Raw genomic sequence first — 144,179 nt, 5'->3', positions numbered from 1 at the left:
AGGTCGAATGCAACTGAAACAAACTCATGTTGTGGGTATGGATCATATTCAAAATAGAATGATCAAATCTATCCATCTAAATACACTATGCAATACATTTCATTGAAATATTACAAAGTTGAAAAAAGAGCTGCAGCGAGCATGACGTCACACTTGGTTCACGCTGCTGCTGCTCCAGTTGGATTTTCTCTCCTTAAAAGCTGCCATTGTCCTCTTAATATTTACACATTTTGTAGCTCACTGCCTGCGGGTATATCAAGGATACATTAAAATATGTCTATATTGCAGCCATGCTGACTACGCCCAGATAATCACGTGTCTTGTCTACTTCATCACAATATCCGGTTTTGGCAACGTTGTTTTCGGTGCATCAAGAGTCAATAGCACACAAATAATCGGCTATATATACCCATTCATACTGGAAAGATCTGATGGTGGTAATGTTTTATGTTCATGTGGTTTTGATTTGATGATTACTTTTACCAAAATACCAAAAACACTGTCGATGACTAAAAGCGGATTGGCAAAGAATGAGTGTGTTGTGAAGTGTTGTTGTGTGTCTGAGAGTGAAGCACAGAGACATTTTTTTATAAGATTGGCAATAAAAGTTAAAAATAGCGTCGGTCTTTGTGTGATTTCCTGTGGAGGCTAAAATACATTATATTACTTTAATTTAAAACCCTATTTTCAAGCTGTGGCGGCTACGATTTTTCGTGGTGGTGTGCCACGTTTAGTTACATTAAGGGCAACCCTGTATTATGTGTTGCCTTTTGGTGCCATTATTACTCACTACTCCGAATATTATACACATGCACAATTCAACTCGATCAAGTATCGCCTAACCTAACCAGAAAGAAGGATGTTCTTTAATTGCTGATTTATTATTACTCGGGCTGTCAATGATACTTTTTTTTTTTTAAATCAGATTAATCACAGTCTAATTTTGTGATTAATCGTGATTAATCACAGGTTATTTAATTGCTTGCATAAATAAAATGTTCTTTAAAAAAATACCCTAAAATTTGGATACAAATTAAGGATGTAACGGTAAACGGTATAGTGATAAACCGAGATAAAATTCCTGAGAGTTAGCATAGTTTCTCTTGTTATATTCTTATTTTTACTGTTATATTTGTATTCTTATTGTTGCTTTTTATGTTTATTATTATTGTTATATTTTCCATTTTATTTCCATTTATACCCCCATTATTTACTTTTTAAATTTGATCTCAATTCTGTACACTGCTGCTGGAATTAGATAGTAGATAGTAATAGTAATCAATAAAGTACTATCTATCCAATACAGTCTATTTTTTCATTATTGAAAAGACGTCATTTATTAATGCATTGTAGGCAACACTGCGCAGTTCCTGAAAACAAAGTCAGGCGAATGCAAAGTCAGGCGCATGCGCACTAGCGTCGTTTGGCTTGAAAGTCTTGAAAAGAAAGAAAAAAAAAGAAAAATAAATATATATATATTTTTTTTAATTTATTTTATTTATTTATTTATTTTTATTTTTTAAATTTAATTGTATTTATTTTTTTATTGCCATTTCCCTATTGGGTGCTGGTTTATTTTTGTCGTTGTTCGTGTTGTACAAGTATATATTGCATCATATTGAGTGGCGTTTTTCATATTTTGTGACCTCGCAACTTGTGAATTAGCACACCCACCGTTAAAACACTGAGTAAAACAAACGCTGGTTTTAATAAACGCCAAATGTAAGTTTAACACCAATGAAGTATCTTTCAGTATCACAGTTATTCAAATTCGTCTGTGTGATGTTTATCTTGAGTCAGCAGGTGCACCACTTGTTGGCACACTCTCACCAAGCGAGGCGTGAGAACGGTTTTTCACGTAAGAACACACAAAGTGAAACAACTCAACAAAACTCACGTGAAGCATTCAGCAGCGGCGGAGCTTCGTGAAACATTATTAAAAGACTAACAGACGACTTTTGGCAGTCCACAGACATGGGTTGTCAAGCCATTCCGGAAAAGGTCATCATTGAGCATCCGGTCGGTATTTTCAAACTAAACGCCGACTGACGGCAATGGTTTATTTCGAATAATGTTATATTAAAGTACAGCACGTTTACACTTGAAAAACATGTCTGAAAATATGTATTAAAAAAAAAAAAAAAGAAAAAAAAGAAAAAAAGATCAAGTTTATTTATTTCTATACCTTTTAGTTTCAAAATTATAGTTTGACTTCCTGTGTTTAACTAATTGTTCAAAACAGTGTGATAGTATTAACAATAGCTTGTTTTCCCCCGATGGATTACGAAACCGAAATATAATAAATCAACTGATAAACACTGTATAATAAACCAGTACTTGTTGTCAAAGACATCAAAGACTTGGACAAATATAAAGTTGACAATGCTTCGACAACGACGATGATCAATCAATCAATCAATCAATGTTTATTTATATAGCCCTAAATCACAAGTGTCTCAAAGGGCTGCACAAGCCACAACTACATCCTCGGTACAGAGCCCACATAAGGGCAAGGAAAAACTCACCCCAGTGGGACGTCGGTGTGAATGACTATGAGAAATGATAATGGAGTCTGACAAAAAACAAACACCTAAATTCAACACCAACACTATTATGTTCCAAGGGACCACCAAACAAGAAGACCTAGCTGGATTCAGAAGTGCATCCACCTACACTTATAGAAATTATTGAAACAGCTTTAAAGACTGCTGAACAAGAAAATATGGATCTGAAAAACTTCTGCAACAAAGACCATAAAAGCCAAGATTTGGAGAATCATATAAATCCAGACATAATTTTTTTCTCCCACATCGGTAACAAATGTTCTTATTATACAGATGAACAATATAATAACAACATCAAATTATTATTAATTTTAACAGCAGAAGCTTGTACACAAATTATAACTACATGAAGCACTTTTTGGAACAATTCAACGAACCCTTCAAAGTGATTGCTGTCACAGAAACATGGAATGATGATTAAAAAAAGGAATAGATTTTGATCTGGAGGGATATGAACTAAACTACATCGACAGAACCAACAAAAACAGAAGAGGAATAGTGGTGCATATGATGAAGAACCCTGAACAACAAAGTGATAAAAAAAAACATGTCATTTGCTATTGATAACATCTTAGAATGCATAACCGTTGAAATATGTCTAGAAAAAATCAAAAACATATTCATCAGTTGTATATATAGATCACCTATGTCAAATATTGAAACGTTTGAAGACTGTATCAAGACACATTTCATGGACAATAGTCAAAAAATATTTTTTTACGTGGTGACTTGTTGAACCCTAATAAGCAAACGTCCATTGATGACTTCATTGATACAATGTACAGCATCAGTTTATATCCAAAAATCACAAAGCCAAGCAGAATCACAGGACAGTGTGCCACGCTTATTGATAATATTTTTACCAATGATTTTGATATTAACACTACAATTGGTCTACTTATTATAACCGACATTAGTGATCATCTGCCAGTTTTCACAATATATGGAAACTACAAAAAGAGGAACATGAGTGAAAAAAATACATTTTAAAGACTTTGCACAGAGAAGAGTATGATTGCTTTCAAAAATGAGCTAGAAAAGCAACATTGGGATCATGTGTGCAATAAAATGATGTTAATGAAGCATATGGTAAAAATTTAAAAACACGTTCATGATGCCTTATGACAAACATTGTCAATGGAAACAACTCAGTAGAAAGCAGAAAAAGAACAATCAACCATGGATGACAAAAGGATTGAAAAATACTTGCAATAAGAAGAATACATTTTACAGAGAATTTCTAACACAAAGATCTACAGGGGCGGAAAATAACTACAAAATGTATAAAACAAACTAACTAGCATACTACGAACATGTAAATAAATAAATGATAAATGGGTTATACTTGTATAGCGCTTTTCTACCTTCAAGGTACTCAAAGCGCTTTGACAGTATTTCCACATTCACCCATTCACACACACATTCACACACTGATGGCGGGAGCTGCCATGCAAGGCGCTAACCAGCAGCCATCAGGAGCAAGGGGTGAAGTGTCTTGCCCAAGGACACAACGGACGTGACTAGGATGGTAGAAGGTGGGGATTGAACCCCAGTAATAGAAAATAATATTACAGTCAATTATTAGACAGAAACAAAAACAATATGAGAGCAACGTGGGCATCCTCAATAGCCTTCTTAAAAATGGTGCTAAGAGGGATTATCCCCAATTCTTCTCAGAAGGGAACGTAAATAATGACAATGTAAAAGAAGTAGTTGAAAGTTTCAATCAATACTTTGTAAATTTTGGACCAAATTTGGAGGAAAGGACTCTAGACCCAGTTTCAACTGAGGACTATAATGACACCATAAATAGAAATCCCAACTCAATGTTCCTCACAAATGTGACATAAAAGGAAATAGTTAATATAATGAATAATTACAAATCCAAGACCTCAATTGATTGTAATGTAATTGATATGAAAACAATAAAAAATGTTATTGAAGAGATCTCAGGACCATTAATGTATATTAGTAACCTGTCATTTCAAACAGGCAAATTCCTAAACAAAATGAAAATAGCTAAAGTTGTACTGATTTATAAGGCAAGAGACAAACACCAATTTACAAATTATAGACCTGTTTCTTTACTGCCATAATTGTCTAAAATCATTGAAAAACTGATCAATAACAGATTAGAGTTTCATAAACAAAAACAGAATATTTACTGACAACCAATATGGATACAGAGCTAATATTTCAACTTCGATGGCTTTAATCGGAAATAACGGAAGAGATTACCAATGCAATAGAGTGTAAAACATGTACAGCGGCAATGTTTATGGATCTAACTAAAGTATTGGACACCATTAATCATTATATTTTAATTAAAAAACTAGAACGGTATGGTTTCAGAGGGCTGGTTTTGAACTGGGTAAGAAGCTATCTTAACCAACAGAAAGCAATACGTGAAGCTAGGCGAACACATGTCGCTAAATATATCCTGTGGCGTACAACAGGGATCAATACTGGGACCAAAATTGTTCAATCTTTATAAAAATGACATTTGTAAAGTTACAAAATACTTAAAGTTAGTACTAGTCGCAAATGACGCAACTGTGTTTTGTTCAGGAGAGAACACACGGAAGCTAATACAAATAATAAACAAATAAATTAACAAATAAAAAGATGGTTTGACAAAAACAGATTTTAAACCTCTGTAAAACTTAAATGTTATTTGGTAACAGTAGAAGAACACAAATACAAATAGAAGGAGTAAACATTGAAAAAGTAAATGGAATCCAATTTTTGGTTGTAATAATTGATGATAAAATGAATTGGAAATCTCATGTAAAAATATACAACATAAGGTGGCAATAAATACATCAATAATGAATAAAGGAAAATAAGTATTGGACCAAAAATTACTCCATATTCTTCACTGCTCGCTAGTGTTGCCATATCTGAGTTATTGTGCAGAAATATGGGTAAATAACTACAAAGGTACGCCTCATTGACGAACTGTGTTACAAAAAAGATCCATAAGAATAATTCATTAAGTTGGATATAGAGAATATTCAAACCCTTTTTTTTTTTAATCAAAAATATTGAAATTCAACGATATAGTGAATTTGAAAACAGCTAAAATTATGTACCACGTAAACTGTAACCTACCCAAGAATGTACAACAATTCTTCTCGACAAAAGAAATATGACCTCAAAGAAGAATATAACTTAAAACTAATTGTTTTCGCCCAAATAAGAGTTAGAGTGCAGCATTTAACTCTTAACTCCGCTGCAATAAGTTATTCTGAAAAACAGGCAATACGCCCATAAAACATGCTGTTAATGACATTGATCAACATTGTAACCACTCAACAGACTTTATGTGTGGTGTTGGTGATGTCCGACTGTTTTTGTGGCTATGAACGCATCACTGGCTGAGTCGAGTATGTGCGTATTTTGGCGCAAATTAAAGAGAGCATCTGCTGTCAATACGATATATGGTTATGGTTTGATGCATTTCGAACATGAATACAGATACAATATGATACATCATATAATCCACACATTCTCATTTTTTCGGGTGTGATCACAGCAGAAAGTGACCATTTTTGCTAGATAGCAGTGTTGTTGCTGATGTTTTGCTGTGATTATGGACGTTTTGCTCAATAAAAAGATTATTGATGCAGACCACCTCCTCCTCCTTAAAACGTCTCGGCTGACGTCATCATTGTTTTATCTTAAATTATGTGTTTATTTTGTTTAGAGTTTAGGTTGGATTTTGGATTTGGATTTTGTGCGCTGCATAGGTTTTTTGTGCATGGAGCAGTGCGATGCACAGGCTCGCACCTTGGAGGGAACATTGATGTGGAGCCTGTGGACCAAACCATTTTTAAGAAAGGGTCAAGGGGGTTATTGAAATGATTAACATTTGAATATTGTATGGCTTGTAGCTTTGTTTTAATTTGGATCCATTCATATTAATATATATTAGTTAAGTGTATGCAAAAACATGTTGCCATAAAGGCTACTGGGGGCCTCAGTAAACTTTTGGGAACTGAGGAGACCAATTTTTTAAGCTTTTTAGGTGGAATTATTTCCCATTCTTGCTTGATGTACAGTTTAAGTTGTCCAACAGTCCGGGGAATCCGTTGTGGTATTTTAGGCTTCATATTGCACCACACATTTTCAATGGGAGACAGGTCTGGACTACAGGCAGGCCAGTCTAGTACCCACACTCTTTTACTATGAAGCCACGTTGATGTAACACGTGGCTTGGCATTGTCTTGCTGAAATAAGCAGGGGCGTCCATGATAACGTTGCTTGGATGGCAACATATGTTGCTCCAAACCCTGTATGTACCTTTCAGCATTAATGGGGCCTGCACAGATGTGTAAGTTACCCATGTCTTGGGCACTAATACACCCCCATACCATCACAGATGCTGGCTTTTGAACTTTGCGCCGATAACAATCCGAATGGTTCTTTTCCTCTTTGTTCCGGAGGACACGACATCCAGTTTGCAAAAACAATTTGAAATGTGGACTCGTCAAACCACAGAATACTTTTCCACTTTGCATCAGTCCATCTTAGATGAGCTCGGGCCCAGCGAAGCCGGCGGCGTTTCTGGGTGTTGTTGATAAATGGCTTTTGCTTTGCATGGTAGAGTTTTAACTTGCACTTACAGATGTAGCGACAAACTGTAGTTACTGACAGTGGGTTTCTGAAGTGTGCCTGAGCCCATGTGGTAATATCCTTTACACACTGATGTCGCTTTTTGATGCAGTACCGCTTGAGGGATCGAAGGTCCGTAATATCATCGCTTACGTGCAGTGATCTCTCCAGATTCTCTGAACCTTTTGATGATATTACAGACCGTAGATGGTGAAATCCCTAAATTCCTTGCAATAACTTGTTGAGAAATGTTGTTCTTAAACTGTTCGACAATTTGCTCACGCATTTGTTGACAAAGTGGTGACCCTCGCCCCATCCTTGTTTGTGAATGACTGAGCATTTCATGGAAGCTGCTTTTATACCCAATCATGGCACCCACCTGTTCCCAATTAGCCTGTTCACCTGTGGGATGTTCCAAGTAAGTGTTTGATGAGCATTCCTCAATGTTCTCAGTCTTTTTTGCCACTTGTGCTAGCTTTTTGAAACATGTTGCAGGCATCAAATTCCAAATGAGCTAATATTTGCAAAACATAACAAAGTTTTCCAAGTTCGAACATTAAGTATCTTGTCTTTGCAGTCTATTCAATTGAATATAGGTTGAAAAGGATTTACAAATCATTGTATTCTGGGTTTTTTTACGATTTACACAGCGTGCCAACTTCACTAGTTTTGGGTTTTGTATCTTGTTTGTGGACTGTTTAATTGTGGACTAGACGTTTAAGAACATATGAAATGGAAAATGCAATACAAATAAAAAAAACAAGGTCAGAATAAAATAAGTGGCAATTGAAATTGTTACATTGAGGAACAAACAGGGAGTGGCAAGCTGCAGGGTTTGTAGCCTGCTTGTTTACAAGGCCATACAGCTCCAGGCCCTTTCTAAGCTGCCGCGGCATTAGGATAAGTCTCATAGAGTGTAGGACACTTGCTCTTTGAAGAAAAGCACAGGGAAATTAAAAACAGGTTTTAAAAGTAAACATTTTGAAATTAAGTATAATTAAAGTGTCAATATTGTTTGAACACTTACCAAACGATGTTGTCTTTATTGTCCAGTTTGATCTGGTTGGTGTATGCAGAGCTTGTGATTCCATCTGAATATAGAGCATCAGACCGGTTATCTGCTGTGTTTTCTGTCTGAAAATGTGTGGTGAAGATATAATTTACAGCAGAGAAAACAATAAGTATAAATATATTTATAGATCTAATTCAAATCTACCAATGACAGCGCATTCTCATCTTGGTGATGAGTGGACTGGATTATAGATCTGTTATTTTCTTCTCAGACAGAAGATTAAAAGTCTACCTTGGGGTGTCAAAACATTTTTCTTCGAATGAATCGCGATTCTTACTTGCTACGATTCTTAATCGATACAAAACAAATCAAAAATCTAAATTGTTTTTATCTGTCCTGTCCAGTCACTCAGGCAAATCATATTGTTGATGTAGATGCCCATATCTGCTGTACAGATTTACTTTAGAAAAGAGAAGTGTTGAATACTTCTCTTTTTTCCTTATTTGTATTTGACTTTATTAAATGTTTAGGTATGATTTTATTTAACAAAACCACATTTCATTTGGGCAATATGTAAAATTGTCGTAGCTGTTTATCTATTAGATAGAGGAATGTAGTTCATCATAGAACTGGCACCCAATGTTATTTAAAAAAGTGTTGATTTTGAATCGATAATCGCTTTGAATCGAGAAACGATTCTGAATCGAATTGTACCCCAAGAATCGAATTGAATTGAATCACATTGTGTGGTGCCCAAATATTCATAGCACTACCTGTGTCTGTGCTTGCAAAATATATGTTTCTCTCCTCAAGACCTAGCTTTGCTACCTCAAAATTAAGGCACAACATATAACTCCATACAGAATCAACTTTAATGACCAAGTATGTTTAGATAATAAGGAATATTTCAAGATTTTAAAAAACAATACAAAAAATATCTGACGAGCGATCTAAACACCTTCAGTACCTACAGAATATATGATAGATCAACTGACAAAAACATTGTAAATGAGTAATATGTATTCATAATACCTTATGAATTCAGGATAAATTATATCAGACACTGTGATATTCATCAGATCCAAGGTTCCTCAATTATTAACACGGAATCTGTAACATAAACCATAAACCAGCACATACAACGACGAGGCTTAGGTCAGGCTGCTTACAAAACCAGTTACTAATTAAAATATACTGTAAAAGGGACTTGTAAAAAAATTATGAAAAATACATTCACATACAATTATGCAGTGCTAAAATAAATACATCAATAATAAATGATAATAAATATATACCGAATGTGTCTTAAATAAACTGTCAATAAAATCAAAGTACAAAATAAAATTCAGCTTTACCACTTTGAGAAACTTCTCCATGACTTTTGCTCCAGACTTCTGCTAGTTTGAGCTTGCCATGCGTTATTTAGTCAACTAATTCTTTACAGCCACAAGTGGGGGAAAAGTTTATTACAACTTAGTACCGCTGCGACCCATAAAGGCCGCAGCTTTGACAGATTTTTTTCGCTGTCCCTTTGGGTGGCCCCTGTTGGGGATGCTCACGGCTTAACAACAAGCCGGAGATCAACAATATCAGAAACGTGGGCTCCATCTAGTGGAACACTAAAAAAATTGCTTAAAATAATATTCAAACACAGTGTTACTGTTCAAACTGTGAACATGTTGCAATGGCCCAAAATATTAAATATGCTTTTTAAACAAAACCTATGCTTTGTTTTTAATAAATATTTAGGCTTACTATGCCCTGCGATGAGGTGGCGACTTGTCCAGGGTGTACGCTGCCTTCCGCCCGATTGTAGCTGAGATAGGCTCCAGCGCCCCCCGCGACCCCAAAGGGAATAAGCGGTAGAAAATGGATGGATGGATGGATATGCTACTGTATTTTTTTGTTGGTCATTACGGTGGTAATTAGAGAGCAAAGTTTTTTCCAAGGTGGTACTTGATGAACCACTGCACTAAAGCAGTCAATAAATGATCAAATTAATTCAGGATAAATGATATCACAGTGGTTTTCATTTCGTAATGAATGAATTCAGCGTTAATGATATCAGACAATGTGGTATTTATTAAATAGTCATTTCATTTCATTTATTTATATATTAGGACAATGTACACTTACATTATGCATAAAGCAGAGATGTTTGTACCAAATTGTAGCTTAATAGCTCATTTCCATCTGTAGTCCTCAGGGGTAGGGGTCAAAGTGCATGATGCATATAGTGCAAGTTAAAACACCATTCAAATGCATCATTCAAATATTATACATACATACATACATACAGTACAGGCCAAAAGTTTGGACACACCTTATCATTCAATGCGTTTTCTTTATTTTCATGACTATTTACATTGTAGATTGTCACTGAAGGCATCAAAACTATGAACAAAAAAAGGTGAAATAACTGAAAAAATGTTTTATATTCTAGTTTCTTCAAAATAGCCACCCTTTGATCTGATTACTTTTTTGCACACTCTTGGCATTCTTTCGATGAGCTTCAAGAGGTCGTCACCTGAAAGGGTTTTCAATTCACACCTGACGCCTTCAGTGACAATCTACAATGTAAATAGTCATGAAAATAAAGAAAACACATTGAAATGAGAAGGTGTGTCCAAACTTTCGGCCTGTACTGTACATACATACATACATACATACAGCATAGTGCATACATACTGATATTATCTAAAAAAGCACAACTCAACACACTACTAACATTCAGATAAGGTGCAACCTTCTTCGTGCATACAATACAAGTCAATCACTTATTAAAATCCCATTAATACACTTAAATCACATCTCTGGTTATCAAAAAAAAACATGTTTTTGCTTTGTCTGTAAAGGAAGAGAGTGAATTCAAGCTCAGCAGCTCAGATGGGAGCTTGTTCCGCTGTTTCCCAGCCTTTGAAGAGAAAGCAGACTGGCCCTAGGTGGTCTTATATTTTAGGATACTACACTGCCCTCTAGTAGTACCTCTGGTTACTCTTGTGACCGTATCTGAGTTCCGATGGACACATTCTTTGGTTGGAGATGGAGTCAAGTTGTGAACAATTTTGTAGACCATTTGGATATGTGAGAGATATAAAATTGTCCAAAGGAAGGATATTATTGTATTTGTTTAGAAAGTTGTAGGGATGATATTCTTGGCCTTGTTTGTAGATGGATTCTAAAGGTTTATTGGTTGTTTTGTTTGCTTGAGACCAGCTGGTACAATAAGAGAGGTGTGACATGCTCATTGCATTTAAGTAGCTTATAGCGGCATCGACAGAGAGCGAATTCCGTATACCTTTGAAGATGGCTACATTATATTGAAGTGTTTTTGTCATGTTGTTTTTTTAATCGAGGAGGGGTTAAGTATGAGTCCCAGGTATTTGTATTCTGTAACAGTTTGTAGAGGTTTTTCCATTTTGAGTGAGTGGGGTAGCTGTCATATTTCTGTTTGTTGGTGAAATACTTGACTGCAGTCTTTTCAATGTCTTTTCAGGAATCGTGGAGCCATTGAGCTATACTGTCCATGGCTGAAGTAAGTTTGGCTGCAGCTTCTGCCATGTTCTTTCCATGAGTGTAGATGGCGGTATCATCATCAGACATTTGTATTTTGACATTTTTACATACTGTAGGGAGATCAAATGTAATAAATTATTGAATTCAGGATAATTATATCAGACACTCATTACCCAATGAATGAATATTGCAATAATGATATCAGACAATGTGGTATTCATTAAATAATAATACATTTTTGAATGAATGATTAATGACATCAGACACTGCGGTATACATTAGGCATTGAATGAATCCAGCATTAATGATATCAGACACAACAGTATTTATTAGGGAATACATCATTTCAGCATTAATTATATGAGATAGTGTGGTTTTGATCAATATTAATACATTTATTCAAGATTATTTTTTTCTTTTACTGGTCTTTATTAAATACTACAAAAATAAATGAATTCAGGGTCAATGGTATCAAAACTGGTATTCATTGAATAATAAATTACCGGTAACTAAATGAAGGGTAAATGATATCAGTTGCTTTGGTTATCAGCATTCTGCTTCTTCCTTGTACCGTGTAAACACAATACATGCATGGACTGCCTTAAACTGACCTGAGACTGAAAAATATACTATCACATTGTACTATTGTACTATCACATGTTGCCAGACTACTAGACCCATTATATGTGGGGAAACAATTAGTTACCTATCCAACAAAACATTGGAGTGCAAAGGAAAGCCTACAAGGCTTTTGTCTTACGGTACTTTTTTCCCTTTAGGATTCACCTGTATCTGCAGTAATACAATATATATTTGGATACGTAGTGTCTTAACTTTTTAGTTCAGCTCTTTCTGTGATACATTTTTATAGTTACTTGCAAAGAGGTAAATTCTGCAGTCTGTCATATTGCTGTGAACGGAATGTTCCTCCTGAATATATCTGGTGGTCTTGCAATTAGGACTGTACAAACAGCATTCACAGAACTTGTCTGAACTCATACTCTCGGTATTCCCAGGTATTCCAAAGTACAGCTTCTTTATAAATGTGACTCATCTGATGTCAAAACAAAGACGTGTCCTAAGGCAAAAAAATCAACAACATTCCATGAGTTTCTATGGCATGAGGATGTTGTGTACAATTCTTTCACATTTTAGTTAGGTGTGGTCGTAAACGCATATGTAGAAAATAGTTGGGTTACACTGGGATTCAACATTAATTTGCTTTTCTCAGTTATCCCAGAACACAACATGTACTTGCATAAAATATACAGACGTACATTCATGAGCACAAACATAGGATAGTAAGCATGGTACTATGGTAATACAACAAAGTGTAAGACAATAGACTCACAATCAAAGGATTATTAAAATCATGTATTATGTGTGGGAGATGTCTACCAAAATTAGAGTGGAAAAGCTGGCACACCTCTAATAATGTGTAAAAATATGCGTACACATGACAATAAGAGAGGCTTAATTTTTATTTTGATATTGCGCCTGCTATTACTTGTTCCACGGGTTTATATCTATACGTTTACATCAAACATTAGTCTATTACAGTTACCGAAATAAATATAGTGAGGTTTTCTGTTCCAGAACATCAGACCAAGAACAAATTGTATAAAAACTAAAACTTTTTTCATAATTTTTTCATAATAAACAATGAAAATCCAATCATTCATTCCAGACTTTGAAAACTATTAACACAAAACACATTTTAGAGAATGGTTATATTTTACATGCATTACACAAAGCAAAATGCATAAAGATGACAAATAAATGGGTATGTGATCAATCTTACCTTTATTAAAGGCTCTTGCTGGCGAGAAGTGTTGAGGGAGAAAGGAAGGGGGAAACCAAGCCTACTTTACTATGAGTACTTTCTTGAATTCAAGTGTTTCTCACCATCTATGTAGTAATGCTGCCACTTGCAACTTCATTCGGTCCCATGGTGGCTTGTTTTTGCACTCAATTCAGCTAAATGATAACTCAGGCAAACGCAGTGTTTGGCCGTAAGATAACAGAGACATAAATCGTGACATATTGGCAAAAATTTCTGTCAAGAACCGAATTTTACAAAAATACAATACAGCAGGGGTCACAAACTTTTTTTAAAATGAGGGCCGCATACAGAAAAACAATATTTTGATAAGGGCTGTTAAAAATAACAACTTAACTCATGTGATTAATCACAAAAAAGTATTGCAATAATCTTGAGTATATATGTAAATTAATTACGCAATTTATTTTGAGCACATATGCTCCTTTGCCGTGACTGAAAGGCAGGGTGAGTTGTTATACCGTCAGTGATCCGATCAATGCACACGTCAATGCATCGATGATTGAGAAGACTCTGACTGTTGTGCTCACTGGCAAATTTTAATTTAAAATGCACCCTGACGGGACTTAAGTTAAAACTGTTACCAAGTTTTAAGCGAATAAATAGTGTGCATTGAAGTAAAAAGTACCAAGAACATTTGAAAAATGAAGACATTTTCCTTGATGACATTCTTACAAAAAAAATTTCATTTTTGTCAAAATACTGAGTTCTTTTGTAAATTAATTTAAATAATCTAAGAGAGTAATAACCTGTGGTTAATAATGATTAATCTAAATTCAGAAGGTTAATTAATCTAATAAAAAAAAATATATCATTTGACAGCACCAATCTTGATACATTGACACAATTTGATACATTTGGTACATAACTAATCCAATTGACAATACAAGTCAATATGTGCTAAGCTTGAAAACCAAAATTCTAAAAACATTCTGATAGTTGTTACAGGAGAAAAAAAATCCAATAGTTATTATGGTTTTATACGCTAATCACCTCAGTAAACTAAACTACAAGCTGTGGACTGCAACACCCTTGTAATATACTATCAGTTTTTTGCCCAAAAGATCCACAAATTGTTAACCTGTTGGTTTTCAAAGACTTCTATGAATCGACAGTATGAAGGACCGAAGTTTTATTCGCCCAGATGCAGACAAACGGGGCCCCTTTCTGGAACCAGGCCTGAGGTGGGGCAAGCGCCTGGTGGCTGGGCCTGCCCGAATAGGCAACGTGGTTTCACCTTCCAATGGGCTCACCACCCATAGCAGGGCCATAGAAGTTGGGTGCTCTGTGAGCTGGGCGGCAGTCAAAGGCAGGGCCCTTGGCGGTCCAAACTTCGGCTACAGAAGCTAGCTCCTGGGACATTGAACGTCACCTCGCTGGGGGGAAAGAAACCTGAGCTTGTGCGCAGGGTAGAGAAGTTTGGGCTGGATATAGTCGGTCTCATTTTGACGCACAGCAAGGGCTCTGGAACCAGTTTTCTCGAGAGAAGCTGGACTCTCTTCCACTTTGGGATTGACAGCAGTAAGAGGCGACAGGCGGGGTGGCTATGCTTGTTGCCCCGCGGCTCAGAGCCTGTACGTTGGTGTTTAACCCGGTGGACGAGAGGGTAGCTTCCCTCCGCCTCCGGGTGGGGTGACGGGTCCTGACTGTTGTTTGTTCTTACGTACCAAACAGCAGTTCACTTTACCCGCCCTTTTTGGAATCCCTAGAGGGAGTACTGAAGTGTGCTCCCGCAGGTACTTCCCTTGTTCTACAGGGTAACGGGCAACGACAGTGAAACCTGGAGAGGCGTTATTGGGAGAAACGGCTGTCCTGACCTGAACGAGATTGGTGTTTTGTTATTGGACTTTTGTGCTCGGCACAGATTGTCAATAACAAACACCATGTTCAAACATAAAAGGTGTCCATATGTGCACTTGGCACCAGGACACCCTAGGGCACAGTACTATGATCGAATTTGTGGTTGCGTCACCGGATTTGCGGTCTCATGTTTTGGACACTCGGGTGAGGAGAGGGGCAGAGCTTTCAACCAATCACCACCTGGTGGTGAGTCGGCTCTGATGGTGGTCGTGGATGCCGGACAGACCTGGCAGGCCCAAACGTATAGTGAGTGTCTGCTGGGAATGTCTGGCAGTGTCTCCCGTCAGAGAGTTTCAATTCCCACCTTTGGAAGTACTTCTAACATGTTACGAGGGAGATGCTGGACACTTGAGTCCGAGTGGACTATGTTACGTGCCTATATTGTCGAAGAAGCCGATCGGAACTGTGGCTGCAAGGTGGTCAGTGCCTGCCATGGTGGTAATCCCAGAACTCGCTGGTGGACACTAGCGGTGAGTGATGCCATCAAGTTGAAGAAGGAGTCCTATTGGGTCCTTTTGGCTCATGGGACTCCAGATGAAGCGGACAGATACAGACAGGCCAAGCGGTGTGTGGCTTTGGCAGTTGCAGAGGCAAAAACTCAGACATCGGAGGAGTTCGGAGAAGCCATGGAGAATGACTTCCGGACGACTATGAAGCAATTCTGGACCACCATCCGCCGCCTCAGGTGGTGGAAGTTTTTCACTGTCAACACCGTATATAGTGGGGACGGTGTGCTGCTGATGTCGACTGGGGATGTTGTGGATTATGTTACGGCTCAGGCTCCTGCCAACGCCGCTCATCCGTCTGTGCGCACCTCCAGGGATGCGCGCGTCCCCGCCCTGCAGCAGCCACCAGCTGCAATCACTCACCGGCAATCTACACTCCTGGGTCTGATGAGGGCAAGCTCAATAAAGGACCAGTGGACCCAAGGATCGGCGCGGGAACTTAGTTTTCTCATGGTGTACCGTAAGCAACAAGCTTTATGCTCGATTCATGTTTCCTCTCCGTGCCTTGATTTGTCCCTTGTCTTCTCCCGTGTCCCCGCAGTACCCTCCGTCGCCTGTAAAGTGAGCTGTGCGTCTCACTTTCGCCTGGATCTCCCTCTGGACTCTGACTGCCTCCTTCGTTCCTAGACCTTTCTCTCTCCCCTGGATTCTGACGCCTCACTCTCGCCCCGGATCATCTGCCTGCCTCTTGGACCCCTTTTGCCTTGCCCTCTTTGGACTTGTCTGCTCCCTCATCCAACAGAACGGTAATACACAACAGCTAACTACACACATAGTCTAACACCACTCACTCTAGGGTTTTGTCACACACTCCATTTCATTAGTTTAGTTTATATTAGTATTGTTTGTTATTATTATATATATTGAATATACAATATATATATATAATAAATAATTGTACATACTGCCCCCTGGTGTCTGAGCCGTCACCTCCCTCAGTAAACACAACAGTAAGTTCCCGCCAAAATTATTAAGGACCTGACGGCTCAGTTCCTTAGCCCCGCCCCTAGTGACTTTCGTTCCGACCCCCAGTGACCTTTTTTTTCTTTTTCTTTTCTTTATTTTTGCCCCATTCACTATGGCTTTTTCTTTTTTTCGCTTCAAACCAGAGGATTTGTCTTGTCCTGCCGAGCAGTCTTGGAAAGGCATGTTCAGTAGCGAGATAAGCAAGGAGGAATTTTCTCGTCGCCTGGACACCCTCCTCCCACCCTTAGAGACTCAGTCAGCAGGAAGCGTCTGGCATCCGCTTTCAGAGGGGGGGGGATAGTACTGGTGGCTGTGCTGGTGTGGTGGCGCAGTTGCACCCAGCCAGGCTACCCCCTGCCAGACAAATACCATCTGTCTTCCGCTTTTCCCAGCCGCAGCCACCAGCCCCCTGGCTAGCCCCCGAGCTAGCACCTGTCCCTCGGCTAGCGTCCGAGCTAGCACCTGTCCCTCGGCTAGCGTCCGAGCTAGCACCTGTCCCTCGGCCAGCGTCCGAGCTAGTACCTGTCCCTCGGCTAGCGTCCGAGCTAGCACCTGTCCCTCGGCTAGCGTCCGAGCTAGCACCAGCCCCTCGGCTAGCGTCCGAGCTAGCACCAACCCCTCGGCTAGTCTCCGAGCTAGCACCAGCTCCCAGGCTGGCCCCCACGTCTCCACCAGCTCCCAGGCTGGCCCCCACGTCTCCACCAGCTCCCAGGCTGGCCCCCACGTCTCCACCAGCTCCCAGGCTGGCCTCGACCTCTGCCCCTCTGCCGGCTCCGCCGACTCCAGCACCTCTGCCGGCTCCGCCGACTCCAGCACCTCGGCCTGCTCCGCCGACTTCAGCACCTCGGCCAGCTCCTCAGCTGCCCTCCTCGTCTCCGGCTTTGACGTCCGCTGCTTCCACGCCTTTGACGTCCGCTGCTTCCACGCCTTTGACGTCTGCCGGAAGCGGTTCCACGGCGCCGATGACGAGGTCTGCCGCTTCCACGGCGCCGATGACGACGTCTGCCGCTTCCATGGCGCCGATGACGACGTCTGCCGCTTCCACGGCGCCGATGACGACGTCTGCCGCTTCCACGGCGCCGATGACGACGTCTGCCGCTTCCACGGCGCCGATGACGACGTCTGCCGCTTCCACGGCGCCGATGACGACGTCTGCCGCTTCCACGGTGCCGATGACGTCTGCCGCTTCCACGGCGCCGATGACGTCTGCCGCTTCCACGGCGCCGATGTCTGCCGCTTCCACGCCGCCGATGTCTGCCGCTTCCACGCCGCCGATGACGTCTTCCTCCACGCCTGCCTCGCTGATGACGTCTTCCTCCACGCCGCCGCCGCCGTCTGCCGCTTCCACGCCACCGCCGACGTCATATCCTCGTTTCCGGCGAGACGCACCATGGCGCCAATCACGTCTGCCTTCCCGACGGCCAAGATGGTGGCCGTCCCTTGGTCGCCCGCCTCGCCGGCTTCAGCGGCGTTCTTCTCGCCGCCGCCATCAGACTCGTCCTCGGTGGATTCGGGGACATTTGGGTCGGCGACCCACCACCAATTCACCCCTCCGCCCTCCCTTGATTTTTTTTCCTGTGCCTTTTGTGGTACGACCTGTAGGACATCTGGGAGCTGTCCATAAGGAGGGGGGTACTGTTACGGCTCAGGCTCCTGCCAACGCCGCTCATCCGTCTGTGCGCACCTCGGGACACGCCCACGGGTGCGCACATCCAGGGATGCGCCGCACGCGTCCCCGCCCTGCAGCAGCCACCAGCTGCAATCACTCACCAGCAATCTACACTCCTGGGTCTGATGAGGGCAAGCTCAATAAAGGACCAGTGGACCCAAGGATCGGCGCGGGAACTTAGTTTTCTCATGGTGTACCGTAAGCAACAAGCTTTATGCTCGATTCATGTTTCCTCTCCGTGCCTTGATTTGTCCCTTGTCTTCTCCCGTGTCCCCGCAGTACCCTCCGTCGCCTGTAAAGTGAGCTGTGCGTCTCACTTTCGCCTGGATCTCCCTCTGGACTCTGACTGCCTCCTTCGTTCCTAGACCTTTCTCTCGCCCCTGGATTCTGACGCCTCACTCTCGCCCCGGATCATCTGCCTGCCTCTTGGACCCCTTTTGCCTTGCCCTCTTTGGACTTGTCTGCTCCCTCATCCAACAGAACGGTAATACACAACAGCTAACTACACACATAGTCTAACACCACTCACTCTAGGGTTTTGTCACACACTCCATTTCATTAGTTTAGTTTATATTAGTATTGTTTGTTATTATTATATATATTGAATATACAATATATATATATAATAAATAATTGTACATACTGCCCCATGGTGTCTGAGCCGTCACCTCCCTCAGTAAACACAACAGATTAGTGGAAGAAACATTCCGAAGACCTCTTCAATCCCACCCACACGTCTTCCAATGAGGAAGCAGTGCCTGGGAACTCTGTGGTGGACTCTCTTATTTCTGGGGCTGAGGTTGCCAAGATAAAAAAAGAAGCTCCTCGGTGGCAAGGCCCCAGGGTATGATGAGATCTGCCCGTAGTTCCTTTAGGCTCTGGATGCTGTGGGGCTGTCATGGTTGACAAGACCATTGTGTGGACATCGATGGCAGTGCCTCTGGATTTTCAGACTGGAGTGGTGGTTTCTCCATTCAAAAAGGGGAACCGGAGGGTGTGTTTCAACTATCATGGGATCACACTCCTCAGCCTTCCCGGTAAGGTCTAGTCAGGTGTACTGGAGAGGAGGCTACATCAGATAGTCGAACTTCAAATTCAAGAGGAACACTCTGGTTCTTGTCCTGGTCGTGGAACCGTGGACCAATTCTATACTTTCGGCAAGATCTTCGAGGGTGCATGGGAGTCCGCCCAACCGGGTTTTGTGGACTTTGAGAAGCCATTTGACTGTGTCCCTTGGAAAGTCCTGTGAAGAGTGCACAGAGAATATAGGGTATCGGACCATGTGATTGTGATGGTCTCCTCCCTGTATGATCAGTGTCAGAGTTTGGTCTGCATTGTCAGCAGTAACTTGGACCCATTTCCAGGGAGGGTTGGACTCCGCCAGGGCTGCCCTTTGTCACAGATTATGTTTACAACTTTAATGGACATAATTTCTAGGCGCAGTCAGGGCGTTGAGGGGATACGGTTTGGTGGCTGCATGATTAAGTCTCTGCTTTTTGCGGATAATGTGGTCCTGCTGGCTTCTTCTGGCCCGGATCTTTAGCTCTCACTGGATCAGTTCATAACTGAGTGTGAAGCGACTGGGTTGAGAATCAGCACTTCCAAGTCCGAGACCAGGGTTCTCACCCGGAAAAGGTTGAAGTGCCATATCAGGGTAGGGGAGGAGAACCTGCCCCAGGTAAAGGAATGCAAGTACCGTGGAGTCTTGTTTACGAGTGAGGGAAGACTAGATCATGAGATCGACAGGCGGATCGGTGCAGCGTCTGTAGTGACGCGTACCCTGAAACGGTTCGTCGTGGTAGAAAAGGAGCTGAGCCGGAAGGCAAAGCTCTGAATTTACTGGTTGAGCTTTGTCCCTAGCCTCACCTATGGTCATGAGTTTTGGGTTATGAGCAAAAGGACAAGATCACGAGCGGCCGGAATGAGTTTCCTCCGTTGGGTGGCGGGGCTCACCCTCAGAGATAAGGTGATAAGCTCTGTCATTCGGGGGGAGCTCAAAGGAGGAGGAACCAGATGAGGTTGTTCGGCATCTGGTCTGTTCGGCATCTGGTCAGAACGTCCCCGAACGCTTCCCTGGGAAGGTGTTTAGGGCGTGTCTGACCGGGGATGACCAGGGGGAAGACTCAGGACACGATGGAAAGACTATGTCTCCCAGCTGGCCTGGGAATGCACCGGGAAGTAGCTGGGGAGAGGGAGGTCTGGGCTTCTTTACTAAGGCTGCTGCCCCCGCTACCCGACTTCGGCTAAGTGGAAGAAGATGGACAGAGGGATGGATGGTTTTCAAATCATCTGATAATTAAAAAGAGGTCTATTCTATAAATACCATATCATATACAAAACCCCTACTGCCCAACAACAAGAATTAACAATGCCGTTACCATGTCCGCAAACAATGAAGCAACAGTGTAAATAAATGAAGTATGGAGATTGAATTAACCACATTATCTAAGAGCTTTGTCATGGCTTAATGGCAATGAGCCAACACACGCTCACAGGCTCGCAAGCATTCTTTAGCTGACGTGTTTACGAAGAAGGAATTAAAAGGGCTCTCAAAGATTTACAGTCAGCTGTATGCTTTTGAATCATTGATTGTACGCTGGTAATGTGGATGATGATGACTGCCTGAAAAATATTTACCTCCAAAAGACATTGCTAATCATCTTACAAATCACAGCACAGCTAGTTTTATTTAGAAGGATTACCTCACATGATATGGCTTTGATGATGTCAGAGAATGAGCTCTCGTCCTGTTACAATGCAATGATATCACGGCTATGATGCCATCAATCATGATATACTGGAAGAATTCCATATGACCGTTTAATTGAGTGTGTTATCTTATAATTAGGTTTTCTCAGTCCGTATAATAACTAGAAGAACTTTAACCATGAAGAACGTTCCCCCCTGACAGAAGACGGATCATGTTACAGGATAAGGTTAGGTTAGAAAAATGTTTATTTTTATCATGTTTTTATTCAAATGAATTTTGTAAAGCTTGCTCAGCAGCGATTGTGTATAATATGTAAATGATGCAAAAATGTGCAATATCTTGCCACACTATAAGGTTATCAATGTGTTGCCTGTATAAAAGTATCTAATCCATCAATTAGTAAAGATTATCAGAACTAGAAAATATGAAGGTTTACAATAAGACTTACAAAGAATACTTTGTCAGACAGTGCTTTTTACCTGCCTTCCGCATGACAAACAGGTAAAAAATGCATATACAAAGTGAAAACAATTGTCACCCCATCGTTTGGGAATTCACAATAATGAATATCATCCGTAAAGTAAACTGCTACGTGATTATGAAAAACCGAATCAAGTAAATCCATATGTCCTATAGTGTGAAAAACAAGTATGTGCAGAAAAGGATCGGACGTGTATTACTATTTTTTCTAGCTCAGCAATCGCTGACAGACCTCATTTTACTGCCCAGAGCAGTGGTGTGTGGATTGAAGTGAACGATGAGGAAATGAGACATTAATTTTTGTATTTTCTTTTGTTTTCAAGGTTGGTCAGAAAACCTCCCCGGAGTATATCCCCAGCCACAAAAAAATCTGCTTACTGCTCTCTAATAATACAAGAAAAACTTTGCATGGTTTTCTGCAAACCATCTCCATTGGACTTGAGGAAACCCAACTAAGTTGCCGCCCATGCCAGCAGAGTGTCTGCAAACCTAACAACAAACCTGTTAGACAAAGTGTCGTGCAACCGGTCTCCCTGTCCCCTAGTTTATCCAAACTCCAACAAAGCTCCCAAGAAAGGACTGTGCACCAACCAAGGACGGCTACTCAAAAGAGTATTGGTCGGGAGTGTAGGACACATCAACAAAATATTCGCCCTTCAATACACAGGACTCCCAAACACACTCAGGAATGTTTTCCACAACCACTCTCGATAGGCCCCAAAATAACTAAATTGGATGTTAGTCCCCTTCGGCGGAGTATCCCTCCGATAATAAATAATAAGAATGCAAGAGGCACTCAACAAGTTGTCTTTCAATCAATTTCATTGGATTTTCAAAAACCCAAACCAAATCTGAGCACCTGCCTGCCAAGGACACACACTCAGAAAAATAACCAAGAGTGTAGTTTATACGAGAAGAGTGTACGTCCACTAGTCCACAAGGATGCAAGGTATACTGCCCAAGATACTCCAAAATCCATCCCCACAGTCTCTCATACAAGTCATTTGCAGTCCAGGCCCCATCAGCAGAAAAAACCTAACATTGAATGCAGACACAATCAACAGAGTATCCGTATACCACTTCGCAAGGATGCTAGACACCATCATCAAGACATCTCCAAGGGCCTTCAGATAACCCGACTTGAGTGTTCTAATAGACAAAATGTCCGACCAATCCACAGGTACGATAGAGACACTCGGCAAACTGTTGTACAACCTATCACCTTGATCTCTGATATAACCCAACTGATGTGTAGCGGCCATCAGCATTGTGTCCGCCCACCAATCAACAAACATGGTATTAAATCTAATCAAGACATTCTACAACCCATCTCCATGACAAAATATAGCACAGTCCCAAAGGATATTCGTGATCTGGACACTCATTTAACCAGAGTAGAATACTGTCCTCATAAAAACAATATTAATAAAATCCACAAGAGTACTAAACACACTCCGGCAGTTGACACAAAACCCATTTCCATGTGTCTTCAGATAACGCCACTTTAGTGTAGTCTGCAATGTCTACAGTCACCAACTCACAGGGAATCTACACCTGCCAAACTGTCCTATTCAGCATGGGCATTCAGACAATCCAACTTAATTGGAGCCTCTGTCAGCAGCATTCCCACTACTACCATTCTGCAACACTTCCTTGGTGCTAGGAAGACCGACACTGGCCCCCGACTTGTAGTTCAACGTGAAGGATTGGAACTACACTGGACTTGGCTTAAGCCAGAGGTTTCCTGTCTGAGCTCCTGTTGGAGCTCTGTCTGTTGCAGATCAAATTAGATTTCCATTCTTCGTATAAGAAGGGGCTGTGCATCTGTACCAAGATGCAATGAGGCTTTTGAGGACTTTCATCTGGTGTTCTGACAAGGACATGATATCAAAAGAAGCTTGATGTACCTGGGGTCAAAAGTCCACTCCGTAGTAACCTGCTTAGAGACAACCCTTGTCATCTGTATCAGTTTTCAATGTAACTACTGTACAAATAACTATTTGTTTATGGTTGTCTCCTGTGCAGCTGCATACGCTGTATCTGATTAGAGTACAAGTGCAATAAAATGAAAAGAAAACAAACCAGGGTTTCTGTAAGAAGGGTGTAAGAAAGCCCTTCCGTCTTAACTCTTGCAACTCTGACACCAAATAAGACGTAGGTGTGGAACGGTTAACAAAATCCATGGTTTGGATATTTTTACGGTTTTGTGACATGGTTGTAGGTTTGGTTCGGTATACATTGTTTTTTTTAACACCCCAGAATACCATTTATTCCAATCTACAATTTCATTTAAAAAAATTGTGGTTCTTCCAAAAATATCTTATAAAAGTTCTAAAGTTTTAAACCTTGCATTAAATGAAAAAGATCTGGCGTAGGTCAGAATGTAGAGCGGCCGTCCAGAAACTTTAGGGATTCCTGGTACGAATCCATCTGCCATCTTAGTCAATGCTGTTGTGTCCTTGAGCAAAACACTTTGCCCACCTTGCTCCCAGCGCCGCTCACACTGGTGTGTGTATAAATGTTTGATGGGGGTCGCATAGGCCGTAGGCGCAAATTGGCAGCCACGTTTCCGTCAGTCTGCCCCAGAGCAGCTGTGGCTACAAATGTAGCTTACCATGATCAATGTATGACTGGATTGAATTAATGATGCAGTTATCACTGTAAAAGCACAATATATATCTAATCCATCCATACATCCACCCATTTTCTACTGCTTGTCCCTTTCCATTATTATTTTTATTATTAAAACCTTACATTTATTGATACAATACATCTTGGATGATTCTGCTCAGTATTTAAAGTCACAACATAATAATGCAACATAACAATGTCCCAGTAACTGTTTAAATTTAAATGTTAAAAAAAAATAAAGAAATCACATGTAACGAAGGCCAGCCAGTGTTGCCGGGCCATGTGTATGCTGGTAAACCTTACTCCCAGGAAAGACGTATTTGTCCCACCCAAAAAATATATACAGCGGAAGTATAAGTGCTTTTATTTTGACTTCTTCACCAGCTCTGAGAGCCAAGTACAAACCCCGTTTCCGTATGAGTTGGGAAATTGTGTTAGATGTAAATATAAACGTAAAACAATGATTTGCAAATTGTATTCCGTTTATATTTACATCTAACACAATTTCACAACTCATATGGAAACGGGGTTTGTACAACTAGCTGCAGCAGCAGACACTATAAGTCGCGTTCACTTTAATTCTAAGTCGCGCCCACTCTAAGAGGCGTCCACTAAAAGACGTGCCCACAGGGGTGAAGGCAACGGAAGTGAAGTGTGTCTTAAACGGAAGTGAAGCTGGATAGGCAATTTGTAACACGGAAATCAGAAAAAAATAAATACTGGTGAAAATAAGTTTTACTCAGCTGCAGTCTTTAAAGTAGTATGTAGTTCCATGCGGTTTATGAATTATTACAAACTTAATTTCTATACACGGAGCTACGAGAAGTGGACAGACTCTTTTAAACGTATTTACAGAGTAATATAAAGTATTCAGCCGGACTTCGAAGCGTCGAGGCGTGCTGCTTCCTGGGACTCAGACCTCGTAGTTCGAAAATGAATGTGGAATGGACCAGTGGAACAAAGGGTAACCACATTAAATATTCACTATTTACTGTGTTACGTGTTGTAAAAGTAGTCAGTGACACACCATTTGTGTAGTTATTCTTCTCAACCCAAGTGAACCGAATGCTAATGCTAACCGGCTAACGCTAAATCCGATGCGTAAGTTGTCGCCGTGAAAAAAACACTGACATTTATTGTTTATATATTCTTATTTACAGCTGAAATGGGCCATAAGGGATTGCCTGACCCTCATTAATTATTAGGGTGACCATTTCCATGACACCAAAAAGGAGGACATTATGCGGCATATCAATAAATTACTATGGTGTACATAGGACTCTGGTATACTCTTATTTATAGTACAATTTTGAGTGGTTTAAAGATGATGTTTGTGTGGCTGAATAGGAAAAAATATTAAAGTCAAGTGTTTGTTAACAGTATTTGTATTTATTCAATACATTGTGGTGTTCAAAAAGTGACCACTGAGATGAATCTTTTCAAGTGGAGAGTGCCACAAAGCATAACATGTGTGGACTTAAATGTAGTTAACATATATAATTTTAAAAAAATGCCACAAAATTTTTTCCACATCAACATCAAGGCTGCTTGCTGCATATCTGGTTGCGTTATGCAGAATATGGGCCAAACAGTTTGCAGGGAGCACATCTTTTTGGCTCAGTTTCAGCTTCTGATACACTGTTATGTTTGCCACAATTGACACTGGCATTGTCTGCTGCATATGCAGACATGTTTTTCACCTCTAAGCCAGACATCTCAAGTTTTGCCAGCAGCTGGTTTGTTATGGCTTCTGACGTTTCGTTGCTGTCACTATAAAAATCCAACAGGACATGTTGGATGCCTTCATCAAAGTGAAAATACCTTACCACAATGGGAAAACACTTGTTTGTTACTTTATTTGAGGCGTCGGTTGCTACGGAAAAGGGTAGGTTGTTTTCTTTTATGTAGTCGGTATGTTCCTGTACCGAATAGTGAGCGATGACATTCTCGCACAATGCCTTGGCTCTTGTTCGGCCACAGGCCATCCCTTTAGCTGTGGGATAGTCACTGAAAATCTCCCGGTCCACTTTCATGCCGCAGTCTAAACTTCTGTAGGACTGGTGATGCTTTACAGCAGTGGTTCTCAACCTTTTTTCAGTGATGTACCCCCTGTGAACATTTTTTTAATTCAAGTGCCCCCTAATCAGAGCAAAGCATTTTTGGTTGAAAAAAAGAGATAAAGAAGTAAAATACAGCACTATGTCATCAGTTTCTGATTTATTAAATTGTATAACAGTGCAAAATATTGCTCATTTGTAGTGGTCTTTCTTAAACTATTTGGAAAAAAATATGTAAAATAACTAAAAACTTGTTGAAAAATAAACAAGTGATTCAATTATAAATAAAGATTTCTACACATAGAAGTAATCATCAACTTAAAGTGCCCTCTTTGGGGATTGTAATAGAGATTCACCTGGATTCAGGAACTTAATTCTAAACATTTCTTCACAAAAAAAGAAATCTTTAACATCAATATTTATGGAACATGTCTACAAAAAATCTAGCTGTCAACACTGAATATTGCATTGTTGCATTTCTTTTCACAGTTCTTTTTGACAGACATTTTAGTGAGGGTCAAACCATCATGGCATGGGGGAAACTCTGGGTTTATGGTAATGAATGGAATAGCCTACTTAATTTGATGTTCAGTTTATGAACTTACATTACATTACATACCCCCAGGGTACCATTTGAGAACCACTGCTTTACAGCATGGTACACCTTGCACAGCTCCGCAGCAATTATCTTGTCATCCAGGGGCGACGAAACTTCATGAAAAAATGTCCTCATTGAAGAGGTACCTGCCGCATGTTTATTACTTTTATGTTTATCCGTACCCGCATGCCGTTCAATTGCAGCTTTCCCCTGACTACTTACGTCGACATCACATCGACAAAGTGTGCAGAAGCCATGGAATGAGTCTTGGCTGCTTTTCGTTATAAATTCGTGCTCTTTTATCCATTCAGAATTAAACGAGGTCTTGCGTTTTGGCATGATGCTAACTTTCTGTCAATGTTATGCCGCAGCAGCACATGAACCCTTGTTTACTTTTTTAACCAATGATAAGCAGATTTGTATCCGACACCGCTCTTAGCCAATCATTTGATATGTTACTGCGTTGGGGGCATTTTTTACGGTCTTTGATTGGCTATCGCGCTGCAGCCCAGCAAAGATGAAAAAACTCCGCTCTTCAAGCCTAGTGCCTCAAAAAGGAGGACAAATACGTGTCCGGCTTGAAGCTGCGCCGGACGCCGGACAGGGCATTAAAAATCCGGACTGTCCGGCCTAAATCTGGACACCTGGTCACCCTATTAATTATGTAGTTACTGAAGGGACAACTTTCTGACTGTTGGACATTGCCGACAAAAGCTTAACTTTTTATGTAAAATCTACTACTTTGTTTTTAAATCATATTTTGTCTCTTATTACTTCGTATTTCATGTACTTACTGTTTAGTAAATAAATATGACCTAATATTGTCTGTTTATTTACATGGTATCAGTGTGGAAATATTCTGTACCACTCATCCATACGTCATCAGCCTGATTTTTAAAAACTACCCAAACTGGAAATGCAGCGGAAACACAAACCACACACTTCAGAAACCTATAGATCCAGGAGCTAAAGGTTTCAGGAACTTAAAAGTTCATGAACTTTTGGTGGAAATAGCCTTATTGGTTTACGTTTTAAGTTTATTTTGAACATGCATACAGTTACAATATGATACATCACCATTTCCAGTTTCTCTTTTCAACATGTTTGAAAAGGAGTAGCAAGAAGCAGATCTTATTTAATCATACCCCTTGTCCAGTTTGTAGCAATTACTAACACTTTTATTTACTTCCTGTTCTCAATTTGTACAGTTTACGCCATAAATAATACAATTATTTCAACAAAGTAAAGTCAGTCGTAATTTTCCTGGGATTAATTATATCATCTACTGTAAATAAGTTCAAACTGTTTATATTGACACTTTGAGTTTGACCACGGAACTTTCCTCCAGAAGGTCTTATATTTGTCCATGTGATGTCAGATGAAACAAAAATGGAGCTGTTTGGCCACAATACCCAGCAATATGTTTGGAGGAGAAAAGGTGAGGCCTTTAATCCCAGGAACACCATTCCTACCGTCAAGCGTGGTTGTGGTAGTATTACGCTCTGGGCCTGTTTTGCTGCCAATGGAACTGGTGCTTTAAATGGGACAATGAAAAAGGAGGATTACCTCCAAATTCTTCAGGACAACCTAAAATCATCAGCCCGTAGGTTGGGTCTTGGACGCAGTTGGGTGTTCCAACAGGACAATGACACCAAACACACGTCAACGGTGGTACAGGAATGGCTAAATCAGGCTAGAATTAAGGTTTTAGAATGGCCTTCCAAAAGTCCTGACTTAAACGTGTGGACAATGCTGAAGAAACAAGTCCATGTCAGAAAACCAACCCATTTCGCTGAACTGCACCAATTTTGTCAAGAGGAGTGGTCAAAAATTCAACCAGAAGCTTGCCAGAAGCTTGTGGATGGCTACCAAAAGCGCCTTATTGCAGTGAAACTTGCCAAGGGACATGTAACCAAATATTAACATTGCTGTATTTATACTTTTCACCCAGCAGATTTGGTCACATTTTCAGTAGACCCATAATAAAGTCATAAACGAACCAAACTTCATGAATATTTTTTGTGACCAACAAGTATGTGCTACAATCACTCTATCACAAAAAAATAAGAGTTGTAGAAATGATTGGAAACTCAAGACAGCCATGACGTTATGTTCTTTACAAGTGTATGTAAACTTTTGATCGCGACTGTATATAACTGGTGGTCCGCGGTCCACATCCGGCCTGCCAAAGCTTTTCATTTGGCCCGCAGAACATCAGCCAAATAGGCTTGATGGAACTATTAAAATTAGGGTTGCTTTTGTATGCAGTATTCCCGCCATCCCACAGGGGGCAACACAGAGGCATTTGTGTATCAATGACGCACAAGTGGTGGGAGTAGACCACTCATTCAACCCTGAAAAAAATCAAAATAAATAGAGAAGATCTGACTTTTTAACAACATTTGGACACAAAGTAAGAATGTTCTGCCCAGAGCAAGTGCTCAAGTCATTGTTTCCTGTCGCACCTTTAAAACGACAGACACATTTTTCTAAACAAGCAGTAACAATGGTCAAAATCCACACATGTAAGTTTCATCACAAAACTTTGTCAAACATTTGTAAGTAGATATTGTGCATAAAGATATTTAGTTTGTTTTGTATTGAAATTGCTGACTTTGTCTTTTGTATTCTTGGTTGTGTTGTTTTTTTGTCTGAGAGGAACCCTGGTGAAGCGCTAAATTTGTCCAGTTCAGGGCAATAAGGTAAACTTAGGTTTAGTTGAAATGAGTTACAGACATACATTGTGTCCAATGTTTGATGTGGATGTTGTTTAATTTCTATATGCGTAAACATTTGTAGGTTATTGTTTGAATGCATTAACACGAAACATTCTATTGTATTTATGTAAAATATACAATTGACATAATATCTTTGTAATGTTTATCCATCCATACATTTTCTACCGCTTGTCCCTTTCGGGATCGCGGGGGGTGCTGGAGCCTATCTCATTATTTTACGTTTAAATTTTTAGTCTTACAGACCTAAATGAAGGAAGAAGTGTAAAGAAACAAAACTGAGGAAGGGAAATAATTCCAAAGAAAGAACATCAATCCTCAACAAATCTTCCGGAGCTTCTGTTTCTTCATGCTGTTAACTATCTGTCTAGCTCAGGGGTCGGCAACCCGCGGCTCCGGAGCCGCATGCGGCTCTTTGACCACTCTGATGCGGCTCAGCTGCATTCTTGCCAACCCTCCCAATTTTTCCGGGAGACTTCCGGATTTCACTGCCTCTCCCAGGGCAAACATTCTCCGATTTTCACCCGGACAACAAAATTGAGGGCGTGCCGTGATGGCACTGCATTTTGCGTCCTCTACAACGTGTCGTCGCGTCCGCTTTTTCACCCAGTCACATTTTGTATGCGGCGTCTGCTCACACACTAAGTTACAGCAAGGCATACTTGTTCAACAGCCATACAGATCACACTGACGGTGGCCGTATAAACAACTATAACACTCTTACTAATATGCGCCACACTGTGAACCCACACCAAACAAGAATGACAAACACATTTCGGGAGAACATCCACACCGTAACACAACATAAACACAACAGAACAAATACCCAGAATCCCATGCATCCCTAACTCTTCCGGGCTACATTACACACCCTGCTACCACCAAACCCCGGTGGGGGGGTGTTGTTGATGTGTGTGTGTGTGTGGGGGGGGGGGGGCAGGGTTGGGGTGGCGGGCTTTGGTGGTAGCGGGGGTGTATAAAGTAGCCCGGAAGAGTTAGGGATGCATGGGATTCTGGGTATTTGTTCTGTTGTGTTACGGTGCGGATGTTCTCCCGAAATTTGTTTGTCATTCTTGTTTGGTGTGGGTTCACAGTGTGGCGCATATTAGTAAGAGTGTTAAAGTTGTTTATATCGCCACCCTCAGTGTGATCTGTATGGCTGTTAACCAAGTATGATATGCATTCACTTATGTGTGTCTGCAGAAGCCTCATATAACATGTAACTGGGCTGGCAAGCTGTTTGTTCAAGCCGTAGAGGGCGCTAAAGGTAGTGACATCACGGCACGCCCTTATTGTTGTTGTTTGGGTGAAAATCAGCATACATTCGAGAGAATAGTTTCCCTGAATTTCGGGAGTCTACCGGAAAAATCGGGAGGGTTGGCAAGTGTGACGCTGTCAAGTGCCCTTCATATAAAACTCGCGGGCCGCACTAACGTTACATTTCCATATTAAGGTGTGGGCCGCGTGTCTGAGACCCCTGGTTTATACATAGCACAAAGCAAAAAAAAACTTTGTATGTAGTGTTATTTCATTTTAAATTTCAAAAGAGTTTTGTGGCTCCCATTGTTTTCTTTAATTTGTGGAAACGGGTCAAAATGGCTCTTTGAGTGGTAAAGGTTGCCGACCCCTGGTCTAGCTGTACACACTGGAAACGAGTAGCAAGGGCAAAGTAATTAATTTATTGACAGTGCAGTGTGAAAGCCGATGTGTTGCACGTTTTGATGTCCGGCCCTTGAGCCCTTTGACTCTTGAAACTGCGGCCCTGTGTAGTTGAATAGCCCTGCTATAAACTAACTGCTCACAGGCTAATCTACAATACTGGGCAGAGGTTGAGAGCTAGCACCCCACTGGCTGAGGCTTTGCCAATTACTTTTCATAGATACATTGGCATCATGTCCTGGCTGTATATTCTGAACAACACAGTCTGTCTACCCTTGCAAAGGCCACTTTACAGTATACAGTATAAAAGCTTGTATCTACAAAATACTGTCACATAATCACTACCAGTACAGTAAAGGCATAAAGCTTTTGGGGGGAGTTCTTCTTGACATAAATGTAGTTACCCTTACCACATTCTGAACCTAATGATTGGGGATCCAGAGTGCACACTCCCTTCCACCAGAGATGTTAGCAGGGATTTGCTATGTTTGTCTGCTATCCCGCACGGGCAAAGCATTTCCACTAATTTGCTTTAATAACAAAAGTACTGGCTTACAACGCAAACAAACCACTGACAGTTCAAAATACCATGTGCATATGCTTGTTTTCCAATAGGATTTATGATTGTTCTTATCTTGGTGGATCTATGGACACACAGACTACAACCATACAACCAGTGAGACTTAAATCTTATTTCATTGACCAAAGCTAACATATCCCCTATTACGATAGCCTGGATTAAGATTGTACTACCATTTACCCAACTTCTTTTTGCACATTGAAGTTAAAACCCTGACTTTACCCTTATGCATATGGCTCCCTCTTTTGGATTGTCTCAAGGATGAATACCAGTATGTTTAGACATAGTGCCCCCATGTGGTATTACAAAGTTATCACACCATGAGTTGCCATTATGTCAGTGTAACTACACCCAAACCAAACTTTTATTTACTTTACACTTAATCCCAAATAAAATGATATATCCTATTTGTAAATTGATTGGATATAATACATAGGTAGCAAGAGAATGCAACATTTCAAGTGTCACAGCAATTAAAACAACAAAACTGAGGGGTGAAGTCATGCTAAGTCTAATGATGTCTTATTATATTTGTTTTGTCAACAATATTTTGCACACCATGCAACCTGAGTGAGATTCTGCAGATGAGTTTGAAAATTGTATTCATGGTAATTAGCTGCAGACAGTTTAAATAATACAAAAAGAGGCAAGAACTGAATAATGCTTTACCATGAATCCTTTAACCGTCCTCCCAGGCTACCAATTTTACATGATTGAGTCATGCGTATAGGTGATGGTGGTCGAAGCGTTTTAGTTCTCATCACCTGCTGGATACTCTTGATTGGCATCTCTGTATGTGTAGCCTTTGCAACATCGCTGTAAGAATGAAGTATGTGCTCTGAAGTGCCCCGGTTAATTCGAATCCTCTGTGAACAGATTCCTGTTGGGTCCTTATTATTACCAGAGGCTGGTTTTGAACCTAAAAACTTAGGAGGAGGACAAGGCCAATGTGTGATGTCAGAGGACCAGGAACGTTGATCCACATCATGTAACGTGCGTTTAAACTGGCCTGAAAAATATATGAGAAAACATGCACTAAGACACTTTTTACAGCCTGGTATTATACAAGTTTGGCAGCTTACTTATAGTTGATTCAGGTTGATAAAGAAAAAAAAATCATAACATGACCCCTTTAAATTTAATCAAAAATGTATGTACATTTAAAGCGTCTGAACAAATGTGCCTAAAAGCTGAATCGGTACCGTCCTCACTTTGTTCTTCATCATAACTGGGCACACCATCGAAACCTTCCCCTTCATCATCATCATCCACGTTGCCATGCTGAACAACCAGTACTTGAGGTAACCTGTCGCTCTGTATTTCTTCAAGTCGCCTGAAAGACAAAGTAATAGCTTTAATGTGCAAGGAAAGCAGGTAATATAACTAATAGATCACATATTTAAATGAAATCATCTTTGATATGCAAATCATTGGATTTCACACTATATGCATTAGGGGTCCCTTAATAGGCCAGTCAAACCCAAGACCAGGGTTCCCATCCCAGTTACGGTGCATAGTTTAAGTCACCATTATTGTTATGTTTATTCATATATCATCTTAATTTTTAAAAATATTGTTATTATAGTAGGTTTATATTGTTTTAATTTACTTCTGTATTTTTTTATTTTTCAATGATACTGTGTCTGCAGAAGAAAATGAAAATATTGGTAAAGAATAGTGGGTGAGAAGAATGTTGGATGAGAAGGCCTGGTTTAACATCTCTTCTCATAATTTATTCTACACCAAACTTATTCATGCGTTCTTTTATGAACTTTGCTCTATAAGCACAGCCACACAGAAAGAGAGAAAGGATTTCCCAAAAAAGTTCCCACAAAACTAAAACCAACAGGAATCTATATCATAACTGTGTGTACAGATGTATATTCTGTAGTACCTGCTATGTTTCTCCCTCCAAGCTTTAAGTTCAGCAAAAACATCACCACACTCATTCCCTTCATGGTCTTCTGGGTCATACATGTGCTCTGGTATATGGATGGTCAGGTCACGGGGGTTAAAAGTTGACACACAGGGTGCAGTCTATGAGAAAAAACATTACTTCATGAGTCTGTGGATAATAAGTAGACATTTGGAGTCACATACTGAATTTTAATTGATACTGGCTTTTATTTCACCTGGAGATAGGGTACCAAATTCGGTACTTTTATAGCTACTGACTCAATTCCCTCTGTACAACCAGGTATCGATTCATGTAAAAACGAGCAATACCATAATCGATACTTTTGATGCACGTGACATCACGTCCGGTTGCAGACGAAACACCCGCTTAAACACTTGGCGGGGAAACCAGTACTCAAGCAACACTCACAGTAGACTCGGCCGGACAAATTTGTAAATTAAAAACTACAACTCAGATGCACATTAAAATCAAACAACTCTTGTGTAATAAGCACAACACTTACAGTATAAGCACTTTGTAAAGAGCTACATAAAGCTAGACTGACCCATTCAACCTAATGGCAAAGACTACTTCCTAGCCAGGCACCACGCCGTAGTCTAAACACTACTGCCATCTAATGTCTTGGAATTGCAACTGCATGCAAAGTCCACTACAAGTATATAACACTTGCAAATGAGATTCAGAAGTGAAAGAACACAGGATATAACAACTAGACCAGTGGATCTTAACCATAGGGCCGGGGCCCATTGTTGGGCCACGAGAGACCCCTAAGGCATACTTGCCAACCTTGAGACCTCCGAATTCGGGAGATGGGGCGCGTGGGGGGTTTGAGGTGGGTGGGGTTGGGGGGGCGGGGTTTGGTGGTAGCGGGGGTGTATATTGGAGCTTGGACGAGTTAGGGCTGCAAGGGATTCTAGGTTGTTCTGTTGTGTTTATGTTTTGTTACGGAGCGGATGTTCTCCCGAAATGTGTTTGTCATTCTTGTTTGGCGTGGGTTCACAGTGTGGCACATATTTGTAACAGTGTTAAAGTTGTTTATATGGCCACCCTCAGTGTGACCTGTATGGCTGTTGATCAAGTATGTCTTACAGTCACTTTCGTGTGTATGCAGAAGCCGCATACAACATGTGACTGGGCCAGCATGCTGTTTGTATGGAGAAACAGCGGACGCTAAAGGCAGTGCCATCACGGCACAACCTCAATATTGATGTCCGGGTGAAAATCGGGAGAAGTTCGGGAGAATGGTTGCCCCGGGAGATTTTCGGGAGGGGCACTGAAATTCGGGAGTCTCCCGGAAAAATTGGGAGGGTTGGCAAGTATGCCCTCAGGGCCACCAAAAATTATCTGTTTATCAGCTGTGATCCGTATAGGCCAGTGGTAATCAGTGTTATACTCTTTTCCACCACTTTTGGCCGTAATGACAATATCAAACAAAACAGAAAAAGTAAGGAGCTAAAGTCATAGATAAGTTTCTTAAGCGCAAAAATTATGACGAAAGTGGTGAAGCTGTATTTTTATTTGATTATAACTATTACTATTTATTGACAGTTTAGTTAAGAAACATATCAATTATTATGTATCAATAATTTTGTTATTAATGTAGTCTTCTGGAGGCGTATCTTAATGAATTCAAACAATGCAGTCCAGCAACTTTTTGCATCTTAAGGCTAAAAAAACAGAAATGTTGACTATCAGACCTGCTAGACACCAGCACTTATTTGTTAATACCAACTTAACATTTGACAACAAAACAATTATTAAAAGTGACTCGGTAAAGAATCTCGGTATTATCTTCGACCCAACTCTCTCGTTTGAGTCGCACATTAGGTGTGTTACCACTAAAACAGCTTTCTTTCATCTGTGTAATATCGCTAAAATCTGTCCCATTTTGTCCACCACCGACGCTGAGATAATTATTCATGTGTTCGTTTCGTCTCGTCTCGATTACTGTATCATATTATTTTCGGGTCTCCCTATGTCTAGCATTAAAAGATTACAGTTGGTACAAAATGCGGCTGCTAGACTTTTGACAAAAACAAGAAAGTTTAATCATTTTATGCTTATATTGGTTCACCTGCACTGGCTTCTTGTGCACTTAAGATGCGACTTTAAGGTTATACTTCTTACGTATAAAATACTAAACGGTCTAGCTCCATCCTATTTTGTAGATTGTATTGTACCAAATGTCCCGGCCAGAAATCTGCGTTCTAAGAACTCCGGCTTATTAGTGATTCCCAGAGACCCAAAAAAGTCTGCAGGCTTTAGAGCGCTTTCTGTTCGGGTTCCATTACCAGTTAGAGATGCTACATCAGTAGAAGCATTTAAGTCCCATCTTAAAACTAATTTATACACTCTAGCCTTTATATAGACCCCTTTTTAGACCAGTTGATCTGCCGTCTCTCTTTTATGCTCTGCCCCCTTCTTCTGCGTGGACAGGTTATCAGGTGGTCACGAATCAGTTTTCACGGAGGAGGCGCTAGTTGTTCCAAGTCGGGACCCGGGGTGGACCACTCCTCTGCATCAGTTGGTGATGTCTCTGCGCTGCCGACTTGTCTACATGCAAGAGGATCCCCTGCAGTCCTCACTATGGACTCCATTTCCGGGAACCATTTCCGGGAACCAGGAATCAAATGTGAAAGGTGCCCATCCCTATTTGTACCTAGTCAAGCCTAGTTACAGTATTCTTTAACAACGCAGCAAACTAACTCACAAGTACCTCCTGCGAGCCAACGTTCTTTGCAGTGGACAAGTTTGCTTCACATAACATAACTATTTTTTCCCGAAATGTGTAACTTTGGCAAAAGAAATAGAGAATAAAAACAAATGTCCACAGCAGAGGACGCTGGTTCTAAAAGTGCATATTAATGAGATGACTGAGTAAACACAGACTGCTTAAAAAGACCAAAATGTTTCCCAATAACTTTAATTTATCTCATTAAATGAAACTTACTCTCAACTTTTCACGTCTCGCTCGTACAGCCTTGACAGGGTTCCCACAGAACACAATCTTGCCAGCTCCTGCACAAATCATCAGAATAAGAATAGACAAAATTTCAGTTCATGAGCTTTATGACTCAATAAAAACATGATTTTTTTCTGCACGTTAGGTTAAGAGCATTTGTCATTGTATTGCAATATTAGGAATAAAAGGGACCCAAATGAGTCCAAAACAAAGACAAGCAGACGCTATTACAGATAACTATAAAAATATTTAACCATGCGTGAGGACGCTGCTGTCTGCTTCAACTTCAACAAAGTCTGAATCTTCAGAACCAGGTGTGGACAAAGGAGACGAAAGAAACCCAGATGATGATGATGTAAAGGGCCTGGAGTCAGTAGTACTCGCTGATGAGAAGGACCGGAGGCTGGAAGCAGGGCGCCTGGCAGAACTGGGTCGGTTGTAGGGACGTGCACTGTCTGCTGCACAAAAGTATTAAAGAAAAAACACTTTATAACAGTCGGGTCTACCACACAAACAGATGCGTACTGTCTTCTGTAGCCGTTGTGTAGTAGTCTCTGATGCAGTTTCTCAGAATGCTCCAGTCTTCCCACATGGTGCCGCTGGAGTCTGGTCTGCCATCCTCCACTCTTGCATTGTCAAGGTGACGCAGCTGAGGGACCAACTCCCTCACTGAATCCCAGTAACTGTAGTCAGTCTGATCCGGAGGGCAAAGGAAATAGGGAAAAATAAATTTATGAGACAAAACTGGGTTGACATTGAAGAACAGGAGAGAACTACTGCATATACAGTAGGCTATATAACAAGTTGGCACTGATTACATGGACACATCTAGTCCGATGCATTTTCTCACAGATGCAGTCTACGATTCAAGGGGGGAATGAAAAAGATGATGAAAGTGAGGCTTAGTTAAGAGGAAGTCAGCAGCTATGTGTTAAAAAAGAGTTTGGCAAACCCAAGAACCTCTCAGTCGCTACAAAGCGCAAGCCTAATGCATATTCAGCTCAGCTTCTGCCTTCATTGCCCCAGTTTCCTAATTAATTCTCTGCTGGTGAGCATAAATAAACACTCTTATTGTGGCCCCGAAACTTTCCACTCTGCTGTAACTCAGTAGTGGGAATGCCTCGACAGTGTATAAAATATGTAGACACACCAATATGTCATTAAAGATATCAAGGAGACCTCTTTTAATATGTACACACTGTAAAAATGTCAAAATATATAAAATAAAAACACTAGATTTTAGAAAAAAAATACTAAAAACTAGTGAAATTAACTTGCTGCATTGACAGATAATTTTATTTGATAAGAACCTAAATTAATAATTGTATATATAAATTAGCGGGACTTTTAAGATAGAAATAGGTATATTGTTCTGAAAACAAGCATTATTCTTAAAACTAACTTAAAATTCTTAAATTAAGCATACTCGAGATGTTGCAGAATCGTTAAATTCCATGTGGGGGAAAACCAAAATATCTTATTTGAAAATTTACTGTATTTTTTCAATTTAAACTATAGAATAGAACAAATGTACCGGTAATTATTCATGCTAAAATTAAGATGAGTCAATGACTAACAATAAGTAAATATCTCTTAAAACTAAGGAAATTTCTAAAAATACAATTTTAAATCTTGGCAAGTAGAAAACAATTGCAAATAAGTACCGTCGTATGTCACCGTGTGATCTTAATTGGTTCTGTGATGGAGCTCTCAAATCAAAACACTATTTCAAGTCAATGTTGCCCATTGAATCATTTTAATTGGTGTTTTGCCGACCAACCAGACCACCCAAAAAACAGCACAATTTTAACAAGTAACATACCTTTTTAAAAGAAAAAAACTTACTTTTAGATAATAAATACTGTATGAAAAATAATACAATTGAATGCACTACTAAGATATTTTTCAGAAGTAATGCGACCCCGAAAGGGAACAAGCGGTAGAAAATGGATGCACTTCAACGGTATCTTCTTCAAGTTACTTCTCTTTCAAATACACCATCAGCAGCTTCTCCATATTTTCATGGATAAATATCTGCCGCCCAGAGATTATTTTAACATCCTTGGCAGGCATTAGACTCATTCTGCTTCAGTATGGTGCAGACTAACTGTAATAGGTTCAAATTGCTTCGCCAAATTTCTTTCTTTAATTCCATAAATATCATCCACTTCCTCATCTCAGCGCTTTCCTTTACACCCACTTTCTTCCATCCCATGGTTGGAAGTTATTTCCATCCAATGCTAGCAAGTACAACCAGACTAACTTGGAGACAACTCTTATCACAAAACACTCTTAAAATGGGGTACCACTGTAGATAGATGATTGTTTTAACCTGGGTGCTAAAAGCAAAACTAGTTTTATCCTACCAATTTCCTCAAATCCTGAAACAATAACTCTCAAATATCCGTGTTTTGCTCTCTAAGGGACAAAAGAGGCTACAAAGAGGACAGCTCTTGTATCATAGGAAAACATGAGAGTTCATCTAAGATGCTTCATACATGTATCAGTTTCATCTTCATTCTTCCAGTATAACAACACATTTACCGACCTGTGTGGTAGTAGGGTTTGGTTGCAGACACACAGGGTTTCCCTCCAAAGTGAGGGTATGTAGTTTGCCACACAGCCCGAGATATTGAACCTGGACAAGGTCATCCACATCATTTCCCTCTACATCTAACACTTGCAAGTTCTCCAGCATGCCAACCTGACTCAGGTCTGACACTTTGTTAAATGCCAAGTATAGTTCCTGAGTAGGAAAAAAAGAAAATAATACAGTGTATCAGTCTGACTCCTAAAAAAGATGTTGATAGTCATGTTAAAGGAAAAGGGACAGATAAAGACTCGAAATGTTGTTGAGCAGAATAGAGGATACTAATGCAAAGTCAATGAACTCTACCCTGAGAGAGGAGAGAGATGAAATGCCATCGAGGTCTTGTAGGCAGCAACGAGACATCCACAGCACCTGCAGTTGTGAAAAGGTAGTTCCCAGATCTCTAAAGAGACAAAACAAGACAAATAAAACATTATATATTCTAATGTAGCATTTTATTATCATTAGTATTAATATTATAGTACGGTATATAATATGCAATATTTATATAGTTTTATTTATCCTGTGGTACAGCAATTATGCTAAGATCAGAGCTGATTGAGAAATATATCTACAACAGAGGTGTACAACTCATTTTAGCTCAGGGGCCGCATGGAGAAAACCCTATTCCCATGTGGGCCGGACAAGTAAAATCACGGCATAATAACCTAAAAAACACAATTATGACAATTTCCGATTGTTTTCTTTGTTTTACATTGGCCCAAAATAGAACAAGCACATTCTGAAAATGTACATATCACAAATAATCCTCTTGACAAAACACTTCAAGTTAGTTGAAAATTATGCAGAAAAAAATTGGTGCAGCTGCAAAAGCACAATGAAGAACACACTTAACTTAGACTTCATCTAAATGCATCTACAAAGCCATTAAACTTGAAGTCACAGCCTACCTGAGATTGAACAAAATACAAAATAAATAATCATTAAAAACTCTTCTTGGTATCAACTACCTCATTTGTCATTTCCACATAATAATCCTGTGCTATCTCAACAAACCAACAAACTGAGGTAGAAACTATTATTGTAGGCATCATTGTGTATTGATGGAAAAATAAAAGCCGTGCAATGCATGAACAATTTCAACAAACCAAATGTATGAACTTAAGAGACTGACAGTATTGCAGTAAATCACACATTGTTCACTTTCTTTAAATTTCCACAGAGGACAATCATTTTCACCGAACTATCCCCAAAAGGGACAAGCGGCAGAAAATGGATGGATGGATATATCAATGTGCAGTGTCTCATGCAGCATTTTAAGTGGGTTTATCCATCCCATCCATTTTCTACTTGTCGCTTTCGGGGTCGCGGGGGGCGCTGGAGCCTATCTCAGCTGCATTCGGGCGGAAGGCGGGGTACACCCTGGACAGGTTTACCAATTGTTTATTTTACTCCTGAAACCTGGCATGTTTTAGCTTTCACAAGTGCTTTCATATTAGGTGTCACATGTTGAGTGGCAGACCATTTCAGGATGTTATTCAAGTGCTTGTGTGTGAGCCTTGATCGTAGCTTTGTTTTATTGATGCTCATTACAGAGAAAACTTGCTCACAAAGATTTGTGGTTTTCCATTCACTTCTGTGAATAAATAGGAGGATGATCATTTTTCTTGGAACACTCTGAACACTGCGTCCACTATTCTTTTCTTTTTTGACATAGACATTTTGTGAAAAGGATGGTGCCAAAGTACAATATGTTCGAAGCAGAAGACATAACTGTGGGTTTTTACGTTGGGTTAAGGGGGAGGAGCCGCAGCCCTGCTTTACTGTGTACCTCTTGCTTGGTATACTTGCCCCTGGTATCCTGGTATACCGGCCCTGGTATAAACAATTTGCTTGCTTAACAGAATTGCTCTTGCGATATACAATGGACACATTTAGAACAGCAGTTTCTTTCATCTAAAAATGCAGCTCAATTTTACACTAAGCAAGCTCATCTTGCGGGCCGGAATAAACCCGCTCATACAGTAGTGTTAGCGTCACACATGCACAAATGTGCAATTGATCCGGTAGTGAGTGACAAGTCACTATAGAATATTTGAGTACAACAGAAAACATGACGGAACAGACGACCAACATCAAGTATTATGCACACTCTGCAGGAAGGAGTTTTCCTTTTGATTAGAGAACTTACATCTTGAAATACTACATAAATAAGACAAGAGTAACAGGTTCTCATTATTGTGGTAAATGTTTTCATTTAATTTTTTTTTTAACATGGTTTAAATGAATAAAACAGGGGGACCCAAAAAAAACCAGAACCCATAAAGATTTCTTAAATCTTACAAATTCAAGAAATTTGCTGACCTTAAACTTTAGTCTGTGTATGACAGTGCTTTTTAACTAAATTGTTTTGGGGGCCACATTTTCAAAAAACTAAGATCTGTGTGGACAAACTTCTCTCCCTTCACTTATTTTCATTTTGTATAGTCCAGAATCAGCTACTTCTGCAGTGAACATTTGATTTTTGTTTATTTGGTCAGAGTTGCTAATTATAAAATTAAAATAAATAAAAAATAGCTAAACTCCAAACAAAGTCAACATTTATGTGATAATAATAATAATAACAATAAAAATAATAATTGATTCGATTTATATAGCGTGTTTGTAGTCACTCAAAAAACACAGAAAACTGAGAACCTACCATTCATTCACACTATGATGGTGGTAAGCTACATTTGTTTCCACAGTTGTATATTATGTCATTTTTACTCACCGCATTGACATGATCACACTGTTGTTCATTTTGAGCAGCACCAGCCTGGGCAAATAAGTACCTAAAAGATGGTCACATAAGTTTTCTGAATAAGACAGCAGCATGAGCACCTGATTGACTCCTACAATACCTTTGTTTTATTTCAAAGATACTATGCAGCTTACCAATGTTTCCCAGACTATTTTCTTGAGTGTTCACGCAGATTTCCAGCGAGGTCACCTGAGAGAGATCTTTTGTTCCACATAGCAGTTCCTGTGATGGACAGAAATTCAGTAAGTGCACATAGGACTATTGAGGGTCGAATGGGATAAAATTAGATGAATAAACCTTAAAATAATTTCTTAAATGTGTTGTTAATTAACTATGATTCAATATAAATACATACAAGTGTTATTAAATGTGTAATAGTAATATTCTTTTTTAATATTTGTATTACTTATTATTACTATTAATTAAATACATTATGAAATATTCATTAAATGACAACATATTTTTAAAAAACATTTACTTATGCAACAATTAATTAAATCGTAAAGTAATCAAATCATGAAATAATGAAATATATATTTAAATAATGAATTCATAAATTTAATTGTGAAATAATTGAATCATGAAATATTTAAATAATTCATTACATCATGAAATATTTAAATAATTCATTAAATCATAAAATATTTAATTAAATTGTGAAATAATTAAATCAATAAATAAATCACTAAATCATAAAATAATGAGATAAATCATTAGATAATGAAATAAGTTGTGTAATTAATTGAATAAAGACGAGTTAAAATAATCATTAAATCATGAAATAATTGATTAAATTATGAAATAATCAAATACATAATTAAATCACGAAATTAAATCAATAATTAATTAAATGATTCAATAATTAAATGTAATTTTACATTAAATAAATTAATGACTCATTTAATAAGACTTTTTATGTATTTTTTTCTAACTTCAACTAATTAATGACACATTTAAGTAATTATTCAAAGATGAATTTATTTATTTGATGTTGTCCTATTTGACCCTGCATAGAAGACACCACATACAATAGCTATTTATACAGCCACTATTGATAGGAAGAGTCAGACAATGAATCGATCTGCAGTATACATTATATACCTACTATAGTGGCTATGGAACAGGTGTGTCCAAACTTTTATACCCAAGGGCCACATACAAACATTTTAAAGGATGCCTGGGGCTACATTTTGTGTAATAACATAATGTATCCAGGTCAAAATATGCTCGAATAATACTGTATAGTATAGTTCATTAATGATTTGTGATTATCTGAATATGCGGATGTAACAGATCCTAGCAAGTGTCGCTGTGCAGTAGTATGCTGTGTAAACCCCACTGCCGGATGCCTTAACAGTCTTAACAACTACGCTGGAAAATAAGTTGACAGCACAGGGCTTTGAGCTGCTCATCAGAACTCTCAATCAGTAGACATGTGTGGTCGTAGGTCCAGACATGAGCATGGCTGGACAGCCCAGGATAACCACGATTACAGTAAGGGCCAATAAATAAAATTAGGTGCCTGTCAAAAATGTGTCCAGTTCTGCTATAGATAGTATCCAGAGGTGGTTAGTAAGGTGTTACATTTACTCTATTACATTTACTGAAGTAACTTTTTGGATAACTTGTACTTGTCAGAGTTGTTTTAATGCAACATACTTTTTACTTTTAAATGAATATCTTTGTGAAGAGGAAACATGATTAGTATTATATTGATTACTGCTTGCAAAAACACATTAATTTGGCTTGTTAGAGAGCCTTCTTCCAGCGGGCAGTGTCACATGACTCTGTTTGACCAATCCAACCTAAACACTAGTAACATTTGAGTCTAGCAGTCCGACCCCACACAAACTACACATTGCAAAAATTGACATGATGTAAGGCGAGGCAGCACAACTCTTCAACGTTTACTTACAAACAAGGAAAAATAACATTTATATAATGCGCTGTCATCTGTGTCAGTAGAAATGTTCACATTTCAGCCTACAAAAACTCCACTTCCAACTATAAAGAACAAGTTGCGGTAAGTTGAAGCAGGTTTTTTTTTATGTTTTAGCTGCACGGATGCTTAAATAGTTGTTTTTATTTTGAGTTTATCTATTTAAAAGGACAATGCACATTAATGAACGCAACACAAGATGTGTAAATATGACGGATTATAGCAAGGATGCTAATTTCCATCTGCAGTCCTTAAACATGAAACAAATCAACACAACAACACAATACATTACACAGCACAATATAATACATTAAAAATAAATTAAACAAGCATATAGTAGCAGTTTTTTAAATAGGGTAAAAATGTCCGAATGTTTGAAACTTTGCTTTTAGTTGTACCTTAAAAGTGTGCAGCTATTCCTGATTTAAATTGAATTTAAGCGTAAGAGTGCCCAAGTGCTTAAGCGCTCTAGTGCTACAGTGCCTGAGCGTTAAGATATACAAGAAGACAGTTATCAATAACATCAGTTACATGTGATAATACAACACATCCAGTGGATTTCAAGATTCATTATGAGTGCAGTTTTGATTTTCAAGTAACCACAGTTTTAGATGCTTATTGAAAGAAGTAAGAGTTTGTAAGTCTCGCGGTATTGTGTTCCATAAATGTGACACGCGATATGAAAAAACTGACTGCCCACAGCACTTTTTCTGAATGGGAACAGGTAGTCGCCTATATGCTGATCTAATCAATCGATTGAAGTTTGTCTTCATAAATGATTTTAGTGCAGGTGGAGCGAGTCCATGGAGAATCTTGTAAACTAAGGAAGCATCTGCATAATTAATTTTTCCCCCCCAACTCAGCTATTCATGTTTCTTTAAAATGTTACCATGATGGTGTGTGTTGGCTTTTTTGTCTAAGACTTATAGAGTTTGCTTCTATGCAATTTTCTCTGAATACTTACTTACTCTTAACTCAAGCAATCATTAGGGTGAGTACTTTTTACTTTTACTTGAGTCACTTTACTCTTCAGCAAGGATACTTTTACGTCAGTACATTTTTTGGCTACTTTACCCACCTCTTGATAGTATCACTATTAATATCCGTGTGAACGTCAACTAATGTGAATACAATAGAGTTGACATCGTTATATCTTGAAACTAGGGCTGTAAAAGTTAACGCATTAACTCTTGCGATTAATCAGAAAACATTATAAAATGCAGATTATTCACGCAATTAATTTTGGAGCACATGCTCCGTTACTTTAATCTTTACAGTGTTTTTACATCAATTTACTGCAAATTTAAAAATGCTACCAATGTTATTTTTATGGTAAAATTTTGCCAAATTAGCAGCTTGTTTTCTTTTTATTACCGTAAAATGTACGGTTGTTGTTTTTAGGGTACATTACTACAAATAAAAAACTTTTATTGTTAATATTTAAATGTCTGGCAACTGACCTGCCAGTATTTTTACCCTACAATTTATTGACTTCTTTTTCAGCATAAATACAACCGTTTTAAGCAATTAAATTACATGTTTATTCAAGTAAAACAATTAAAAAATATTCCTGTATGGCCTTCTAATTAAAAAAAATGTGTCACAATATGGGGGTCTTTTTTTCTAGGTGATTGAAATTTTGCAATGCAAGTAATTTACTGCAATAATTCACGATTACTTAAAATGCAAACGTGTGATTAATCTGATTAAGTGTAAATGTAATCGTTTGTTCGCAGTAATTGACACGTAACATTTATATGTTCCTATTTTAACCAATTATGTAAGGCTAATAGGTTTTCATTGCCAACTTGCTGTAAAATACAGCAAAACTGCAGTAACAGTACCACTTCGTTTGAAGATAACAATAAAAATATTAGCCACTGCTTACCAGCTTCTCCTTGGAGAGACAAATAAGCTGCACTTTGTCAGCCTCATCTCGGACTTTAACGACAGGAACTGGGTTGATTGGGCCTGATTCATTCATCTCATTCACCTGCACCCGACCAGAACCAGGCCGAAACTCCCGTTTTACAGACGTATGGTCCATTCCTCACCGCTAGCTTCACCTATGAGGAAAACAAGGGGTTACAAAGACAAGTCTTTCTTTGTTCCGGCGACTTTTAGCTTTGCCTTTTGGGGTAAAAATGATAATTCCGCCATGTTTCAAACTCTACGAACGTTCCACAGTAAAGTCAAATGTTTGCCTGACAACTGCGATCAACTTCCTGGATACGGTAATGGCCGAGGGCAGTTGCATCACGGGAAATATAGTTATTTTTCCCATCCGCTTTAAAAGGAACCTGCCGTTGGTACTTCCTGTGACTGAGCTTAAAAGTACGAAACATTTACGGTATTTAACCTGTTGAATTAGTAATTGTAATAGTAGTGGAAACACACATTTTTAACACAACATTTACAAAAATAAGTGCTGAATTAAATAGAGCTCAAAGAAATATGCATGCAAGGTTAGTCATGTAGATCAGTGTTTTTCAACCACTGTGCCGCGGCACACTAGTGTGCCGTGAGATACAGTCTGGTGTGCCGTGGGAGATTGTCAGTGTTGGGAGTAACGCTGTTATTTTTGGCGGTAACTAGTAGTCTAATGCGTTATTTTTTATATTCAGTAACTCAGTTACCATTACTACATAATGCGTATACTGCGTTATTTTACGTTATTTTTTATATAGTATCGGCTAGAAAGTGAGAAGATCTGAGTGTGTTTTAATGGAGAGGTGCACTGTCGTCCTTCTGATTCTTCCTGTCTCACAAGAGGCGCGCTCTGTGTGGATGTGTGTGTGTGTTTGTGTGGAGCGGGGGGTGTCTGTGTTTACTAACAAGACATCGTGGCGGAGCCGAAGCTGAGTTTCTAGTGGTTAGAGTGTCCGCCCTGAGATCGGTAGGTTGTGGGTTCAAACCCCGGCCGAGTCATACCAAAGACTATAAAAATGGGACCCATTGCCTCCCTGCTTGGCACTCAGCATCAAGGGTTGGAATTGGGGGTTAAATCACCAAAAATGATTCCCGGGCGCGGCCCCGCTGCTGCCCACTGCTCCCCTCAACCCCCAGGGGGTGATCAAGGGGATGGGTCAAATGCAGAGGACAAATTTAACCACACCTAGTGTGTGTGTGACAATCATTGGTACTTTCTCTTTAACTTTAACTTTAACATGGAGATATTCTCACTACTTTTCTTTTGTCGAGCACAAAGAAAAGAACATTTTAGTTAAATGTAAGTTGTGTCTTGGATCAAAGATCCCATCTACTGCCCAAAACAGCAATTCAAATCTGCTGAAACAGCTACAAAAGCAACATGCTTCGACGAAGCTAGTAAAGAGAGACACAGACTCCGATGCCACTTCACCTCCACTTAAAGATTTTAACAGAGGGACTGCTTGCCAGGACAACATTGATAGAGCCATTGCAGCGTATGTGCTAGAAGACATGCAGGCTATTTCTACAGTGGAATCAGCCGCTTTCAGGCAGCTAATTAGCATGATAGCGGGCGTCAAACGGCAAATGGCACGAAAATATTTTCCAAGTTCCTGGACACAGTGGACAGTGAGTACATAAATATGGAAAGCAAGCTAAAGAAAACTCTCCAAACTCTGCCTCTGCTCATCATTCAGCACTGAAGGTAAACACACTCTGTCAATTCTCTTATATACTCTTTCATTCTAGACTTCTAGAGCAGTGGTCCCCAACCTTTTTGTAGCTGCGAACCGGTCAACGCTTGAAAATCTGTCATGTGTGCTTATGGACTGTATCCCTGCAGACTGTATTGATCTATATTGATATATAATGTATATATTGTGTTTTTTATTTTGATATAATAAAAATAAATAAATAAATAAAACATTTTATTTTATTTCTTGCCGCGGCCCGGTACCAATCAGTCCACGGACCGGTACCGGGCTGCAGCCCGGTGGTTGGGGACCACTGTTCTAGAGTGTTTGATTAACACATCACTCTAAATGTAGAGACTATAAAGTTCACAAACATAAAGAGGGATCCTAGTGGGTCAGGCAATCTTTCCTTTTCTCTAAACTAAAATTGGGGAAATGCGTAGTGTTCTGGGCTTTACTGAAGACATGATTTTATTTCACAATTCCTTGAGAGAAAAAAACGCCTGGTTAGGCGTGTGTATAGCAGTATGTGCGCTGTATATAGTGACATGACATATAATCATGTCATGTGTGCCTTCCTTGGGTGAAGCCAGGTTTACAGCTATGTTGTTATTATGCGGTTTGTTACTTATGTATGTTATGTTGCAGCTATTTAAAATAGTTTTGTCAATTTGTTCTGGCCCAAAATAAATTGGCCCTTTGAATCATATCTTTGTCTTTGTGTGTTGTATGTAGACCACATTGCTTAGCAGAGTTCAGTGATGCAAATGCATGTCAAGTTGATTAACAGATTGTATTATTCTCCAGTGCAATAAGAGTACTGAAATGAAGGCTAAAAGGGCATTAATGGGAGCCTTAAAAAATTTAGAAAAATAAGTTTCACAGTAACGCATTACTTTTTGGTGTAAGTAACTGAGTTAGTAACTGAGTTAGTAACTGAGTTAGTAACTGAGTTACTTTGGAAATAAAGTAACTAGTAACTGTAACTTATTACTGGTTTTCAGTAACTAACCTAACACTGGAGATTATGTATTTTCACCTATTTGGGTTAAAAATATTTTTTGCAAACCAGTAATTATAATCCGCAAATAATGTGTTGATGTTGAGTGTCGGTGCTGTCTAGAGCTCGGCAGAGAAACCGCGTTATACTCTTCCATATCAGTAGGTGACAGCCGGGAGCTAATTGCTTTGTAGATGTCTGGAACACGTTGTGTGAGACGACGATGGTTTGTTGTGTTTACAATATGCAGACGACAGCGGGTGGTAGTGTGCAGGTAAAAAGGTATTTAATGCTTAAACCAAAAATAAACAAAAGGTGAGTGCCCCTAAGAAAAGGCATTAAAGATTAGGGATGGCTATGCAGAACGAAACTAAAACTGAACTAGCCACAAAGTAAAGAAAAACAGAATGCTGGACGACAGCAAAGACTTACAGCGTGTGGAGCAGAGACGGTGTCCACAAAGTACATCCGTACATAATAATAATAATAATGGATTAGATTTTATATCGCACTTTTCTATTATCAGATACTCAAAGCGCTCACAGAGAAGTGGGAACCCATCATTCATTCACACTTGGTGGTGGTAAGCTACATTTGTAGCCACAGCTGCCCTGGGGTAGACTGACATACATGACAATAATGTACATGACATGACAACAATGTCCACACAAAGAAGGATAGCAACAACTGAAATAGTCTTGATTGCTAAAACAAAGCACGGTGCGGGGAATAGTGCTCAAAGGAAGACATGAAACTGCAACAGGAAAATACCAACAAAACGGGAAAAGCCACCAAAATAGGAGCGCAAGACACTACACACAGGAAAACACCAAAAAACTAAAAAAAAGTCACGGCGTGATGTGACAGGTCGTGACCGTACTTTGAGACGAGTATAGTGATGCATGCTTGGTTATGGTTTAAATTCATATTCAACAATTGCGGCAAGGACTTTTTATTGTCAATATAGAGTTACATGTTTTAATTATTTCTGCTGGTGGTGTGCCTTCAGATTTTTTCAATGAAAAAAAATGTGCCTTGGCTCAAAAAAAGATTGAAAAAACACTGCTTTATTGTTCTATTGTTTGGATTGTTTTACTGCCAACATGTGAATTATTGAAATACCATGCCAGTTTCTAGGCCTCTTAATTACAATAAAAGATTGATGAAAATATTTCTTAATGCTGTGTGAGGTTTTGCTAAATTGGTTGGTTGCGCGCGCGCGCTCCCGCGGATTGCGCGCTCCGGTCGGCTGTCGGGCACGGCTCGTGAACAGAGGGGCGGTTGAGTGTCGGACTGCGCTGGGCGTGGGCTGCCGTCACTCCCCATCCTCTCAGTGGAGACACATTGTTCGACGCGGGCACATTTCAGCCCAACCAATGCGTGCCTGCGAGCAGCTTGGTGCTATTTAGCTGCGGAAAAGTCAACCGTTTTGTGGCTGATAATAAAGAAACAGTTATTTCGAGAGGACCGGAAGCGGGGCGAAGACTGTTTTTTTTCTGTTCGGATATCTTCAATTCAAGAGCCAACTTGAGTTGGAACATCGTTTTTTTTTTTACCCCATTCCCTCTTCCCCTGCCGGACAAAACATCGCTAATTAGAGCCCTGCTTGTTGTAAGTATGCAATGGACACATTCCAGTGTCCGAAAAATGCTGTCAAAAAGGTGTCCGCCTTTGTACCGCGTGTTGTGTCTTGCTGTCCACAGTTACGACATTTTAGCTAGCTTTCATTTCCACGCGTGGATTTAGTTGGCGTGTGTTCTGCTAAGAATACACGCGGCTCTTATTTTCAAACAATTAGCATTCTGAACAACGGCCCCTTTTGAGTTTGGGGAGGCGGCTAAAGTGGACGTCTCCATCTGCCCCCCCCCCCCCCCAACTGAAACAGGAAGTCATTTTTATAACTCAACGTTTTACTGAGTGTATATTTTAATTGTATTCGAGTAAACGTAATTAATGAGGCTGCTGCTGGTAACTGTGACCACGCAGAAGGAAGGGAGACACCCTGTCACACTGAGGGGAAACTGAATGTATCACTGCGGAAGTTGGATTCCTTTACCAGGCGTGAATACGTCTCACTGTCAGGATGCTGCATCCTTGAAATGTTAAGGAGGAGCTGTGTGGCAAAGTGTAATTGAGGGTGTGTTCATCCATCCATCCATTTTCTACCGCTTGTCCCTTTCGGGGTCGCGGGGGGTGCTGGAGCCTATCTCAGCTGCATTTGTGCGGTAGGCGGGGTACACCCTGGACAAGTCGCCACCTCATAGCAGGGCCAACACAGATAGACAGACAACATTCACACTCTACAACTGATTTAGTGTTGCCAATCAACCTATCATGCTTGTCTTTTTTGGTCCGGTTAAGACGGACCGGAGTCAGTTCGCTCTGCTGGTGCGGTTCGTTTTGTCCAGTGTAAACACAGTGTCCAGCACCAAAAAGACCAGACCAAGCAGGCCGACCAAGGCTATGTTTACACTAGGGTTGTACGGTATACCGGTATTGGTATAGTACCGCGTTACTAATGAATAATTTTCGGTACTATAACGCCTCTGTAACATTCCGGTTGCGCACCCGCGTCGTCGTCTTCCCTAGTCATTGCTGGATTTACGAACAGAAGCGCATGTTTGGCGGCACACAATCACTGAGTACTTACAAGCAGACACAGTGTGTAGACAGAAAAGGGAGAACGGACACATTCTGGCTTAAAAACTAACGATAAAGGTGAAGTTATAACACTGAAACGCCCTCAGGAAGAGGTGCTTTAAGACATGGCTAGCTAGCGGCTAACGTCCATCCGCCGTCGGCAGTGTTTTAGCTATTTTTAAATCACTAATTCTGGTCTCCATGGCGACAAATAAAGTATGTTTCTTACAAGTATCATCCCTGCAGGACGAGGAATAGCTAAACATGCTTCACTACACACCGTAGCTCACCGGCATCAAAATGTAAACAAACGCCATTGGTGGATCTACACCTAATATCCACTGTAATGGTATTAAGTACAGGCACGTGTATGTATATGTATGTGTATGTGTTTGTGTATGTGTGAGCACGGCAGGGCGGTGGATGTAGTGCATGCACAGGATTTACGCAATCAATTTCTTCCAATAACAGCGAGCCATGAAGTTGAGTCCAGCATGGTTGGATTTAATGGAGGCCAGTAAATACTGCCACGGTTTGTCATAGTTCTAATACCAGCCTTAGATTAGGAGACTGTGGAAGAGGCAATGGTGTAGAACTGCAACATGTTGAGAGACAATAATAATAATAATAATAATAATAATAATAATGGATAGGTTGATTGGCAACACTAAGTTGGCCCTATTGTGTGAATGTGAGTGTGAATGTTGTCTGTCTATCTGTGTTGGCCCTGCGATGAGGTGGCGACTTGTCCAGGGTGTACCCCGCCTTCCGCCCGAATGCAGCTGAAATAGGCTCCAGCACCCCCCGCGACCCCAAAAAGGACAAGCGGTAGAAAATGGATGGATGGATGGACGTATCTAGTTGATACTACTATGATTACGTTGATATTTTTTGGCATCACATCTTCTTTCGTTTTTTAAAATTCATATTATGTTTATAAACTCAGGAAATATGTCCCTGGACACATGAGGACTTTGAATATGACCAATGCATGATCCTGTAACGACTTGGTATCGGATTGATACCCAAATTTGTGGTATCATCCAAAACTAATGTAAAGTATCAAACAACAGAAGAATAAGTGATCATTACATTTTAACAAAAGTGTAGAAAGAACATGTTAAAAGAGAAAGTAAGCAGATATTAACAGTAAATGAACAAGTAGATTAATAATTAATTTTCTACCACTTGTCCTTAATAATGTTGAAAAATTAATAGAATGATAAATGACACAATATGTTACTGCATACGTCAGCAGACTAATTAGGAGTCTTTGTTTGTTTACTTACTACTAAAAGACAAGTGGTCTAGTATGTTCACTATTTTATTTAAGGACTAAACTGCCATAATAAACATATGTTTAATGTACCCTAGGATTTTTTTGTTAAAATAAAGCCAATAATGCAATTTTTTTGTGGTGCCCTTTGTTTAGAAAAGTTCGAAAAGTATCTAAATAATTTTGGTACCGATACCAAAACATTGGTATCGGGACAACACTAGTTCACATTGCAGGTCAATTCCGATTTTTTGCCTGACATCAATCTGATTTTTTCCAATCCGACCCAGGCTTCTTTTGTAGGTGGATATAAATCTGATATGTATCAAATGCGACCAGACCCAGCTGCAAAAAACAACATTTAAGTGGAGTATTATATTACCGGTAAATTTTTTTCAGGAGGGCCCCCTGCCAAAAATGTATTCTCGCCACAGGAGTACGCACGCTTGTTAAACCTGCACTGCTGCGGTTTTGTCTGGTCACAACTGATTACTACATGTGAGACAAACTGTTCTATTCATGGTTATTGTTAGGGCTTGGCGATATATCGAGTTTGTAAGATATATCGATAGAAATGAATTAAGAAAATATCATAATATCGATATAATTTATTTCACGTTAAAATTACCAAACACCACATATTTGTTGTGTTCCTTGTTCTCCCCAGCTCTCCTCCACGGGCTACTAAACCTCTCCCCTTTCTCCTTCTAGACGTGCTTGCACGTATAAGAACATCCATGATTGGTTGGTTGTTTACTATGATGAGTCACAATTGGTTGAGATTAGGCCACTCAAAGGCAACATAAGGCGGGTCATGGAACTAGGAAGGGAAATCCCAACAGACATCCCAAATGACGGCAAGAGAGTTGTAGAAGAGAAGAGGGAATTTTCAAGCAGGCGATTTACATATTAAAAAACTAGTGGAAGATGGCAGAGGGATTCTCTTCCTTAGATTTTTCTTTTAGCAATGTAGACCACGTCTAGGAAACCCACAATGCGTCTATTTGGCCACATTTGGATAAATGTATGCGTCTGGATAAAACATTCATTTGACTTGTTTACCATGTAAGCCCAAATCAAAACTGTTCTCGGCGTGGAAGACTTGGAATACACATTTAAGAACACACATGATTGTGGCAGACATGTGATGACTTTTGCTATAGTATAGCCTGTCTAAATGCTAACTTTAATTTTCATTGGTGTTTTACAACAAGACAGTAGTTGACATTATTTCTACTCATACCATTTTGACATTGAATAGTTGAATCATTTTTGAAACAAACAAGATCATAGTCGCACAATTAAGTCAAATCACTTACTTGGCGCTGACCACAGACATGTCGTCTAGTAGGACCACAGAACTGTACGTGTGTCAGTCCAGTACATCGTCGACTGGGAATTAAAAAGTGTCTGCCTGCAAATGTATTTTTTATCTGAGTTTAATACATTATGTATTATTTGCACAGCTATGTTATTTATTTTATGTAGAAATAATATTTTTCTATTTTATTTATGTTATGTAATTCTGTGCTACTTAAACAGTTTATTTTCTGTGCTGTTAATACCCATCTTGACTGACTGGGTTAATAAAAGTGTTTATAGTACAGTTGTCATTCAGTTCAATTTCACTGAATTTCGCTCAAAAATGAGTATCTTTATATGTATACTTTCACTGGAACATATATCGAGATATATATCGAATATCGAGTTTAAGTAAAAATATATCGAGATATACTTTTTCGTCCATATCGCCCAGCCCTAGTTATTGTAAAGATATGTATTTTAAATTATTTAATCCTTTATCGTGTCCGAAAAATGAAAGAGTTGGCCATTTGTATGAATGTGATTGTAAAGGACTGTTTTTGATCCGACGTTGATGTACTAAAACATATTTTTTGTTTAAAAACTACATACTGTTCTTTGTTCATGCACATAATAAGTACTAATAAAGTGTTTGGATGTATTCATTAAATCGATGTATTCTTGTTTGCCAAAAATTGATTCAAAGTAATATTTTGATATTGACATGTCTCATCTGTGCATAAATTACTAGAATACCTAGAAGACGCACAGATGAGATGTCAATACCAAAATATTACATTGAATCACTTTTTGGCAACACCCGTTTTGCTTAATTTCAGGTTTTTAAAGGGTACTTCAACAGTGAACTACTTTATCATAAATGGAACTCTCTTATGGGTAATCTAATAATTTATGCACAAATTATATTACATTGAATCACTTTGGCAATCAAGAATACATTAATTTAATGAATATTAGTAAACACTGTAATATTTATTATGTGCATGAACAAATAAGTTAACATTGTATGTAGCTTCTAAACAAAAACTAAGTTTTAGTCCATCAACATCGATTGGATCAACAACAGTCCTTTACAGTCACATTACTACCATACAAATGGCAAACTCTTTAATTTATCAGACATAAAAAAGGCTTAAATACTTTCAAACACATATTGTTACAATAACCATAAATGTAAGCATTTGTCTTACATATTGTAATCAGTTGTAGCGGGAATCAATTTTTGGCAGGGAATCAGTTTTTGGCACAACACCGGAAGCAGCAAATAACAGATTTAATTTACAGTTGTGTAGATGTCACGATCGATGACTTGCCTGCTGAAGGCATCATAGCAGTAAAAACTAAATGTGTCCTCTTCACTTTTATCCCAGTAGTACACGTATTACAATGTGGAACATGTTAAATCCACACATGTTGTTTTTGGCGGTGACTTCGTCATTTCACAAGGAAAAATATCTGATTGGCTCTTTTTCATAACTCATCCCCACCCCTCTTTCTTATGCCGTTAAAGAGCTGTGATTGGATATATTCCGAACTTTTTCCACCCATCAACAAGACACAATTAAAAATGTTTGAGTTTCGTTTCTGTCAACATTTTCTTCTCATTTTCATACGTCAACATGTCGGTAATTTGTTTTGTCTAGTTATCGACTTATTTTCAACTGCTCTGGTGTAAAAAAAAAAAAAAAACAGCTTACAGCTACGAGCTGGCACGGTTGCCTCTGTGGGTGAGCATGACTGCAGTCTGAACAACCATATCGCAATTCCTATGATTAAGGCTGCACGATATTGAGAAAAAATTTAATTGCGATTTTTCTCTCTTAAATTGTGATTGCCATTCACTTTGCGATTTTTTTAGCAAAAATAACAAGTGTTACTTTTAGACTGAACATATTCTTGTCTCAAGATGCCGCACATGAGAGCAATATGCAATAATTTCCTTTAAAAAATATTTGGCTTTATGCAGACAAACTCAGAGCTTTTGTCTACATCATGCTCTTAAAGTAAATAAATAAAAGATGAAAACTATACAGTGTAATCATAATACATAATAATAATGCAAGTAACCTTTGAAAAGGGTATAAACTTTTATTTCTCATTACTGTAGAATTGTTGACCATTGTACTGTAATTGGATGGTAAATAACCTTAAAATCCTAAAATTTAAATAAAATAAAATGGACTTGTTGCTGTAAGCAAAAATGTTACATTAATATCCTGAAATGCATTTTTTCCCAGTTGGAAAAACTAGGTGGGACGTTGCCTTTTTGTTAATTGACATTACGTGATCACGGCATTGTTTCTCGTTCGTCTGTGTTGATGGGCTGTTGCTGGCGCCTCAATCCCTTCTCCGCCCACCGAGACAAAGATTGTAAATAACTGAAAAGAGGGCTCACTGTGTTCAGTTATTTCTACTGTTAAATGTGCTCAGGTGCTGACAGCGATGCACAAGCAACGAACATACGCGTGGCTCAACAATTTTGATCGGCGAACATATCTGTCACTCAAATGCTGGTGACAATTGAGAGAAAAAAAACTCAGCCTCCCACAGTTACACATCGCACTAAATAAAACCTTGATGTCGATTCGATAACGATTAATCGTGCAGTCCTATCCTATGTCTTACGTCATCAAAAAGCAATAAACACAGACCTCAGAGCTGTGATTGGGCAGATTTTTTAGTATACGTTTGCAAGTTTTTCTTCCCGCCCGTCGTCTCTCAACATCTTTGAGCAATCTCTGAGCAATATGTATATTAAAAGTGACCAATGTTTCAAAATGATTAGTGTCAGCTCCAACAACAAGGTGGACCGCCCCCTCGGGTGACCGGTGCAATGGATGCCGAGTGGGTAAGGTTCATAATGTGAGAGTCCAGTCAATAGGGGGGTCAGCAAGGGGATCATATTGCAACTAGACAAGTTGGCAGCGCAGACACATCACCATCTGATGCACAGAGGAGTAGTCCACCCAGGGTCCCCACTTGTAACAGCTAGCGCAACCTCCGTGGAAACTGTAGGTGAGCCAGTATAGGTGTAATATGATAAAAACTTTCTTGTTCTTGCCAAAAATCTAGCAGCCGCATTTTGTACAAACTGTAATCTTTTAATGCTTAACATAGGGAGACGTTAAAATAATACGTTAACAATAATCGAGATGAAACGTAACGGACGCATGAATAAATGATGAATGATCTTAGCGTCGCTGGTGGACAAAATTGGATAGATAGCGACGTTACAGAGCTGAAAGAAGGCGGTTTTGATAACACTGTTAATATGCAACTCAAACAAGAAAGTTGGGTGGAAAAAAATGCCAACATTTTTCACCAAGTCGCTCTGTACTATTGTTTTGTTAAATAAGTCTACCAGGACCGATATTTAACATTTTTGTTTTCGTAGCATTAAGATGCAAAACATTGCTGGACAGCCATTGTTTAATTTTATTAAAGTACCAGTAGAGTGGCAAAACATGTTTCCTCTATATTGAAGCTAGTATCATATGTCATCAATGTCATCATTCAGATGATGAATTAATCATGATGCACATTAAGGGTTAACAAGGAAAAGTCTCCCTGCAGACACTGTCTTTGGTTGTGTGTGTTTGTCTCCATCCCCGGGTATACATTGAATGTCACAGATGACCAACTTCTAGATTTCTGGCAAAATCCACCTAATATCCAGATGAGAGACATGATTTATCATCTAAAATTACTTTGACGAGCTGAAACGTGATGATGCGGTAGCAGCAGGATATCACGGCCAGCTCACAGTAAAGCAGCAGACGGCTACTTAGCTGTGTGTTATCAATTCGCCGCTAAAAATAGTTTGTCTGCATTGGCGCTTATAATAACAACATTGCTAATATTTGGTTAATATTCAGGTCACGATATTTGTATAGACTATTGTTGGCGGGTTTTGGGTGGCTATTTAGAGAGTTTTGTGGGCGGAAAAGAGAGCCCCTATTTACAGACTATTTATGTATTTATTTATTTACGAATTAGAATGCATAAAAAAAGAAAAGCATATGTGTTTATGTCTTACATAGGGATTGTGAATGATAGACAGTACATCTCTCTCTAATTTTTGCATATTTCCATTATGACTGATCTGATACTATGGTCAGAGTACAGAAGTGTTACTCCAGTGACGTCAATCTACAGAAATTACCGAAGCCGTTAGGAGCAAAATATTCATAATAGCTGACTGAATTTGTGGCATTTTGTGATGCTTAGGCGGTATTTTCACATATTATGGGGATTGCAAATACACTTTGATATGGTTTAATGGATACAATAAAACACAATTAACCATATAAAGTCAACTTGTTTTTCCACTCTCCTGGTACTTTAAAACACACCTCTAGATGACTACAATCTAGCGTGTTGGTCAGCTTTAGGGGCATGTAAAGTTGGGTGTCATCAGCATAACCGTGAAAGTTAACACCGTTTTTGCGTATGATGTCACCTAGCGGCAGCATGTAGATGCTGAAGAGTGCAGGGCCAAGAACCGAACCCTGTGGAACTCCGCATGTTACCTTAACATATGCTGAGGGCACGTTGTTATAAGAGACTCATTGCATCTCTTAGAAAGGGAAGTCTGGGCTTCTCTGCTTAGGCTGCAGCCCCTGCGGCCAGCATACTTGCCAACCCTCCCGATTTTCCCGGACCGAATTTCAGTGCCCCTCCCGAAAATCTGCCTGGGCAACCATTCTCCCAAATTTCTCCCGTTGTCCGCCCGGACAACATTATCAGGGGCGTGCCTTTAAGGCACTGCCTTTAGCGTCTTCTAAAACCTGTCGTCACGTCCGCTTTACCTCCATACAAACAGCGTGCCGGCCCAGTCACATTATATATGCGTCTTCTACACACACACACACACACACACACACACACACACACACACACACACACACACACACAAGTGAATGCAACGCATACTTGATCAACAGCCATAAAGGTCACACTGAGGGTGGCCGTATAAACAACTTTAACACTGTTACAAATGTGCGCCACACTGTGAACCCACTCCAAACAAGAATGACAAACACATTTCGGGAGAACATCTGCACCGTAACACAACAGAACAAATACCCAGAATCCCTTGCAGCACTAACTCTTCCGGGACGCTACAATATGCCACCAAACCCGCCCCCCCATCTCCCGAATTCGGAGGTCTCAAGGTTGGCAAGTATGGCGACCCGACCTCAGATTAGCGGAAGAAAATGGATGGATGGATGGATGGATGCATCCTTTCAGTAAGACAGGAGTTAAACCAAAAAAACGCTATGTCTGACATACCGATGTGTGTTTTGATGCAGTTTAATAGAATGTTATGATCGACTGTATCGAAAGCAGCGCTGAGATCAAGTAGCAACAACATGGATGACGCGTCAGCATCCATAGTTATCAATAGATCATATAATCAGTTTTACGAGGGCTGTCTGAGTAGAGATTTTGCCCTCAAATCTGACTGAAAGGATTCACAGAAATTGTTAGGTGCTAAGTTTTAGATACAAATGCAATTTTTATGTCACAATGTCATACAGGAAAACATGTTAAATCTTTTACTGAACTGCAAGTCATTAATTTGCTCAAAAGTTGGTGACAATGAGTATTGTAAGAATTAGGTGCCCATTTTGAAAGCCTTTGCAAAATTATAGCAAACAAGAGATAGATAGATGTATTACACATCCATAAACAACTTTACATAGTGCACCATTTAAATCTGCATTATTCTTCCTTAGTTCAATCAGTTGCTTAAACAAATTATCTTATTTACCTTTTCAGATGACAGTGTTGATCTTTTTTAATACAAACTACCTCCAAGGTAGTTGTGCGACGGCAGTTGGCAACATGAACGGCATCTTGCAGTAACTTGGTCTTTAGACATGTTAAGTGGCCTACTGGTTGTCCATTTAGCAAAGGCATTGTTTAATTTATGTGTGGTAAACGCTGGTAAACTCAGCCAGCATAGTTGTTGTCCTCTGTTTGCTGTAGCACTATAGCATGATCTGCTTAGCACACATCTTCTAAAACTTGTAGTTCATCTTCCGTATATTCAGGGTCGAAAAGATATCGGACATCTACTAAGAGCTGTTTGCACATTAGAGGGCTTTTTTGAGCCGTACAGTGGCCTAGTGGTTAACATGTCAGCCTCTCAGTCCAATGGACTGTGTGGAGTTTGTATGTTCCCCCCCCGTGCGTGCATGGGTTTTCTCTGGGTACCACATCCTTTGAAAAGTTAACTGATTGACTGGCAACAACTGCAGGGTGTACCCCGACCTTTGCAAACCTACAATAGATGGACAGGACTTTATTGAGCTACATTAGAGAGACAACATATTAGAAAAAACTCTCTTCCACATCTGCAATATAGATTTAATGTTCATAAATGGAAATTAGGGATGGTCATGTTAGTATTACTGCATATCGTTCCGGCACTCATTTATTAGTGGAATTGTGTGGAGGTTGTTGAAGCATTAGAGGCAAAATGGAATCTACTGGTTGGCTGTAGCCAGTATGGACACCGTTCACTCTGTTCTACTATATGTGGTCCAAAGAAGAACATTCGCTACGGAACCTTGACTTACATCCAAACAGATCTACTGCACAACTTTTTAGGTAGAATTCTTCAGCTCAGTAGATCAGCATCAAAAAAAGAGTTCAAACATTCAGCCCAATTCCTTTAATAATTCTATATAACAAATAAAAGTAATTCCCATAATTAGCTAGGAAAATCTAGTCAAATGTTCATCTTCAAGGGAGAGAAATGGGTGTCACACTCTATTGTTCTATCAATCTATATCAATTTATCTATCTAGCGATCTATCGATCTATTTCTCATCCTTGAGCTAGAACTTGACAATTATGGGTGTGACTTTTCACAAACAAAAAATGTATATGGATTACCTATTGGGCTGCAACTAACGATTATTTTGATAGTAAATTAGTCACCGATTATCTTAACGATTAGTCGAATAGTTGGATAATAAAGCGTACACATATTTAATGGTTTTAATTTTCCATTGACTTCTAAATGTAGCTTAAGTTATTTTAAGCATGTGCTTACGAACAACAAAGATGACTAATTAATTCATAAATATGTATTTATACTATGGCTGTCAAAGTTAACGCGATAATACGTTAAATATAAATTTCAATAACGGCCCACATTTTTTTATCGGGCGATTAACGCGAACACTTCCTTTTAGACTCTCGAGCCGTGCCATAGCATGGAACTTTGCTGCAGTTCACTTGCTATTGATGAGCCACAAGCAAGCAGAAATGGACAAAGGAAAGTCAACCTTATGGAAATATCAGGTTCAAAGCCATGGCAAGTTGTTCTCGCGACAAAAAAGGACAATTTTTTTCTGGCTTGTTGAAATATTGTGGAAATTATTTTATAACATGTGCTGGTCGAGTCCTCCATTACATAATGATTAACAGGCGCACTATTACATTTTAATAATTAATAGAGAAGGTTAAAACATTGTCATGCAGCAATATGAAGCCACCACCCTGAAAATTATCTGTTTAGGGCACACTTATTAATGATGAAAAATTATATCTGCGATTAATTTTTAGTTAACTATGAACAATGCCATTAATCGCGATTAAATATTGTAATCGTTTGACAGCCCTAATTTATACTGCAACTATGCTGCTCATTCAGCTGTTACAAAAATTAGAATGACTATTAAAATGTTGTCAATTTAAAAGAAACGAAAGGCAAATTGCTAAAAAAAAAAAAATCCAATTAACCTTGTTTATGTATTAAAAACACTGTTAAGCTAGCAGCAATGAAAAAAAAACAAAAAAACACAAAAGCTAAATTCCTTAAAAAAAAAAAAAAAAAAAGCATTTTGTGATGATGTTTAAAAAGCTCTACACTGGTATATTGCCTATTGATTAACTCCTAGCAGTTTTAGTACTCCATAAACTCATTGTGTACAATTATATATTTGATTAATTCTTAACATGTTGGCTATTTAATAGATTGTATGTTTAATCTTATGATACCTACACATTGATGCCCGTCTGTCTCTGTGTATGTGTTTGTTATTGTGACATTTTTTACGCCACTGAAAATTTACGCTACTTTAAAATGTACTTGAATTGATGTAGACAAGGTTTAGCTTTGGCTGACTTTGGCTAAAATGATAGTTAGTTATTTTTCACACAATTTTGTCTCACACTTGTTAGCTGGCTAGCAAGGCAATAGCTAACACTCTTACCGAGGTTGAGATCACATCCTCCCTCCAGATATCCGACATCATGCCTCCGCTTTAAATGCTTGCGTATCAAAGATGTGCTACCATAAAAACAAAGTCCGCTTTGCAAAATGAGCAAGGTATTCATGTTTTTAACAAGAATAAGAGGAAATGTTCTCACACTTTACATTGCCGATGTTTTTGCGAGTGGCGATGTCGACTTGCTTTCGCCTGGAAAAACGCGAGTGACATCATGACTATTGTCGACAAATATAATTGTTGGCGACCAATTTTATTGTCGACATTTGTCAACAATGTCGACTAATCATTGCAGCCCTAAGTTACATACATGTGATATGTAACTGAATTAAAATGTTAAGTTAGGCTCCATGTGTGTATTGTTGTGTAGATTGTATTGATACCTCTTATATTACTTATGTGTATTATATTCCTATTATACCTATACAGTGTGTATTGAACTTCTTTTGAGATGCAAAGAATTTAAATGATTATGAACAAATTAAATTTCTTTGAAAATTTGCTTTCTGTCAGTAGCACAACAGTGACCACTCCCGTGTTCTCAAGAAAGACTAACCAATGAGTATTTTGTGTCTGACATGTCATTGGCTCCTCTAAACAATTGTGCTTTCTGGAGGTCAGCTGGCCTTTTCATCTGTGCCGCTGCCTCCACGGTCTCTCCTTGCTACGGCCGCCTAAAGAATGACCCTGTAGAGCATGGGTGTCAAACTCTGGCCCGCGGGCCAAATTTGGCCTGCCGTGTAATTTCACTTGGCCCTTGAGGCGATATCAAATTAACACTAGAGCTGGCCCGCCGATTATATACAGCGGCGGTGCCGCGGTATCACCGCATTCACCGGTAATTCTCATACTTGCCAACCCTCCCAGGAGACTCCCAAATTTCAGTGCCCCTCCCGAAATTCGCCACGTCCGCTTTTCATCCAGTCCAACGAGTGCTGGCCCAGTCACATAATATGTGCGGCTTCTGCACGCACGCGGCTTCTGCACGCACGCGGGTGGACTACGAGGTATAATGACTGATGAACACCTTCGTTCGATAATGAAGGTTGCCTCAGCTCAAAGCCTGAGCCCCGACATTAATGAACTAGCATCCACGAAAAGATGCCAGGTATCTGGCTTAGGTACATCAGATTAGATCAGTGTGTTGCAAACTGAGCAGTTTAAAGTCCTGAATGGTTGGTTTATTCATTGTTATTTTATTTTCTAATTTATTAGCCTGTGGAAAAAGTTAATGTTGATATTTACCTCAGAAGGCTGCAAATAGAAAAGAGGCATTCAATTTTTATTTAAATTGTATTTGATATGCCATTTATATTTTTTAATAATTATTATTATTTGAAACTCGATTTTGCATGTCACTATAAAATTATATAAGCCTTGCTTGTTCAATATTCAATGCAAAACTTGTTTGGGTCCCTATTAAAAGGTTAATTTGTTCAACCTTGGCCCGCGGCTTTGTTCAGTTTTAAATTTTGGCCCACTCTGTATTTGAGTTTGACACCCCTGCTGTAGAGAAAAGGTCTGCTGTTTGTTAAAGTGTGTACAAAGACAGTTTTTTCCAAGGTGGAACATGGATGGTTTTCTTCATTATTTGCTACTTTCTCCAGCTTAAGATATTTTATGTCTAAAATTGACATTCTGGAATAGTGACTAACCAAATAGTGATTGCTCATCGGCCAGTCAACTCTTGTTTTGGGATGCTGTTTGGGAGAATGATGTCATCGGAGTGCAGTAGTAGGGTGCGGCTAGCTGTCGTGGAGCCTCGTATTTGATTGTAATACCTCCCCAGAGAGGGTCTCCTTACCATCAACGCTCCATTAAATATCTATTATCTCTGCAGTAGGCTTGTGGTTCTGGCAGTATGGATTATTTTACCAATTGAGCACTTAAAAGGAGAGCAGAATGTATACTGAGAAATATGACTATTCTTGTACTGTTTTTTTTTAGGCCTGGGCCGATATTCGATAAGTCAATTAATCGATGATAATTAAAGATTAAGTCGGTAAGTTTTCCAGCGTCGATAAACCGCCATGTGCATGCTTCAAGACCAGTGCCGGCCCAAGCCTCCATGGGGCCCTAAGCAAAATTTGATTTTGGGGCCCTCTATTTCTGCCAATAATATTGATTGTTGATCATTCACACACCTACTATAAACTCATTGTGGCTCTGGCAGTGTTGTTTACATTATCCTATTGTCAGCCTGGCATGTCTTTACAAATGACATGTCATTTATAAAGATATGGGGGTGGCCCAGTTAAGAACATAAATAATACCAATGAATGAACGAATGATGTCCAGAGTGCCACATATGGTTCCTAATCTTAAAATGTAGAAAACATTCAGCTACAAGAGTGGCCTGGGGTTGAACAGTCCAAGTGATAAAGCTTTGTATTTACAGTAAAAGTGTCATCTTGTCTCATCAGTCTTGTACATATTAGTCTTTAATTACTAGTTTACATTTTTAGTTAATTGTTCATATTTAATGTTTACTTTGTACAAAGAGAGCGCAGTCTACTGAAGTTAAATTCATCAATAGTTTTCCCCTTTGAAAGACGCAAGGCAAAATCCTTCCATTTCACCATGTTGCCTCAATGATCTTCACTGTTTTCATGCTGTTTCAGCAGTGCACCTATGTTGACCCAATCCCGCTGTCCCTCGGCTGCCAGTTTTAAGGACTTTTTGGAAAATAATTTGCAGCAAAAGCAATAGACTGCATCTTTACTTCTTGAATAAGTCAGCCAGCTACGCTTGACTTTTTCCCCATTGACTAGCTGTCTGTAGGTATAATGATAATGAAAACTTCGGCCATCATGCCGTTTGGGGAATGAAAAGTTCTCCTTAATAGACAGTGGTCCTCTGATCACCTGCTCAGTCCTGTCTGAATCTGAGAGGAAAGATATGGCGTCACATTAGTGCCAAAAATCCAAGCGCATAAAAACTGTTATCGCGCGCTGATTCTCCACTTTGTGTGCGCGCGACACCCTTTTGCGCGCGCGTGGTGTCTTTTTGCGCGCGCGCGGTGCCTTTCTGCGCGCGCGCCGTCTCGGTCTGTGCGCTCTCTGTGTACTCCTGGCATCTCTCCTCGCGCTGTCATTTTGTTTTTGGCACTTTGGGGGCAGGTATGCTTAGACAGCCCCTCCTTTCTGATTGGCTCTGAGCATTTTTCATATGACCAATCATTCTCCAGCGTAGCAACGTTGTAGCCATCTTACCTCGGACAGCTAGCCTCAGTCATTACATTGATGTCAAAGCAAGTTATGGTAATTTAATTAGTACATGTACCAATTAAATTACCATAACTTGCTCGATTTTCGACCAATTTACAAACGGTTTGCCTTGTTACAAATCTTATTACATGTAGATATGACATAGGATGCTGCACCTGTTGAAATTACCTCTTTCGCTATAAAAAAAAATGACTTAATTGTGCAACATAGTTGTGTAGGGTCAGTGATAGTCAGTTCTCTGATTATTTTAAACTGTTTCAGAATACATTATTAAAAGGCTATTTTTAACATTTTAAAAACAAAATTCAAAGATTATTTCATTAATTTTATGGCTGAATCAAAAGAAATTCCATAAATTAGAAAACAAATGTTCAAGAAGAAGTGAAAACTTTGCGCCTATAACAATCTTGATACATATTGACGATGACCCGCCCTGCTATACTTCTGATTGGCTCTGAGCATTTCGCCTGACCAAACAGAAAGAAGGGGCCGTCTAAGCATACCCGCCCCCAAAGTGCCAAAACGAAACATGCCAGCGCACAGACCGAGACGGCGCGCGCGCGCAAAAAGGCACCACACGCGCGCAAAAAGGCACCACACGCGCGCAAAAGGGTGTCGCGCGCGCGCACGAAGTGGAGAATCAGCGCGCGATAACAGTTTTTATGCGCTCGGATTTTTGGCACTAATGTGACGCCATAGCAGGCGGCAAACGTCAGAGGTGCAGCAGAGGCAGCTTTACATTTAAAGAGAGGCAGGAAGAATCACTAAGCCTAGATCAGCAGCAGCACTCTGTTGACCTAAAATTGTGTTTTTGTACAATAATATATCTTTGATCATTTAGAAATCATCAGTCAGACTCGTACATGCAAAAAATTAAAAATAAGATTTTTTTGTTAATTGCTTTTGGGGGCCCCCTGGTGGCCGCGGGGCCCTAAGCAAGCGCTTAGTACGCTTATGCCTTGGGCCGGCTCTGTTCAAGACCATTCACGCTTGTTGTCACTTTCAGCAGCTATGCGCCTTTGTGCCATGGTGGATTGAAAAGAAGTGTGTGAATTCTCTTATCCTCATTAAGTGTCTTTGGTGGTGACGCGGGCCTGCTAGCATCACACAGTGCAACTAGTTAGCATGTAGCAGCTCACCTGATCAAAATTATCACACAACCAAATGCCACTGCACCAGTGTGGGAATATTTCAGTTTAAACTTTTGAAACAAGATGAGCTTATCAACACTGAGTAACCAGTTTGCCGAATACGTGCAACTACAACAAACCTGCACACCCACTTGAAACACAACTACTCGACAGTCCACACTCACTTCGTGTTTGGTGAACAAACCTACAACACACTAGGGCTGGGCGGTATACCGGTATAGCTTTCTGGCTCACGTCTGGCTCATGTCCCGCCCAATGAATACGCGTGGTGGTCAAGCAAGCTTTGTTTTCAATGGGTAATAGGCGCCATTTAGCCTTTCTCGAAGAAAAAAATGCTCTATGCTTGTGTTGTTTTTGGCTGTACAAATCATTCAAATCACTAAAAGGATAAACGTTTCTTCAGAGTTCCTTGAAATGTCATTAAAAAGAGAGGAAAGTGCAAGATTTTACGAAATGACGAGCAAAGCGTGCAGCACACACTCCAGTCCAAGGGAGCAGTGTTGAAGAATGCATGAGTTTGCAACGATCACTCCATGCAAGGTTTGTTTGATATACATTTAACGGTTATTATTTCCCTTTTAAGTATTATCATGATATTATTTGTAGTTTTTAAACACGTTTGCTACAAGTGTTTCAAAAAGCACCAACTCAACGAGTCTAAATAAAAGAAAGCAAATGTCAGCAAAACCTAAAAGAGTTAAGTTTTTACCAAAAGCAACAATCATAAATGAAACTTTCAGCACATACACAATGTTGACATCTGTAGTTATATTTTGATAAAGACAGGGTAAAACACGCCACTTGTAAACAGCGTGTGCAACAGCAACAAACATCAGTAGACACAAAGGTAAATCTTGAAATGCATCCTTACCTAAGCAAAAACGAGGAATGATTTATCCGGCAGAGTCTTGATACCAATTTCCTCGACCCAGCGACACCCAAAGAAGTTTTAGACCTCAATGCTTTTCTAAGTTTCCATCTGTTTTGTCGTGTAGAATGGCGTCTGGAGCACAATAGTTCGATATGTCTGAGAACGCGACCGACGTATAATCCTTGATATCATTTGACAAATATTTTTTTTGATAAAGTATAGGGATCTATTCCATTGCATAGTTAGATTTTTTTTGCTCGCATCTGCTTTTTGCAGGAAGATTTAAGCCTCTTTTATACTCAGATAGTTTGCGCGCTGCTTGCTGTACAACAGCCGTCTTAGCTTGGTCGACCACCACTAGTTTTCATTTCCGAGAAAAATATACACTGACCCCAGGCACATTTTTTTTCTCTTAATGTGGCCCCCGAGTCAAAATAATTGCCCAGGTCCGCTATAGAGAAAATAATTTAACTACACAGAGCAACTACACTGTGCGTACACATCAAAAAAATAGAAATGACGCAGTACATTACGACACATGTCAGCAGCCGAAGGAGAAGCCTTTGTAACCTGTTTTGAAATGGTTGTATCATAATTTATATGCCAAAGAATATTTTGAGACGTATATCAATATCGCAAGAGGCAGCAATTAGCGTGACATAGATTTTTGGCCACACTGCCCATCAGCAGTGCTGATATCTATGCTTGACTTCTCCAAAGAGTTGCTCTCTTTTTTCCTCACTTTAAGACTTTGTCCCCATCATTTAACTTCACTAGCACCCTCCTTAAACTGTCATGTAAGATTATCCTCTTGGCTTAGGCAGGGGGTCTAGGGTTTCAAAACCAACTGTTAATTTCCCAAGATGGAGGTGGCAAGTTATAAATAACTCCAAACACATACGTATTATTACCGGAAGGAAGGCTCGCACAGATTTTGTGAGGTGCACTGCAGGCTTTTAGAGACCTCATTAAGTCTCTTTATTTGATTGCCCAATAAACAAAATTGTATGTGAATAATTCAGGGGCAAATGTAGCCAATTGTTCTTATGGTACACAAATCACAGTGTACACGTACTTTTACCATAGTGTACCAGTTCAACAAATAGGCTTGCAATTGAGAACAGGCAAAAGTATGCGTGAACTCATTTTATCGTCTTACAACATACATGCAACAAAAGTGCAATGTTTTCTGTCAATCACCTGAAAATAATGATATTTGATATGATATAATGCAGGATGCATTACATACTCTTAAAGGCGTGTATGACATAATGCATAAATATTTGCAATTATACGTATATTATCATTCCAGCAAAGGGAAGCAATTGTGTTTTTTTGCAGGGCCACCAGGCTTCCACCGCCATACACTGTTATAAGGTCACAAATATCAGAATCAGAATCAGAATCATATTTATTTTGTTCAATCATTCAAAGACAACTGTCTTATGTAAAAACAAAAAAAGATGTTTAAGCAATATCTGATGCCAGTACATAGGCACCGTACAGTACTCTTTAGAGAATCAGTATTTAAAGCTTCAAGCCAGGGGACCTGTGATTAGGCCTTGGCCGAAATTCGATAAGTCAATTAATCAAACGATAAAGGAAAATTAACTTGATAACTTCGCCAGCCTTCATAATCACCGAGCTTCAAGAGCATTCACTCTTTTCATCGGTTTCAGCAGCTGCACGCGTTTGCGCCATACCGGAATGAAAGGATTTGTGTGAAGCATCTCATCCTTCATTAAGTGTCTTTGACTCTTTGTCTTTGTGCGGAAAGGCGGGTCGCTAGCAATATGCAGTGCAACAAGTTAGCGTGACAAACGCAGTAGCAATGGTAGAAATATGGAGAAAAAAGATGATAGCAAAACCTAACGCCTCCACACCATTATGGGAATATTTCGTTTTCAACATTTGGAACAAGATGAGCCTATCAACACTGAGGAGATAGTTTGCCGAATGTGCTTGAGAGTAGGGCTGGGCGATAAATCGAATATACTCGATATATCGTGGGTTTGTCTCTGTGCGATATAGAAAATGACTGTATCGTGAGTATTCGAGTATACGTTCTCACGCAGTTGCTTTTAGCTGCGGGCATTACACGTCAGGCTCTAATCACTCTTTCTTGTCTCTCCTTCTCACAGAGACTTAAAACAAGCGCACCTTCTTACATACGTCAAATACTGTCGCACGTGCAACGTCATACGCCCTCGCCGAGCAGAGGGGTAGCAGCATGGTAATGTTAGCTGTGGCAGGTGGTGCAAGTGGTAATACGAAAGAGAAAATATGTGAATCTGGTAACAAATGGAGGAAGAATTAATTCCCAAGAAAAACAGCAGGAGGTCCATCGTCTGGCGGTGGTTTGGCTTCAAGCGGAAAGATGTCGAACAGACAACAGTAATATGTCAAGTATGCGGCAAAAGCATTGCTACAAAAAGTAGCAGCACTACTAATTTGTAGCATCATTTGAAAAGTCACCCGCTAGAGAATAAGGAGTGCTTGAAACTCCGCATGTCAACATCTCCAGCCAGTGCCACACCCACAAAATGCCAAAGCAACCAGCACTGACCCAATTGAGCCTGGCGTCTTCCATTTCCACATCAACACTGTATGAAAAAAATAGTCAACAACATAAGGAGATAACGTCCGCAGGAACCTACCACATAGCGAAAGACATACACTATTTGATTCCCTATTATGCAGCTCATTTTTATTTGACAGTTATTGAAATATGTTGTGTGACATCATGCACAAAAGTGCACTTTATTTTGTTTAAAATATTGTAGTGGCGTTCTCTACAAAAAGTGCACTTTAATTTAGTGTTATTTTGATATGTCATCTTAGTGACATCATGCACAAAAGTGCACTCATAGCTTGTTTTTAAAATGTCTCTGACAATCTTGCACTTTCTGTTTTGAAATGACATGAATGTTTGTGTCACTGCTTAATAACTGTTTAATAAATACCGTTTTGGTAAATTGACTTAATTGCGATTTCCCTCTTAGTTTAAATTTTACAATGAGCATATATTAATGCAGTATGAAGAAGAATGTTTTAATGTAGACACATAGAGTCATCATACTGGTGTGATTATATGCATCAAGTGTTCATTCAAGGCTAAGGCAAAATATCGAGATATATATTGTGTATCGTGACATGGCCTAAAAATATCGAGATATTAATAAAAGGCCATATCGACCAGCCCTACTTGAGAGTAGTGTCAACAAAAAAATCCAACCCAAACTTACATGCCCACTTGAAACACAACCAACCTACTGGTAAAACATGTGCGCATGAAGATGTAGAGCTTTTGTCCCGACAGTCCTCACTCACTGAGATGTTTGATGAACAAGGTCACTGCAACCGAAACAGCGCAGAATAGTATGTGCTCACAGAAAGTGAATAATATTAACTCAACTTAATACGGTTGAGAAACTAGCATTTAAAAAAAAAAAAAACCTGCAAAGTTTTGATAGACATTTGTCATGTTGTCATGTCATTGGGGTGTTCTTTGCTCGGAATCTGCTAGACTTAAATTTTTTGTGCATAAGGCCTATTAAAACATCTGCTTATACTGTGGTGTTTAGTGTTACTTTTGTTTAAGAAGGTCCTAACTTGATAGTTCAGTAATGTTCAACTGGACCTCTGCCTACATGTTCAATATTAAAGTGCGAATAATCCATCCATCCATCCATTTCTACCGCTTATTCCCTTTGGGGTCGCGGGGGCCGCTGGAGCCTATCTCAGCTACAATCGGGCGGAAGGCGGGGTACACCCTGGACAAGTCGCCACCTCATCGCAAAAGTGCGAATAAATAATAAATAAATTGAGTATTGTTGACACTTTTTGCATGGTTGTTTATTGGGTTTTATGGGCAGAATAGATGACTTCTCATTGGCTCTGCTGTAAGCAGACTTTTTTTTTTTTTTTTTAAATACATCTGTTGTCTTGTCTTTCATAATGATTGTGAAAGATAGGCAAAATTCCCCAAAAAAGTACAGTTGTCCTTTAACCTTTCAGGAAATAAGCATGCTGCATGTGTTCAGATGGCTCTGTGTTACAGTCTGTGTCACTCACTATTAGTCAGTTTGTCTGTGACATCTTCTAGTTCATCATGTGATATATGGTTGTTTTAGATCACAGATTTTTTTGTCAATTCAATAGCAGAGGAAACTAGAAACAATACTTTTCAAGAGAACAACCACAATTTGGACAGGTTTATGTTACATAAGTGATGGTCACTGTTACGGTAATTGTCATTTATTGTGGAGTTTGCATTATCCCGTTAGTAGTACAACAGCTCAATATAAGCTCATACTCATAAGTGTCTTGAAGAAAGCGACCACATCTCGAAACATGATGTTTTTATTTATCTCAATGTGTGTGTGGATTATTTATCAGCCGCTGACATGGCCTAGTTTGAGAGAAGATAGCAAGGCTGTCTGATTTCCTGCCTCCAATCTTCCAGCAGCAGGCATTGCTCTGTTGAATTTGCAATTTAAACTGTCTGTTACATCCTTTTGGCAGGTGTGTGCTTCGATTAGTGTCAAATGTATGTGTGTTTGTTGAGTTTACATACAGTGCCACTGTTTTTTGTTTCAGGTTCAAGTCTGCTCTATATTTCACTTTTTTTTGTACACTGGGTTGTACAATCCACAATCTTGGAAGAGCTACTTCCAGTTTTAATTGATTGTGTACCTCTGACAATATTTTGTAAATTGTTCCAACAGTTAGGGAAGGACATGTTTTTTTATCATTTTAATTTACCATTGTAGTTTATTTTCCTGAAAGGTCAATAAATAAAGGCATCATTGATTTAGAATGCCACATGGTAAAGCACATATATTTAAACAGTCCTAATTAGTCCGACTTGTTTGATTTAAAAAAAAAACCAATAGGTTGAACTATGCAATACTGTTCTGCATGTGTCCTGTAGGTCAGGGGTCCCCAACCACGGGTCGGGGACCGGTACCGGTCCGTGGCGCATTTGCTACAGGGCCGCAGAGAAACATTACATTATTTATAAATGACTGCATTTTCTCCGACTTAACTTTCACCTGTCCCTTTAGACACACCAAAAAGCTTGTTTATAGATATACAATAAAACTCCTCATAGGAAGTTGCCATGTGTTATAATTTGTGACATGATACAATGCACATTAATGAACATATAAAATATAAATGTGACAGATTATAGCCAAAGGCTGATTTTCATCTGCAGTGTAACCTGCTGGGGATCTCATTGCAAATAAACAAGCCCAGGGCTCCCACTAATTCAGCGTTATAGTGAGTTGTATTTTTCATGCACTAATTTTTGCAGTATTTATCTGCCACAAGTGGAAAGCCAGTCCTTGAAAATAATGCCTACATTAAACCGGTCCGTCGTACAAAAAAGGTTGGAGACCACTGCTGTAGGTGACAGTCACTACATCTCCATGCACTAAATTAGTCTGGTATCTCAAATTGTTCGTTTTTTTTCTTTCTTACACCTACATTTGAAGTCCCAGTGTTCATACACACTCCCCATCTAATGTGACTATTGGTCATATGCCGTGTGCCTTCCATACACTTCCGTACGTCTCTAATGGCTATGCTGATTTTAGATACTAGACAGCATCAAGAAATTATCTTAGATTGCGCTACAAACATGACACTGCTACCAAAAATGTCCTGGAACGGCTTCAGGTCTCAAGCAAAGAATGACTGGCAAGAGTAAATTGTTTCGAATAATTTTTTCGGACAGAGAATAATGTAAACAAAGCTTTTGAATGTCTCGTAGTTCATTCAATAAACTCTGTGGATTGATGGAAGGAGTTTTCTATCCAAAGGAAAAGACCGTTCGTGCTTCGGTTGATACCTTTCAAAATGAGGGTTGCTTTTGTTGTGTAAAAGCTTGCCAGTTGTGTGGAATACAGAGTTTTTGCTAACCAGTTTGGAGTGCACAAATGCAGCGTGAATAATTGTATTATTTGGCTTGTAATTGATAATACCTGCTTCATTCTTTCATTTCATTCGTATTTCATTCGGGAGTCCGTATGAAGCCGACATTCTCCATTTCCTTAGCTATCTTAAATAAATCGCTTTTTCTGTGTTTCTCCAATTAGTTTTTGCCAATTTTTTTATTATATCTTCTTCCGGGTTGTATCCCGTGCATTGAGAATGGTGCATGCACCATACAAAGATTCTCCTCCGGTATCACACACCTGCGTCTGATTTTTCAAAAACTGAACATGATCGGATAAAGCCGTTTTAATGGGTTGTAGGATGATTATTTAGTGCCAAAATATTTGAGAATTCAGACAAATTTAGTGCATGGACACGTACTGACTGAAGTATATGCCTTCGCAAAGCAGACAATTTTCCCCCCAGTTCCATTAGCTGGTTCGGCTGGCTCACTGCCCTACTTGCCCCCAATGCAAGTGAAAATGTCCTCAGTCTACAGTACACGTCATCTGCACCAAATTTAATTGGTTATTTGTTATTGCTTGTTGGTTTTTGAATTAAAGATTCATGTAAGTATAGATTTTGTCACCACTTAAATTGTGCCTAAGATATTTACTATCGTTGACACAAAATTATTCAAGTAATCGCTCCTCCTCTCATTCTAAATTAGATAAAACCTTTACTTAACCCCTTCACTATCCTGAAGTTGACCCATCATCTGTGGGTCCTGTATATGTCCACGATCATCCAGACACAGCTCCTCGTTTTTTTAGAAGGCATATCAGCAATTACTATTGGTGACCCAGTTTTATTGCTAGCCAGACATCCCCATGCCATAAGATTGCCTCCAGCACTCATTCTGGGTCTTGCCCATCCTGGTTTTATCTTATCTGCACTGCACCATACGAGATAAAACATATTTTCAGAAAAAGCTTTCGAAATAATATTTCTTTCTTTCGGCAAAACAGCTTGTGATTATCCACTTCAATTATATTTGTGGTTATCCAGGCCTTTAGCTGCTCTCCAAAGAATGTTCCAGTTAATAGAGTTGGTCTGGTTGTAGAATTTTTGGTTTGAGTTTTTAGCTTCACTTATTAAAAAGTAAATTAGCAACATGCAAGTTTAAACAATGGAACAATTCCTGTTACGTTTGATTATGATGTTTAGCAACATTGCAGAGTTTACAAGGAGGCCTTGGCTGACATTGCTCAGGCCACCGGTTCATGCAACGCCCAGCAACACGTTTCCTGATGTGAGGACCTATTGCTGCTGCCTAATGCCTACGTCCTTAGTTATAGAGTCTGCCTTTTAGTCAATCATTAATGTCATTGGGCAAGGCATTGCTAATCTTGGCCTGCCGTGACTTGAGAACAATCGCACACTGAGGTTATTATAGACAATCCACTTTGAGGCAACGATTGACTGCAACGTGTGCAAAGAACACAAAGGACATTAAAGACATTAAAAAGAGCAGAGCTAATGGGTGTGGTTTCTCACCAGTGTTTTTATCCATGGGAATTGTCAACTGATCAGAAAATGTCCTTATTTTTTCAGGATTGGAAACAACTCAGTGTGTCAGCAGTGGAATCCCATCGATAAACACATAGTGACACAACTTCAGGTCAAACCTTAACTCAGTACTCTTCTGAGCCAGTTCTGACAATAATTTATTTAATACAGATATGATCCCTTTTTTCCATTTTTTGTATGAGTGTGTTACAGCAATTTTCACCATATTTCTGTGCTTGTTTGTTTGAACTGTGTTCGTGGTTAGTACGTCGCCCTCACAGAATTAGAGAGTTGGTGAGAATCAATTGGGGCGAATGTGAGTCTGAATGGCTGTAAGTGCCCTGGTATTGTCTAGCAACTAATCTTGGGCATTTTGGACCTGGACCTGTTTGTGTGTTTGTTCATATGTTTAAACTGTGTTCGTGGTTAGCACGTCACTCTCACAGGAGATCAAGAGTTTTGAAATGGTGTGACTGAGTCTGAATGGTGTTTTGTAAGTGCCCTGTGATTGATTAGCAACTAATCTTGGGCATTTTGGACCTGGACCTGTTTGTGTGTTTGAACCTTGTTCATATGGTTAGACTATGTTTGTGGTTAGTATGTCACCCTCACAGAGATCAAGAGTTTTGAAATGGTGTGAATGTGAGTCCGAATGGTTGTTTGTAAGTGCCCTGTGATTGGCTAGCAGACACTCATTGTGTTTTGGACCTCGACCTGGTCTTTAATGTAATGCTGTCAAACAGAAGCAGCTACACTCTGAGAAGTTGCAAGGATCTCAGTGATGTTCCTCTTCTAAGGTTTTGTGAGACAATTTTCCCATGATGGCATCGGCTTGTCACTCTTTATCGTCCTTATGATGTCAAATGGTGACTGTAACCATAGGCAGTTACTGTGGTTGCGATGGGCCTCTAGCAGACAGTGACTGTGGGTGGCCGTGGATTTAGTCTCACTAGTCTTAACTTGTATTTGATGTAATCTTGATAGACCTCAACTTTGGAAACTTCTTGTACTCCTACCACTTGAGTCATCATGTACAATCATGCCTGCTTGTCATTTGAATGGACTATAAGGCCACTATTTAAAGGGTTTTTGGGGGTAACTCATATCTTTTAGCAAGGTTCTCCAAATTACAAATGTTCTTCTTTCACAGAACTAAAATGGATACATTTATAAGATATTGCCATAACATTGACACTGACAAATAACATAACAGTCATGAATCCTAGAAGTATATCACTGGCATGCTTATTTTTCTGTGCTACTCAAAATGAGCAGGAGAGTGTGGAACTTTTGAGTACCTTCAGCACATTTTTAACATTCCCCTGTGAGGATCCTAAGCCCAGCTTCTACTCTCTTGTTCTGGCTCTCTTTTCTCACTCTCTTATCTCTTGGCACTATTGGTGGTAACTGCCTCCCTAATGTCACTGATCATAGAACATTGTTACTACTGTGTTTAAGCTTTTGAATGCCCAATGTTGCTAATGTGCATTGACTTGACAATTTGTCTTTGTACTAAATGGCTGCCCACCTCTGCTTCCTTTTCTCATCCAAAGCAGCAGCAGCAGCGTGGGAGTGTTTGTGTGCAAAGATGACGGAGTATAAGCTGGTGGTGGTGGGAGCTGGAGGCGTGGGCAAGAGTGCACTCACCATTCAACTCATCCAGAACCACTTTGTGGATGAATATGACCCCACCATAGAGGTACAACTCTTTCTCAATGTTTTACACATTATTCCCACTGGAATCCTGTGAGAAGGTAGCAAGATGCTGAGAATCATATGTACCATGTTGGACAATAATATTCAAAGTTATGACATCATACATACAGTATATTACTGTTTTAATATTTTTACTTCATTATAAATGATTGTGGTGCATAGTAACAAATGAGTTATCCATTCAGTCATGTAGGGTTTAAATAGACACATGTTCAATTAGTGCTAACAGTATAGGTTGCAGTGTTCATTTTGACAGCAGTTGTTGATTTAGTTTTTCATCAGTCTTTTGATGAAAATGCATTTAAGTTTTTTTCATATTTTAGTCATCTAAATTGTCGACTAAATTCCTCTACATTTTTGTCGGCTAAAATTACAGTAAATTTTGTCGACTAAAACAAAGTATAAAGGATAACGCAAGTTGTCTTAAACCACTTTTATGAAGGTTTTGGCAGAGCAACTCAAAAATTGAATTCACAACAAGACCTGCTCTCCATTACTATATCAATAAATACATTTCACACTAACCTTATTATGTGTTGTTATTTTAGCTGAAATTAAGCATTTTTTCAAATGTTAAAAAATATGTCTAAAATAGTTGTATGAAGAAACCAACTAGTTTTATTCTATATGGTTTATAACTACACTGAGTGTGCAGGATTTCCCCTAAACTGCCAAGATACCTGTGGCGGTGGAGGCGCGGTTATGGTCACAATGACGTCATCGAGTAATTTGCTATGATATGATTTTCTTTAAAAAACCTCAGGACATGTAAACATTTAAAACGAATCTGTTTTTATTAATTAGTATTAACATATACAGTCGTGGTCAAAAGTTTATATACACTTGTAAAGAACATAATGTCATGGCTGTCTTGAGTTTCCAATAATTTCTACAACTCTTATTTTTTTGTGATAGAGCAGGCATGTGATTTTTCCGTCTAAAGTTGGAATTCCGTCTTTTTTAATCTCGGGAAAAAAAAAAAAAATTACTCCCGTTTTTCCGTTTTTTTTTTCCGACCCTAAATCAAGTTTCGAGACGTAGTTTATATTACACCGTAGTTGATTGGTCGATATGTTCCTTGTGACCAATCAGGACATCTGTTATGAATGATGATGTTAAGAACGTCATCATTCATAATGGTTATTACCGCCATTTTCCATATCTAAACGATGTCGGTTCTCGAGAGAAAGGACGCTTTACAAGTAAAAGAAATTGATAAACATGTCAAAAATAAGTTTCGATGGGACTAGATGGAAAGGGAAATCACTGATACTGTTGGGAAGAAGGAAGTTACGACTTTGTTCGGTGATTTTATTCGGAAAATCGATCGTCCCGGAAAGGTTTTGTGCACGTGGTGTCATGATAATATTGACTATGGATCACAAGGTTTCAAGGCTTTGGAAGTACATGCGAAACGCCAAAAAAACATGAAACAACTTAAAGCAAGGTATGTTCTATTAATTATGTTTTCATGTCTTTAAACACTAAAATATTTTCTTCAAATGGTGCTGTCTTTGTTAATTTTAGCATGTTAAACCAGGAGCTTCCCCCCTTGTCCCCCCACCAGGGCACCGCCCTGGACCTGGCTGGGGGCCTTCGTCCCTCAGACCCCCGGAAATTTTTTCAGTCTTTTTTATTGTGGTCAAATCACATGCCTGTAGAGTGATTGGAGCACATACTTGTTTGTCACAAAAAACATTCATGAAGTTTGGTTCTTTTATGAATTTATTATGGGTCTACTGAAAATGTGACCAAATCTGCTGGGTCAAAAGTATACATACAGCAACATACATTATCAATTTTGGTGATGTAGAAAAGTTACAATCAAATCAAATTAGCTTCATGGCTTGGCCTCTTAACTTCATGTGAGTGATTATGATTGATGACACCTGTTGACTTCTCTGAGCCCATTTAAATAGGGCTCATGTGATGCAGTCATTAGACTCGGTTACAAACGCGACAATGGGAAAGTCAAAGGAACTCAGCACAGATCTGACATTGCTGTATGTATACTTTTGACCCAGCAGATTTGGTCACATTTTCAGTAAACCCATAAAAAATCCATAAAAGAACCAAACTTCATGACTGTTTTTTGTGACCAACAAGTATGTGCTCCAATCACTCTGTCACAAAAAAATAAGAGTTGTAGAAATTATTGGAAACGCAAGACAGCCATGACATTGTTCTTTACAAGTTTATGTAAACTTTTGACCACGACTGTATATTTTTTTTATCTGTCATATATTCAATTGTAGCTGCTTTTGGTACAAGGTACTTTGTTGTCCTTTTTTCAAGTGTTTACAGACTTTTAAAAAATTAAAACAACAAATCTAGCATCTTTTACTGGTGTTATTATAGAATGTACTTGTGTTTAGAGACTGTACTTCTGTCCCTCGATGTCCCTGACTAAAGAGGCTGATGCTAGCATGACGTCACACTTGCTTCGCGCTGTTGCTCAAGTTTTCACTTTCTCTTTTAAAAAGCTGCCACTGTCTTCTTAATATTTGCACATTTTGTAGATGTCTGTCCGCGGGTATATCTGCAATATACATAAAAATCACGTCCACATCACAGACATGCTGACAACGATCTAAACAATGGCGTGCGTTCTGTTTACATCCTTTTTCGGTAGCACGGTTTTCACTGATCAAAGTCCTTTTTTGGTGGTTAAGTTTTCGGTATATCATTTGTCAATAGTGCCCAAATAATAGGCTAGATATATCAATTCATATTGTAACGACCAGCTAATGTTAATGTTTTATGTTCGTGTGGTTTGGATTTGATGTCAGTTTTTCCCATGTTTACAAACACACCGTCTGTGCCTGAAAGGTGATTGGCGGAGAATGAGCAAGCGTTGTTGTGTGTCCGGCGGGGAAGCAAAGACTCAAGGAGACGAAAGTGTTTTCATGTGAGGTAAAACCTGTTGGGATCGTGCTGTTGTTTGTTATCATAAGATTGGTAATTAAAGTTAAAAACTTAGTGTGATTTTTTTTTTCCTAGGGGCTACAATATATTATATTTAATTCATTTTCAAATGATAAAAAAGCCCTTATTTTCAAGGAGTGATGGTAATAAAAATGCTGTGGCAGCCTGCCACATTCTATTACATTAAGGGGAAACACTGGTGTGCACAATTGGCGTCTTGGCCACTGTCCCGATTAAATACAGCAACAGAACATACATATCTCACATACCTGTCTTTCTTTGTGTGTTAGCTTGAAAAAATTCAAATCTGATCTTTTGGGTTGTCAAGTTGTGCAATTAAAAGCTGAACAGTGTGTCAAGGACAAAGAATAAAGTGCACTGTAAGTCTATCATGCGTGTTAAATTAGCGAGGCAAATTCGCCCATGGTTTTCTACAAAAGTAGTGGTAGAGTAAGTGGTCTTGTACGTGCTCTTCCTTCTTTAAAAGTAACGGTAATTCAGTACAGTATGAGTAATTTCGAAATATTAGCTTAGGCCTACTTACTGTAGTACTGCGTAGTTATCTGGACGGTTAGCCTGAAGACGGCGCTTTAAGTTGGTTGTATTTATACCGTAGAAAATCGAGCCACAGGGTTTGCAACGCGTCTTGTTGTCAACTGCGGCAAAGGTGAACTGCGTCCATATGTTATTTTTCTTCCAGGTGTAAAAGACATATTGTATTTAGGCGTGTAACAGGACAGTTGGGATGTAGCGTTATGAAAATTTCAAAACACGGTTATTGTGATCAAAATTATCACGGTTAACATTAATGCCATGGTATTGTTGAATGTGCTCAAAAAGGAATTATACACACACTGAAAACTTTGGACCAAGTATTTCTTTAACCCTAAATAGACACACTGTTAGAAAACCCCCTATTTTGCATGTTTTTTGTGTTTCTTATGCTTCACTGATAGTGTTTTAGTCTGTTTTATATGTTTTAATGGCTAAATGTTTATTATTTTAAATACTGTTGTGTACTGTGGCCTATTAATACTTAAGTCAAAAGTGCGTAACAAATAAAATCTATTACAATTATGTCAGGCGTTGTGTTGTACTTTGTAAAACACCTCCGTCTCTCCCTCTGAGGACTGCTCGATCATCATAATTCAGTCCTAAAAAAGCACAGCTAGTAGGTTCAAAGTACACAATTGAATACTGTATCTTAGTTGCTCTGACAGCAATGTGTTTATATAAATTTATATTTGGGTATGTTGTTTTTTAATGGGGAAATACCTTAATGTCTCTATTTTTCAAGCTAGCCACTTGGCGCCAGTCACTCTGAGTGCAGTTATCAATCTTGGTTTTTCGATCATTTTCATTTAAAAGGGTAATATTAACCTTAGGGATTTTTGCCGTGGTCATCATTATTACCGTTGATCGTTACACCCCTAAAATCCAGTCTTGTTTTCCCAGTAAAAACACCTGCCTGAAGACGTAGTTAAATGTGATTGGATTTTGTCTGTCAACATTTTTGTCTTGTTTTTATTTGTCAACTAAATTGTCAATTAATTGTGTCATTGTTTTAGTCAACGTGCATTTGTTGTAATTAGTTATTTTACTATTTTAGTCAGTGGAAAACAGGTTGTTGACGATAACTAAGATGGAAATTTTTAGTCAACAAAATTGACACGTAGGGCCTGGTCCCAGTTAAGGTGACTGCAACTCTATTGTAAATTTAAAAAGTGCAGTGGTACCTTGGTTTTCACAACTTGGCTTAGGCTTTTTAGATTTTTCACCAAAAGTTTATCTCGGTTTTCATAAACTGTCTTGTTTAGTGATGCTGATAAACATTTTTGATCTCCAACCCGACCAGATCCGATTTCGAGTCCTGATCCAATACTTGGACAATAGATTATAGAACTCAAAATGTTACATAGCAAGTAACTAGAGGAAACATAATCATTTTTTATAAGGCTTATCTGAAGTGTATAGTTTGCTAATATTGTTGTAAATCAGACCGCGTTAGATTTGTGGTATTGAATGATACATAAAACATTTTTAACACAATAAAGTAGCTAGTGCAATTTTTCCTGACATCGCAAACAAAGATTTAAGGGCATTGACCATGTCTGGTGTAGGCTCACTGGTGACTGACGAGGTACACTCGGCCATAGGGATGATGTTTGATAAGAAATTATCGAATCCTCTTATCGAACCGATTCCTTATCGATTCTGTTATCGAATCCAGATAGGTTCTTGTATATGGAAGAAAAAAAACAATATTTGGTTAAAAAAAAAGCTCACTTTTATTTTATAAGAAAAAATTAAATAAAATAAATAAATAAACATTGACTGTTGTTACCCCCCTAATAAAATAAAAAAATAAAAAATATATATATATTGACTGTTGTTACCCAAAGGATTTTTAGTGGGATTTTTCAGAAAAACTAATACATACAGTAACACAAAAACAACCTGTTTCTGTGATCACTATAGGTGTATAAATAATAATATAGTGTTGAATAAAATCAGTCCCTTGGGCACAAAACTGAAAATAATACAGCGCTCCAAATAGTGCACTTCTGCTGCTATTGGAACATACTAACTACACACTATGACACTAAGAACGCCACAGTCATCAATCAACAATTCTTCCAAAAAATTAGCATGTCTGCTTTTTCAGGATCAAGTCTGATCCGCTTTTCGCTAATCGTGTCACCAACGGTGGAAAAAACACATTCACTTGATGTGGAACTAGCTTTGACACACAGATAGGTTTGACGACATCCTCTTCCAGTCTGCATCTAAACCTTCTGGGGTCCATCAGTGTGGCCTCCTCCAGGAATGACTGCACGTCTTTGTCCTGGAGGTAAAATGAGGGACAGACACAGCTTAGAATTAGGGGGGAAATTAGCTGAATGTGAAGACTAGGGTGTCTGTTATTAAGTCTTTAGCATTAGTATGTGGAATTAAATGATGGAATAGATTAAGTAATGAAGTTAAACATTGTACTGATATGATCCACTTTAAGAGGTTTTTCAAATTAATAGTGCTTACAAAGTACAAAGAAAAATTATGAGAAATACTTTCAACCTTATTGAAAATAAGATATTCTTCATCTCAGTATATTAATAATGACTGAATTAATTAATTACATATTACAAAACTGTTGTAAATACTAATTCACAGATGTTATTTTATTATGCTAAGGTCAGTAAATGATGTATATATTTGTAAACGCTCTGAAGTGGGAAAGGGGTAGGATTAAATACGCTTTACTTCTCCCTACTCCTTTTCAAACATGATGTAAAGTGAAATGATATGAAACTGTGATGTGTTATGCTGTAAGTGTGTTCATGCACGAAATAAACTAAAGAAAGAAAGAAAGCACTAGTTTATTATACAGACCTGCAAACTCTGGAGTGGTGTAGGCTACAAGATACCATTAACGTTATCAGACACATACAAAAAGGCTAACGTTAATGTTACCGTTAGCCACTGACTATGCTTAGGTAACGTTAGTCTAGCTAACATTACTGCAGTCCTGGTTGACATAAGAGGTAACCTTATTTTAGCCTAAAGGCTACAATTGAGCAAATATGGAAATTAACCGGCAACAGTTAACGTTAGTTACTCACCGTGATGGAAGTGGGGCTACAGGTTGAAGCACAGGAAGAGGGGCGTACTTCGTCATCTCTGTCGCTGCTTCTCCACGTGTCGAAGACACGACACGGTTCTCGAACGTTCAGGTTATGTGCAGCCTGAAAATGTTTCAACATGCTTGTTGTACTTCCCCCCCCTTACATGAGAGCGAAGCCTGGCAATAATTGCATATTTCTGTTTCCTCGTCGTATTTTTTTGTAAAATGAAGCCATGCCTTGAGGCATTTTTTCCGGTCCATTATTTTTGCTGCTTGTGTGACATCACAGGAAATGACGTAGCTCAGTCATTAGACTGAGCTACGTCATTTCCTGTGATGTCCCACAGGGCATTTCCTGTGGGACGGGATTCGTTCCCAGGGATTCAAATAAAGAACTAACTCTTTTTCTTTACTATAGTGGCCTCAAAAACAGGAACCAGTTCTCAAAATGGGATTCGAGTCCATGAAATCGGTTCTTTTCTTATCGAACAACCGGGAGAACCGGTTTCGAACATCATCCCAACTCGGCCACAGCGACTTCAGAGAAAGACAAATCCAGGGTTTGTGCTGTGGCAACACGGTTCTTCTTCCGACTACGCTTGTCGAGGGCAGCCCTATGGTTGCTTTCAAAGGAGGAGACTGACTGGTGAACTGTATGTCGCCAAATCCCTTGGTCAGTGACAAGAGCTGACTTCTGTCGAAGGTCGATGTGGCAGGTACGTAGACAGGGATTTATTCAGTGAGTCTTTGTACATCTTCATTGGTGCTCCTCTGTCACTGTGCCCGGTGGAGAGTTCACTATAGAGGATGATCTTGGGTAGGCGGTGATCCTCAATTCTGGAGACGTGCCCTGCCCCAGTGTACTGTAGCTGTGTTTTCATAAGTATGGCCTCGACACTGGTGATCCCCACTAGTTGAAGCACCTCAACATTTGTGACCCAGTCGCTCCAGTGGATATTGAGGATGGAAAAGAGACACCTTCGGTGGAAAGAGTTGAAGGGTGACCCCTGACTCGGAGCCATACAGGAGGGTGCACACTGCTCTTTGTGGCTTTCTTCAGGTGCTAGTTGTTTCAGACACGACAGTGGAGTCTAACGTAAGCACCACTTTGCTTGGCTAGTCTGTTGTCCACCTCTTTGTCGATTGTTGATGGTGCACCCCAGGTAGGCGAACTGTTGGACTGCCTTAAGTTCAATCTCGCCAATTGTAATGTGGGGGCCGGCTGGTGGAGAACCTCTGTCTTCTTCAGGCTGACTTCGAAACCGAAAATCTGGGATGCCTTTGCCTAGCAGGATGTTACATGTTGCAGGGCAGTCTCTGTGGGTTACGAGGGCAGAATCGTCAGCAAAGAGTAACTACCAAATCAGTTGCTCTAGGGTAGGGGTCCCCAAATGTATGTATGTATGTATATGTATGTATGTATGTATATGAGGGGTGTAAAAATGTATCGGTACAAACCGATAACTGATTTTAAATTTGGAGATATGAATACATCGTTTGGCGAGCCTCTGGATCAATCTATATGTAGTATAGATCGGTCGATTGGAATGTCATGAATTGGTTGATTGTAGATCTGATACAAAATAATGGCCGCTCAAATCTTGCGAGACTTCTGTGATGACGTAGTACGAGAGTACCGTTCTCATTTGTGACAGTGACAGAGCAACATAGCCGACAGCACCAAAAGAGTTTACAAACTATGCACCCCGAATATTAAATCTAAAGTGTGGTACACATTTGGATTTGGTTTATGTAAAGAATAGTCAGTTGGATAAAAGTATGGCAAGACAAGAGGACACTGATTTGAAAGACTTTCAGCTCCAACTTGGCCACATCTCTGCGAAGTAATCACAACATCTACTACACTGTTCATTGTGCTAAAGACCTCACTCAGTGCTCCCAAGTCTGAGAGTCACGCAATTTAACCCTTTGTCACGCCACAATTGATATTTCTCACGCTTATATTTCCCCCTCTATTACTTTATATTTATTTTTTTGTTATAAACGTGTTTCCTTGCGGCCTGCAATAGTTCGAGTAATTCAGATTGACTTACTGAAAGAACCAATCACAGACAAATCCATAAATTATTGTCCCTCAAAACCAGCCAGCCACGGAAGGCACCACGCAATGTAACCCAAAAAGAAGCAAAGTAAGGCGGGTCTTTGCGTCTTTATATTTCACACACACACGTCAATGCAGTGTTGTCAACTTGGTGACTTCCTCGCTAAATCTAGAATCTTTCCAAATCCTCTACGTGACTTTATTTCTCAAAAGCGACGAGCGACAAATCAGGCTTTTTTTTTTGGTGGTTGGAGACATTAAAACATGTAACACTCGAATGTCCTCAAAGTACAAGTGGCGCTGCTGTGAGCCTTTCCTCACAGGCGGTCCCTTGTCTACTGAATGTCTGCTCTTAGACATCTTGTACTGAAAACAAGTTTTGTTGTACTTTTAAATGCAATCACAATGAAGTCCATTGCATTCTTGTCAGAGTAGAGAGGAGACGCACACCCACTCTGTGCAAAGCTGCCGCTGTTTCTGCCTTGGTTGAGATGTAGTTGTTTCATCACTGTCACGCTTTAAATGAGTCATACCAAAGACTATAAAAATGGGACCCATTACCTCCCTGCTTGGCACTCAGCATCAAGGGTTGGAATTGGGGGTTAAATCACCAAAATGATTCCCGGGCGCGGCCACCGCTGCTGCCCACTGCTCCCCTCACCTCCCAGGGGGTGATCAAGGGTGATGGGTCAAATGCAGAGAATAATCTCGCCACACCTAGTGTGTGTGTGACAATCATTGGTACTTTAACTTTAACTTTAACTTTAAAACAAACACATCGTTCTTGTAAATGAGCCAGTCAATAGATTTGGTTCGTTTGTGAATATCTCAAACTTTCAGTATTTTAATCAAAATTGATACTCTAACATTTAACAATATATCCATCCATCCATCCATTTTCTACCGCTTATTCCCTTTGCGGTCGCGGGGGGCGCTGGAGCCTATCTCAGCTACAATCGGGCGGAAGGCGGGGTACACCCTGGACAAGTCGCCACCTCATCGCAGGGCCAACACAGATAGACAATATATAACAAACAAAAATACAACTAAACTAAGAATAAACAGAAGAATATTCATTTACAGTTCTAATCATCCTTTGCATTTTTTAACTCACACATCTTTTCTTTAAGTTGATTGCAATGCCTTGAAGTTGACAGTTGTATTATTTGCGAATAATTAATACAGGAACATACCTGCCAACTACTCCGGTTTTCCCGTAATTAGTACGGTTTTCATCAACCTATTCCGGGTTACGGTTGCAGTGATAAAAAATACGGTTTTTCATTAATTAAATTTTTTTTTTTTTTTAAAGTTTTATTCACGAAATCGCGTAACAACAATCACAATCAACACTGCTTCCCGTAACTTCCTATCGAGCCATTCCGAATGCCTTGCGCGAGGCTATTTATAGCACCGCTGCCAAGCACGAGGCACCAGTTGCCCATTGTTTCCAAACGAGCGAACGATCATGGAATCAGCCGGAGAAAAATCGCAAACGAGTCTTAAACCGAAAAGAAAACTGCAGTCATTCCGTGAAGAATATTCAAAAGCCTATCCGGGAATAATTATCCGTTCCAAAAGGGTGAAAACTACGCGAATTGCACCTTGTGCAGACAAGATTTTTCGATCGGACACGGAGGAATTAGTGATGTAAAAGACCACGTTGGGACAAAAAAACACAAGTCTAATGCCGTTGCTAAATTTGGATTTTAGCCACAAAAAGGTAATGACACCAATGTTATCTATTGGAATTGTTTAGTACTGTTATACTGTTAAAAGTGTTTATACTATTTATGCTTTCAAGTCCAAGTTGAAGAAATCTTGTTAAATGTTGACCGCATAACTACCAAAATACAGAAGTATGTCCTTAATATTTTTGCAGTGCTATTTCTGTTGAAAAGTTAAAATGATTACATTAGAGATGTGATGTGCCACTTTTCAAGTGTCTGATGGCTTAAATTAATTTTCATTAATTTTTCATATTTTGAATTCTTTTGAAAGGCTTACAAAAAACTACATTTGAATTGTAATTCCATGCTATTGACAGGACTATTAATTTTAATGAAGTTAGCTTACCATGTTTACAGTATGATAATTGTGATAGAAATGTGAATTTTAGGCACAGAATATTTTTTACAATTGAACAAGGCAGTAGATTATACAAGCTTGGACAGAAAGTTAATCATGACACCAATTTTTTTTTTAATGGAATTGTTTAGTACTGTTTTACCATTTGTTTACTGTAAAAAGTGTTTATACTGTTTATACTTTCAATTAACAAATTGAAGTCTTGTGAAAGGTTGACAGGATAACTGGCATTAACTGTCAAAATAATTTCAAACTATTGAAGTTAGCTTACAGAATAAACATGTCAATCAACCCATATGATTTTTGCTGTAATATTTTTGTTTTGAAAAGTCACTGTGACTGATAGAAAAGTGATGGTTTTAGCAACATTTTAACCTGTCTGAATGCAATCAATCATTTTGCGTCGGGGGGCGAAGAAGCCCCCCTGAACCCCCCACCAGGACTTTGTCCTGGACCTACCGGGGCCTGCGGCCCCTGGACCCTGGCTACTAGGTTTTTCTGATTTCGAAAGTTGGCAGGTATGCAGGAACCACCTGTTTTGTATGTGTCTATTTGAAAACTGACACTTCGTCACTGAGTGCAGTTGGTCTGAGGTTGAGCACTAGTCGTTATTCAATGAGGATATTGCACATCTAGTTTGCACCCTTCGATGAGGTATGAGGTATGTGGCAAGGTAAAAATATTAGTGGCGTGTCATTTATTCCACTTTAATGTATGTGGTGCTTTTATTTAATGAAACATTACACGTTATAGCATAAAGACAATAACCTTACTGAGAGATCTCCTTCATAAATAAAGCACTATTGAAATGTTGCCAGTCATTATAGTGAAACAAATATCTCACCTTTCTTTTGGTCACTGTAGTTTTCATAGTGATGAAAGTTGGAGACCTGCTTTATCATAAAGCTGCACACTAAATTTGGTTTGTTTTAAGTTAAGCAGGACAGACTCCTGTTAAAAGAAATATGTTTATTTTCATTCCGTCAAACTAAGCAGGAAATATTTCTATTTAAGGCAAGAAAAACAAAAATGTTGACTTAGTGCTTACTGTACGTGTTGTCGCTAGGTTTTGAGCAACTCAATGACGTATGTAGTTCAGTAAAACAGCTAGAAAACTTCATGACATCATAGCTACAAAATTGCATTTGTATCCAAATATTAGGGTATTTTCTTTTGCGAATGTTATTCATGCAAGCAAATATTAACCTTTGATTACTGTAATCATTATTAATCACATATCTTAAATATGATTAATCAGAGTTAAACATGTAATCAATTGACAGTCATATATATATATATATATATATATATATATATATATATATATGCACTGTCTGTGCGTGTGTGTGATAATTGTCCTGGAAATTATTAAAATGATCAAAATATAGCAAATATAAATGTTCATAACAATATGTAATATATTCAATGTTACTACATCATATATAGACTTGCAGTGTGTATATAAAACATTGCTGGAGGGTTTTGAAGTTGTTTTAGAGGGCTTTGAATGCTACAATGGTGACTCCCATTACCCACATCTTTCAAGCGTTTTTTATCATCTTTAAAATCGTAAAAAAAATCTCTCATGATTGTGAACGATAGGCAAAATTCCAAAACAAAGTGCAGTTCCCCTTTAACCGACAAAATTAAGACTGACGTGGTGAAGCTATATTTTCATTTGCACTTACATTTTATTGACAGTTTATTTGAGAAACATTATATATTTTATTTACATCCCTTTTCCTCTAGTCCTGCAGTGATAATGCTTGGAAGAAACCTACCGGTTGTTCATTTTCTGCCATGGTGGTAATATTTTAGAAGCGGCTTCTAGACGATGCACTTGTTACAGCTTGCAGTCAAGCACACACCTCCTGCATGTGTGTAAGTTAAAGTTAAAGTACCAATGATTGTCACACACACTAGGTGTGGTGAAATTTGTCCTCTGCATTCAACCCATTCCCTTGTTCACCCCCTTGGAGGTGAGGGAAGCAGCGGGCAGCAGCGGTGGCTGCGCCCGGGAATCTTTTTTGATGATTTAACCCCCAATTCCAACTCTTAATGCTGAGTGCCAAGCAGGGAGGTAATGGGTCCCATTTCTATAGTCTTTGGTATGACTTCGCCAGGGTTTGAACTCACGACCTACCAATCTCAAGGCGGACACTCTAACCACAAGGCCACTTAACAAGGAATATGGAAATGCAGTTGAGTCCACCTGAGCGTGCATCCCTTTTGAAGTAAGTTTTCATGTGTTACAGTACTGTCGTTAGCATGTTAACAATGGGAGACAGTTGTGGTAGAGATTGGCTGGGCTCCGCAGCTTATCAGCTGATCACCACTCCGGTAATAAAGGCAAATATCGGTCTTCGATCATGGTATTGAGATCGGGACATAGCTTGTCTTGTTTTTAGTATGATTTAATCATATGTTGATAACTCAGTCACTGTGCTGTTATTTATTGAGTACGACTGCAAAATAATTACAAACCATAGAGCCAAATAAAGTTGTGAATTGTAGTAATCGCTCAACCAAAGACAACGAGAGAATTCGATTTTCCAAAGTGTCACAGAACGCACCACACTGCTTCGCTAAGTATACTGTACAGTAGCAATATACTTTTAAGGGTGATATTGTGCTTACCGGCTGTCTTCCGTAGTTTTGTAGAGGGCCCTAGTCTCGCACTGTTACCTTGATAGCAAAGATGGACTGGAAAGTTCCTCACGCTAAAGACTTGCAACAAAGCACTACTTGCGGTCTGTCACTTTAAATGTACCCAGCATGCTCAGATTACCTCAAAGATTAGTTCCACCTTGTATTATCTGCTGATGTCAAGGGAGAAGGGGTGACAGGCAGTTTGCCAGAACACGTAAGATTGCATGTAAGTACGAAAAGCTGGGGAGTCACAACAGTGTGACGTTTTGTGTGATTGCATAAGTTGACAGTCGTGTGAGCACTCAGCCGTTGTCTGTGCATACTTGGATATAACATGAGTGCCAACATTTTGATAAATAAGGTGAGAAACACCATTGAATTCAAGAAATAACTTGTAGCAAAGTAACAAGGTAGTGTTTGTGGGGCTTGCCCTCCCTCTCATATTTCTTTTGCTCCTCATCATCAAAAATCTTCAATAAAGTTAAAAATGATGTTAAATGTTCCTATATCCATTTTATGTATTTTATATGTACAAAAGTTAAAGTAAAATATAAGGATTCTCTATAAATTGTGTTTTGGGGTTTTTGTTTATTCAATTGAATTTACATTATTTGCTTTTGGGCATTTTTCAGTGTTCATATGATTACGTTTTCAAAGGACCCTTTAAAAAAGGTTTTATAAAAAAGAAAATAACTTTTCTTTGTTTTTCCTTCTTTTTTCTTCACTTTCTCTTTTTCTCACCACGCCTGCCTCTGGCCAGACAATGTCCTTTTTGTGTATTTGCATTCCTGGCTCCCATGCTCTAATAAACAAAGGGAAGGCGCTCCCATGTTTTTGTGGCTGCACATTGGAGGGTTCAATACTGACTGATGTGGTGTTTGTATGACCTGAAAGTAGAAAATGAATTTTATCACAGATATCACCGTGCTGAATCCAGTGGTTTGTTGCCTTCCATACATTTTGCAAATTCCAAGTAGAATTACATTACATAATCTACAATAAAAAAAAAATTCTGTAGAGTTTATGTAACATTCTAACATTTAATCAAAGTTTGAAATTGCTATTCATTTTTAATATTTTTGCATTTAAAAAAAACCTTCTTTACTGCAGTCACGTTTTACATTTTCACACAAGTGTAAAAAGAAGTTTAAAAACTCCACCTATTGTATGGAGGCACTAAATTCACTTATTCTTCTGTTGGTAGCCGTTTTTAAAATCCACAATAATATGAATACACGTCTAGAGTCTCACGAGACTACTTTATTGCTGTATTTTTCAAGCACTTTTTTTGGTGAAATTCTTTTACTATCAAAAAGAGCCATTCTGCCCCATCTTCCGCTAAAGAAAAATAATATGAATAAATAAATGATAACAAAACATAACAGGTTGTATACTTTAAAACAGGTGTGCCAAATTTGGCCCGCCGAGTCGTTTCGCTTGGCCTCTCAAAGGGTGGCATACCAAATGTAATTCCTATTCATGCTGACCTCTTTCAAGCTAGTTGCCATCTTTCCATTATTCATACTTAAAATCGCTGTTTGACTCGAGGCCCAAACTCAAAAAGTTTGGGCAACCTTGCTTTCAAAGTTCTTAAAGTATTATTTAGTTTTACAGACAAAGAAATCTGTCTTTGCAGAATTAAAATTTATTTTCATTTTCACATTGCGGTATTGCAGTTTCAAAATCCTCACAATAATGCAGTGACGTGTGACTGAGTCAAACAAAAACTTGATGAGTGTAGGTTTTTTCTGGCATTTTTGCATTAGCCAGTCTGAAAATAAACTGTATCCCTCATATCCTCTGCGCAGCGCGGGACCAACAAGGTTGGGGGGCGTGGAAGGCCGTAAAGGGGAGAAAAGGAGGAAATATTCAGGAAAAGTGTGTTCGTAGTAGATAAGAGGAATTTCCTAATCTTATCAGAATCCATCAATAACTTTTTGAGTTATGTTGCTAACAAACAAGACAAACAAACCCTGGTAAAGACATAACCTCTGTGGTGTAGATAATAAAGTCTGCGTACTGCAAAGCAAAGCAGCATCTTCGTCTTGAGCGTTTCAAAGGTGACACCGCCATGGAGGGGAAGCGCCAGTGGTAGCACCGACACTGCACACTTGAAAATCAATTTAAATCCAGCGGAGCTAAATATCAATTTTTGAGGTATTTTCATTATTTAAAGGTGCCATATGTAATAATTTTATGTCAAGCCATCATTAAATGGCCCTGATATGTCAAACGGCATTAATAAATCATGTTCTTTTTTAATACCTTTATAACTGATAATGGTAGTTCAGCCGGGATATGCTCATTTCAAAATTAGATTTACAGCCCCGAAATATTGTTATTGTTTTCATTTCGATGCCCCGCCCTCCACTGTTTGACCAATTATAAAGTCAGTGAGTGTGTTATATCCAGGCTGCCAGTTACGCACCGTCCTCTTCGTCGAGCTACTGCCACTGGTAAAGTTACTAAACATGTCAGACCTTAGTAAATCTAAAAGGCGTCGATTCTCAACTTATTCATGACAAAGCCCGGAACAAAACGAGGATTTGTATCGGGGATGAAAGATGGAGACGATTGAAGGCGGAGAAGATGTTTTCATCTGACGCCAAACTTGCTAATTTCCTCCTCGATAGGTAAGTCAGGGATTTACGTTTTCTTATTACTTGTAATAAATGGAAATGGACATTTTTGTCCAATACAGTCTATGATCGTGTCTAACAAAGCTAGTATGTTCAGGCAACGAATGCTTAGCATGCTAGCCCGGTCAATGACACATCAACATAGAGGGTAACGGAGGAAATACAGTATATGCCCGACCTGTATGTCGATCATACTTGCCAACCCTCCCGATTTTCCCGGGAGACTCCCGAATTTCAGTGCCCCTTCTGAAAATCTCCCGGGGCAACCATTCTCCAGAATTTCTCCCGTTTTCCACCCTGACAACAACATTGGGGGCATGCCTTAAAGGCACTGCCTTCAGCGTCCTCTCTCACCTGAAAAGGAGACTATTATATACGTCTCCGTTATCCATAGGTTTATCTATAACCCATAAAGTAGGCAGGCACGGAGCTACTTCTCAGCGTGTGTTTATTCCAGCCGGGACGTTAATACACTGACACACAACATCCGGATTCCCATCATGCATTGCTACAAAACTATGGCAAGTAGTAATGTCCAAAAACATAACAGAGACGAAGCAGAATAACGAAGAAGAGACATGGCGACGACGAGTAAGAAGAAGAAGTACGCTTGCAAGTTCCAAAATCATTGGAAAAAATAATTTGAGTTCATCCAGGACAGCTCGAAAGGGAAGGGGTATGCTGCCTGCAAATTTTGTAGATCAGACTTCTCCATTGAACATAGTGGCCGAACGCATATACTCATTCATGAACGGATTATATATACATAAGAAATACTAGAAAATATATACTCCTCCTCCCCAAATAAAACCTATGTGGATATGGGTAGTGTCAGTGCCTATTTCGTTCTCAGTATGCTGATACGCTGAGGAAATTCGTTCCAACATTAGCACGACTAATTGCGATTTCTGCATCAGGTACATATGGGGTGGTATTTGCTTGGCACAATATAATGCATTACTTGTAATGATTTTCTACTTTGTGTATTGATATTGTAGTAGGCTATATTATTTATGCGTAACGTGGGTTGGCTCATAGAATTGCACTCTGCACAGAAAGATGGTGATGTGCGTACATGGAAGAGAATGCCGTGCTTCAGGTTGGATGCAACATGGAGTTATGCTGAACGAATTGTGGCGATAATTTTACTGTTGGCTTTGGCTTGCCATCAAAGTAGGCCTATGCGATATATAATGTATTATATGTTATTATATATAATTAATTTGATGGTGGTCCGTGCGGTCAAACTAGACATTTTAGCAGGATAATGCCAACAATCCGTCCCGACTCTTGACGAAAATATTGCCACGTAACTTAGCAAATACATTTGCATAATTACTTAGTAAACCATCTTGCAAGAAGCATAAACAAGAGAAACCTACAGCGTAGGACTCGTCGATTGCCATTTGAAGTTCCTTGGAGTAGGATTTGGATTTGGCTGTGTATCTGGCAACCTCAGTCATGGAGAATGGTAGGGTACTACAGAATTGTGACCTTGATTGCAGTACCATTTCTGGCCACATTACTACATATGGCACCTTTTAAAGTTAAATTGTCAGTTAACTTTTCAAAGAAACAGCATTTTCCAATCTGATATTTAAAAAAATGTCTATTGCAGAAGAACTGCTTATTAGAAAAAAATATTGTTTTAGACTTGTTGTACTGGATGTCACTTCATAAACACTTAACTTTAAGGTTTTTTTTTATGTTTGCTTGAAACAGTGGACGTTTCTGCACAATAGATTGTCCTTAAATATGCATGTTTGTTGCATTAAATATGATTAGCACATGTGGGCATTATGTTTGTTTTCAACAGTGTGTTCATCCTAAACATTCTAGCCACTTCCTTTTACACACTATGGCATTTTTACAAAATAATTTTTATTTTGGACACTTCCACAATAATATTGTACTTTGGCCTTAATACTGTGACAATATGTACCGTAAGATTTTGATATCGTTACATCCCTAGCATACTGTATATTGATGATTAGCTTACCACTGAGGTTGCACACCCAAGAAGCCGACATTTCTTACGTGCACATTCCAGCTCCATTTTCCCTGCCTTCCTCGCGCTCATCCAATCACCAATCAGGACACATTCATGGCCTTAGTCGGAAATTATACAACCCGTACTAAGGCGTTAAGAAGAAATCTCAGCAGAGAGCCACACCAATGAGGCTGAAAAGTCCCGGGTGTAGGACACCTGCCTTAGAAACAATGTCATCTAATTTTCCTATTAGCATATCGTATTGAGGCAGTGGTGCTGCTGCTGTGACATGATGCCATTTCCATAATCACCAGTGGTAATGGTGTGGCTATGTATGTGTGTAGTGTGCATATGTATGTTTATATTTACAATTTATGTATATACAAGTTCATTACGTTTGTACAAAGAGTGAACAGGTAGTTCTAGCTCAGAGTAATTTATGATTTAAAGAAAAGGGGTGGGATTAAATAAGAGTAAACTTCTTCTCACTCCTTTTCAAAGATGTAAAAAAAAAAAAAAAAAAAAAGTCCATTGCTCATTTTGTTTATTTTTTTCGTTTTTTATTCTCCATTGTTTTCATTTTGTTATAATGGCTGATAAGGCTATAGCACTGTATTGGATCAGGCTTGCTCTTGTTTTTTTTTTCATATTTGAAATAAAAATATATCATATCAAACCAAATCAAATATGATATATTTTAATTGGTAAAAGGCATTTTGTGTTTTTTGGAAAATAAATCCTCTTTGTCTGTCTAAATCAGCAATGTGCTTGGAGCAAGTATGTACTTAGATTTTTCGTGTACCTGGTATCTTTGCTTCAGCGCATCTCATATATGTGCAGGACTCGTACAGGAAACAGGTTGTGATTGACGGAGAGACCTGCCTGCTGGACATCCTGGACACTGCAGGCCAGGAGGAGTACAGCGCCATGAGGGACCAGTACATGAGGACGGGGGAGGGGTTCCTGTGTGTGTTCGCCATCAACAACACCAAGTCCTTTGAGGACATTCATCAATACAGGTGTGGAAAAATAAAAATAATGAGTTAATTATGACATTGATTTTTTTTAATGAGTGTGTGTGCACACTTTTGCATTGATTTTTTGAATGAGTCTGCACCCAATTCGTATATGCAGTGTGTTGAGAGTCTAGAGAGAGAGAGAGAGAGAGAGAGAGATAGAGAGAGAGGCTGTGTTTCCATTATGTGTGTGCCAGCTCTCTGCAGTGGTAGGGTGATGTCATGCTGTAGCATTTAACACGGCTAAAGAAAGCTTAGCCCCCAACTGGAGGATTACAGCCACTGCCAATGACATCGATCCTGACTCAATTAAGGTAGCCAGTGATGGTACTCCCAAGGACAAGGAAAGAGAAAGAGTTCCTTACAAGGCTTTTGATCTAAGATACATCAAATAAACAAGGCAGCTCATATCCATTCAGATTGTCAAAGTAAACATTTACGTGGCTAAACTATTAGTTTTGACCAATCTATTGCCGGATTTTAGTAATGTAACTTGTTCATTTGTAGGTTAATGCATCACTGTTGCGTCACAATAATTGTATATAATTTATGTTGTATTTGACATTGTATGTGAATTTATTTTATTTCTGTGCAACGCTTTCCTCATTTGGCTTATAACAGGGCAATAGTCTGAGGCTGGTAAACACCATTAATGGTGTTGGTGACAGATGGGTAGGCTTTAAACGGGGTGGATGTGTCCTGCTGCACTGTGGCTTTAGGAGAAGGAACTAACAGATTGATCGGACCCCCTCCTTTGAGTTACTTCCTTCTGGCCACTGTAGAAATGAGGTAATGCTCTTTGCCGCCTGCCTGTCGTCCATCTCCATCCCTCCCTCACTCCGAGCTAGTGTCCGCCTTCTTTCAGCAGTGCAGCACACACCCCTACACAAGCGATACTGGATCCTCCTCAGGGTCCTAGAACTCCCTGGGTGGTTGGCTCTCCAGTGGTGTAGCTGCTGTCTTTAATGAGGCAGTAAGGCTCTCTGACAAGGGAAATGGCACTTTGATTAAACATTGCATCTTTGGGGCAGTTTGGAAAACAGCTTAAGAATCTTAATGATCAGTTATGGATCCATGTTGTTTTGTGTGCAGAGAGCAAATCAAACGAGTGAAGGACTCAGATGATGTTCCCATGGTGCTTGTGGGCAACAAATGTGACCTCCCTGCACGCACGGTGGATACAAGGCAAGCCCAGGAACTTGCCCGCTCCTACGGCATCCCCTACATCGAAACCTCCGCCAAGACACGGCAGGTACATAGTGGACAATAAGCTTTAACCAACAGTTAGTCAAACCATTTTGAAAGTACAATATAACCAATACCAGCAACTGTTGATTGTTCAACTGTCAGTATGCATGCACTGACCCCTGATTCAATTTTTGGTCCGATTTAAAACAAACTATAGTCCGTTTTTTTCTGCTAGTAGCTAGGGTAAAAATATATATATTTTTGGGTCCATAACACCAAATGCACACCTACACTGTGCTGCACCTTTCTGTAGTCATCAAGTTTAGCCTTAGAGAGTGGAGACATTCTATCTTTTTTTGAATGTTTCAAGCACTCAAACTGTTAAAATCTCAGCAATATATTGTTTTGTGTTGCTGAAATGGTTTTACAGTGTTGCAGGCAGTGACTCATAACCAGCAGAAACAGAAACGCATTTGAAAAGGTCTCATAAGTAGTGATTGGTGCGCAGCCGGCATCTCTGACTCACTGTACCACGTTATGTGCAGCCACATACAGCAGCCTCACCTTTACACAACATCACAGAACCAGCAGGAGGTCTGTCGTGCTATCACACATGTAAGGGCATGCAAAAATCAAGTGATGGCCGTTTTTTTTCTCACTTAGTATGATATTTGGATGAAAAGTATTTAAGATGATTGTCATGGTAACATTGACACAGCTTTGCTGTCCCTGAGAGGATGTGCTCATTATCCCAAAGTGAAGGGGCTCTGTAGATTCTCATCACTTTTATGTTTTCCTGGTGTTCGCTAGCCTGGTTTTTAAATGTTGTAATAAAACCATACAGTATGACTTGAAATATATGTTCATACAATGGCCATGAAAGGTCTCAGAATTCTTACAGAAATTGTAGAATTAGAATTGTGCAACTGTGCAAGATATCCATTTGTGAGCGATGGATCCATCATGCAATCTGTGTGTGTGTGTGTGTGTGTGTGTGTGTGTGTGTGTGTGTGTGTGTGTGTGTGTGTGTGTGTGTGTGTGTGTGTGTGTGTGTGTGTGTGTGTGTGTGTGTGTGTGTGTGTGTGTGTGTGTGTGTGTGTGTGTGTGTGTCTCTCTCTCTCCACACAGGGAGTTGAGGATGCCTTCTACACACTGGTCAGGGAAATTAGACAGCATAAGCTAAGGAAGCTGAACCCACCCGACGAGAGTGGTCAGGACTGTATGAGCTGTCGCTGTGTGGTATCGTGATGAAGGTGAGACTCCTTTGACTGCTACTTTATGAAATGAAAAGTTCCCTAGAGCCTCTGATGTCCAATGTCCCAAAACTTTAGACATCATGCATATTGCAAACCTTGTTATTTCGCTTTTTGTGTCTAGTCTACACAAGGGGCAATAAGAGAAAAACGTTAACTTTAGGGATGTCGACTGATATTACCGGCCAATGTTGCTATATAATCGGATCATGCCGGTATCAAATTTTCTGCTGATATTTATTTGTTACAAACACAAGTAAAAGTTTATCTTCTGCGTCAGACATATTGAATGCCGTCACTGAAAATTACGCTTCTAACTTTTTATGTCTTTACCAATTCAGCCTGCATTAATACGGTAGTTAGTTAGTTTATTATTTCTTCGGTCAGTGGTCAACAAAATAAACAAACAGTTTTACATAAACAAACAGTTGTACATTCATAAATTGAAAATGTTGCAGACCGAAAGAGTTTAGGCTGAAGTTGAACACTTATTGCACCTAACCCTATAAACAATGTCAAATATAAGATGAACTTCCAAAAATTATGAAATTTCCTTTGCACAAAATATTATAAATACACTTTGTACACAACATAAACAAATACATATTAATGTGTTAAAGCTGCACGTTTATGACCAAAATAATGATCAATATTATTATTATCAATATTAAAATCATGATTATTCATTATGTTAGGTAAAACATAGGGCCTGATCTTCTAAGGACCAAATACCACATGCTAAACAGTGTGTGCAAACTATTAGTGGGCTTGTTGCGTGTGATCTACTAAGACTGCGTGTACAATTGATAACAAGTGCAAAAGTGGTGCAGACAGCCTTATTTAAATGAGGGTTTTGCATGTACTACGCGACTTTCACAATGGAGACACACATTTACTGCACATTTATGTTATCACCTGTGGCGTTTTGATATATTTTGAAAAATACAGCAACCATTATGTACCACTTTTTCTGGGCATCTTAGAAGCGATCCAGAACCCACTTTTTTTGCGTGCTGAAGGTGCATGCTGGAAGATGCTGGCACTAACTGCGAGCAAGTGTTGGATTGTTCTAGCCACAAGAAAATGCATATTGCGAGAAATGTTTTCCAAATTTATGAAAAAACGGAAAAAAACACTGCAGCAGACACCAAAAATGCATCAATTGAATGAGTTTTAGTCAGCCACTTAAGTCATCTAACAGCTATAAAATTAGAAAAGAATATTGCTGAATAGTCATTATGTCTAATATTAACATTTTTCACAGTCCAAATATGTTGACAAGCATATGTAGGACAACGCTGTTCATCAGTCTGGTGTCAGCATTGTCAGTCAGTACACACCACGTAAAGGGCAGGTCAATCTATAAAATGGTAGTGGTCGACGCCAAGGCTAATATTAGTATATGATCCATACTAGAATAATTAGATCAATATTTCTATTTTCTCAAAATATTTTTTTTGTTTTTGTTAATGTTTACAAACTCAGGCTAAGTCCCTGGGCACAGGAGGACTTTGATGGGAAAAAGGATTTCAATGAATAATAGACAGTATTTTTTTATTTATTGTGTACTATTGACTTTGTTTTATTCAAACAATTGTATTAACTACAAGAGTATAAGGAATTAGTATGAATATTGTGATGATATGGTTGAACTGTCAATAGTACTCACCATAAGTGCATTTGTAAATGTACAGTTAAAACATGTGATCGGTATTGGAATTGATATCGGCTGATCTCACTCATGGATGGATAATCGGTATTGCCAGCATAAATTCCTGATAGAAACATCCCTAACTAAAAGTGGACTTATTTGCAAAACCATTGGTACATGTTTTTGTGTATATGAGATCTGCATAAGTCCTGAAAATTTGAAATCCAACCATGAAGGCATTGTGAAGATATTTATTAAAAAATCTTGCCTTCCTTCATACTTCCACTAAACGAGACGATTGGAATTTGCCCAACTTGTGACATTTTTACAATTAGCAGATATCGCCATATATGGTAGAGAGTCTGCCATTGTAGTCTAACACTGTAGTCTATAAGTTCCTTCTTTTTCTCTATAGTCTTGTTGTGGGGCTGAGTGGCTCATACGTGCACATGGATCCTTGGCTGTTGCCATCTGTAATAAAAAAGTAGGACATAGTTTTAACTTATCTGTCAGTAGACTCGATTTGGAAGCGCTAAAAACTAAAACATGGCTGACGGGGAGAAGACGTGGTCGACGGGGACCCACGTAAATAAGACGGCACATCCTGAAGAGACGGTCAAAAAGAGGCTTGAAGATGGTCTTTAAAACATAATGTATGCCAAATGTTGACCAAACAACCACCATTACATGTTATTTAGACAATAAGGAAGTGTTTAAAATGTAGAAAAAAATCAATATATGACCCTTTTAAACCAATACAGTCAATAATGATAAATAATATAATATAATAATATGGTGACGACAACAATTCCGTTAATTCCAAAGGAAAATTGTACAAAATAATTGTGGGTTGATAAGTTTCCTGGAATTACCTTTGAGGTTTCACTGTAACTCTGCAATGTAAAACATTAAAACTGGTGTGCTCATATTTCAGTTTGACAAGTACAAATCAAAACACTCACACCGTCCTGTTACGCTGTCATTTTTATCCCCCAGCTTACCTTCACAGCCTGGAAAGAAATGCCATACAGCACAAGAAGCCACCGCATGGACTTGAAAATAGGAAGAGAAAAACTGAATGAAAAGATAGAGGAATCGATCCGCTGTCTAAACCAGAGCCCTTTTTATAGAAAAGATGATTTTGACTGTTGCCAATGTGGCTACCTGAACAAGCTTGGCCTGCCCCACCTTTTTGTTGTGGTCCACATGGACTAATGAGCAACACCACTAAAGACATAGGTCAACCCAAGCATGGTGTCGTTCGGTAGCTAACTTATTGTTTTCAGTCTCAACACTGGTCCAACAAGGGCTGCATCGGGACCACACCTCATCTTGAAATGCTCATTCCACTTGTGCCCTGTTTTTTCTCACTGGGCCTGGATTGGCATTGGACATTGATTTCCTGGCTTGCCACACACATAACCCACTTTGGGGGAGAAAAAAAAAAAAGAACATGTAACTACCTCCCTTTAAAGGTAGAGGCAGACCTGGGAATTTGTAGAATTTGATGTTATGGTTTTAACTGTTAGCTTTGCTGTAAAAAAAAAAAAATGTATTTTGGTTTTGAACTGGAACGTATTTTGTGGGTGGATGATCAGTAAATACCTGAGCACCATGTGCTCAGGTATTTTTCATGATTGGTGAATGATGAAAAAGAGATTGGCATTTTGGTTCTGAATGCAGATGCCTTACATTATTTGCTAAGCGTTGTCTTTATGAAATAGTAATAATAATATTAATAATAATACAAGTTATGACACATGTGAACATGGGTGCTGGTGCAGTGGGTTCTTGTCTAATTGAAAATGCACTGGGAGGCTACAGTGCAATTGCACAGTGACTACAGGTGAATATGATAGGAGCAACATGCTATGCTTGCACAATTACACAGTTTTAAATAGAATTAACCTTTATTTTGAAAGCGACCGCAATATGTGCGACAGTTATTTCACGTGTCAAAGTCTTTACAAAAAAACAAAAAAAACAATTGCAGAGTGTAACACACTACACGCCTCAGAATGCTCAAAATTCCCACACACATTACTACCCTCAAACTGTCCTAACTGTGTGTATACTGTACATGTGTGGCGTTCATGTGTGATTGGTGCTGGTTGTGGGGTTGCATAGCTTTTTTTCCGCAATGCTTGTTCTCCCTAATACTGTATTTGTTTGTTACCTTGATAGAATTACTGCTCAGATCTGTCCATAGCGCTGTATATACAGTAAGCAGTGAGCACCTCCTTTATGTGTGCCACTCCAGAAAAAAGGAAGCATGTTAAGTTTAGCCACACGCTGTACAGGATTTGTTGGGTAAAATACAACAAACCCAAGTCCTGCTAAATGTAACAAATAACCACCAAAAGCCTAACTGCATCACTCTTGCTCAATTTAGATGTCCTTAAGTGACTGTTTCCTTTTGATTATGTAAAAGTACTAGTTAATTCCCTGCAGAAGTGACCTGTTTAAGCATATTTCAAATTCTAATCCACCCCATTTTGTACATTTTTAGCCACTAAAAGTGATCAACCTCGCTACTGTGTGTAGGCTGAATAATTTTTAACTACTGTTCATTCTTTGTTTGACGGATGTGAACTGTGAATGTGTATTTAGATATCATTTCAATGACACTGTGTTTAAAATGTCCAATAGATGTGGGAGGACCTGGTTCCACTCCATCCACCTTATACTGAAACATGTTTATGGAAAACGGTGTGACATGTACTAATTAATAATTGAATGCTTGTTGTCTACAGCTGTCAATCTTTATATACCACCTCCACAGCAGTTTCACAAATCTATGCATACATTTCCATCGTCTCTGAATGTCATGTAATGTTACCGCATGGATACTTAGCCAGTAAAGCCCAAGTAAAAAAGTCCAAAAAGACTACACGCCTCTAGCGGTTTGGACTCCAGTCACGGTTCCAATAGTTCCAAGGGCTCCTTTCTCCCTTGAATGAAAGTGTGTTTGGAATTTGTGAAAATGTTTAGCTATTTAAGATGTATGTACTCTTTAAAAACAACAGAAAAGATAAATGTATTGCAGGGCAGAAATAAAAAGATGTTGAGAGAAAAGTGTGTTTGTCCCATCACTAATATACTATGCCCTATATGCACTCTGCTGCCATCTACAGGACAGAGCATGAACATGTGTAAAGGACAAGATCAATTTATTGCAGCCTGCAGTGTAAATTGCAATAAAATAGAATAATATTTTCCAGTTCAATACATTTACTGTGGTAGCACTTTATTGCATGACTAAAATGAACACAAGCAAGTAAAGCTGGGATGATGTTTCAATGATCAGCCATCCAAGTAGTAGACTGAACGGAAACACACTAACTGAAAAAAAGCATTTACATGTTGCCAATTAGCAGAAATGGAATATGTATTTATAAAAAAAATGTCAACTTGTTTTTTGGTGATTTTCTGCCTCTTGAGCTAAAAAATTAAAAAAATCCAGGTTCAGATGAGAGGACCCTTAGTCATATGACAACATGGGTGGTGTGGACCACTGTAACTATGCATATAATTTTATATAGAATAACATATTTTTAATTTTTACTGCATACCCACTATAGTATTAATTCTAAGCTATGGTACAACAAGGAAGCATGTTCCCTTCTTTCTAATGCAGAGGAAAGTATTGCAATTGTATGTTTTGCCCTTGCAACCTTGATTTTGGCACCTCTCTACCATCTGTAGCAGGGGGTGTCCAAAGTGTGGCCCACGACACATTCTCCAGGCAAACTAAACACCCGGGGTTGGAACATTTCACCAAAAAGTTGAGGTTAAAAAATGGGACCTGAAATGTATGTGGTCTTTCATCATTTCTATGAATCCTGTAAAGATGAAAATGTCTCCAAATTATTATTTTTTTAAATTTCAGAATTAAATTTGTTTGGCAAATAATAATACAAACACAATTTAAATATCAAAGGGTTAGATTAGGCAATACAGGTTTATTTTCGAGCACAACTAGTGTGTGTACATTTATGAGAAGGTGAGTAAATCCTGAATACAAATAAAATTGTTATAAAATAATCATGATTCATTTAATTTGCTTTGTTACCTATAACACAAAGCTAAGATTAATGTTTTGTTCAGATAGTTTAGCATATATTGACCTTTTATTGTACAGGTTTTGGTATCGGTCATGTACAGAATGTATCTAATTGGCCCCCAGATCCTTGAATTTTTTTCTGTATGCAGCCCATCCATCCATCTTCTTCCGCTTATCCGAGGTCGAGTCGCGGGGTAGCAGCCTAAGCAGGGAAGCCCAGACTTCCCTCTCCCCAGCCACTTCGTCCAGCTCTTCCCGGGGGATCCCGAGGCGTTCCCAGGCGAGCCGGGAGACATAGTCATCCCAACGTGTCCTGGGTCTTCCCCGTGGCCTCCTACCGGTCGGACGTGCCCTAAACACCTCCCTAGGGAGGCGTTCGGGTGGCATCCTGACCAGATGCCCGAACCACCTCATCTGGCTCCTCTCGATGTGGAGGAGCAGCGGCTTTACTTGATGGCAGAGCTTCTCACCCTATCTCTAAGGGAGAGCAACGCCACCCGGCGGAGGAAACTCATTTCGGCCGCTTGTACCCGTGGTCTTGTCCTTTCGGTCATAACCCAAAGCTCATGACCATAGGTGAGAATGGGAACGTAGATCGACCGGTAAATTGAGAGCTTTGCCTTCCGGCTCAGCTCCTTCTTCACCACAACGGATCGATACAGCGTCCGCATTACTGAATACGCCGCACCGATCTGCCTGTCGATCTCACGATCAACTCTTCCCTCACTCGTGAACAAGACTTGTATGCAGCCCTCATTGGAAAATGTTTCCATGCCACTGATCTCTGACACGTGCCGGACTCCATATTATTTTAATGATTCTTCTGTTTCTCCTCACTGCCATTGACTCTCTTGCCGGTGCAGTCAGGCTCTTGGTAGTTCATTAGGTCTTTTACCAGATGCAGTTTGAAATCCAGGAACTGTTCCGTGTTCATGATCAGTTGAACACTCTGCTGTCAAACGTGTGCTGCATCCAGGAATTTGTGATGGCAACACCACAGAAATAAGCAATCACTTGCTATAGATCCATTCCTTGAATCTGCTTGTCATGCGACAGAAGCGTAGCATGTTGTCACACAGGTAAACACCACTCATGTTGTCATTGTGCTCCCATTTGACTGAGGGTCCTCTTATCTGACCCTGTACTTTGTTTTTGTCGACCATCTGACATTATTAGGATCCTTCAACTATGCAGAAGCCATCATCACAGACATGTGATGGCCAACTCAGGATTTTCTTACTTACCGTCACTGACCCTCTCTACTCTCTTCATTAGTTTGTCACCAGACAAACGGCATGACTTTGGGACATGTTTTTTTGTTGTTGCTGGAAGACCCTTGGCTAGCAATTCATCGATGAGTTTGAGTTTGAGATTGAGGTGAAGTAGCAGTTAGAGTAAAAGGTGACTTCTTTTGGGAACAGTCTTTACCATGCGCATGACTGCTATCCCAATTCCAAACCCTTGAACAGCAAATGTATCCTTGACATGATATATTTTAAAGCCCACCATCTTGAGAAGCTTGGACCAAAACCTTTAAGCCTGGAGGATATGTCTTGCCTGATGGGACAGCAACCTTGAAAAGGTCAAATCATTCGCTCATTATACTGACTTTTCCTGGATTCCGCAGGCTAAGGTGCTTGCGTTACTGGTGTCCAGAGGAGGCCTGCCTCTAAAGAATGCCTTTCATCTTTGTTTCCTCTGTTACATCCAGATCATTGACAATCTTCAGCCAGTTCCTCAACTTATCTAAACTGTTCCTTGTCATTTTCTGCCTTTTTATTATTTACACTTGGATTTGACTGGCCCAAATCATGTTGATTCTAGGAACGCTAAGGCAGATCAAGTGGGTTGGCATGCCAAAGAAGTGCCTCCTTTTGTCACACCGCGGTGAGGGATGTCTTGTCTGGGTTTTTTTGTCTTGTGAATTTCATGTTTTAGTTTGAAAAGTAACTCTCCTCTCGTTTCAGGCCACTTGCCCTTCCTCTTGTCATCAGTCTGACGTCATCCCTGATCCCTGATTGTTTCCACCTGTTCCCCTTTACCCCATGTGTCTTATAAGCCCACGCCTCCCTTTGTTCTATGCGATAGTGTCTCGTTGTCTCGTGCATCTCCAGCATCATGCCCAAGCCTTGTCTCGTCTTGTTCTGAGTTATCCAGATCCTGAATATCCAAGTTGGTATTTTCCTTTTCTCCTCTTAAGCAGAGTGAATTTTTGTTTGTAAAGTTTTCAAGTCAAAGTGGTGAGTTCAGTTTACTTTTACAGTCTCTTCTTTTCCTAACTTTTGAGTGACCTTTTGTTAATTATTTCTCTAGACCAGAAACAGTGTAGAAGCTTTATAGCCCATCGTTTTCCCCTCATTTTGGAGCGTCTTTTGTTGTTTAAATTTCATAGTTATAGTCCTCGCTAGTGTAGAGATTGAGATTTTTGTTTCCTCCTTTCGGAGTGATTTTCGGTTTGTTCCCTTCTTGTGAAACCTTTTCGCCCAGTTGTTAAAGTTTATAGCAGTTGTTGTATTGCCCTGACTCGGGAGATGGAAAGGAAACATTTCAAAATAAAAGCCTGCCGGATTGTTCTCCACTCTGCATCTGAGTCCTATTTTTGACCAAGTCCTGACACCTTTCTTCAGCGGTGGTGTTAAAGGAGACCCCTCACATGTAGCTCTCTGATTTTTAAATGCTGCAAAGTCTTCAAAGTCTTTTTTTTTTTTTACGAATAGTTGGGTCCTCTCGAAAGTTGGAAAGCACAGGTTAGAATATATGCTGGTCTTCACCCACTGAGGATGAGGATGTTCCTGTTCATCTATGTTAGTCAGACGATCTGATCTGTCTCTTCTTCTAAACTTCCCCACTCTTCTACAGCAGAGCAATAAAAAAAGATTCATGTATGACATGAATTACTTCACATATAAAGTTCATTCAACATGTTTGTTGCACCAGCATACATGTGTGTCACGTCTGAAGAGAAGAAGGCACTGCACAGGGTGGTGAAAGCTGCTCAGAAGATTGTGAGAAGCAGCTTTCCCACCACCACGGACATCTTCATCAGCAGATGCAGACACCAGAGGGCTCTCTGCATCACCAAGGACCACCAAACTGATTAACAGCTTCTTTCCAGTAAGCAGTTAGACTGCTGAACTCTGATAGTGCTCTGTTGCAATGGATACCAATCTCCATTGACCATGTGTCCCAACGGTGCTGAACTGGGTTTTTCCATTTTATTTGGTCTATCCATCCATCCATGTTTTTACAGCTTGTCCCTTTATTTGCACTACAGCATCACAATTTATTATATTTTATTTTTATTGCATTCGACTGTCATTGCTGTCAGAGGTGCATCAACAAAGTATTGAGCAAAGGCTATAAATACTTATGTAAAGTTAATATTTTTTGTTGTCTATTTTTAATATTTTTGCAAAAAATAATTTTTCACATTGTCATTATGGGGTATTGCCTGCAGAATTTTGAGGACAAAAAATGAATTGTTAAATTTTGGACTGAAGCTGTAACATAGATTGTGAAGCACTGTGAAGACTTTCCGAATGCACTGTAATCCTACTAATCTACAAACCCCAAAACCAGTGAAGTTGGCACGTTGTGTAAATCGTAAATAAAAACAGAATTCAATGATTTGCAAATCCTTTTCAACTTATATTCAATTGAATAGACTGCAAAGACAAGATACTTAACGTTCGAACTTTGTTATTGTTTGCAAATATTAGCTCATTTGGAATTTGATGCCTGCAACATGTTCCAAAAAAGCAGGCACAAGTGGCAAAAAAAGACTGAGAAAGTTGAGGAATGCTCATCAAACACATCCCAAAGGTGAACAAGCTAATTGGGAACAGGTGGGTGCCATGATTGGGTATAAAAGCAGCTTACATGAAATACTCAGTCATTTGTCAACAAATGCGTGAGCAAATTGTCGAACAGTTTAAGAACATTTCTCAACGAGCTATTGCAAGGAATTTAGGGATTTCACTTTCTATGGTCCGTAATCTCATCAAAAGGTTCAGAGAATCTGGAGAGATCACTGCACGTAAGCGATGATATTACGGACCACGGGACCATCGATCCCTCAGGCGGTGCTGCATCAAAAAGCGACATCAGTGTATAAAGGATATCACCACATGGGCTCGGGAACACTTCAGAAAACCACTGTCAGTAACTACAGTTGGTCGCTACATCTGTAAGTGCATGTTAAAACTGTACTATACAAAGCGAAAGCCATTTATCAACAACACCCAGAAACGCCGCTTCTGGGTGTCGCTGGGCCCGAGCTCATCTAAGATGGACTGATGCAAAGTGGAAAAGTGTTCTGTGGTCTGACGAGTCCACATTTCAAATTGTTTTTGGAAACTGTGGACGTTGTGTCCTCCGGACCAAAGAGGTAAAAAACCATCCGGATTGTTATAGGCGCAAAGTTAAAAAATGTGATGGTATGGGGGTGTATTAGTGCCCAAGACATGGGTAACTTACACATCTGTGAAGGCACCATTAATGCTGAAAGGTACATACAGGTTTTGGAGCAACATATATTGCCATCCAAGCAACATTATCATGGGCGCCCCTGCTTATTTCAGCAAGACAATGCCAAGCAACGTGTTCCAACAGCGTGGCTTCGTAGTAAAAAAAGTGCGGGTACTAGACTGGCATGCATGTAGTCCAGACCTGTCTCCCATTGAAAATGTGTGGCGCAATATGAAGCGTGACATACCACAACGGAGACCCGGGACTGTTGAACAATTTAAGCTGTACATCAAGCAAGAATGGGAAAGAATTCCACCTAAAAAGCTTAAAAAATTGGTGTCCTCAGTTTCCAAACGTTTACTGAGGAGAGGCCATGTAACACAGTGGTAAAAATGCCCATGTGCCAACTTTTTTGCAATGTGTTGCTGCCATTAAATTCTACGTTAATGATTATTTGCAAAAAAAAAGTTTCTCAGTTCGAACATTAACTATCTTGTCTTTGCAGCCTATTCAATTGAATATAAGTTGAAAAGGATTTGCAAATCATTGTATTCTATTTGTTTTTATTTAGGAATTACACAAAGTGCCAACTTCATTGGTTTTGGGTTTTGTACTCTATCAATTAATATCCTATTCTATTTCAGTGCTTATGTACATACTATGGCTTTTGTGCGACTAAATCTGGCACCTTGGGGACAACATATTGTGCCATCTCATGTGTGCTGGTATGACAAAGTGTGGACATCCCAGGTTAATTAGGTCACAAACAATGTTTGTTTGAGCCGTGTAGCCCAGTAATTTCTATGTTGGTCATGAAACCGCTCTCTTATTGGCTTATATCAGTCATAAAGTTGTCTGATAGCTTCTAAACATACGGAAGTAACGGCAAAGGTTAGTCGGGGATAGATAAGACACAAGGAAAGACGTGGTTTTGTTTATAGAAACAATCATGACATACTGCAAAAACTCCCTAAAGAAAATGCTGCCAAAGGTAAGAAAAATCTTGAATTTTCCCCTATTGTCTGCTCCGTAGAGCCCATTCATGATTGGTGTATTTTTTCTGTTCTATAGACATATCTTCGCAAGCAGGTAGCCCATGAAATATATGTTGCACTGATTCATTTCAGAAGCCTTTCTCCAGTAGTGAATGACTATGGTAAGAAATATCTCAACTGTTGATTGTTCTTTTTTCAAATGAGTTTTTAAATGACTTTTGTTGTACAGTTTACAATGATGGAACCACCAAGGTGTTGATGAGTCTAACAGGAACCATTCCGATCTTTTTTAAAGGTAATGACATTGTCTATCAGTTCATGTTAGTGCAAACATAACATAAAATCTGCCGCCACGTCAGATGTGCGCTACACCATTCCCGTGTGTGTGTGGCTGAAGGAAAGCTACCCTCAGTCAGCCCCCATCTGCTACGTCAGACCCACGAGTGAGATGATGATCCTGCAAGGACGCTACGTGTCCAGCAATGGAGAGGTCCTGCTTCCCTACCTGCAGGACTGGAAGCAGGTGAGCGGCTCCGGCTGCTGGTGAGACGTAAGTGCGTTTGGCCGACTGACCTGCCTATCCGTGTCTCAGGGGGAGTGTGACCTGGTCAGCCTCCTACAAGTGATGACTGCCACGTTTGGAGACCATCCTCCTATTTGTATGCAACCTCCCCCACAGCCTGAACAAGCCTCATGTAAGTTTGCTACATCAAAACTACATAAACAGTAACACAGGGCATCCAAAGCTATATTACGCATTCGATATTACACATTTGCACTAAGCGGACGCTACTTTTGTACTTTGCTACGAGTTCTTACTCTAATTCAATAATGTTTTATCACCTTATTGATCCAACTGCTGGCATTTGCAACTTTATTTGGCCCCATTGTGTGTTATTTAGCAGTCAAACTTTAAAGGCCCCTCTAACGCTGACAACATTGGCACTTATTTCACAGTTCGAGATCTAAAAATAATGTCTACAGGTAAAATTGCCCACAATATAGTATATAGATAGTAGGGTTGTACGGTATACCGGTATTATTATAGTACCGCGATACTAATGAATCATTTTCGGTACTATACCATGAGGACTTTGAATATGACCAATGTATGATCCTGTAACGACTTAGTATCGGATTGATACCCAAATTTGTGGTATCATCCAAAACGAGGCAGCACGGTGAAAGAGGGGTTAGTGCATCTGCCTCACAATACGAAGGTCCTGGGTTCCATCCTGCGCTTGGGATCTTTCTGTGTGGAGTTTGCATGTTCTCCTCGTGGCTGCGTGGGTTCCCTCCGGGTACTCCGGCTTCCTCCCACTTCCAAAAACATGCACCTGGGGATAGGTTGATTGACAACACTAAATGGTCCCTAGTGTGTGAATGTGAGTGTGAATGTTGTCTGTCTATTTGTGTTGGCCCTGCGATGAGGTGGCGACTTGTCCAGGGTGTACCCCGCCTTCCGCCCGATTGTAGCTGAGATAGGCTCCAGCACCCCCCGCCACCCCGAAAGGGATAAGCGGTAGAAAATGGATGGATGGATCCAAAACTAATGTAAAGTATCAAACAACAGAAGAATAAGTGATTATTACATTTTAACAGAAGTGTAGATAGAACATGTTAAAAGAGAAAGTAAGCAGATATTAACAGTAAATGAACAAGTAGATTAATAATTCATTTTTTACCACTTGTCCTTAATAATGTTGACAAAATAATAGAATGATAAATGACACAATATATTACTGCATATGTCAGCAGACTAATTAGCCTTTGTTTGCTTACTTAATATTAAAAGACACGTTGTCTAGTATGTTTACTATTTTATTTAAGGACTTAACTGCAATAATAAACATATGTTTAACGTACCCTAAGATTTTTTGTTAAAATAAAGCCAATAATGCAATTTTTTGTGGTCCCCTTTATTTAGAAAAGTACCGAAAAGTATCGAAATAATTTTGATACCGGTACCAAAATATTGGTATCGGGACAACACTAATAGATAGTATATAATATATAGATAGTAAGTTTTCAAATGAGTTTCAGCACATTTTGGAATACCCATTTTTAGCTCCAAAATGTGGGCAGGCTTGCATCAGCCTGCTGATGTCACCTATGGATGGCTGGAGGCAATTTTATATTGCGTAGCATACGTTTTGGTAGCATCTTCATCCAGATTAATTTTATTATCATGCAGCCTTTGAAGGAATAATCAAATATGTCTGTCCGGTGCATTGTTGCAGGTTGTAGAAATACAACTAAAGAAGGGGTCAGCCTGCGTACATTTCCCAATGATGGGAATATGAGGAACTGATGGACCTTTTCAGTCAAATTGATTTGAGCAAAATGGGACAAGAGGAGTAAAATTGCATAAATCATTTTGATGATTCCGACGTCCGAGAAAAAAGATTTCGGAGAAAAAATTAATGAATCAAGCCAAAAGCGATCCGGAAAATCAGGAGCTAACCGAGAAGGTAGAAAGAGTCAGAACCTGCAGAAAAAAAGAGAAAGAAGAGCAGACCCGGTGCTCAAAAATGAGAGAAAAAGAAGATAATATGCCAGCATTCTATTTTGAGTCCTCTTCTACTGATATTTCCCTCAATATGCTTGAGGGAATGCGGAAAGAGCATGAGGAAACACAGGATATGGATGTCTAAGGCAGTGGTTCTTAACCAGGGTTCGATCGAACCCTAGGGGTTCGGTGAGTCGGCCTCAGGGGTTCGACGGAGCCTCCGCCGCGGAGGTCAAGACACACCCGACTCATCGTGTAAATAAAAACTTCTCCCTATCGGCTTTGTGGATACAGCAACAGCAGAAGTCAGACTGATTTGCATGTTTGTAAGTTGTTGTGAGTTCATGCACTGTGTTGGTTTTGTTCTTTGAACAAGGTGATGTTGATGCACGGTTCATTTTGTGCACCAATAAAAAAACAAAACTTTGTCTTGAATTCGAAAAAAAAAACATTTTATTTTTCACTAAAGAAGGGTTCGGTGAATGCGCATATGAAACTGGTAGGGTTCGGTATCTCCAACAAGGTTAAGAACCACTGGTCTAAGGACTAGAATAGAATAGAATAGAAAATACTTTATTGATCCCTAGGGAGAAATTCAGCACCACAGTTCGCTTACAATAGACAATCATAATAATAAATAATATAAATAATATAATATTATAATAGAGGAGATGGAAGAGCAGGGAAGTCCAAATATATTTCTTATTTTTAGCTCATAATGTTACCCATTTCAGTTTTGAAGTCATCATGGAGCAGGGCGACAAAAACATGCAATGGAGTGATCAAAATAATAATTTTACATGCCTTTATCCACACTGCCTATGCGGGGAAATTGGCTCCAGTTCTGTAGTTGACGTCACACCAAGAGAGGTGGCATATCGGCGTTCTAGGTACAGTTAGTTATCTACCATTTAATGAAAAACTAATTGACATTACTGGAAAGGACTGTCGGATTAATTTTCAGGAGCAAAAAATACATGAATAGAGCTAGTGGAAATTTCGCTCATGAAATTTTTACTCAGATTTTTGGTGAAACAATCAAATCATATGTCTGTATAGAATATTTCCTCATTGTGATTCCTGTATCTCTACCTGTTTGTCTAGACCCTCACCAAATTAGGTTAGTTTTCCTTGGCCCAGGTCCCATTCTTACACACCGGGTATTGTGTATCTTGCTTAATGTACTGTAATACTGGTACTGACGGTTGTACAGCTGTAACAAGAAGTGTTTTTCACCTCGTACATTCTATGTCATTAATTATACAGGTAATAGTAGAAAAAGATAGTAACCAAGGAACACGGTCATTCTCTCTATGTCTGTGCTGAATAAAGCATAAAAATGTAATTAAAAAAAACACCACAATGAATGCTGCCGTGCCCTACATAGACGCTGATGGATTTAGAAGTGGGTCAGGTCTGATCAAGTGTGAGATTGTCCATGGTGTTTATTTAGACTTTGTCCTGCAGCTTAAATAATTCACTGTGCAAAATCTTTCCTTCAGGTTGGCTGCAGTTCCACAGGCAAACACAAGTGCTTCACAAGCCGGACGGTCGTTTATATTTGTCTTTATGCACAGAAGACGGTCAGCATGTCGTACAAGAGAACGAAACCAACTGTTAATGGCTCCTGATATTGATTTGTTGCTTGTAAAATATATATTGTGCACAGTATTGCCTGGCAGGGATTGACTGTTGTATCAGTGATTGATTAGTTATGTCAGCATTGTTTTTAGATGCATTTTGTAAATTACTTACTACATAAAGGTCATGTTGGTGCGATGAAATCTGCATGCTTTGATAGTACAGTATTGCCTGATTTAGATACATATTTGTTTTTTAATACAACCCATCTGCTGTAAGACCAAGAAAATGCTGTAAATCATATAATCTATACTGAGAAATAAAAGGATGCGGGAGGACTACTTTGATTCATTGTGTACATATAAGTCGCTGAAATGCAATGTATCCGAAAAAAATGTCAATTTTGTGTTTTAGCTGACACAGGGAATTAGTGAAATGTCTATTAATACACGGTATTTCAATAATAATTAGTTTTAGTGTGTAAATGTTGTCTATCTGTGTTGACCCTGCGATGATGTGGCGACTTGTCCAGGGTGTACCCCGCCTGCCGCGTGAATGCAGCTGATAGATTGGGGACAGTGTTGGGTTAGTTACTGAAAACCAGTAACTAGTTACATTACTAGTTACTTTATTTCAAAAGTAACTCAGTTACTAACTCAGTTACTTAAACCAAAAAGTAATGTGTTACTGTGAAAAGTAACTATTTAGTTACTTATATATATTTTTTAATTTTTTTAAGGCCCCATTTAATGCCCTTTTAGCCTTCATTTTAGTACCGTTATTGCACTGGAGAATAATACAATCTGTTGATCAACTTGACATGCATTTGCATCACTGAACTCTGCTAAGCAATGTGGTCTACATACAACACACAAAGACAAAGATATGTTTTAAAGGGCCAATTTGTTTCAGACCAGAACAAATTGACAAAACTATTTTAAATAGCTGCAACATAACATACATAAGTAACAAACAGCATAATAACAACATAGCTGTAAAACAAGAAAGGCACACACTACATACATAAAGCCTAACCAGGCGTTTTCTCAAGGAATTCTGAAATAAAATCATGTCTGAAGCCCAGAACACTCTACACATTTCCCCACTTAGTTTAGAGGAAAGGAAATATTAGCCTGGCCCACTAGCATCCCTCTTTAGGTTTGTGAACTTTATAGTCTAAACATTTAGAGTGATGTGATAATCAAACACTCTAAAAGTCTAAAATGAAAGAGTATATAAGAGAATTGACAGAGTGTGTGTACCTTCAGTGTGCAGTGCCTCATTAAAATCCAGCCGCTGTTGGAGGTGGAGGTGAAGTGTGTGTCTCTTTACTAGCTTCGTCGAAGCATGTTGTTTTTGTCGCTGTTTCAGCATATTTGAAACTTACATTCAACTAAAATGTTCTTTTCTTTGTGGTCGATAAAAGAAACGTACTGAAAATATCTCCATTTTAAGAAACTCGGCTTCGGGGTTCGCCATGACGTCTTGATAGTAGACACAGACACGCCCCCTCCCACACACACACACTCACACACACACACACACACACACACACACACACACACACACACACACACACACACACACACACACACACACACACACACACACACACACGTACACACCAGAGGTGTGGACTCGAGTCACATGACTTGGACTCGAGTCAGACTCGAGTCATGAATTTGATGACTTTAGACTCGACTTGACAAAATGTAAAAAGACTTGCAACTCGACTTTGACTTTAACATCAATGACTTGTGACTTCACTTGGACTTGAGCCTTTTGAATTGACATGACTTGACATGACTTGCTACTTTTCCCAAAACGCAAAGATGAAAAAGTTATTCGGGAGCGCTCCGTATTTTTCATTGTGTACTTGTCTATCAGCGTTGCGTGTGTCAGCTGGTGTGGTCTCAGTACAACAGCCAATCAAATTAGATCTACTTTGTTTTCATCACACAGCATTCATCCAATCAAATTGCAGGACAACCAACGAAGAAGACATGTCCAAACCACACGCCAGTGAACAAAAAATGATACCTAAAATAATTTTGTTTGGGTATAAAAATTACGAGGTGGTCAACACAAAACGGTTTGCAGTATGCAACACATGCGGTTCGAAAATTACTGATGGAGAGGCAACAACTTCCAACTTCGTCCGGCATTTGAAGTTGCACAAAGAACGGTAAGTTTTGAATGTAAGATAACGTTTATTGGCTAAGTAACGTGACTTTTATTTGCTGTGTAGTTAAATCAGTGAGGCTGTAAACTCACTGCTAACGTTATAACGTTATTGCAAACACGGGAATCTGTTGCAGTTCACTACCTTATTCATACTTTTTGTTCAGTGATTTTTTTTAAGCAGGGTTACGTTAGTCAATATATCACAGGTAACGTTAGACGGCGGTCAGCAGCACCGCGTATTTTAGCCACCTAAAAAAAGACAAAAATAGTAAAATAAAGGTCAGTTAAAATGTATACTATATTATGAATATGTGTACCGTTTTAGCTAGCTTTCTGACATACTGTTGGTTGTTTACCTCAGTGGTCCCCAACCACCGGGCCGCGGCCCGGTACTGGTCCGTGGATCGATTGGTATCGGGCCGCACAAGAAATATTTTTTTTTTCTTTCTTTTTTTAATTAAATCAACATAAAAAACACAAGATACACTTACAAGTAGTGCACCAACCCAAAACAACTCTCTCCCCCCTTTTGTTCTGGGCATTGAACATGAAGACTCTTCCTTCACTGTTCCGAGTGGCCATGAGAGTCTTGGCAGTGCCTGCCTCCAGTGCTCCAGTTGAGCGAGTTTTCAGCCATGGTGGCATCATACTACGTCCCCATCGTGCACAAATGACTGACAGATTCTTGGCTAATTTGGTCTTTTGCAGATGCAATGCAGCATAGGGCCCTGACATATAAAAAGTACAACTTTTTTGTTATGTTCACGTATATGTCATGTTTTTTCAATGTTAACACTTTTGTACAAATAAGTACATTTGCACTTTATTTTTCAGTGTGTTTGTTCTGTAAAGGAATGAGTTAATGTTTAAAATGACTGGTTAATAGTGCTATTATAAAGTGCAATGTCAGCACAATTTTCTTTCCTGCAATTTAAAATGCACTTGTTTTAATAAATAAATACAGCGTTTGAAAAGCATACACAATCTGTGTTAATATATTAGTCTGTGGTTAAAAGGACTTGAAAGGACTCGAAACTCAAAATGCAGGACTTAGGACTTGACTTGAGACTTTCCAGTCTTGACTTTGGACTTGACTCGGGGCTTGCCTGTCTTGACTCGGGACTTGACTCGGACTTGAGGGCAAAGACTTGAGACTTACTTGTGACTTGCAAAACAATGACTTGGTCCCACCTCTGGTACACACAGACAGCGCGCGGCGCGCCTCTTTTTTGTCGCCTCTTCAGCAGCGCTGCAACACTCAGATCTTCTCAGTTTCTAGCCGATACTACATAAAAAATAACGCAAAATAACGCAGCAACGCATCATGTAGTAACGGTAACGGAGTTACTGAATATAAAAAATAACGCGTTAGATTAATAGTTACCGCCGATAGTAACGGCGTTACAGTAACGCGTTACTTTGTAACGCGTTAGTCCCAACACTGATTGGGGACGGCGTGGCGCGGTTGGGAGAGTGGCCGTGCCAGCAACCTGAGGGTTCCTGGTTCAATCCCCACCTTCTACCAACTTCGTCACATCCGTTGTGTCCTTGAGCAAGACACTTCACCCTTGCTCCTGATTGGTCGTGGTTAGGGCTGTCACGCCAAATTTCTTCCCCCTACAAACCCCCCTCCCCCCATTTACTTCCGGGGTCATTTCCTCTTACGTCATTTCCTCTTACTTATTGACAGCGATCGATAACACTTTGGCTTTGACTGCCCGTTGCTGGAAGGATACTTGTTTTGTTTTTTGTTTTTTTGTTTTTTTATAATATAGCGTTAACAAAACGTCTGTATTAATCGGACAAATTAACTTGAGGATATTCCTGACTGCACATTTGACGGAGAATTAAACGATTTTTGATATGTTTTCCACGGGTCAACACTACTTCAGGGTTAATTTTTCTTTCAGACGGATGGGTTTTAGGTTGATATTGTTGGCAAACACGATTTACTGAGATTAACTCTAACTTTGAGTAAGAACATACCTTTACTGTATGCGGCTGGTCCGTGGTAGCCCAATATTGAGACGTGAGTAGGAGCAGTTTTTAGCAAATAATAAAAATAATTGCCAACAACCCCGATAATAACCCTGACATGACTTTGAATTCTCTACAATTATAAACTTTGCCCTCCGTGTCAAGTCACTTTCCGTAATGAGCCAATTATCAGTTGAGGTATGATTGAGGCTGCCTAATAATAAGTATAAGCCCAATTGTTTGTCCATAATGTAAATAGCACTGCACATATGTACCTCAGTGAAGTCAGATGACCCGTGGTCAGACAAACGACAATATTTAGAATAAGAACATGAAGTGAAGTGAATTATATTTATATAGCGCTTTTCTCTAGTGACTCAAAGCGCTTTACATAGTGAAATCCAATATCTAAGTTACATTTAAACCAGTGTGGGTGGCACTGGGAGCAGGTGGGTAAAGTGTCTTGCCCAAGGACACAACGGCAGTAACTAGGATGGCAGAAGCGGGGATTGAACCTGCAACCCTCAAGTTGCTGGCACGGCCGCTCTACCAACCGAGCGATACCGCCCCTTCACAATAACAACATAAAAATAAAGAAAAACTTTGGGTATTTCTTCAAGACTTTAAAATGAGGCAAAAAACTGCAATGTAAAATGATTTTTTATTGTTTACAAATTTTTTGTTCCAAACATTGTTAAAGTACAGACATTTAACAGGATTATATATTAGGTTTGTAGGGGGTAGAAATTTGGCGTGACAGCTTGCATGGCAGCTCCCGGCATCAGTGTGTGAATGTGTGTGTGAATGGGTGAATGTGGAAATAGTGTCAAAGTGCTTTGAGTACCTTGAAGGTAGATAAGTGCTATACAAGTATTTACCATTTACCATAGGCTCCAACAACACCCGCGACCCCGAACGGGACAAGCAGTAGAAAATGGATGGATGGATGTTTAGAAAATGCCGAGGGACAATAAGATACGAGCTGCTTTTCCACATAGACATGTCATTGTTGTTAAATGTATTTCAGAAACACATTAAACATATTTTATCTGGCTTAGACTTAGACTTATACATTAGACTTAGACAAACTTTATTAATCCACAAGGGAAATTGTTCCACACAGTAGCTCAGTCTCAAAGGACAGAAAGGGTAAGGATGAAAAGGATAATGCAGGTATTAAGTAAACTAAAAATTTACCATAGTAGCAATTTAAATATAACATATATATAATATTTACATATTGTATATCAGAGAGGAGATAATGTAAGATATCACCGGCGGTGAGGGATGCTGTCGAGCTGAAGAAAGAGTCCTATCGAGTTCTTTTGGCTCATAGGACTCCAGAGGCAGCGGACAGGTACCAACAGGTCAAGCGGTGTGCGGCTTCAGCGGTCGCGGAGGCAAAAATTCGGATATGAGAGGAGTTTGGGGAAGCCAGGGAAAACGACTTCCGGACGGCTTCGAAGCGATTCAGGACCACCATCCGCCGCCTCAGGAAGGGGAAGCAGTGCACTATCAACACCGTGTATGGTGAGGATGGTGTTCTGCTGACCTCGACTGCCGATGTTGTGGATCGGTGGAGGGAATACTTCGAAGACCTCCTCAATCCCACCGACATGTCTTCCTATGAGGGAGCAGTGCCTGTGGAATCTGTGGTGGGCTCTCCTATTTCTGGGGCTGAGGTTGCTGAGGTAGTTAAAAAGCTCCTCGGTGGCAAGGCCCCGGCAGTGGATGAGTTCCGCCCGAAGTTCCTTAAGGCTCTGGATGCTCTGGGGCTGTCATGGTTGACAAGACTCTGCAGCATCGCGTGGACTTTGGGGGCGGTACCTCTGGATTGGCAGACCGGGGTGGTGGTTAGTCTCTTTAAGAAGGGGAACCGGAGGTGTGTTCCAACTATCGTGGGATCACACTCCTCAGCCTTCCCGGTAAGGTCTATTCAGGTGTACTGGAGAGGAGGCTACGCCGGATAGTCGAACCTCGGATTCAGGAGGAACAGTGTGGTTTTCGTCCTGGTTGTGGAACTGTGGACCAGCTCTATACTCTCGGCAGGGTCCTGGAGGGTGCATAGGAGTTTGCCCAACCAGTCTACATGTGCTTTGTGGACTTGGAGAAGGCATTCGACCGTGTCCCTCGGGAAGTCCTGTGGAGAGTGCTCAGAGAGTATGGGGCATCGGACTGTCTGATTGTGGCGGTCCGCTCCCTGTACGACCAATGTCAGAGGTTGGTCCACTTTGCCGGCAGTAAGTCGGACACGTTTCCAGTGAGGGTTGGACTCCGCCAAGGCTGCCCTTTGTCACCGATTCTGTTCATAACTTTTATGGACAGAATTTCTAGGCGCAGTCAAGGCGTTGAGGGGATCTGGTTTGGTGACTGCAGGATTAGGTCTCTGCTTTTTGCAGATGATGGCTTCATCTGGCCAGGATCTTCAGCTCTCACTGTATCGGTTCGCAGTGGAGTGCGAAGCGACTGGGATGAGAATCAGCACCTTCAAGTCTGAGTCCATGGTTCTCGCCCGGAAAAGGGTGCACTGCCATCTCCGGGTTGGGGAGGAGACCCTGCCCCAAGTGGAGGAGTTCAAGTACCTTGCAGTCTTGTTCACGAGTGAGGGAAGAGTGGATCGTGAGATCGACAGGCGGATCGGTGCGGCGTCTTCAGTAATGCAGACGCTGTATCGATCCGTTGTGGTGAAGAAGGAGCTGAGCCGGAAGACAAAGCTCTCAATTTACCGGTCGATCTACGTTCCCATCCTCACCCATGGTCATGAGCTTTGGGTTGTAACCGAAAGGACAAGACCACGTTACAAGCGGCCGAAATGAGTTTCCCCGGCTCTCCCTTAGAGATAGGGTGAGAAGCTCTGCCATCGGGGGGGAGCTCAAAGTAAAGCCGCTGCTCCTCCACATCGACAGGAGCCAGATGAGGTGGTTCGGGCATCTGGTCAGGTTGCCACCCGAATCCCTCCCTAGGGAGGTGCTTAGGGCACATCCGACCGGTAGGAGGCCACGGGGAAGACCCAGGACACGTTGGGTAAACTATGTCTCCCGGCTCGAGATTTGTAATTGCTTTGTTCCCATTTGTTTTACACTCAAATTGTAATAATACATTGAAAATTGTAATTCTGTTTATTTCAATATACATTTAATTTGTAACAGTCATATAAAATCAGCAATGTTTGAATCTGAAATGTATTAAAACAATCACTGATGTTGAGGGAACTTTAAAATGGGGCTAATTAGTGTTGAACTAGAAGACTGTCCACAAAATCATCTGGAAATTATATTTTGTGTTCTTTAATGACAATTATGATTTTAAACAAGGCACTTGAGGGTACATGCATTTTATAATTGTGGTGTATGGGGAAGACACCTTATTTGGCACCTGTACTATATTTTGATGTTTTGATACCCTCTTCGTGTGATGACAAGTACTTTGTATAATCCAAACAATTTACATATTTTTTTTTAGGATTCCCCTCTCTTCAATTTAAACAAAACTAAATACAATGTTTTGAATAACTAACTTAGACATAGTTAGTTAGTTATAGGTAGACATTCAATAATGTCATTAAATGCTACACTACATCTCATAATATCAAAAACGACTGCAGCGAACGTTTTCTGTAAACGTATGAGTTGTTAAAGTTTTTCCCAAAAATGACGTCATCGGTTACCCCGGAAATGTCAGGTGGGAATACCGGAAATAGTTTTTGTTGACGGTCGGCCATTTGAGTTCAGGTCAATTTGTTGTTTCTTTTTCCGAAACAGTTTTATCATTTTAACGCTTTAATGTGCCCCTTTCATGTTTAGATTTGGAATAACAACGAGAACATTGATACCGATTAACTGGGTGTAACCCGTTTTGTTTGGTCCGACTGGGGGCTATGCTAACACTAGCCTAGCATTCGCTAAATTCCTGCTAGCAAGCTACACATTGTGTCACCCGTTTCACCAAATAGTCTCGCTTTTTCTCACTTTTTACCAGGAGTCCGTTAACCACCAGAAATAATGGCGGTTGTTAACGATGGCGCCCTGAAGAAGATGTTGAAGGTAAGCCCGTTTTGATGCTTTTGCTCGCTCTCGTAACTTGTTAGCATGTTAGCCATCGTTAACGAAACCCACTACGACAGCACTTGGTGTCATTTCCTGGTGTTTGTGTAACAAGTCTGCTGTTTTATCAAATAAACATGTCCAAACGCTGTCTAAAGCACCTAAGATAATCTTTGTTGTTATTGTACAATGGTAACACCGACAAAATGCACCAAATGTTAGTGTAACTCGTAATAATGTGGATTATTAATGTATATTGGGACGTGTACGGCCAATTCAATATTTATGTCTTTACTAAGTTTGTGCTACCAACCCTACATTTGCAGGTACTTGATAAAAAGTTCAAATGCAAATTATCTCAACGCAAATTATATAATTTTAAAGACCTTGGAAACAAACTTTCTAATGGTACTTGAACCATTGTGATAGGCTAAATATTAAGGGGGCTTCGACTCTTTGAAGTTCAAGGAATCAGTCGCTTTTTGTCTTCAATTATCCAGTACAATAGAGCGGTGGTTCTCAAAGGTCAGCGTCTCCTCACTCGGAAAATATTGTTAAAAAAACAACCTAAATCCGGCTCAGTGGCCTTGTGGTTACAGTGTCCGCCCTGAGACTGGAAGGCCGAGTCATACCAAAGTCTATAAAAATGGGACCCATTGCCTCCCTGCTTGGCACTCAGCATCAAGGGTTGGAATTGGGGGTTGAATCACTGCTGCTCACTGCTCCCCTCACTTCCCAGGAGGTGAACATGGGGATGGGTCAAAGGCAGAGGATCATTTCACCACACCGAGTGTGTGTGTGACTATCAGTGGTACTTTAACTTTTTTTAACTTTAACTTCAGCTGGTTTTTAATGTATACTATTCGTGTTTAGCTAAATTGTACTGCAAATTAAAATCGGCTCCAAATATTGGTTATCGGCTTCCTTATCTGACCATAGTGGAGTTTTTCTAGATGAAATGTTTCACAATTTTCGTGAATTTTCTTTTTTGGACAGACTGTTTTAGCTAGCACAACCATGTTTCAATGCTCAGATTGACTTCATATTTCAGGATTATAAGGACAGATGTGTAGACATACGTTTTAAACTACATGTAAAGCATTGCAAACTTACCTTCGGGTACACATTTGTATGATCTTTAGATGTAAAAGTTCACTTGTTGATTAATGGCACTTCGAGAGATCAGACCCAAGTCAAGGCACTTACAGGAAAAAGTGATCTACGCCATCAACGTCTGTGCTCTTCAATTGGTTCAAAAATTACCGAACTTTACTTTTTATGTAATGCTCAACTGTTGGTGTTATTTGGTTTGCTGACAAAAATATGAATTTAAACACAGCCATACAAAATTGGTCACTTAGTATTTATAAAATATTTTTTTGTCTGGACCTGATTGTGACAAGTGTATAAGGCACCCAAGGAAACACGTTTTCTGAACTAATAATTAAAACACTCCTTACTTGCTTGATGAGACTTTCTGTCAACTCATGTATACACTGTCCTCATTGTTGTCCTATGTTGTCATATTGCAGCAATACAAGTACAGGGACCTGACAGTTCGTGAAATCACCACCGTCATCTCTCAGTACAAAGACCTGAAGCCGGTTATGGATGGTTATGGTATCGATCTTCTTTTCTTACCAATCAACTTTTAGGGACATACAGTGGAACCTCTTTGGTCCAACCCAATCAGTTCTGTGGTACTAGTCAAAAATAATGGAGTCGTGGAAAGCTGTTTATGGTTAAACTGTACCCACAAATGCTATATTAACTGCAGAGTCAATAGTTTGAGCTAACACCTTAACATTTTTAAGAGTCATATAAGTGTAAAATTAAGTTTATGACTGTGGGGCATGCTGTCTTAAAGCTGTCCTTTCTTTTGGATATCAAGTGTTTCCCGCTGAGTTGAGTTTCTCTTGAGACTCCAAAGTTTTGTACAACCTAATAGATCTATTTTTTTTAAAGCTTTGGTTATAGTCCGATTAGCACAACCTTCAGTCTTACTGAGGTTCCACTGCACATTGTCTTTTTAGGTGACTGACTATATGTAATTATTCTTTAATCATAGACTTTCTTGTGTTTCAGTTTTCAACGATGGCTCTACAAGAGACCTGATGAGTTTAACAGGGACAGTTCCAGTTACCTATAGAGGTAAACATTTTTTCAACAAAACTTGGATTAAGTAGTTTTGTTTTCAATGGGGTAACTTTTTTTTATCTGTAAAAGTCTTATTTCATGATTGCTTCGAATTGTATTTCAGATGTCAATAAGGCGCAATACCATAGTATCTTAACCAAGTAGCACTGGGGTATACAATGATGGGGTCATGGATGTGATTATGCGTTTGTAACGTATGAAGGGTTTGTGTGTTTACTGTAGGCAACATCTACAACATCCCAGTATGTCTCTGGTTACTGGACACCTACCCCTTCAACCCTCCCATTTGTTTTGTTAAACCTACAAGTACCATGATGATCAAAACTGGGAAACATATTGATGCCAATGGAAAGATCTACTTGCCCTATCTACATGAGTGGAAGCATGTAAGTAACCAGCCAACAGATTTGTTGATATTTTAGAATCAGCAGTGGTTTTGCTTTTTTGCCTGCTGACAATCTCCTACAATTATGACCGTGTTACACATGTTTTAAATAGATGTAAAGTACTTCGATAAAATAAACAAAACATTTTTTAATGCTGTTTGTGTTTCATCTCTTGCGTATTTGCAGTTGTACTTGATGAAATGCACCAATAACAGAATAAATGGATCTTGTACAGTTTATTAGCCAGCCAGCAAATGTACACATAGACTAGCAAATAATTACACTGTTGTTAAATAATGCTATATGGGAAGTTGGCACATTACATATAAAGTGCTAATAAAAATACTGCTGGGAAAAAAAAATTTTGTGTATTGAATGGACATGTCACCCATCTGTTACGGTTTGTTTTCCAGCCTCAGTCAGAACTGTATGGACTTATTCAAGTGATGATTGTGGTGTTTGGAGAAGAGCCTCCTGTGTTTTCTCGCCCTACCACCCAAGCGCCTTACCAGGCTTTCCAAGCTGCTGGACCCCCTAACCGTAAGCATTTTGTCCCTATGATTAATGTATGTTCTTTAACACTAGGTGGAGCTCATTGACCACAGCAGAACACTGGATAAGTGAAAGGTGTTTGTATGCTCATATATGATTGTGAACCCTTCTTCCAGCTTCTTATGTACCTGGCATGCCTGCAGTTTCACCCTATGGTCCAAATCCTAATGCAGGGTAAGATATTTCACAATGACATGCACACATTTGTCAGTTGACAAGTCCTTTGTTTTGTGCTTTGCACAGCAGTATATCTCACCAGAGCCACTGGAATACAGTCTTATCTTATATCAGGTGCTATGATAATGTGTGGTTATAAAATATAAGTGGCATTTCTTTTACAGAAACTATCCAGGTTACCAGTACTCTGGGGGGAACTCTTACCCAACTACTACTGGTCCTGCACACTACCCCGCACAAACTCCTGTGTCCACAGTGGGTATGTAATCCAATATCTGTAATTGAATAGTATTCCCTTTGCCTGTTGAATTTGCAGCTAGCATAATATAGTTATTTCACCAAAAAACATAAAATTATATAATTATTATATTTTGCAATATTTGACATATATTTTTTAAACATAATTATTTTTACTAAGAATATCAGATTTATATATATATATATATATATATATATATATATATATATATATATATATATATATATATATATATATATATATATATATATATATATATATATATATAAGTCAAACCTTTGTGTTTTTAGTTGGTGATAGAAACATTTCAGCTTGTTCTTGTTACATCGTACCTTTTAGCTTTTTAAAAAAATGTTTATTTGTGTGTTTATTTTATTTTTACAATTTTCCACAGGCCCATTAAAAAATAACAAGCAATGATCTGCACTTTGGACACCCTTGGTTTACATATTAATGTATTTGATTACTGAATAAATGCAAACCCCACAAAACACTTCCTGTCTTTCATTTTTAATGAAAGATGGTAATACCAAAATGTTAACTAGGTTGTTTGTAACAAGATGGCACTTCTTAAAAGTTGCTTCAAAATATGTATGTTTAAAATAAGTCAATAAATTGTATTGAAAGTAAGTCTGAGCGATATGGCTGGTAACTGCATCACGATGTAAGTGATTTGTCGGCCGATATCAATAATTATTGATATTTGACCTATCGATGATAAGGACCAGGAGTAAAAATATAGTACGGTAAATATAAATATTAAAAAAATTTTTTTTTAAATATTTTTATAGTGTTTGGTATGACTCAGTCGGGGTTTGAACTCACAACCTACCGATCTCAGGGCGGACACTCTAACCACCAGGCCTCTGAGTAGTGGTTAGAGTTAGTACTGTAACAATACACAACGTTAGAACAGTATCTCTGTTTGAATATAGGAAAATAAAACACTGTACTTTTTAATCAAGTGATTATTTGGCGTACCACCAGATAACATACCACAGTTTAAAAATCACTGTAGTAAAATATTTCTAAATTAGTGCTGTCAACTAGTGACAATTATCTTAATCAGATTAATCACACTTTTGTATTTGCATTGTTACTGGCTGGAATAATTTAAAGTTATTCAAAAAAGACCATAATATTTAGACACAAATGCAATTCTATTGTCAGAATGTCATCCGGTAACATTTAAAAAAATGTTTAGTTGAATGCACGTCATTTACAGTTTTATCTAAAGTCCAGTCAAGATGTATTTTGCCAGTGAGCACACCAGTTGTTATCTGCTCGCTCAACTTTGCATAGACCTGATCACTAATCCTATGACAACCTGTGCCGCTTTTCAGGTAACCCATCTGCGGTCAATGTAAAGGAGCATGTACAGTCCAAATAAATTCTGTGAATATACATAATTATTGTGGTATTTTATGTGATCATTCACATGTGTGATCTTGTTATTTTTGACAGCCCTAATCTAAATATAGTGACAGTATTTGTGAAGCTCCACACCAAATAAATGAATGCACAGGAAAAACTGTTACAAATATACCTTTTTGACAAAACCACAGAGGAAAACAGGTGATTTGGTCCCACTATTGTATCATAACATTGCGATACAGTATATGAGTGATAAAATTGAGCCTATCAGATAAGCAGCACTTTCAGACATGTGACCTTTTTACTTAAGGCTCTCACCCTCAGCCTGACTTTGGTGGCATGCTGAACTGCCAGTGAAAGGTCACCTAGGGTAATGAGAGTTGGGCGCGTTAAAGGCCAAAGCGATGTACAGTATATGTCGGGAGGCAGATAGCCTTCTCTGTTTGTCTGTTCTATGTTTGGGCATGTAACTGTAACTCCACACAAAGACTGAACCTGGGAGCAGCAGTGAATTGCTGCTGACCCATCTGCTATCTGGGGGGCTTTTGATGGTCTCCTATATTTAGTAGTGGAGAAAAAGGATACTATTTGAATCAACTCTGACATTTGTTGTGCTGATCCAAGTACTACACTTGCTGTAATGCTGTCTCTGAACACATGCTTTCTTATTTCTACCTGCATATTATCATATTTAATAGCAATTCGCTGTTCAGTCAATGTTGTTGTCTTTACTTATGTTGTATATTGAGTGCTTGCACTTTAAAGACATCTTAAGTAAGGCTGCAGCTAGCAGATATTTTAGTAATCGATTAATATGGCGATTAATCAAATTAAACACACTTTCTAGCATCTATAGTTTATAAATAGTTTAAATAAAAAATTATTTTTCTGATTACCTTTATTCTTTCTTTTTATGCAAACCATTGAAATTGCACTTTTACTATGGGTACATCGCTATTACTTATTTTAAAAAAAACCTAAACAAAAATACTCCCTGATATAATATGATAATTTGAGTAACAAATTGACAATTTATTAAACAATTTAACATATACACATTAGAAAATGTATTAATTGGAGGGGGGGTTTAGGGTTTTTGGACAAAACTTGTTAGCACTAACATACTGTACAAAGTAAATGCTAACATGTCCTCACATGTGTTTGAATAAAACATTGCTTATCCAAATCAAACATATAAGATGGCGTTAATCAAAATAGTCTTTAACCTTCTTTCCTGCTCTAAAATATGCTGGATGCTTTTGGATAATATGCTGCTTTATTAATGTAATGCTATTGTGAAATGTCAGCATGGTTAGACAGTGCAAACATTTCACCACAATGATTGTCTTTGTCAATTTGAAGTACCGGTAATTTCAAAACCTTCAACAGCTTAATTTGTCTTCTTTGGGCCCTTTGCTTTCTTTTTCCTTCTTCTTTGAGCCAACTCTCTCTGCACTCCACTGTATTTGCCACACACACACACACACACACACGCACACACACACACACACACACACACACACACACACACACACACACACACACACACACACACAGGCCACAACCCTGCAGAGTGACCTAAATCACCGTGGGTGCAACATTCATGTGTGCGCTCCATTGGAGCAGTCTGGATTTTATACATTTTTATTCATTAAAAACATCAATAAAGCAAAAATTCAAGCGATGAATTGTTGCAGCTTTAATCTTAAGCAAATATGATTTTTTCATTTGTTAAAAGCAAGTAGAAGGAACAAGGCACCAACCTACCCATTTATACATGTAACAGATAACCTGTAACACAACAATGGCCTTGTTTAGGCTCAAACAGAGACGGCACCATTGGTGAGGACACCATTCGTGCATCGCTGATCTCAGCTGTTAGTGACAAGCTCCGCTGGAGGATGAAGGAGGAAATGGACAGGGCTCAGGCGGAGTTGGACGCCCTCAAGCGGACAGAAGAAGACCTCAAGAAGGGCCATCAGAAACTGGAGGATATGATCTCACGGTTAGACCAGGAAGTGGTAAGATATTTTTGTCAATATTACATTGGACATGTGGTGTGGTGTCATCAGGCCACACTTTTTACTCTCTCTGGACCAGTCTGAAGTTGACAGGAACATCGATCTGCTGAAGCGTAAAGACGAGGAGCTGAGTGATGCCCTAGAGAAAATGGAGAACCAGTCAGAGAACAATGACATTGATGACATCATCGTGCCCACAGCCCCTCTTTACAAACAGATTTTGAACTTGTACGCCGAGGAAAATGCAATCGAAGACACCATCTTCTACCTGGGAGAGGCCCTCCGCAGGGGGGTCATAGACCTGGAGGTTTTTCTCAAGGTGTGACAATGTCAACACACATTGTAATCTTCTGTGGTTTCATCAATGTTGATTTGTATTCTCTTTTGTTGTAGCACGTACGCCTTCTGTCCAGAAAGCAGTTCCAGCTCCGTGCCCTCATGCAAAAAGCCCGCAAGACTGCCGGCCTCAGTGACCTCTACTGAGCAACACAAGCAGGAAACACTCATGTCTTCTCTGGTTCCTCTCCTTGCTCCTCTTTGTTCTATCTCATCTCTATCGGGCCACCGAGCTGTTTAGATGTTCATAAGACGACTCGTACACTTGATCAGACCAAATACTTGGACTTGTGACCCGGCCATGACACCATCATGTGTACTGTGGCTTACACAAACGATGCCTAACTTCTTACACATACTGATAAAGAGGAGCCTGTTTTGTGTTGCACTACAGGGAAACGCACGGGCTCCGATAAGAATTTTTTAGCCGGTGTTTGTCGAGTAAGCACAAAATATTGGGGGCGCTTGGCTAAAGAATAGCCCTCATCATCATGAAAAGGTTAAGCTCTGATATAAATACCCGAGGCAGCCATTTAGGAAGTACCTTAAATTAGTGCGGCATCCAGCCTGGGCCAAGTTCACAAGGCTTTTTATATGTTTTAAAAATATTTTTCACTTCTCCCCTTCCTTGTCCAGATAGTGTGAAGTTTTTCATCGTACTTGTCAGCTGCTCAGGTTAGCCCTCCAATTGGATTGTTTGGCTGCATTAACCAATCATGTACAGTAGCTCTTCTATTCTGTACAGTGTCTTTCTTTCTACATCTTTTTTCTTTTTGCTGTCCATTCTTGTTTTTCTGAATAAGTCAGTGATAAACTGTTTTTATGTCTTCTAATAAGACACGAGTGTTTGTGGGTACAAAAAAAAACTTATTATACTAATCAAAAGTTAAGTTATGACAAACACCTCATTTAACTTAGCCTTCTACTAAATGCACTTTCAAATGTATGATAGAATATCTGCTGTTATTTTTGTGTTTCCAGTTCAGCCATAGACCATCTTTTGTATCTGTAGATTTATGTAAATCAGTTCAAATAAAAATAAATCTGATGCGATCGCTTATCTCTACCTTGTTATTGATCCTAGTGGTTGTATTGTAGAGAAAATAATACATGTGTAGTTTAGTTGTTTTAATAAGATAATCAATGTTATGAAAATCCATACTTAGTTTTTATATAAGAGTTTTCACAAAAATAAGACATTTATTTTTCAAAATTATAGACTGGATCCATTTTCTCATCTAGACAAGTCAAAGAGGGAATCAGTTCTGCAATCATAATTTTTTTATAAAAACAAATATTTTGCAGGCAATGCAATGAAATCTGAACATGACTACATTTTGTCTACTTTCCAAGATGCACTATAACACATTGTATCATTTTTTATTGAGATATGGTTTAAACCTGCAAAATAGGAAATGGGAGGACTTCAAAAATAATTGTTTAGCTCACTAATACTTGTAAGGAGGAATGACTTTTCCCATACAGTCAACAATAGTCTTGTTACACTACATCTGAAAAGTATTCACAGTGGGTTACTTTTTCCCACATTCTATTATGTAACAGCCTTATTCAGTTCAGTGTCTTTCATACATGACTCTGTTATTTCAGTTGTCTCCAGTTCAACACACATTGGCTAACTTGGCTAACATTAGCAACTCTCGTGACGCAAACACCTCACGTGACCTAGACCACAAGTCTATTCGCTGACATTCCCACAGTAAATAAATAAGAGTTCCTTCAGCTGCCTGACACTTTATAGGCAACTTGCTATCTACTGTATCTATTTTAAACAACGTAGAGGGTGTAAAATACAATATTCAAAATGTTAAATTGACTCAGCCTATTTTAATGCCTCTAAAGGATGCAAATATTATTATATGATGTGTCTTTGTCTTAAATGTTAAAATCAGTCATCCATTTCCGAACAAATGCATCATTTGCATTCCTCGTACGATGTTTATTATTCCATAAAACATTTTAACTATTTTTAAAATTGTATCCTGATTAAAAACGTATCCTCCAGTTTGTGGCTGTTATAATGCATATTTTCAGAGCTTATGCATTTTTACAGCATGTTTAAATACCGTATTTTCTGCACTATAAGGCGCACCGGATTATAAGGCGCACCTATGCATCCATTAGATGGAGCTGCGCTAGAGGGAATGTCAACAAAACAGTCAAATAGGTCAGTCAAACTTTATTAATAGATTACAAACCAGCGTTCTGACAACTCTGTTCACTCCCAAAATGAATAAACAGCTGTTTTATTATTTTCCCCGAGGTAAAGTCAGTGACGTGGTGTTTTGTTTATCTTTTAACAACAGCAAGGTATAACATGCAGTGCAACATTTATATCACATAGTGGAGGGGAACTTTTCCCTGATTGAATAAACACGTAAAAAACAGTGATACTGTTACGGTAAATCAAACGTTAGTGCAATCACAATATAGTAACACTCGAAATAGTGCAGAGCAATAACAATATATCAATAACTCAACGTTGCTCAAACGTTAATGTCACACAACACACAAAATAAACATGTAAAGCTCACTTTATGAAGTTATTCCTCATCCACAAATCCCTCAAATTCTTCTTCTTCAGTGTCCGTCTCGTCAAAGTCGTCATTAATGGAGTCAGTGTTGCTGCTGCTCTATTCCCGTGTTCTACTGCGTGAGTGATCGTCTTAAGTTTAAACTCTGCGTCGTAAGCGTGTCTCTTAATAGGAGCCGTTTTGGGGTCTTTACATAAACAAACAAATGGAAATCAAAACGGCACGCCTCGCACAGACATATATCTCAGCATGCACCGCACGCTTCTTCTTCTTCTACGGGGGAAAATGAAGTTGGCGGCTTCTTACCGTAGTTGCGATTGATTGAAACTTTTACCTGTTGGAGGCTCAATATTGCTCCATATATAAGGCGCACCGGATTATAAGGCGCACTGTCAGCTTTTGATAAAATTGGAGGTTTTTAGGTGCGCCTTATAGTGCGGAAAATACTGTAGATAACATTTAATAAATGACTTATGGGTCTATCATTTTGACCAACTAATTCTTAGTTAAAGGGCTTTATGGCTGAATAGAGGCACCACCATTGATTGTTATTGTTATGATTAGGATTTTGCTAATGTTTATTTACGACTGAGAATGCATAAAAAAGAAAAACATTGTGAATGATATGCAAAATTTAAAAACTAGTTCAAAACCCCTTTAGTATTTTTTTTCTATCCTGTGTTTGTGCTGATGCTGCGCCGAAAGCGAGAAAATTAATATATGTCAATGCAAATCTCAGCGAAAGTGGCTGGCTAACTTTTCAAAACCTGATCAAAGCCCGTCCATTGTAAACTCAGAGAGGTATTCTGCAGCGTTTGCTAAAAGACTCCAAACTTTGCTCAATGGGCATCAATGCGGTGGAAGCACACATGCTAATAGCTAATCCCAAGTCCTTCAAATGTCAAATATCTTTTGGCGTGACCAACAAAGCAACATCTGCTGTCACTGTCCACAACTGTCAGCTGCTGCTACTGCAAAACAATAAATAAATACAAATACCGGTACATTCTCAGAAGAAACAGTCTTGTGAGCCAATTCTAATCCACTAAATATATAGTTAATCAAAACTTTTCAATATTATCATTGTCAAATGCTTACAATTTTGTCATTACGGACAGTTGTAAGCTTTTGACTATATACAACTATCTGCAGTAGGATATAGCATTTTTTTTTTAAGTGGCATTAAAAACGGTATTACAAAGCATTAAATTAGATTTACTGATACCTGTGGAAAGCCTGTAATAATTTTGCAAATTTATGAAAGACTTTTCACAAGGTCATTATGGGTGGTCAATTTTTGTTTCATCTGACACCACATGGACAAAGATAAGACCATCTGGAGGAAAGTTCTGTGGTCAGATGAAACAAAAATTAAGCTGTTTGGCCACAATACCCAGCAATATTTCTAGAGGAGAAAAGGTGAGTCCTTTAATCCCAGGAACACCATTCGCACCGTCAAGCATGGTGGTGGTAGTATTATGCTCTGGGCCTGTTTTGCGGCCAGTGGAACTGGTGCTTTAAATGGGACAATGAAAAAGGAGGATTACCTCCAAATTCTTCAGGACAACCTAAAATCATCTGCCGGAGGTTGGGTCTTGGGCGCAGTTGGGTGTTCCAACAGGACAATGACCCCAAACACACGTCAAAAGTGGTAAAGAAATGGTTAAATCAGGCTAGAATTAAAGTTTTAGAATGGCCTTTTCAAAGTCCTGACTTAAATATGTGGACAATGCTGAAGAAACAAGTCCATGTTAGAAATCAACAAATTTAGCTCAACTGCACCAATTTTGTCAAGAGGAGTGGTCAAAAATTCAACCAGAAGCTTGTGGATGGCTACCAAAAGCGCCTTATTGCAGTGAAACTTGCCAAGGGACATGTAACCAAATATTAACATAGCTGTATGTATACTTTTGACCCAGCAGATTTGCTCACATTTTCAGTAGACCCATAATAAATTCATAAAAGAACCAAACTTCATGAATGTTTTTTGTGACCAACAAGTATGTGCTCCAATCACTCTATCACAAAAAAATAAGAGTTGGAGAAATTATTGGAAACTCAAGACAGCCATGACATTATGTTCTTTACAAGTTTACAAGTGTAACTATTACTATAACTACAATTCTGCTCCAAAGTTGGGTGAAAATAATGATTTGATCCTCTGACTGATTTTGTAAGTTCACTTCCTTAAAAACATCAACAATCCGTATTTAATGGCAGGTGAGAGATACAGAATATCAATAACAACAAAAATTCAAACATAAAGTTGACGTGAAAGACATGAAGTTTGTGAATTTGATTGAGTGAATAAAGTATGTTACTTCAGTAAAACATGTACCGTATTTTTCGGAGTATAAATCGCACTGGAGTATAAGTCGCACCTGCCGAAAATGCATAATAAAGAAGGAAAAAACATATAAGTCGCACTGGAGTATAAGTCGTATTTTTGGGGGAAATGTATTTGATAAAACCCAACACCAAGAATAGACATTTGAAAGGCAATTTAAAATAAATAAAGAATAGTGAACAACAGGCTGAATAAGTGTACGTTATATGAGGCATAAATAACCAACTGAGAACGTGCCTGGTATGTTAACGTAACATATTATGGTAAGAGTCATTCAAATAACTATAACATATAGAACATGCTATACGTTTACCAAACAATCTGTCACTCCTAATCGCTAAATCCCATGAAATCTTATACGTCTAGTCTCTTACGTGAATGAGCTAAATAATATTATTTGATATTTTACGGTAACGTGTTAATAATTTCACGCATAAGTCGCTCCTGAGTATAAGGCGCACCCCCGGCCAAACTATGAAAAAAACTGCGACTTATAGTCCGAAAAATACGGTAGTCAGTTGATCAACAGGGTTGGACAACATCTCTGGGGAGAATTTAGTCTTAATCTCTCTCTGCTCTTTACAAATACCCTCCAAATTCTGAAAGATTTGAGGCTGTTGCTTGGCAACTCTGAAGTTTCACTTCCCTCCAAATGTTTAATATTGGATTAAGTTCCAGAGCCTGGTTAGACCACTCCAGGATCCTATTGTGATTGTCAATATGTTGCCCTGGCTGCATGTTTGATAGGGACATTGCACAATACATACATTGCACAGACGAGTCACAGCATACTGGAGCAACACGCTCATTTTCATCATCCATTTTGCAATGCTTTCCATTGCGCTCTTGATTTGGAATGGACATATAACCGCATCATCTGCGTGCATTTGTGCAAACCTCTGAACAAATGTCAGGGACAGCAACAATATATACACTGAACAGCAGGGGGCTGAGGATTGGTCCCTGGGGTAACCATACTGAGCTGTCTGAAAGGGAGGACGTGGTGTTCTTAATTCTTGTGCAATGTTTTCTGGGTTCATTGTAATGTTAGAAAACTCATCCATGACCCATCTTCAAGGAGGTTCTCATTCAAGATTTCACTGTGGCCTACATGGACAGGCAAATCTGCCCTCAGCAGAAAAACAACCCCCCAAAGGAAAATGTTTCCACCTTCTGAGGTCATTTTCAACACATAAAGTCGTGTTGATGCCAAAGAGCTCCGTTTTGGTCTCATCTGACCACATCACATTCAGCCAAGCAATGCATTGGCATTATATAGTTTTTCATTCAATAGCATGTGCAAGTGTGTCCAAACACTTTAACGGTACTGTGTATATTGTATATAGAAAAAACAGTGATTCCAACCAGTCTATGTAATTGGTCCAAAAATAATTTGGGGGTACAAATGGTGTATTTTTGTTTATTAAAGCCAGCAATGTATGGTGACAGTCATAACAATTAAAACATATTCTGCTAGATGGCAGAAGGTACATCATTAACCGAGAAGTGATGGCATATGGTCCATTCCACCCAACCCAAAGAAAATGCTTCTGCACATTGATGTGAACGCATAGTTTATAAATACAATTTAGAGGAGTCATATTATGACTTTAATTCAAAATATAAAACACTTCCTTGTGGTCTACATCAGTGGTTCTCAAATGGGGGTACGCATACCCCTGGGGGTACTTGTACCCCTGGGGGTACTTGAAGGTATGCCAAGGGGTACGTGAGATTTTTTTTAAATATTCTAAAAATAGCAACAATTCATAAATCCTTTATAAATATATTTATTGAATAATACTTCAACAAAATATGAATGTATGTTCATAAACTGAACATCAAATCAAGTAGGCTATTCCATTCATTACAATGCAATATTCAGTGTTGACAGCTAGGTTTTTTATGCACATGTTCCATAAATATTGATGTTAAAGATTTCATTTTTTTAAAGAAATGTTTAGAGTTAAATTCATCAATCCAGATGGATCTCTATTACAATCCCCAAAGAGGGCACTTTAAGTTGATGATTACTTCTATGTGTAGAAATCTTTATTCATAATTGAATCACTCGTTTATTTTTCAACAAGTTTTTAGTTATTTTTATCTTTTTTTCCCAAATAGTTCAAGAAAGACCACTACAAATGAGCAATATTTTGCACTGTTATACAGTTTAATAAATCAGAAACTGATGGCATAGTGCTATATTTTACTTCTTTATCTCTTTTTTTCAACCAAAAATGCTTTGCTCTGATTAGGGGGTACTTGAATTGAAAAAATGTTCACAGGGGGTACATCACTGAAAAAAGGTTGAGAACCACTGCTCTACATAACATGTATTGGTAGTAATTTGGTCAAAATTGTGCACAGATTATGATTTACAGACCAACTTCAAGCCGCTTTACCACGTCTCTTCAGAATGCGTTGTTTTGTAGGCAGTCTTATTTACGTGTCGAAACCCTTTTGGCTGCGTCTCAACTAGAGATGTCCAATAATATCGGACTGCCGATATTATCGGCCGATAAATGCTTTAACATGTAATATCGGAAATTATCGGTATCGGTTTCAAAAAGTAAAATGTATGACTTATTAAAACGCCGCTGTACAGAGTGGTACACGGACGTAGGGAGAAGTATAAAGCGCCAATAAACCTTAAAGGCACTGCCTTTGCGTACCAGCCCAATCTCATAATATCTACGGCTTTTCTCACACACAAGTGAATGCGATGCATACTTGGTCAACAGCCATACAGGTTACACTTGAGGGTGGCCGTATAAACAACTTTAACACTGTTACAAATATGCGACACACTGTCAACCCACACCAAACAAGAATGACAAACACATTTCGGGAGAACATCCGCAACGTAACACACCCCTTGGAGCACTAACTCTTCCGGGACGCTACAATATACACACCCCGCCCCCCCCAACCCCGCCCACCTCAACCTCCTCATGCTCTCTGAGGGAGAGCATGTCCCAAATTCCAAGCTGCTGTTTTGAGGCATGTTAAAAAAAACAATGCACTTTGTGACTTCAATAATAAATATGGCAGTGCCATGTTGGCATTTTTTTTCCATAACTTGAGTTGATTTATTTTGGAAAACCTTGTTACATAGTTTAATGCATCACAACAAAATTAGGCATAATAATGTGTTCATTCCACGACTGTATATATCGGTATCGGTTGATATCGGAATCGGTAACTAAGAGTTGGACAATATCGGAATATATTTCCAAAAAAAATCTCTCTCTTTTTGAAGAAATAACATTAGAGGAAACTCTGGCGACTCGTTAACCGGGCAAAGTAAACGTCATGTCTACTTGAACCACTTCCTGGGAAACTTATCAAGTAGCTGTTAGTAATATTAGGACCATCAGTGCTAAATATTATAAACATATCACTCTACTCCAGTACTGTTCCCCTAGCATTCAAAACAGCAGTTATTCATCCTCTGCTTAAAAGACCTAACCTCGATTCTGACCATATGTTAAACTACCGGCCGGTGTCGCACCTTCCCTTTATCTCTAAAATCCTCAAAAAAATTGTTGCACCACAGCTAAATGAATACTTGGCGTCTAACATAGACAATGTAGAAGTGTGAAACATGGCTGACGGGGTTGAGACTAATAATTAGTTTTAGTTGCATGCCATTTGCGTTCCAGCTCTGGTTTCATCCATAACCCAAGGGGTACGCCTCTTATGGGCCTTTTTTTGGGGGATTTAACGGTGCTATACTATCAATGGTGTTGCGCAAGGCATCATTGGATTTAACATCTAGATTAAACATTTAGTTTTGGATTCAACATTTAGATTTAGACTTAATATCTACGTATATTTAGATTTAACATGTAGGTTTAGATTTAATGTTTACTGTATATTTAGATTTAACATGTAGGTTTAGATTTAACATTTAGATTTAATATTTCCTGTATATTTAGATTTAACATGTAGGTTTAGATTTTACAATTAGATGTAATATCTACTGTATATTTAGATTTAACATGTAGGTTTAGATTGAATATTTCCTGTATATTTAGATTTAACATGTAGGTTTAGATTTAATGTTTACTGTATATTTAGATTTAACATGTAGGTTTAGATTTTACAATTAGATTTAATATCTACTGTATATTTAGATTTAACATGTAGGTTTAGATTTAACAATTAGATTGAATATTTACTGTATATTTAGATTTAACATGTAGGTTTAGATTGAACAATTAGATTTAATATTTCCTGTATATTTAGATTTAATATTTCCTGTATATTTAGATTTAACATGTTGGTTTAGATTTAACATTTAGATTTAATATTTCCTGTATATTTAGATTTAACATGTAGGTTTAGATTTTACAATTAGATGTAATATCTACTGTATATTTAGATTTAACATGTAGGTTTAGATTTAATGTTTACTGTATATTTAGATTTAACATGTAGGTTTAGATTTAACATTTAGATTTAATATTTCCTGTATATTTAGATTTAACATGTAGGTTTAGATTTTACAATTAGATGTAATATCTACTGTATATTTAGATTTAACATGTAGGTTTAGATTGAATATTTCCTGTATATTTAGATTTAACATGTACCGGTAGGTTTAGATTTAATGTTTACTGTATATTTAGATTTAACATGTAGGTTTAGATTTAACATTTAGATTTAATATTTCCTGTATATTTAGATTTAACATGTAGGTTTAGATTTTACAATTAGATGTAATATCTACTGTATATTTAGATTTAACATGTAGGTTTAGATTTAACAATTAGATTGAATATTTACTGTATATTTAGATTTAACATGTAGGTTTAGATTGAACAATTAGATTTAATATTTCCTGTATATTTAGATTTAATATTTCCTGTATATTTAGATTTAACATGTTGGTTTAGATTTAACATTTAGATTTAATATTTCCTGTATATTTAGATTTAACATGTAGGTTTAGATTTTACAATTAGATGTAATATCTACTGTATATTTAGATTTAACATGTAGGTTTAGATTTAATGTTTACTGTATATTTAGATTTAACATGTAGGTTTAGATTTAACATTTAGATTTAATATTTCCTGTATATTTAGATTTAACATGTAGGTTTAGATTTTACAATTAGATGTAATATCTACTGTATATTTAGATTTAACATGTAGGTTTAGATTGAATATTTCCTGTATATTTAGATTTAACATGTACCGGTAGGTTTAGATTTAATGTTTACTGTATATTTAGATTTAACATGTAGGTTTAGATTTAACATTTAGATTTAATATTTCCTGTATATTTAGATTTAACATGTAGGTTTAGATTTTACAATTAGATGTAATATCTACTGTATATTTAGATTTAACATGTAGGTTTAGATTGAATATTTCCTATATATTTAGATTTAACATGTAGGTTTAGATTGAATGTTTACTGTATATTTAGATTTAACATGTAGGTTTAGATTTTACAATTAGATTTAATATCTACTGTATATTTAGATTTAACATGTAGGTTTAGATTTAACAATTAGATTTAATATTTACTGTATATTTAGATTTAACATGTAGGTTTAGATTGAACAATTAGATTTAATATTTACTGTATATTTAGATTTAATATTTCCTGTATATTTAGATTTAACATGTAGGTTTAGATTTAACATTTAGATTGAATATTTACTGTATATTTAGATTAAACATGTATGTTTAGATTTTACAATTAGATGTAATATCTACTGTATATTTAGATTTAACATGTAGGTTTAGATTTAATGTTTACTGTATATTTAGATTTAACATGTAGGTTTAGATTTAACAATTAGATTTAATATTTACTGTATATTTAGATTTAACATGTAGGTTTGGATTTAATATCTACTGTATATTTAGATTTAACATGTAGGTTTAGATTTAACAATTAGATTTAATATTTCCTGTAGATTTAGATTTAACATGTAGGTTTAGATTGAACAATTAGATTTAATATTTACTGTATATTTAGATTTAACATTTAGATTTAATATTTCCTGTATATTTAGATTTAACATGTAGGTTTAGATTTAACATTTAGATTTAATATCTACTGTATATTTAGATTTAACATGTATGTTTAGATTTAACAATTAGATTTAATATTTCCTGTATATTTAGATTTAACATGTCGGTTTAGATTTAACAATTAGATTTAATATATACTGTATATTTAGATTTAACATGTAGGATTAGATTTAATATTTCCTGTATATTTAGATTTAACATGTAGGTTTAGATTTAACAATTAGATTTAATATATACTGTATATTTAGATTTAACATGTAGGATTAGATTTAATATTTCCTGTATATTTAGATTTAACATGTAGGATTAGATTTAATATCTACTGTATATTTAGATTTAACATGTAGGTTTAGATTTAACAATTAGATTGAATATTTACTGTATATTTAGATTTAACATGTAGGTTTAGATTTAACAATTAGATTTAATATTTACTGTATATTTAGATTTAACATGTAGGTTTAGATTTAACAATTAGATTTAATATATACTGTATATTTAGATTTAACATGTAGGATTAGATTTAATATTTCCTGTATATTTAGATTTAACATGTAGGTTTAGATTTAACAATTAGATTTAATATATACTGTATATTTAGATTTAACATGTAGGATTAGATTTAATATTTCCTGTATATTTAGATTTAACATGTAGGTTTAGATTTAACAATTAGATTTAATATTTCCTGTATATTTAGATTTAACATGTCGGTTTAGATTTAACAATTAGATTTAATATATACTGTATATTTAGATTTAACATGTAGGATTAGATTTAATATTTCCTGTATATTTAGATTTAACATGTAGGATTAGATTTAATATCTACTGTATATTTAGATTTAACATGTAGGTTTAGATTTAACAATTAGATTTAATATTTACTGTATATTTAGATTTAACATGTAGGTTTGGATTTAATATCTACTGTATATTTAGATTTAACATGTAGGTTTAGATTTAACAATTAGATTTAATATTTACTGTATATTTAGATTTAACATGTAGGTTTAGATTTAACAATTACATTTAATATTTACTGTATATTTAGATTTAACATGTAGGTTTAGATTGAACAATTAGATTTAATATTTACTGTATATTTAGATTTAACATGTAGGTTTAGATTTAACAATTAGATTTAATATATACTGTATATTTAGATTTAACATGTAGGATTAGATTTAATATTTCCTGTATATTTAGATTTAACATGTAGGATTAGATTTAATATCTACTGTATATTTAGATTTAACATGTAAGTTTAGATTTAACAATTAGATTTAATATTTACTGTATATTTAGATTTAACATGTAGGTTTAGATTTAACAATTAGATTTAATATTTACTGTATATTTAGATTTAACATGTAGGTTTAGATTGAACAATTAGATTTAATATTTACTGTATATTTAGATGTAATATTTCCTGTATATTTAGATTTAACATGTAGGTTTAGATTTAACATTTAGATTTAATATTTCCTGTATATTTAGATTTAACATGTAGGTTTAGATTTTACAATTAGATGTAATATCTACTGTATATTTAGATTTAACATGTAGGTTTAGATTTAATATTTCCTGTATATTTAGATTTAACATGTAGGTTTAGATTTAATGTTTACTGTATATTTAGATTTAACATGTAGGTTTAGATTTAACAATTAGATTTAATATTTACTGTATATTTAGATTTAACATGTAGGTTTGGATTTAATATCTACTGTATATTTAGATTTAACATGTAGGTTTAGATTTAACAATTAGATTTAATATTTCCTGTAGATTTAGATTTAACATGTAGGTTTAGATTGAACAATTAGATTTAATATTTACTGTATATTTAGATTTAACATTTAGATTTAATATTTCCTGTATATTTAGATTTAACATGTAGGTTTAGATTTAACATTTAGATTTAATATCTACTGTATATTTAGATTTAACATGTATGTTTAGATTTAACAATTAGATTTAATATTTCCTGTATATTTAGATTTAACATGTAGGTTTAGATTTAACAATTAGATTTAATATATACTGTATATTTAGATTTAACATGTAGGATTAGATTTAATATTTCCTGTATATTTAGATTTAACATGTAGGATTAGATTTAATATTTCCTGTACCGGTATATTTAGATTTAACATGTAGGATTAGATTTAATATTTCCTGTATATTTAGATTTAACATGTAGGATTAGATTTAATATCTACCGGTACTGTATATTTAGATTTAACATGTAGGTTTAGATTTAACAATTAGATTTAATATTTCCTGTATATTTAGATTTAACATGTAGGTTTAGATTTAACAATTAGATTTAATATATACTGTATATTTAGATTTAACATGTAGGATTAGATTGAATATTTCCTGTATATTTAGATTTAACATGTAGGTTTAGATTTAATATTTACTGTATATTTACATTTAACATGTAGGTTTAGATTTAATATCTACTGTATATTCAGATAAAACATTTGTTAGGTTTTAGATTCCACATTAAGATTTAGATTTAACATATAAATGTATATTCAAGATTTAGGCTTAGATACAACATTTAGATTTAAGATTTCGATTTAACATATAGATTTAGATGTAACATTTGGATGTAATATTTAGAGTCAACATTTAATTGAAACTGAAATGTGATGAAAATGAGCTAAAAGTGTGACACCCCACACCAAACGACTTGTTTGGAGCAAGGTTGGAAGAAGGCAAGATTGTTTTATAAAATATTTCTGCCATGCCTCCAGTTTGATTTTGAATTTTCGGGACTTACAGGGTTCCCAAATACACAAAAACAACCAGCAAGAAAAGTTGGTTTTGCATAATTGGACGCCTTTTTAAAAGATGTGTTTAAACCACAATGTAAAGTAGCATTTGTTGCCTGTTCTCGCTTCCTAAAGTTATACTTTTACAATTAAATATATTCATTTAAATTTTTCAAAAATGTTTTGTATTGTTTACATGTTTCTCTTACTCATTATCCCCACTATAATCACTGTAATGTGCTTACATGTTAACATACCCTTAGCATAGGTGCCATGTTATAATTTGCTCAAAACAATTCACTCTTAGTCCTGGTACTCAAATTTGTCATTTTTGGTTTAAGAACCTTGTACACCAGGGGTGTCAAACGTACCGAGTAATGAGTTTGCCAAGTATAAAAATGAGCCGAAATTTTTGAATGAAAGAAACCGCTGTTCTAAATGTGTCCACTAGATGTCACAATAGCAATTCTTTGTATCTTTGTAGATTATGCTACATATGTAAAAAAAACAAAACAAAAAAAACACATGATGATAGTGCACCAGTCATAAATAACATACTGTAATTTGATTTTAATATTTTTTTTTATCTGGATAGATTGAAAATTAACACCAATGAGTTGACTGATGAACAATATCACATATTCAGAAAGTATAAATTACGACAATTAAAGATAGAATACTATTAACAGCAACATGTAAGTGTAAAAAAAAACATTATGATTTTTACATTTTCAGAATGTGCTTGTTCTATTTTTAAACAATACAATATGAAGTTGTCTTTATTATTAAATTATCATGCTGTGATTTTACCTGTCCGGCCCACTTGGGAGTAGATTTTTCTCCATCTGGCCCCCGATCTAAAATTAGTTTGACACCCCTGTTGTACACAAATGAAATACATTTGCCTGAGGCGGGTCAATACATATTTTGTGTAATTCAATATATGTATTGTCAGATACAAAAAACGACAAATTTAGGTTAATGGTTGGTTAAAGATTGATAAACACTGTTGTTGAAATATAAAATGTATTTTGTTGGTTAGACAACAAACAAAGACATCTGCTTTAGGTATCCTGGCTTTATTGAGTGCTACAGTACATAAAACATGTCCAAGTACAGTGTTTCAGACAGTCAACTTACTGATAAATAATACTGAGTAATAATAAATATGTATCTTCTGTAATAAAGTATTACCGTTACATTTTTTTATTATATTTTAGCGCTGCATGGAGAGAAAAAAAATACAATTGTCTTTAGGAGGTTATAAACAGCACATCTAAAATAATGTTTTTAAAAATATAATTTGAATGATCTCATGTGTAATCTCATAATCTCTTGCTTTCCTCTGTCGGTGCACTTATGGTCATATGTATTTGAAAAGGCCATAGTAACTACAGGGAGGTTATAACAACCTCAGCCGGACAGGAAATCCCTCCCACATAGAATGGAATGTCTCCATCTCTTAAAAAAAACCAAAAAAACAATAAGATGACCAAAAGGATACAGTACTCACACAGTAGACATGGTACACACAACGCACACAAGGAGTGTATGGAAGAAGCATACCAGTGCACACAGAACATAGACGC

General features: G+C 38.5%; 6 protein-coding genes across 12 annotated transcripts in view; 3 read left to right on the top strand and 3 right to left on the bottom strand.

Annotated features, from left to right (window-relative positions):
* rassf7a (Ras association domain family member 7a) overlaps window positions 1-2,035 on the bottom strand; it is a 68,870-nt gene extending 66,835 nt beyond the window's left edge. The window contains exon 1 of one of the 2 annotated variants that reach the window (XM_061969992.1): window positions 1,898-2,035. The gene's annotated coding sequence lies outside the window, so the exon portion shown is untranslated. The remainder of the gene's footprint in view (window positions 1-1,897) is intronic. The other variant, XM_061969994.2, reaches the window with a different exon arrangement.
* Window positions 2,036-31,085: 29,050 nt separating this feature from the next.
* lrrc56 (leucine rich repeat containing 56) lies at window positions 31,086-46,399 on the bottom strand. Of its 3 annotated transcripts, none has more exons than XM_061969306.2 (11): window positions 46,059-46,399; window positions 42,366-42,453; window positions 42,202-42,262; window positions 39,774-39,870; window positions 39,426-39,623; window positions 37,403-37,571; window positions 37,132-37,332; window positions 36,866-36,933; window positions 33,892-34,034; window positions 33,200-33,330; window positions 31,086-33,006 (listed from the first exon to the last, which is right to left on the bottom strand). In XM_061969306.2, exons 1-11 carry the CDS (start codon window positions 46,215-46,217, stop codon window positions 32,663-32,665), a joined length of 1,659 nt encoding a protein of 552 aa, XP_061825290.1. In that variant the 5' UTR covers window positions 46,218-46,399; the 3' UTR covers window positions 31,086-32,662. The 3 variants fall into 3 exon arrangements, with proteins under 3 accessions (XP_061825290.1, XP_061825289.1, XP_061825291.1); XM_061969305.2 differs by having other exon boundaries at window positions 31,087-33,006; window positions 37,132-37,335; XM_061969307.2 differs by having other exon boundaries at window positions 31,088-33,006; window positions 33,209-33,330; window positions 37,132-37,335.
* Window positions 46,400-50,045: 3,646 nt separating this feature from the next.
* Window positions 50,046-102,863, top strand: LOC133612519 (GTPase HRas). 4 transcript variants are annotated; one of them, XM_061969987.2, is made up of 7 exons: window positions 50,046-50,404; window positions 75,019-75,085; window positions 76,530-76,672; window positions 95,505-95,683; window positions 96,773-96,932; window positions 97,997-98,121; window positions 100,769-102,863. In XM_061969987.2, the coding sequence occupies exons 3-6, from the start codon at window positions 76,562-76,564 to the stop codon at window positions 98,114-98,116; spliced, it is 570 nt and encodes a 189-aa protein (XP_061825971.1). In that variant the 5' UTR covers window positions 50,046-50,404; window positions 75,019-75,085; window positions 76,530-76,561; the 3' UTR covers window positions 98,117-98,121; window positions 100,769-102,863. The 4 variants fall into 4 exon arrangements, with proteins under 4 accessions (XP_061825971.1, XP_061825973.1, XP_061825970.1 ...); XM_061969989.2 differs by having other exon boundaries at window positions 76,527-76,672; XM_061969986.2 differs by lacking the exon at window positions 75,019-75,085.
* A 3,914-nt stretch (window positions 102,864-106,777) lies between these two features.
* Window positions 106,778-113,427, top strand: LOC133612790 (tumor susceptibility gene 101 protein). The gene is made up of 5 exons (XM_061970480.1): window positions 106,778-106,886; window positions 109,527-109,592; window positions 109,657-109,820; window positions 109,890-109,992; window positions 113,309-113,427. The coding sequence occupies exons 1-5, from the start codon at window positions 106,778-106,780 to the stop codon at window positions 113,425-113,427; spliced, it is 561 nt and encodes a 186-aa protein (XP_061826464.1).
* Window positions 113,428-121,223: 7,796 nt separating this feature from the next.
* Window positions 121,224-129,911, top strand: tsg101a (tumor susceptibility 101a). Its single transcript, XM_061969990.1, has 10 exons — window positions 121,224-121,591; window positions 123,124-123,211; window positions 123,677-123,742; window positions 123,971-124,134; window positions 124,548-124,674; window positions 124,803-124,860; window positions 125,028-125,122; window positions 128,315-128,517; window positions 128,597-128,836; window positions 128,911-129,911. The coding sequence occupies exons 1-10, from the start codon at window positions 121,550-121,552 to the stop codon at window positions 128,998-129,000; spliced, it is 1,173 nt and encodes a 390-aa protein (XP_061825974.1). The 5' UTR covers window positions 121,224-121,549; the 3' UTR covers window positions 129,001-129,911.
* A 13,742-nt stretch (window positions 129,912-143,653) lies between these two features.
* The window catches only part of ldha (lactate dehydrogenase A4), a 19,972-nt gene continuing 19,446 nt past the window's right edge, over window positions 143,654-144,179 (bottom strand). Inside the window, exon 8 of the mRNA XM_061969991.1 lies at window positions 143,654-144,179. This exon is cut by the window's right edge and continues 373 nt beyond it. The gene's annotated coding sequence lies outside the window, so the exon portion shown is untranslated.

Source organism: Nerophis lumbriciformis, linkage group LG10 (genome assembly GCF_033978685.3).
Source record: "Nerophis lumbriciformis linkage group LG10, RoL_Nlum_v2.1, whole genome shotgun sequence".
In the NCBI taxonomy this organism is placed as follows: domain Eukaryota; kingdom Metazoa; phylum Chordata; class Actinopteri; order Syngnathiformes; family Syngnathidae; genus Nerophis; species Nerophis lumbriciformis.
Note: the sequence above shows the minus strand (reverse complement) of the source record. Positions and strands in the feature narration are given on the sequence as shown.

Coding starts and splice junctions, on each gene's coding strand:
- lrrc56 (XM_061969305.2), bottom strand. CDS start 46,217: ATGGACCATACGTCTGTAAAACGGGAGTTTCGGCCTGGTTCTGGTCGG. Junction 39,871..42,201: donor AGTGTGATCATGTCAATGCG/GTGAGTAAAAAT, acceptor TTGTCTCTTTAG/AGATCTGGGAACTACCTTTT. Junction 37,572..39,425: donor CAAACCCTACTACCACACAG/GTCGGTAAATGT, acceptor CCTCCGGATCAG/ACTGACTACAGTTACTGGGA.
- LOC133612519 (XM_061969986.2), top strand. CDS start 76,562: ATGACGGAGTATAAGCTGGTGGTGGTGGGAGCTGGAGGCGTGGGCAAG. Junction 95,684..96,772: donor GAGGACATTCATCAATACAG/GTGTGGAAAAAT, acceptor TTTTGTGTGCAG/AGAGCAAATCAAACGAGTGA. Junction 96,933..97,996: donor CCTCCGCCAAGACACGGCAG/GTACATAGTGGA, acceptor CTCTCCACACAG/GGAGTTGAGGATGCCTTCTA.
- LOC133612790 (XM_061970480.1), top strand. CDS start 106,778: ATGTGTGTCACGTCTGAAGAGAAGAAGGCACTGCACAGGGTGGTGAAA. Junction 106,887..109,526: donor GGACATCTTCATCAGCAGAT/GCAGACACCAGA, acceptor TTTGTTGTACAG/TTTACAATGATGGAACCACC. Junction 109,821..109,889: donor ACCTGCAGGACTGGAAGCAG/GTGAGCGGCTCC, acceptor TCCGTGTCTCAG/GGGGAGTGTGACCTGGTCAG.
- tsg101a (XM_061969990.1), top strand. CDS start 121,550: ATGGCGGTTGTTAACGATGGCGCCCTGAAGAAGATGTTGAAG. Junction 121,592..123,123: donor CCCTGAAGAAGATGTTGAAG/GTAAGCCCGTTT, acceptor GTCATATTGCAG/CAATACAAGTACAGGGACCT. Junction 123,212..123,676: donor GCCGGTTATGGATGGTTATG/GTATCGATCTTC, acceptor CTTGTGTTTCAG/TTTTCAACGATGGCTCTACA.